This window comes from Cornus florida, unplaced genomic scaffold (genome assembly GCF_030987335.1).
Source record: "Cornus florida cultivar Cherokee Brave unplaced genomic scaffold, ASM3098733v1 CherokeeBrave_3.0.0_Hap2_Chr04, whole genome shotgun sequence".
Classification (NCBI taxonomy): Eukaryota; Viridiplantae; Streptophyta; class Magnoliopsida; order Cornales; family Cornaceae; genus Cornus; species Cornus florida.
In genome coordinates, this window is record NW_026775574.1 from 36,782,536 (window position 1) to 36,926,714 (window position 144,179).

Below are 144,179 nucleotides of genomic sequence, written 5' to 3' on the forward strand. Positions count from 1 at the left end.
TCTCCCATTTTATCCAAAGTCTTATAGCATTTGACCCTCATGGATGTAGCTTATGAGTTTGTTTCATTTAATTTAATTATACGCGGGTACTAGCTTCTCCAACGTGTTTCCACCCATGTTTAAAGTCAAGGTGATCACGTCCGGGCCTTGCAAAGCTGAGTTATGCTGCATAAGGTAGCTTTACAAGAGGCCCCTCGGGCGCCAGCCGCGCCACCGCGGGCGCCCGCAAAACTTACCAGTGTGCTCAACAAATCCGTGGGGCCCCGCCGTGTCTCGCGGGCCTCCGCGAATCCTCCCGCGGGCCCCCGCCAAGCTATCCAGTAGCCCCTCGTCTCACCGCGGGCGCCCACCGCTCTTCCACGGCCGCCCGCGACTTCCCTCCACTGGATTTTTAAATGGGCTTTCAAGCCCATTTATGCTTTATAAACTCTTCTTCTCCCTTTCCACTCTCGCCCCAACCCCTCTCAAACCCTCAAAACCTCCATCTCTCCTCCTAATCTTGTCCATCTCCATCTCATCCCATCCATCTCACATCTCATCTCCCGTCAACAAACTCTCATTCCCATCTCCCATCAATCAAGCAAGCAAGGTCTTGTGTTCTTCATAGTTTGGTAAGTTCCTTTTCTTCTTCCTCCTTTAAGTTTTGCTTCATGGCGGACGGGGTTGATTGTGTAAAGGATGTGTAGTTGTTGGGACTTGGGTTTTGTTGATTAAAGACTTCAAATTTTTGGGATTTTTCAAGTTCTCTCACCTTTGTGCATCTCTTCCCTTTCTTACTACCCACCAGGTGTTCGTAAAAAGGTCTGAACCAATTCTCTTCCATCCAATGGCTTCTAGAGTAGCCTCCAAGCATGTTAGATCGTCCGAGGGCCCTTCTAATACGCCTCCAACCCCAAATTAGGCTGAATGGCCAATCGTTCCCGAAGCTAAGTTCGCTATCAAAGATGGTTTTGAGCATAATCATGATACGGCATGGTCCGTCCGCGAATTAAAGGAGTGTGGTCTTGAAACTCTCTTCAAACCACGTGCTTACTTCTACTACCCCCGCGTGGTCCGTCTCTTCTACGCCAACATGTTCTATTCATGTGCGGAACCGGACAAAATCAAAACCACCATTGATGATTATGAGTATGAGTTCAGCCTTGATAACCTTGCTATGGCTATGGACTGCCCATTGGGATCTCCCGTGGATGGGGCGGGCTTACCTCTCTATGTTGCTCCTCCCGACGCCACCTTGTCCGACATTGTGGGGGAGATTTGCCACGGCCAATTCACCGGCACTAGAATCACAAACACCAACAAGTCCTTTTTGCCATGTCGGTTGTGGTATATTGATTTGGTCCTTGCTAAGAATGTCCTTCCCGTGCCAGGCCATTCTGAGCGTAAGGGGGATTTTCTGAAAACCCTCTACAATGCTGAAAAGGAGTATTGGTTTTGCGTCCCACAGCTTGTCTAGGACCAAATGCTAAAAATTTACAATGAATTAATCTTGGTTAGGTAGCACACTACCACCACATGGGCATTCCCTTTTCCTTACCTTATTACAAGGATGCTTAAAGATGCCGGATTCAAAGCACCCTGGGGTGAAGCTAAAGAAAAGACGGTTCTTGATTTTTCTTTTGGGGTCTGGAAGTCGAGCACAGCTTAGCTTCAGACGTCCCATCAAGCCCACATTGGGGGCGAGTTAGATTGGGGTGCTCTAGCACCCCCTGTGGCTCCTGCTCCGCCTATTCATGATACCCCTGCGCTTCCGCCGTTAGATGTCATGACCCGAGCTGATTATCTCGCCCTGAATGCTCGTCTCAATGCATTTAGCTTGCATTTTGATGCCATAAAGGGCGCCGTCTAGAAGACTCAGAAGAATCAAGAGATTTTACAGGCTATGCTCTAGTCATTGATTGACCGTGCGCCTGGCGTACCTAGTGCTTCTTTCTCCACTCCGATAGTGGAGTGATTTTATGCTTTCAGTTTTATTTTCCTTTTCCCGTAGTACTATTTTAGACTTCTTTTGGGCCGCGTTTGGCATTTATTTTCCAGTTTCTTTTGAACTTATAACTGCATTCCATTTTACTTTTTTGCATAGATATTAGCTTTGAAATAAATTGCAGTTATCATTAGAGATTTTGGGATTCATATGATTCTTTCTCTGTATAGATGCTTTTGACAGGTTTTTGAATTCAAGTTTGGAGGTATGCTCATAGAATTCACGAAGTGGCCTATTTTTGCACCGCCACTCCATTCCTCCTCAACTTAGTACTATTGTTCTTGGCACTCTCCATTTTTTATTTTTATTTTTCTTATCCTTTGTCTTCTCACATTGAGGACAATGTGACATTCAAGTTTGGGGGTGCATGCGCTTACATTCTTATGATTTTTGTTCATTTTTTATACATGTTAATTAATAAAATCGTGTTGTTGGGAGCAATGATAGTGTAATTTGGAACTTTTGAAATCGAAACATGTGTTTAATACTTCGCATATAGAAGCCAAGAGATTTTTGAAAATAAAGAATTTTTTTGAAATAAGCATGTTGATTCGTATTGGTCTGTATAAGTACTTCAATTAGATTTTCGCTGGACTTTATACTCTTTTACATTTCACATTGCACATATGCACACAGGAAACTTAATTGTGAGGTATGTAACCCAATTGACCTTGACCAGGACTCAGTTGATCTGAATTAATGACCCTAATAAATGGATAGCCTTGGCATATTAAATTAAAAAAAAAAAAAAAATTATGACCAGTTTGAGTTCGTAGCCTTTCTAACTCGAGTTATTAAGCCCATGGAGTGTCTTTGCACTTAGCACCCTAAAGCCATTTGGTTTGGGAGTTGTTGGCCTAACACTTGCTACATGGGTTGGTTAGAAAGCTTAAAGGACTTAGACATTGCACGGTCATTCAAAAATAAATAAATATGGTTCGTCGAATTCGTAGCCTTTCCAATTCAAGTTACTAAGCCCTAGGAGTGTCCCTACACTTAATGTAACGACCCGGTCATTTGCCTTCCTTTCCCTTTTTCCTGAAATTTTACGAATGAATTTTTTTCGTTTAATTTTCTTTTCTGAGCTCTGTTTCGGGTCGCTTAGTGTTATCTCAATTGCTCGAAATTGGTTCCTGAGACTCTTTTCCGTGGATTGACAACTTCCTTTGAAGACCAAGTCATTTTCACATTTTTCGTTTTTCGACACTATGCGCTATTTCGTCCTTTTCCCTATTCTGTCTTATCTCCGTTTGTCAGTTTTTGGCACAACCTCACTTCTCATGCTCGGAGTTGGTTTTTGACTTCACGTGCCTTCATCTTGAGTGGTTTCCACGAAATACGTATCTTTACTTTTGCAAGAAAGTACTCTGGTTGCTCCCGGTGTCCATAGGGGGCATGGATGCAAAGTTCTTTGAAATTATTTTCTTTTCTTGGGGTGTTTTTTGTAAATATATTTTGAAGATATTTTATTTCAGGGGTTTTTAAGAAAATATTTTTGGAAGATATTTTCATTCTAGGCCATAAGTGCAGTTTTCACTTTTTGGAGGGGCCATTGTGCAATTAATGAAAGTTATTGCAAAATGTCTTGTTTTGAGCCTAGATCCTCGTACGGGATTCATTTTCACATTTCGTAGAGTTGTGTACTCTTGGAATTTCCTCCTGGTCGATGTTTTCCAGTTTCAGGGTTTCTGGCCCTAGTTTTTGCTAAACTTGTTTTGGGCATAACATTCTGCTCAGGACTCGATTTTTGACGCTGTTTCTTCCGTTGTTCATATTTTATCATTTTGAATCTTTTTTGTTCACAAATTTTTGCCATTTGAGCGCGTCTGCTCAAATTTTACTTTTTCGGACCCGGCGGGGCCCGTTCGGGGCACTTTTTGAGATTTCTATAAAAGGGGGGTGAGATATTTCATTTTTCATCTTCTCCCCTCTTCATGCACGACCTGGAGCTCCCATGGCAGCCCAAGGGGTGCTGCCATCTTCTCTCTCCTTTTTTGGTTCACTTTTCCTTGATGGAAAGTCTTCGGCCTTAACGTTTTTTGTTCCCCTCGCCGAGCTCTACCTTTCCCCCTTATTAGAATTCAGTTTTGACCATTTCTTGAGTTTGGTTTTGAGGTCAAGTTATGATTTTGATGGGGCTTTCATGTGGGTTATGTTCACGGCGTTGTCCCTGACAAAACCTAGTAGTTTCGTCGGATTCGGAGCCGTTCCATTTTGATGGCATTTGAGATTTTCATCTCAAATTGAGGTAGGGGATGTTTTAGGTTTAAATTCTTGTTATATAGCATGCTTGTGATGCTTATACTACTTGTTTGCATGATTAAATATAAAATCTAGAGATTTTATTATTTATTTTTCTTGTACGGGATTTAATTTTCCCGGTTGCTCATGACTTGGTTTAAACATGTAGCATGATTTTATATTGCCCCTTGATATGCTCATTGTCGTGTATTAAAATTAGAACATTTGAATAAGTATTAAAGATTTTATTTAATATTTATCTTAGGTGAAAGATTAATTCACATGGCCTTAACTAGCTTGAAATTAATATGTGTTAGCATATTATATTAGGCCTTAGCATGCTCTTCAACATAGTTGAATTTGAAAGTAATTGGAGGTGTTTTGAAAATTAGTAATTATTAATTAATTTGATTAATTAATTTACCCCGAGTGCACTATTCACTCTATTTAAATTCCGACTTGATATTCTTGACTTACATGCCATATAGCTTCACATATGTTTGATTTAGAATATTCGGTTAGGTTTTCAAACCTTTCATTTAATTAAATTCCTTGTTTAAGATTTAATCCTCATGGTGATATACAACTTGGAATTGAATTGTGGCATACTAGAAAATTAAGATTAGGTATAGTTCACATATATTAAATTGAAATTAATTGCATGATAATTGCAACTTTTAATTTTTATTTAACTTTAGTGAAAGGTTAAATCACATGGTCTTAAATTGAATGAAATAAACTTTTAATGTGATATTACATTAGTCCTTGGCATATTCTCTAAGATATGTTAAATTGAGAGCATTTGGTTAAGTTTGAAAATCTAGAGATTTTAATTAAAAGAATTAATTAAAATCTATTTTGTGGTCCCATTAGCTTAATTAAGATTTTAACTTGATATTTGTATTGGCCATGATTTGTTTACTAGTATATATTAATTGTGGACCATTTGAAGTTGCTTTAGAACATTGGTAATTAAATTGGCATAATTTAATTAGAGTTCTACTTTATTGTTCCAATAACCTAATTGAGTTTTAGAATAGACATAGGTGATGACCTTGCCATGCCCTTTAACATGTATTAAATTGAGGTTAATTGAAATTGAATCGAAAATCTAGAGAATTTAATTGTGTTTATCTATTTAAATTCTATCAATTTGCTCCATGATCTAATTGTGTTTTAGAAGTGGTTTCTATATTCAAATCATGGACTTAGACTTTTTGTATATTCATTTGATTATGTTTTGAACATTGGATAACATAGTTGCTATGTTTGTACTCATGAGAATATATTTTTCTTATTGAATATATTGTTGCCTTGTGTAATGATTTGCACACTTCGTATTTAACATCATTCATGCATAGCGTGTAATGAATCGCACACTGAAGATTCAATATTCATCACATCATATTAGTTGTGGACTTAGAGCATGTATTGTATAGGTTTCCAAATTTGGTTGTGCTTGGTAAATAGTTGATTATCTTGCATATTCCTGTTGATATATGCGTTGTTGCACAACTTGTTGATTTTGGAAACTTGGGGATGTCGTTGTTTGACTATGGCTAGGACGTGGTTCGAGTACGGGGGATAGTCCCTCTATATGGTCTAGTGCGCACGTAGGGAGGTTACCCATGGGCTAGTAACCCTAAAGCAACTATGTTGTCGGTCTAATCCGGCGTGACGTCCGAGTATCCACTTTGTTTGATTTCGCATTTCATTTTCAAGTTGATAACTAGATGATGTTGTAACTTGTTGTTTCTTATTTGTCGTTCCATTTTAAGTTACAGGATGTTAACTTTGCGAAATTGTGCTTTATGCGTTGTATTGGAAGTTCCAATGTTGGTTAAATTACATCGATATTGAAAATCGTGTTTTGACGTTCTAATAAAGCTTAGGATTGATCCTATTATTTCATTTATAACATAGACGTTAGGTGGCATGAACCACTACTGTTATTTTGTCCTTTAGATTCTAAGTTGATGGCTTTGAGAACTTAAACTTTATTACATGGTATAACATGCTCTTTTGTTGTTGAATTGCATGGATAATGTGATTCTTGTTAACTTGTATTTAAATATGCTTTTGTCATGTTGGATGGATTACTCTAGACCTAGTTAAATTGTATTGAAAATGCAATTCATGTTAATATATGCTCAAGCATTCTTCTTGTCGTGTTCTTTAGATTCCAACCATGATTCGTTTCATACACGTATGTATATCATGATTCTTGTTGCTTAGACTCTAAGGTAGCTTAGGATGCTCCCCGAGTCTCACTTGGACATAGACGTTAGGTGGCATGATCCCCTTTAACATGTTTCACCTTAAGGTGATAAATTTGTAAAATGCTAGGTCGATGCATGCTCATCTCCTACGAGTAGCTTTATGTTACTCACCCTTACGATACTGGGGCATATTTCAGGTATGAAGACTTGGTTCGTGAAGCCTAGCATTCCTTGGATGTCGAGTAGCTTTCAAGTTTCCATTTCATGCAAATGTTAGCATGAAATGTCATTTTGTAGACTTATATGTCAAAATATGTATGTTTGATTTTATGTATGTAATGTGTACATAAGTGCACTCCTTTCAATGTATTTGACATGTATGAGATGAGGCCGGAGGCCAATGACATGTGTATTATATTCTATACAACTTTTTAACTTCATGCAATATTATGAAAACCTTGAAAAATCACAAGTCATTGCTTCACCATGGTTGCATCGGGTGTGGGAATTGCATTTTCATTCTTTCATAGGGTCTTATTAATCTTGTATGAAGTGTGACCAAGGGCCAAATGGTCATTTGACTCCATTTTATATTTTGTGGATTCCATGTTTTCCATTCCAAGTCCATTTTTGCATTTTTGCCCGTTGGGGGGTCGGATTTTGTATCGGCTATATTTTTAAGCCATGGACCATTGTAGCGCATCTAAATAGGTAAGTTACGTTTGCGTGTATGGTCGTTTCCGGGCAAAATCTTATCGTTTGTGTTTTGAGCCTCTTGTGAATTCATTTCGCATTTTTTTTGCATCTTCTGATCTAGGGGCATTATGGACCTTTCACATCAGTTTTATTTTCTTCTTTTGACATGGTTGAATAGAAAACATGATTTTAGGGGGGGTTTCTTCTTCGTGTTTTTCCAGAAAATGTCGTCTTGGTACCAGAAATCCCTCGTGAAGTTTCAGCTTCCAGTTTTGATTTAGCAACTTTATGACCCTCTTGTTCAGTTTTGATCTTAGGGCATTTTGGGGATTTTACATTGATTTTGTTTCGATTCCGTCCACGTTGTCGGGTAGAAAACTCGATTTTAGGGGGGTTTCTTCTTCGTGTTTTCCAGAAAAACTCGTCTTGACCTCCGTTTCAAGCCTCAGTTCTGGGCAGATCAAAAAAAATGTAGCAGCAGCCAAGGGCTGCCACCAGCCATGTCTTTGGGCGCCGGCATGCACGCCGATGGGCTCACGCATGGGTGCCGTGTGCGCCATGGCCCCTCGTCGGGCCGCCGCGACGTCAATTCTTCTTTTGGGCTTTTCTCCTTCGTCCGGACTCTGATTCAAGTGAATTTTTTTTTAAACTTGACTAATTTTTCACTGTCTTTCCAACGGTGTGCTCGGTTGCACCCGCTTCTTCCTGGATAATTACCAGTTTACTCTTTTTGCTTTAAGTGCTCGTGTTTCTTCGTCATGCCGTTTCTCCTTCGTTCGGACTCCGAATTATGCGATTCATGAGTCCATCTTGATTAGTTTTTCGTTGTCCTTCCAGCGGTGTGCTCGATGGAACCCGAATCTACAATTTTCAGAAATGACTATTTTGCTCCTGGGGGCTTATTTGTCATATTTTTGATCTTTTGCTTCCGCATCAGTTCTTGTTGAGTTCCACGACCTCATGGAAGGTCACTTTGACTTCTTAGAGTCTTATCTTCTGTTTTCGCTTCCGCATTCGGATCCGTTATCGGATCATCCTTACGATTCATCACAGGACACGCTGGACTAAAAACCAAGGTCGTCACAGGTGGTATCAGAGCGTCTGGGTTCGAATACCTTGGACGACGGGTTTTGGGTGCATATCATGCTCATGTTGTTTTGCTTTGATTTGTCATTTGTATCTTGATAACATGTCTTATATGATAACATGTTCACATGTTCAGGTGTTTTGAGACATCTATTATTTATTAAGCATACTTTATGTGTATATATGCTCTTGATAACATGTTTTGATTTGATAACATGTCTGTTTGCTTATGTGGCACCTAGAGCAGATTGTCTATTGCTATGTTGCATGCTAGCTACTTCCTTTATGTTAGGTTTTGACATTGTCTCATAGGATTTGTCGTATTCCTTGGATGCATTCTGTTTTCACGAGTTTCTTCCTTGAATAGGAGAAATTCATTCTGTAAGGACCCATGTCGGGAACCTTCTTGTCTGTTCTGTTGGTTGATGCGAGTGAGGCTCATGTGAGCGTAGACGACTGCGATTCATTTCCTTTTTCTTGTCTGGGGGACTGAGACGTGTGCCAGGGAGACACCGTTTCATTTCCTTTTCCTTTGTGGCTTCCAGATCTAAGGCCTTAAGCGTATGGTGCCAGTGTCATTGTTGTTAGAGTTTTGGGATTTGCTACCCGAACTCTCGCAGGTGCCTGGTTCCCGTGGTGCTTTTGGGTAATGATCATTTTTGACATTGATGTCATTTGTATCGAAAAGTTCCCTTCCGGAGCATGTTATGAACTAGTGCCTTATACCGTCATGCTACCTTACTGACGAGTAAGTGTGGGCGAGTTCTGGTCACTGTTCGTACTACCTTGTTACTCTCTTCTTCTATCATGTTTCAACGTTTTGTTGTCTTGGGATTCTCTTGGTAGTTGACGTTGAGTTAACGTGCCGGTTCATATGAGGTGTTGTCTCAATTCATGGTTTCGCGTTCCTTCAGTTGATCTTTAGACTTCAGGATTTGTCCTTCAGTGCGTTGTGAGCTGTCCTTTGATTTGACCTTTTGTTCGGTCATTATTCTGTTCTCTCTGGTATGTTCCTAATTTCAGGGACGAAATTCCTTTAAGGAGGGTAGGTTGTAACGACCTGGTCATTTGCCTTCCTTTCCTTTTTTCCTGAAATTTTACGAATGAATTTTTTTCGTTTAATTTTCTTTTCTGAGCTCTGTTTCGTGTCGCTTAGTGTCATCTCGATTGCTCGAAATTTGTTCCTGAGACTCTTTTCCGTGGATTGACAACTTCCTTTGAGGACCGAGTCATTTTCACATTTTTCGTTTTTCGACACTATGCGCTATTTCGTCCTTTTCCTTATTCTGTCTTATCTCCGTTTGTCAGTTTTTGGCACAACCTCACTTCTCATGCTCGGAGTTGGTTTTTGACTTCACGTGCCTTCATCTTGAGTGGTTTCCACGAAATACGTATCTTTACTTTTGCAAGAAAGTACTCTAGTTACTCCCGGTGTCCATAGGGGGCATGGATGCAAAGTTCTTTGAAATTATTTTCTTTTCTTGGGGTGTTTTTCGTAAATATCTTTTGAAGATATTTTATTTCAGGGGTTTTTAAGAAAATATTTTTGGAAGATATTTTCATTCTGGGCCATAAGTGCAGTTTTCACTTTTTGGAGGGGCCATTGTGCAGTTAATGAAAGTTATTGCAAAATGTCTTGTTTTGAGCCTGGATCCTCGTACGGGATTCATTTTCACATTTGGAATTTCCTCCTGGTCGATGTTTTCCAGTTTCAGGGTTTCTGGCCCCAGTTTTCGCCAAACTTGTTTTGGGCATAACTTTCTGCTCAGGACTCGGTTTTTGATGCCGTTTCTCCCATTGTTCATATTTTATCATTTTGAATCTTTTTCGTTCACAAATTTTTGCCATTTGAGCATGTTTGCTCAAATTTTACTTTTTCGGACCCGGAGGGGCCCGTTCGGGGCACTTTTTGAGATTTCTATAAAAGGGGGGTAAGATATTTCATTTTTCATCTTCTCCCCTCTTCATGCACGACCTGGAGCTCCCATGGAAGCCCAAGGGGTGCTGCCATCTTCTCTCTCCTCTTTTGGTTCACTTTTCCTTGATGGAAAGTCTTCGGCCTTAACGTTTTTTGTTCCCCTCGCCGAGCTCTACCTTTCCCCCTTATTAGAATTCAGTTTTGACCATTTCTTGAGTTTGGTTTTGAGATCAAGTTATGATTTTGATGGGGCTTTCATGTGGGTTATGTTCACGGCGTTGTCCCCGACAAAACCTAGTAGTTTCGTCGGATTCGGAGCCGTTCCATTTTGATGGCATTTGAGATTTTCATCTCAAATTGAGGTAGGGGATGTTTTAGGTTTAAATTCTTGTTATATAGCATGCTTGTGATGCTTATATTACTTGTTTGCATGATTAAATATAAAATCTAGAGATTTTATTATTTATTTTTCTTGTACGGGATCTAATTTTCCCGGTTGCTCATGACTTGGTTTAAACATGTAGCATAATTTTATATTGCCCCTTGATATGCTCATTGTCGTGTATTAAAATTAGAACATTTGAATAAGTATTAAAGATTTTATTCAATATTTATCTTAGGTGAAAGATTAATTCACATGGCCTTAACTAGCTTGAAATTAATATGTGTTAGCATATTATATTAGGCCTTAGCATGCTCTTCAACATAGTTGAATTTGAAAGTAATTGGAGGTGTTTTGAAAATTAGTAATTATTAATTAATTTGATTAATTAATTTGCCCCGAGTGCACTATTCACTCTATTTAAATTCCGACTTGATATTCTTGACTTACATGCCATATAGCTTTACATATGTTTGATTTAGAATATTCAGTTAGGTTTTCAAACCTTTCATTTAATTAAATTCCTTGTTTAAGATTTAATCCTCATGGTGATATACAACTTGGAATTGAATTGTGGCATGCTAGAAAATTAAGCTTAGGTATAGTTGTTCACATATATTAAATTGGGATTAATTGCATGAGAATTGCAACTTTTAATTTATATTTAATTTTAGTGAAAGGTTAAGTCACATGGTCTTAAATTGAATGAAATAAACTTGTAATGTGATATTACATTAGTCCTTGGCATATTCTCTAAGATATGTTAAATTGAGAGCATTTGGTTAAGTTTGAAAATCAAGAGATTTTAATTAAAAAAATTAATTAAAATCTATTTTGTGGTCCCATTAGTTTAATTAAGATTTTAACTTGATATTTGTATTGGCCATGATTTGTTTACTAGTATATATTAATTGTGAACCATTTGAAGTTGCTTTAGAACCTTGGTAATTAAATTGGCATAATTTAATTAGAGTTCTACTTTATTGTTCCTATAACCTAATTGAGTTTTAGAATGGACATAGGTGATGACCTTGCCATGCCCTTTAACATGTATTAAATTGAGGTTAATTGAAATTGAATCGGAAATCTAGAGAATTTAATTGTGTTTATCTATTTAAGTTCTATCAATTTGCTCCATGATCTAGTTGTGTTTTAGAAGTGGTTTCTATATTCAAATCATGGACTTAGACTTGTTGTATATTCATTTGATTATGTTTTGAACATTGGATAACATAGTTGCTATGTTTGTACTCATGAGAATATGTTTTTCTTATTGAATATATTGTTGCCTTGTGTAACGATTTACACACTTCGTATTTAACATCATCATTCATGCATAGCGTGTAACAAATCGCACACTGAAGATTCAACATTCATCACATCATATTAGTTGTGGACTTAGAGAATGTATTGTATAGGTTTCCAAATTTGGTTGTGCTTGGTAGATAGTTGATTATCTTGCATATTCCTGTTGATATATGCGTTGTTGCACAACTTGTTGATTTTGGAAACTTGGGGATGTCATTGTTTGACTATGGCTAGGACGTGGTTCTAGTACGGGGGATAGTCCCTCTATATGGTCTAGTGCGCACGTAGGGAGGTTACCCATGGGTTAGTAACCCTAAAGTAACTATGTTGTCGGTCTGATCCGGCGTGACGTCCGAGTATCCACTTTGTTTGATTTTGCATTTCATTTTCAAGTTGATAACTAGATGATGTTGTAACTTGTTGTTTCTTATTTGTCGTTCCATTTTAAGTTACAGGATGTTAACTTTGCGAAATTGTGCTTTATGCATTGTATTGGAAGTTCCAATGTTGGTTAAATTGCATCGATATTGAAAATCGTGTTTTGACGTTCTAATAAAACTTAGGATTGATCCTATTATTTCATTTATAACATAGACGTTAGGTGGCATGAACCACTACTGTTATTTTGTCCTTTAGATTCTAAGTTGATGGCTTTGAGAACTTAAACCTTGTTGCATTGTATAACATGCTTTTTTGTTGTTGAATTGCATGGATAATGTGATTCTTGTTAACTTGTATTCAAATATGCTTTTGTCATGTTGTATGGATTACTTTAGACCTAGTTAAATTGTATTGAAAATGCAATTCATGTTAATATATGCTCAAGCATTCTTCTTGTCGTGTTCTTTAGATTATTCCAACCATGATTCGTTTCATACACGTATGTATATCATGATTCTTGTTGCTTAGACTCTAAGGTAGCTTAGGATGCTCCCCGAGTCTCACTTGGACATAGATGTTAGGTGGCATGAGCCCCTTTAACATGTTTCACCTTAAAGTGATAAATTTGTAAAATGCTAGGTCAATGCATGCTCATCTCCTACGAGTAGTTTTATGTTACTCACCCCTACGATACTGGGGCATATTTCAGGTATGAAGACTTGGTTCGTGAAGCCTTGCATTCCTTGGATGTCGAGTAGCTTTCAAGTTTCCATTTCATGCAAATGTTAGCATGAAATGTCATTTTGTAGACTTACATGTCAAAATATGTATGTTTGATTCCATGTATGTAATGTGTACATAAGTGCACTCCTTTCAATGTATTTGACATGTATGAGATGAGGCCGGAGGCCAATGACATGTGTATTGTATTCTATACAACTTTTTAACTTCATGAAATATTATGAAAGCCTTGAAAAATCGCAAGTCATTGCTTCACCATGGTTGCATCGGGTGTGGGAATTGCATTTTCATTCTTTCATAGGGTCTTATTAATCTTGTATGAAGTGTGACCAAGGGCCAAATGGTCATTTGACTCCATTTTACATTTTTGGATTCCATGTTTTCCATTCCAAGTCCATTTTTGCCTTTTTGCCTGTTGGGGGGTCAGATTTTGTATCGGCTATATTTTTAAGCCATGGACCATTGTAGCGCATCTAAATAGGTAAGTTACGTTTGCGTGCATGATCGTTTCCAGGCAAAACCTTATCGTTTGTGTTTTGAGCCTCTTGTGAATTCATTTCGCATTTTTTTTGCATATTCTGATCTAGGGGCACTATGGACCTTTCACATCATTTTTATTTTCTTCTTTTGATATGGTTGAATAGAAAACATGATTTTAGGAGGGGTTTCTTCTTCGTGTTTTTCCAGAAAATGTCGTCTTGGTATCGGAAATCCCTCGTGAAGTTTCAGCTTCCAATTTTGATTTAGCAGCTTTATGACCCTCTTGTTCAGTTCTGACCTAGGGGCATTTTGGGTATTTCACTGTGAGTTCTTTTCGATTCCGTGTGCGCTGTCGGGTAGAAAACTCGATTTTAGGGGCGGTTTCTTCTTCGTGTTTTTCCAGAACAACTCGTCTTGACCTCCGTTTCAAGCCTCAGTTCTGGGCAAATCAAAAAAAAAATGTAGCAGCAGCCAAGGGCTGCCACCAGCCATGTCTTTGGGCGCCGGCATGCATGCCGGTGGGCTCGCTCATGGGCGCCGTGTGCGCCATGGCCCCTCGTCGGGCCGCCGCGACGTCAATTCTACTTTTAGGCTTTTTTCCTTCGTCCGGACTCTGATTCAAGTGAATTTTTTTTTAAACTTGACTAATTTTTCGCTGTCTTTCCAACGGTGTGCTCGGTTGCATCCGGTTCTTCCTTGATAATTCCCAGTTTACCCTTTTTGCTTTAAGTGCTCGTTTTTCTTCGTCATGCCGTTTCTCCTTCGTTCGGACTCCGAATCATGCGATTCTTGAGTCCATCTTGATTAGTTTTTCGTTGTCCTTCCAGCGGTGTGCTCGGTGGCACCCGAATCTACAGTTTTTAGAAATGACTATTTTGCCCCTAGGGGCTTATTTGTCATATTTTCGATCTTTTGCTTCCGCATCAGTTCTTGTTGAGTTCCACGACCTCATGGAAGGTCACTTTGACCTCCTAGAGTCTTGTTTTCTGTTTTCGCTTCCGCATTCGGATCCGTTATCGGATCATCCTTACGGTTCATCACAGGACACGCTGGCCTAAAAACCAGGGTCGTCACACTTAACACCCTAAAGCCATCTGGTTTGGGAGTTGTTGGCCTAACACTTGCTACATGGGTTGGTTAGAAAGCTTAAAGGATTTTGACATTGCACGACCATAGTAAGTGATCTTTTAAGTTGATCAATAAAATCGTCATTAAGCAACAAAAGTTGTTTTGTGAATAAAGTTAAGCCTTGGGGACCTCATTTAGAAGGAGATTTAAGGATTTGAAAGCTTGTGTTTTTGGGATTGGAAAAAGAGGGTAAAAGCCGCATATTGGGAATCCGGTTCACTTTCACTGAAGTTAGAGTTAAATTCCATTTTAGAAATGACAATTGAAATGTTTGTATAGGTCTTAATGAGCAGTGCGTAAAAGTTGAAACTTATTTTGCCATTTTGAGTATCAAGGCTTTATATATGTAAGGTAGTTTGCTTAATGAGTCTATTTCCAAATTTTTGTTGTTCCAAGTTACATTTGAGCTTCGTTGGTAATTTCTTGCTCCATGATTGATGCATGTTGACGGCATTTCATATGTTGTCATTTTGGTTAGGTTCTATATTTTGTTTTGCTAAGGGACTAGCAAAATGTAAGTTTGGGGGTGTGATAAGCACCGAATATTACATATTCAAGCGCCCTTTCTTGCTTGAGTTAGGTCCATTAATGAAGTATAATGTACAATTTTACTTTACTTGTGCACTTTTGTCTTGTTTTAGGTCGGTTTCCTTGATTATGATTAAAGAAGCGATTTTGACATCATTCTTGTTGAAGTAGGTGCGCCGTTGCTGAAAACTGTCTTTTGGGCCAGGCCTCTTGAGTCCTCGTATGCATGGAGTTCGTGGCTTAGTGTTCAAAGTGGAGACCACGTCAACGCTCCGGCTCGAAGAGGCTTACAAGAAGCCTTGATGAAGTTGCAGCCACAAGGCCCCGCGGGAGACTGTGGGTGCCTGCCAACTCCTCAACTCTCTGCCTAGTTTCACGGGGCCCCGCCACAGGCTCGCGGGCCCCCACTGAGCTCCCGCGAGCGCCCGCTGCGCCACTGCGAGCGCCCGCTGTGCCACCGCGGGCACCCGCCAAACATGCTAGTAGCAATCTTCGAGGTTGAAAGCTTGCGGGCGCCCGCCGATATGTAGACAGCAGGTCACTTGCTCCTGAATTCAAACTGATTCTTGTCTTTTATGCATTTTCTGTGGTTCTAATGGCTCTAGGGTGGTTGGAACTCGTGATGGAGTGGATGGAGAGTAGATTTTGGGTAGATAAAGGATGAGAGGCTTATTTTTGGGATATCTCACATTTTTACATTAAGTTTTTAGAGAGAAAAAGAGGGTTGAGAGGTTTTGGGTGTTCTTGGATCTTAAGGTGCAACAATGGAGAGTTCTTCTTCTTCATCCTCTTCATTCCTTGCAGTAATGGGTAACTAAACCTCCATTTAGGGAGGTAATGTACTAGATTAGGCTTTATTTTGGGGATAATAATGTATAATTTTTGGTCTTTTCATAATCTAGAGCATATTACATCTTGTAATGAATTTTAATGTTTATAAATGATTGATGTAAGTTAATTATCTTGTCTTAGATGGTTCTTATATTAATTATAATGCTTGCATTTTCATGGTGACAATGGAAATAAGATTATGAATGGTTTTCATGGCATGTTGATAGAGAAACTTGATAGTCCATTGCTTAGGTATTCCCTTTAATGGTTTATACTTGATTCCTAATTTTATGTGCTTTATCATTTGATTAAAGGCTTGATGATCTTTTGTTTAAGATAGTATGTTGATGCTACACCCTAGTTTAGGTAGTTCAAATGTATAAACTTTTGATGGATCATTCTTATTTTGATTTAATGAACTTCTTGATGATTATAAGGCAACCATGTGTTGCTGTATAATTCTTAACATCATATATATATTGTCTATCCCCAATGTAGTCTTGATCTAACATGTATTCAGGGTTTAGTGCGGATTCACTTCCCTAGTCCCTTTGTAATTGTCTTTACTTCTCTACTTCTTAGCATTACTGTTTTATACATTTTTCAATTCATAATTTTAGTGACAACTCTCACAAACCTCTATACCCCATCATCATTCTAAAAATGATTCTAGACACCTTAGTTGCCATAAACTAGTAGTCCCAGTGGTTCGACTTACCGGACCAATAGCCCTATTTTACAATGATTTGTGCTATTGCAAAAGGGTTGATTTATAATTGTAATCGATCCGTTAATCAGTCCACAGCTTACAACTTCCAAAACAAAGTTTATTCGGTAGCACAATACTTACCATCAATCACTTCATCCGCAAACGACCAAACACTTCAATGACATCATACAACCTGCCTTATAGCGCAATCCTGCTCTACACAACTAAAGCTAACCACTATACACTACCTCGAGACTCTCTAAACAATCGTGCCAACCCAAAAACCCACTCATCAACTGAGCCTTGCGATCAACTCACCGAGAGCCAATTACCCGCAACGCATTCCTGCAATTTTTGAAATGGAAAAATCACCTCTTAACCAACCGTAACCAACGCATTTTCTTAGACAGCACCAGAACACCCGCAATACACATCTACAACCTATAGACTACATTTGTGACTCAAACAACTTCTGTTACACCTAACACGACCGGTTCGAAAAGAACCTCTGCACCAAACTGTGACCCAAGTCACAAACACTAACCTCCTAAGGTTATACCTTTTTCCTTCGAAACCCTCACTCGCACACTTAACCTTTAGGGTCACAAGAACCCATCCACCGATGTATGAAATTCACACACAACAAAGACACCATGCCATGAAATATGAATCAGTTCTGAAGTCATGCCATAAGCACCGCACAAAATGTAACAAGAAAAATTAGGATGACTACACACTGAATAGCTCAATCCACGAGCTAGAAGTCCACGCCATTCGTTCGATAAGAACCGGCACCCCAAACAACCCTAGACCAACTGAGCTCCTCGCCTACTCAGGTCAAAACCCACACAACCATCCATGTTCAACCGCATACTCCTATACATGTATACATATACATATATATATATATATATATATATATATATAATAACCGTATCCCATACCATGACACAATCATGTCCTATCATTTAAATTCATTTATTTTAAACACCCTGTCTTTCATTTTAAAAAATATATATACTTGCATAACCATGCCTAATAACCATCACAATACCATACGAGACATACTTGCACCTACCGTGCTCACTACTTATTAAATTATCATTTAAAATAAAACTGCACACACTGTGCCTATCACTTGTCGTTACCACCTAAATCACATTTGTTATCATATCATACTAAATATGTTTTCAATTATTTATACATTTCATCGTCATACCCATATAACACACATTTTAGCAATTAATCATTTAAGTATGTAAATACCTAGCAAATAAGCATGCCTTTTAAAACCGTAAATACATAAGTAATTAAGCAAGTAAGTATGCCAAATACTTTAACACATAAGCACGTAAACAATGCAATCGACCTTCCATACAACCCTAGGTAGGCCTGTACCCGTTGTCTTACTAGTTTTCAAACCATTGCTCCGATACCAAATTTGTAACGACCTGAACCCGAGGGTTTGAATCGCTAATCGGGTTCTTACCCGAACCCGAGGTCGTCTATTGGCACTATGGTAAGTTCTAAGGCTGATACATAATGTACGTGTCATCCCAAAACTTATTCAAAACAAATGAAATCACAAATATAAAAGATAATAAAACAATCCACTAACCCATTCAAACCTATGGAGGAACGTCATCCGCCACTTCCTTCCCATGACCTAAAAAATGTTAAAATGATGGGGTGAGCATAAAGCTCAGTAGGAAGCATCTAAGACACACCTCTTACGACCCCATGAATCCATACAATGAATAGGATACAAGATAACGGAATCATATCTCAGGAAAAACAAGCAAAGTACCAAAAATAATCAATAAATACGTACGCAAGTCGTCTAACCACCAAATATACAATGTATGTCAATGTAATGCCATGCCATGCAATGTCACTCCCCATTTCTGAAACAATGTCATTTCAACTTCCAAACCGTTAGTGTAATCCGACCCAAGGCACCTCTAAGGCATCACGAATGAAGGGTTGACTAACTATCCACGACCACAAGGCACCTCCAAGGCATCGCATCCGGCCTAGTTAGCTAAACCATACTCCCTTCTATACCACACTAACACCACGGACCACTAGACGCCTCCTAGGCATCTAGTTTTCACAAACACTTTTAAAAACGTTTACCCAAATTATGGGTGTGATGATATGGTCCTAGTCAGGTATGCTAGTTCTAATTTTCAATCAGAAGTAGATACTATGAGGTTCATGAGTTAGTGTATGTTCACTCAATGGAAGGGAAATCAGTTAGTAGATTGTTAAGCAGATTTCAACTGCTGACTTAAACCTGCAGGTGAAGTACATTGCAGCCTTAAAGGCGGCAATGGAAGCCTTTTTGGTTTGATCTCACTGATTTAGAGGTTATGGAGCATACTAGCCTGCCTATCGAGCTATATTGCGACAATAGTGCAGAAGTAGTCCAAACCAATGACCCAAGGTTCCATAGAGGAACAAGATACACTGAGAGGAAGTATTATGTTCTACATAATATTGTCCAGTAAGAAAATGTACTTGTGGCTAGAACATTGCATTGGAATATAACTGTAATACCCCCACATTTTTCACGCATAAGTTGATCAGGCTTATACACGAAAAACGAGGGATATCAAAAACAATTGGCAATATACAAGCATGGAATACAAAATGATGATAATAACAGAATTTAGACAGGAAAGGAACACTAAATAATACAACATCCATCCATCCTTTATTTAATACAGTACTCCATTACAACTTGGAAATCCTATGTCAAGGATCCCTAAATAACCCTAAGAGTTCAACGTCAAAAGTAAATAAAAACTGAAACTGAAGTAATACATAAAACTTCTACCCTGAACTGGATCGTAAGAGTAGATGAGTTCGGATGGTGGTCCCTCACTGCTAACCTCAACCTTGGAACGGGTACTGACCGTATCCTGAAATAGCAACAATGGTGGGTCAACCCCACGAGCAAGTCCTCTCTACTATGACCCAAATCAGAGAATCAAATAAATTAATCATTTATATCCGGATGAGTACTATATCTGTATACATCCTAAGGGAACCATCCAATATATAACATGACCTCAACCAGAATAGATGGTGATCACTTAGACTCACACTAGGTGGTTAAGTGTCGCCTTTCCCTACTCGGGAAATCAGCTATTATACATGGTGCACGATACTGACAACACAGACTATAACGAACTACACAGTGATAACACCTCTCAAAGTACTGATGAATATACTGAGCATATAAGTTAGGCAACACATGCCAATAATATTACTAAACATACTGAGCATGTCAATTAGGCAACACATGCCAATAATATTAAACCACATACCCCGACAGCCACACATCTGTCTATAGCAACGAATGCATAAGGTATAAATGAGTCTAAACTTATTAGCCAGCTCACATGGTTCTATATGGCAACACATCCATATAATATAAATGCGACATAATAAACAGTCCATTTATTCCCTGAAATGCACACAGCATAATAATCATGGTTGATGTATGATTAACAGTATAAATATCCCATAATATAATGGATAATTTATATGACGATAACCGTGACATTATTATATTTGAACAATAATAATGAATACCATTTAATAACATAATAATACCATCTATAGTAATGTGGTCAAATGAGTCACATTCATATACGTACGGTAAACGGGCCAATTAAGGTTTAGAAATATTAATCGGCCATAATAATACTTAACGGGTATTAAAATAATAATTTCGTGGCCCGTTAAACCCGTAAATACCAACGCAGTACCTAAAAATCCAAGTTTAAGGTTCTGGAATTTACAAAACAGGCCTTAGGGGTATTCTGGTAATTTCCAGCAGCTGTAGAGACCCCACACGCGCCCTCACGCGCCTCCCAGAGCCTCCCCACGCGCAGCCCAACCTTCCCCACTCTCCCACGCGCCTCCACGAGCGTCTGGAATCAGCCACGCGCGCGCACGCGCGTCTGGAGAGTTCCATGCGCGCGCACGCGCTCCCACGCGCGCGTTGATGGCTTCCTGCTGATGTGGCGTCCTCCGGTTGGTTGGCTGCATCACCTTTCCTACATGCGCGCCACACCGGATCAATCCACCTATGCTCCTTTCATCCTACGGCTGATGATTAGCGCGCACCATCATATGGTGTCCCGCGCTACACCGAATCCATCTTTTAATCAATTTCCCATCAACCGGTCATGGATCCATGCGCACACAGGGTACCTTGTGCCGCAACACACCGGATTGCTCCGGTCTTCTTCCCCGCTGCCGGCGACCGGAAATCTCGCCGGAGCCTCGCCGGAAAATGCATAAAATTACCGAAAAATTCTAGAAAAATCCCTGAAGCCTTAAATAAGTATTTTTAGCTAGATTTAATTGTATAGGATAATAATTAAATATCTACCATCCTAAATAATTAAAATTTTATTAATTAAATAAACTAAAAATAATAATTTATTAACTCCTAACATGCTCTCAAGGCTCCATAATAATTTAAATAATTTAAACAATTAATTTATGGATTCAAAGGGGAAAAATAGATAAGAACTTGCCTTTTTGGATTTAAAATAAATCCGCCGGTTGCGCGTAGTCGGGTAGATTTCTCCTACACCGGTCCAAGCTCCTTTCTTTCTCTCTCTTCCTTTCCACACTTTTACAATGGCTCACTAGAATTTATAATTTGTTTCTAACTCCCTTTCTTTCCTTCTAAGGTAGGCTAGCTAATTTATATACAAATTATATAATATAAATATTACAAATATCTAATTTTTATATTTACTAACCACCTTCCCAACCATATGGCTTCAAGTCTACCCATACACATTAATGAAATCCTATTCTAATCTCTAATTTCATCATGGCATTGTGATTTAATACTATTATTATTATTATAACTATTATTATTATTATTACTAATATTATTATTAATAAAACTTTTATAATTATTATTATTATATTATTATTATTATTATTATTATTAAACTATTATAATTATTATTATTATTATTACATAAGAATACATTATATCATTATAATACTTTATAACACAAATATAATACTTTAATTAACTAATAATGATTAATATAAATATAACCAACAAATAAAATTATTAATAATAATACATGCACAATTAAATGAATAAATTTACTATTTTAATATACACAATTAATTTACATGCACCATTAAATGAACTTAATATAATAATGTAGCATGTACAATAATAAGTAAAGAAATCCTCACATAAATGACTTTAAATAAACTAAACTCTTTAATAAAATACGGGGTATTACAATAACTTTGTTGATTTATTAACAAATGTGTTATTGATCAATAATTTTGATCGTCATCTGGTTAACATTGGAATTAGATGCAATTTGAATTGGCTATGAGGGCAAATGGGAGCTGTTGGGATTTATATGCCTTGGCATAGCAAATTCCTATCTGGATTATAGTGACATATGTTTCTGACGTTTCTGAAATATTTATGCTTTATACAATTGGTAAATTCAATGTATTATGTTTCGATTCATTATAGAATTGATAGTGTCCACTTGATTACAAGAGATATTTATATGTGTATGTGATGGGGATCAATACATGAATATAAATAGTAATCATAAATGGTTCATAGTCGGTAATTATGGATGGACTCATAATTAATTAAGACTTGAACTGGATCCGGGTTAGGTTAAGATATATTGCGAGAGCCGTCGTATGCAATTGCTCCCTATCACCGTCATGGCATTTGACTCTTAAGCATGAGAAAAGTATAAACTCTTTTATTAATTAATAATTACTTTGATTTGTTCGGCGGATTCTTCGGGATCCTTAGACCGACATTTTGGGTAGTTATATAATTAATAGTTAGAGGGTTATATTTTCAATATTTGCATCATTGCTACTTGTATTTATTTTGTATTGATTATGGTTGATCACAAAGTAAATTCGAAGGCCTTCGTGTGTTTTTAGACAAAATGATTTATTATATATTTATTTATTTAAATTATTATTTTTGTCAAACAAATGTTTTATTGTGATCGCGCTAGAAATAATCAATGGTACCAAAATAAATATATTAATTAAGTAGTCGAATTGATGGCTTTATTTATCTGATAACTAATTATGCATAGAGGGGTCAAAGTGCAATATTAACTTAGAGGTTATTTATTATTTAATTGGAATTCAATTAATTTCTTTTAGTAGAGTAGAAATTAATTTATGAATTAATTGAATTGGGTCCATGTACCAGACCAATTATTAATTCATTATAGCTAATAAAATAATAAGCCCAAAGGATTCTCACTCATAACCCAACTTGATATTAGAATCCTATTAGATTTGAGACATTTGAATTAGAGATTGAGAAGGATTTGTTGTTTCTTTTTCTTTATTTTTATGTTGCTTATAAATATACATGGTCTATGTATATTTTAGGGGTGATTTTTATGAGAAGGAAAAATGAATATATTTTTTCTCTCTAGAAAATTAGGGTTTATGTTTTCATCTAATAGAGGCTCCCACAAGCTTAGTTTTCCAAGGTCATTCATGGAGGCTTATGAGTGATTCCTAAAGGCAAAACAATTTCCAAGAAGATGAAGATCCAAGGAAAAGGCATCTTGCTAAGGGATCTTCAATAAGTGAGAACATTCACTTTAGAGGAAAGATTTAAAGGTTTACTCAGACTTTCGATGTAAGTATTCAATCTGTTAATTGAATGATACATCATATTTTATTTTTGCATAAAACTTATCTCTATGTGATGAATCAAGATCTATGAATTAAAATTACTCGAAAAGTTTTTAAAACTTGCACGTTTCCCAACACCAGGATGATGATTTGCCCCACTATGTGTGGCCTTTCCCGTGTTTGAGCCAAAATCTATAGTGGCACATCAATTACCATATGTCCATCCTCCTGCTGTTCTCATGTATGTACATATTGGATATATGCAATAGAGAGTGGAGAAAAGTTTCGTGATTTCAAAAATGGAGAAAAAATATTATATCGCGCATGGATCATAATTTCTTCATAAACTCATTGTTTTCATGTACCGTACCAATTGTTGAAGCAAGATTCTGCATAATTCGGAATAACACCATTTCTCTTCATAGAGAATAAATGAATCTTGACCGTTTCTCTACAAAGAGAAGAAACTTGACCAGCACCAGTATGGTGTCTACTAAGAGCTTTCCGACGATCAAGTTAGTCACCGAAGCTCTAAAGTAACAGCAGGAATTTAATGCATTAATTGTGTCATACCTCTTTCATGTGGTTTTTTGGTCGGTGGTCATTGTCCGCTAGAGTTGTTAAGATCCAGTACAGATTTTTTCAGTGATTAATCTGCCATTTTAAATTTGAAGTCTTATTATCGTGTCAATCTTCATTTGAATTCGCTCCATTTCAAATCGGTCGAACTACATGCTTCTATTTGGCTGGTCAAGCCACAACCTCGAGTTGACATCCCTATTTTAAATCTCCTTATCAGTTATAAAACAAAAAGGGAGAAAAAGAAAAGGAAGAGAGCAAACATTAAAAATGAAATCATAGTATTCCTGAACTGAAATGATGAGGCTTCCTAAAAGATCAAAGCCCTAAAAATGTAGGAAGTAAAAAATTCTTCCAACTTATCATCTTGCAATATAAAAATAGTGGGAGGTCTTAGTGACAGTACTGGACCTTTTAGTTTTAGTTGTTCCGTTTATTTATTTATTATTATTATTATTTTTAAATAAATACTAAAAAGAACTTCAAAACAAATAAATTAAAATCTTAGTCAGAATTAGGATGATGAATGAATAATAATTGTATTATCAGGGACCGAGCCAATGAAGGGCAGGGGGCACGTGCTCCCTGGCGTGGCCCGGCACTCTATAGTATAGGTGTTAAGTTTTTTAAATTTTTTCATATATATGAAAAAATTATACTGTCCCCTAAATTTTGCGGTTTCTAAAATTATCTTTTTATTTTCTCTTTTACTTTTTAAATTCCTTAAATTCCCTTAAAAAAACAGAAGTTAAATTTTCCTTCCTCAATTGAAACTCTTAACTTTTTCCTCTTAAAGTTCTCTCAATTTTCTTTCATTTTTCTTTCATATTTCTCTCCTTTTTCTACTTCTTAAAATTCTTCTATGTGCATATTTGAATAATTTTCTTCTTCTTCTTCTTTTGTATTTTATATTTGTTATGTTATATATATATATATTGCGACGGTGCCCCCTAACTTGAAATCCTGGCTCCGTCGTGGCTCATAGAGTCTAGTACAAATCAGTTATTGAAATGATGACTGTAGTGATTCTCATTTTAAATACTAGTTCTCCAGCTACATCCAACGCAATTTCCTATAATTTTGTGCGAGATCGGGATTAGAATTGGAAATTGACTTACCTAAAATATTTGGGGAAATCCTTTTTCAAGGAAGAAAGTTGGTAATACATTTTACTTATAAAATGTGTATATATATATATATATATATATATAGTATTTAGTACAATCAAACACCCGAAAATGATAAAAGTATTTTTCAAAAAATATTTTTACGCCCACAAAAGAAAAAAAAAAGAAGTTAAATTTTTCTTTCTCAATTGAAACTCTTAACTTTTTCCTCTTAAAGTTCTCTCAATTTTCTTTCTTTTTTCTTTCATTTTTATACTTAAAATTCTTCTATGTGCATAGTTGAATAATTTTCTTCTTGTTCTTCTTTTGTATGTTGTGATTATGATTTTAAATACTAGATCTCCAGCTACATCCAAAGCAATTTCCTATAATTTTGTGCGATCGGAATTAGAATTGGAAATTGACTTACCCAAAATATTTGGGGAAATCCTTTTTCAAGGAAGAAAGTTGGTAAAACATTTTACTTATTATATATATATATATATATATATATATATATATATATAGTATTTAGGACAATGAAACACCCGAAAATGATAGAAAGTATTTTTCAAAAAATATTTTTACGCCCACAAAAAGAAAAAAATTATAGCGCAAGGCTTTTGTCAAGCGAAATTTCTCTAAAGGAAAAGACAGTTCGGCCTAACAATATATTGTCATCATCATTATAATCCTTTAAAATCAAACTTCAAAATAAATGTATCCACAAATGAAATAATTATGGAAACAGAAGCCAAAAGAAGGGAGATGTGAAGAAATAGAAGGAACATGATCTTAAATAAAATAAAATAAAATAAAAAATTATTATTATAAATGCCACGTAGCCTATACACATACAAAATCTCTCAGCTGTCTTCCCTATTATCTTAATTCACAACCAAGAAACGATCAGAACTCTTACAGATTTATCCACCAAGTAACATTTATCTTTCCACCACCTCCAAATACAATCTTTTGCAATACTGGTAGATAGTATTCTTCAAGTATAATCTTATAGAAGACCAGTGCATGAAGCACACTACAAGAATCAATCCAGTGAAACAGTAAAGGGGACCCTTATTGTGCTACAATAGTGCAAACACAAACATGTAAAAAAGAAAGCCCGTTTCTCTGTGTGACGACAAACATACCGCAATGATGATTATGTACAATAACTTTAATAACTACTTCTCCGGGTGCATCCACTTATTCATTGACATTCAATGGTTTCTCTTTGTGACGACACACATCAATGACAGAAATGCCTGAAGAAAGCCCGTTTAAAGGGAATAGTTCCTCGCTTCCTTTTGACGGGGAGTTGCTGCAACTCTTGGTCGGTCTCTCGTGCTTTCTTAATCTGTTTTCAACGAATTCAAAGTCCCGACTCTTACTTATTCCTCGTGTCCGTTTATTGTTGCTTACATGCCGCAGCATCTCCTGTTCTTCAGTGCTTAGAATGGATGATGAGGTACAGGCAGCCTCATTTACGGGCTGCTGATTCGTCCTTTGGAGGGGTGAGTGATTTGGAGATCTAATGGGTGATCTTGTACCACCACCATTAACCTTGGATTGGCTCACCAAATGGTTAAGCCACAACACAAGTTCAAGAATGTAAGCTTCGGTCTTCTTCCTGTCTGCATGATGGAGTGTCTCGATTTGAATCACATCAGTTGGTCCAGTAGGCTTTCGATTTACCGCAGACCTGTATGTAAACCGATATTTTTATTCAATCTCTAACACAATTCACCAATCCCATAAAGAGAGAGAAGCAAAAAAATACACATTCAAACAAAATACGATGAATTTTTTTACCCTGTATTTGCCCACTCTCCAACCCAACCAAAACCATGATGGAACCTAATTTAAACAATTTGAAACAAAGAAAAAACAATTAGGAATATTAGGAGGAGGTGCAAGAGAACTATGGAAATGGAAATTGTCAATGAAAAGGGAAAAGGTTAGGTGTTCACAGGAAGGTTGGAAGTCTTACTTGGCTGTATTCACGGCAGTAGGAACAAGCCACTGTAAAGTTTTTTCCATCTCAGCTTTAATTTCTGTAACAGTGAGCTGGAGGCAGAGATATTACAACTTTCATTTAAAGAATTTTATGGCGCTACAAAACATAATGATTCAATTACTGAAGAGATTGAACAATTCACTTTGTTCAGAATCTTGTTTTCCTTTTCCTTTCATCCATTTTAGTGGAATGGAGCATAGAGCATAAAAATGAACACAAGTTATTGGTGAATATAATGAGGAGTAACATCATGTAAAGATGTACCTCTTCCTTGACACAAAAGGATTGTAGTTTGGAACGTAATGATGATTTTATGGTAGGTGGCAAGCTCTGGTACAACGTATCCCTCGAGTTGGAAGGCATAGCACTGGATCGAGCCACCTGACAACTTCAGAAGCTTAGTGAAAAGTGCTGAACACATGATTTTAAAGAATGAAAACACAAGGAGAAGCTTCAAGACAAAATGAAGTGCAAAATTAAAATAATAAACAAAAATTATCTAGGATGATAAATGTTGTATAAAAAACCGAAGAACTTTTCAACAAGTAATCATGCACATAAAAATTTAACTTGTAAGTTAACGAGGTTCTTCATCAGCTGCACACCTATGGATCTCATTTGAATCTGTTTCGCATGGTCAGCTACCTTGCTGAACTACACCCTAGGCCTTTGACATTGAGATAACAAAAATAGACTTGAGAAAGAACAAATACTGTGTATCATAAACAGAATAAGGAAAAATATGATTGACGATATTTTATTATAATATGTTTTCAGAAATATCAATAATACCTCCACTAAGTTTGTCACATAAAGGATGTTAAACCATAAAAAAAGCCTAGAATTTAAAAGCTTGGACTAGAGAAACTGCAACAAAAAAAATTTAAGTCCTCGAATTTTGGGAGATTAGACAAGATTAGAAGTGTTTGTGTAAATATATTTAAATATATGTGTTCTTCTTGTTTCATTTCTCTCCACTTCTATTTCATTATTTACATCTGAAATGTTGTTAAGGGTTTCCCGGTACCATTTGTGACTTGTTTGGGCTACTTGTTTGACAGTAATATTCTTCGCCTTTGCCGTGTCTCCGACAGTTTTTATCGACTTGTTTGGGCTGCAGGTGTGTTCGGTAGCATTGTCCTCGCCTTTGCCATGTCTCCGGCAGTTTTTTGTTGACTTGTTTGGGCTGTCTGTGTGTTCGGTATAATTGTCTTTGTCTTTGCCGTGTCTCCAGTAATTTTTATCGACTTTTTTCGGCTACCGGTGTTTTCGGTAGCATTGTCCTCGCATTTTCCGTGTCTCCGGCAGTTTTTATCGACTTTTTTCGGCTACCGGTGTTTTCGGTAGCATTGTTCTCCGTCTTCTCTCTTCATCATTCACACTTGTTGCTACTCATCATCTCAATGGCAAGTTGGGCATTCATGCTCCAACTTGAGGGGGAGTATTGAAGATTTAATGGAGGAATTAGTGGAAGAAAATCTTTCAGTAATTGATGTTATTATTGAAGATTTAGTGTTACTAGAGGAATCAGTGGAGAAAAATCATCCTTGTTTCCTATTTTTTCTCTCCTTCAATTCTCATAATTTCTTCTCCTATATAAAGGAGTCTCCACCATTGTATTGTGCATGAATTGATTGAGTATTATAAAAGTGATGTAGCCCTTTGGACTCTTTGTTCTGTGGATGTAGGCCATAGTGACTAAAATATAATATCTGTGTGTTTTTCTCATTTAATTTCTTTTCACATATGTTTTATGCTTTACAACACATACGGTATATGTTTGTGCAAGATAATAATATGTAATAACATTCTCCTGTGAATGGGCAAGAATTCTAACAATGCAACTTCAGGAAGAAAAACAACAATAAAGAAAATCTAACAGATGTATATTATGAATGTAAAAAGTATCTAAAGAAGCCCATACGTACACACTTCCTTAACCCCCCTAAATACAATGCGGTACATTATTACATATCCAATGTTTCCTAGATTAAAAAACGTAAAAGAAGAATGGTTAATAATGTCGTGAAAACAATCTTACTACGGTAGGTCTGGCAAAATAATAATAATTTAGTTGATATTTCGTATTTCTTTTCAAAAATTTCTATTTAAACTATCTGCAGTGGGATAAAAGTTACAAGGATAACATGGATAAATAATATGCAAAAGGCCTTAGTACCCCATTTGATCGCCCAGTTAAATTTGCAAAATCCTTTGCAAAAATTTATTTTTTCTTTTTTCTTTTTTAATCTTTAGAGTTCACTGCGAAGTGCAGCAGTAAAAAGTTTAGGCCAGCATATCATTGCAGAAGCTATTTGCAAAGAGTAAATTTTTAAGTGGATTCAATTGGCTTAATTTGTACAATATGTTTTCCTCCGTCATCCCCAACCAAGGCCCTCACCAAAATCTAAACAAAAATCAACCTCAACCAGTTGATGCTTCACAGCTTGAACAACAAAATTAGCATATGTCATGGGTATATGATTTGAAGATAAGAAATAAAAATCAGATTCTAATTAATAGAACATAATACCTTTTAGCAAGGACATAAAAAAAGGATCAGGGTGGGGCTGAGAGTGATGATGATGCTAAGAATGATAAAGATGAGGAAGGTGAAAGAATGCTCTGCCAGTGATAGCAATGTTTTTCAGCATCATGATGTTAAGTAATAACATTGTCATCACTAGCAGAAAATGTGTCCACCCTCCTTATCTTCACCATTCCCAGACAAACAATAATAAGAGAGTTCAAGGGATAGAGAATATCAAACTCCGCGATATAACGAGGTTTGACAATCCTGCCTACGTCCTCACCTCAAGATGTGCTCTTGAGGAGTCTCCCAAATCAACTATGGGACTTTCCTTAAGGGTGAAGAGAGAAACCTTGCTCCCTCTTGCAGGTGGAGAGCTAACCTTTACAAGCTCCTGAGCCCCCTTGCCAAGTGAAATTCATTTCACTTGGTCTTTCCAAGGGTCAACAACATTTAATCACTCACAATAAATGAGATCTGAGTTTTTGAAAAACAATCATCTCAAAATAGATAGATATGCACAAGTGTAAGCTCACAATCCTAGGATTAAGATTGAATAATCAAGTTGAAAGCTCAATCTAGGATTAATAGTGCTTATGAGTGTTGATGAATGATAATCAATAGATGTTTCAAATGGTGTCTCTTACTCATAAATGCTAATACAATCCCGTTTGAAAAAATGCTAATACAAGGCCATTTATACAGTCCCATTCAAAAATATAGTTGTTGGAAGAATTTAATGTGTGAAAAGGACAGTTGAACTAGCCGTTAGATTTTGAATTTCGATGAATTCAGTCGACTGGTGCTGATCCATATAAATGAGTCGACTAATTCTACATGTCCTTGGAGTTTTCAACTTTCTGGACAGAATTAGTCGACTGACTTCAAGGAAATCGGTAATGGCCACTCTCTATTTAGAATATATCAACTGATGAAACATCACGAGTCGTGTGACAAGATTACGTTTAACATAGTAACTCTCTGGATCATATGAGTCGACTAAATTGGCATATCTTGAGATTTTAACCTTTCTAAGTTCATCTAATGCTCAATTCCTTTTTATCGTCAATCTAGCACTTTAGGAATATGTGCAATTCAGTTCAAGTCCTATCTCTAAGTGTGTAGGGACCAATATCAATGACATGAATGATATGCAATAGCTCCTAGGGACTAAGTCATAGATTTGAGTTTCTTTTTTTCCTAAATGAAGAAAAAAAATTATAAATATAACAATATAGTACAATAGAAAAAATGACGGCATACCCTCATTGAACACAAAGCCTAATGGAAGTTAGGCAAGAAGGTGAGCAAGGGCATACCCCTGATACACCAAGATAAAACAAAGCTAGCTAATGGCATCTTGGAGGCATACCCCCAAGACATCCATAACCTCCCACACAACGCATTTAGCAAGCAATCTGGGCTCCCTAGGAGTAGTATCATGAATTCTACCATTTCTTTCACTCCATAAGATGTACAAGGTGGCAGAGAACAGCATTCTAAACATTTTATTCCTAGTAGTTTTTGCTGCAAATAACTGAGACATGTCATGAGCCAGTCCTAAAATAGAATCTGGTTTTTGTAGACTCCATTGGAACACCTCAGCAATACAGCACCACACTTGCCAAGCATAACTACAACCACCAAACAGATGATCCACATTCTCCTCATGATTGAGACAGAGTAAACAAATAGATGCCAGAGAAATACCTCTCCTCTGAACATTGCAGCAAGTCAATACAGCATTTTGTAAAAGAAGTTATTCAACAATAGTTTGATAATCCTAAACGTCTACACATTCCTAGCGATCAATCTTCTCCTTCCAAGAGTGATTAAACTCTCTTTTTAGAATCCTAGTCCCAACTCCCTAGATCCTAGCTATAATGCTTTTTGACAAGGTATCATATTGGAGATTGATAGAGATTGAATGACTAGGGGAGCTTTGTCTCTGCAAAGAGATACAGAAGCTTCACATTTTAATCTAACATGTCAATCCATCTTTCTTCCCCTTTGTCAACATAAAAAACTCGCCTAGGCTCTAGGATGGAAGAAATCAGGAGCAGGTGGTTCTATATTCTCTGTCAACTCCTTGCTCTTCTTGTGCTTGAGGTCCCTTGGTCATCAACTTGATCCAATCTTCATATGGAAGTCGAGATCTAGGTATCATCTTGCAATCAATCCATCTTGTGGTTGAAGATCAAATGGGACTGATCCGGATTTCTCCCATTCTTCTTCTTCTTCCTTCTTTGATAGTCTCTTCTTTGCTCTATGTTTCTCTTACCTAGTCTGACATGGTTGGACAGGCTTTAGGATTTTGGGAAGGGTTAGACATGTAAGAGTTGTACAGTATTGTATGAGTTGTCATACGTGTACAGTTAGACTAGAGTTTACTATTATTTTCTGTATTCTGTAGCCGCGTCCACCTACCCCTCATTACCATCTATAGCATTACCATGTATAGAGTTTACTTGTTATCCACTCTCCTACTCCTATAGCTTCTCATATATAAACACCATTGTATTATTGTATTAGTCAATAAGATATACGTTTTCATATATTATCTCTCTTTCAGCATGGTATCAGAGCCGAGATTGATCCCTCTTTCATTTATTTATTTATTTTTACACTCTTATTCAGACTCTAATCTTGATTCCATCTTGGCTTTTTCTAAGAAATCTCTCCTCAGTGATCTCGGTTCTCGTCTCGGCAATCTCTCTTGGATCCCTTCTCATCTCTCTCCTCGACAATTTATCTCGGGTTCATGTCGGCTTGATCTTGGTTCTCTCATCTCAGCTCTCTCTCATCACTATAACTTATTTGTTTGGCAGCCCTCATTATGGATACCAAGGACTCTCATCTTCTTAGGTCAATCACCAGCACCAATTTTTTTTTTTTTGATAAGTAAAAATATATTAGAAAAACATTCAAAAGGGGAACGCGTCCCTAATACACAAAAACGAAAGAGCAAAAGCCAAACCTACGGACCAACGTAGTCCAATAAAACAAAAAAGTCATCGATTGAGGAGCAAGCGCTGCCTCTAACATAATAGAAAAGAGAGCGTAGAATAAAAGACTTAGGTTTGCAAAAGACGATTCCTTCCCTTCAAAGTTTCTGTTATTTCTCTCTCCCCAAATACACCACCAAACACAATGTGGGGCGACCCTCCAAAAATCACGAGTATGACCAGAAACAGGGCATCTTCTCCAAGCATTAATTAATTGGAAAGAGTACTTAGGCATTACCCACTGAACACCAAAAATACTGAATATGAGATTCCAGCAATCAGATGCAATAGGACAATGCATAAGAAGATGGTCCACGGACTCACCATCATTTTTACAAAGTCAGCACCAATTAACAATGGTATTACCTCTCTTACGCAGATTATCCAATGTTAGAATTTTTCCCTAGGCAGCAGTCCAAACAAAGAAGGCAACTCTAAGAGGAGCTTTAGAGTGCCAAATACACTTCCATGGGAAATCATATCCAATAAAATTAGACAAACACAAGAACATGGATCGAACTTCGAATCTACCATGAAGAGAGGGAGTCCACAAAAATAGCATCACAACCTCTGCCAACATCCTTTTGTCTATAAAACAGGTCCAAAAAAACACAAACTTCAGCTATCTCCCAATCCTGAAAAGAATGCCTAAAACGCACATCCCACGTAACTCCACTGTTATCAAGATGATAACAGTCAATTACGTAAACATGCTTATTCTCGGCAATGCTAAAGAGACGAGGAAAAGAAAGAGACAACGACTGATCACCATACCATAAGTCTTCCCAAAATCTAACATACGTACCATTACGAACCTTGAACCGAATATGGGTGGAAAACACATCCCAACCTTTCCGAATGAACTTCCAGACGCCAACGCCCCCGGTAATAGAAACAGGACGAGAGGACCGACCTCCACTCTACTCCCCAAAACGACACGAAATAACTCTTCTCCATTGTCGATGACGCTCTTTACCGAATCTCCATAACCACTTCCCCAATAAGGCTCTATTGAAAGGGACTAACTTCCAGATACCTAAACCGCCAAACTTCAACGGTTTGCAAACCTGCTCCCATTTAACAAGATGATACTTAAACTCCTCTCCTTTTCCACCCCAATGAAAATCTCTCTAAATTTTTTCGATTCATTCAGCAACAGAACACAGGATCTAAAATAGAGATAAGAAATATATGGGGAGGGACGAGAGGGTGCTCTTAATAAGAGTGACCTTCCCCCCTTTCGAAAGATACTATTTTTTCCATCCAGCCAATCTTTTTTCATATCTGTTAATCACCGGATCCCAAGTCCCCACTCTCCTGGAGGAGATTCCCAAAGGTAAGCCCAGATAAGGGAGTGGAAAAGCACCCACTCTACACCCAAGAACAGCAGCTAAAGTGGAAATATTAGAGACCTCCCCCACTGGGACAAGCACACTCTTTCCAACATTAATCTTAAGACTAGACACTGCTTGGAAGCATGTAAGAATGCACCTCAAATACCTGAGTTGGGAAACATCAGCATTACGAAAACCAGGGTATCATCTGCAAACAACAAATGGGATATCTCAATCTGATTAGCAACATCTCTGCCAACAGTGAACCCCCTTATGTAACCCAGATTCTCTGCCTTTTTCATTAATTTAGTCAATCCCTCCATGACATAAGGAAAAGAAAAGATGACAAAGGATCTCCTTGTCTCAAACCACGCGAACTTGGAAAAAAACCAGCAGGAGAGCCGTTCACAAGCACAGAGAACATAACTGATGAGATGCAAGATTCAATCCATTTTATCCATCGATCCCCAAACCCCATTCTCCGAAGCAAGTCAAAAAGAAATTTCCAATTCACATGATCATAAGCTTTCTCGATATCAAGGTTGCATAAAACACCAGGAACTTCACTCTTCAACCTGGAATCGACACATTCTCTTGCAATAAGAACATAATCTAAAATTTGTCTACCACCAACAAAAGCATTTTGCAACTCTGAGATGATTCCATCCAAAACATTCCGCATTCTAAGAACAAGGACCTTGGCAATAAACTTATACATACACCCCACTAAACTGATTGGCCGAAAGTCCTTAATGTCAGACGCATTGCTCTTCTTAGGAATAAGAGCAATAAAAGATGCATTTAATGATTTCTCGAATGTGCCATGAGAATAAAATTCCTGAAAAGTGCCCATTACCTCATTACACACCACCTCCCAACTCTCTTTAAGAAACCGCATAGTGAATCCGTTGGCCCTGGAGCTTTATCACCATTACAACTAGATAACGCCTTAAGAACTTCCTCTTCAGAGAAAGGAACCTCAAGCATATCACTATCCAGTGTAGAAATAGCATCGAAATACAAACCATCAAGTTTTGGTCTCCATTCCAAAGTCTCAGTATAGAGCTGCTAATAAAAAGAAACAATACCCCCACGCACCTCATCTTCTTTCCACAACTCTGAACCATTTACACAAATACGCTCAATATTATTGTATCTTCTATGAGCGTTAGCAAGTCTATGAAAGAATTTAGTATTACGGTCACCTTCTTTAAGCCATAAAGCCTGAGATTTCTGACGCCACGATATCTCCTCCATAGTAGCAATCTCAGCAAAAGTCACCTGACAAGACGCTCTTCTAGAGCGTAGAGAATCTGTATCTTGCCCTATCTCATCAAGACGATTAAGATCAGCGAAATCAGCCAGGACTCTGTTTTTCTTCCATTCAAGATTCCCAAACACTTCTTTATTCCATTTCTTAAGCTCAGATTTGAGAATCTCAGACTTCTTAGCAAGCACATAGCTAGTAGAGCCAGTAAGCTTTGTTTCTTCCCACCAGGACTGGCCCTTCCCTTGGAAGTCCTCAGCTCTCAACCACATATTTTCGAAACGAAATGGAGTCCGTCTAGATCTCATACCTCCACAATCAAGAACTAAGGGCACATGATCAGACGTGACTCTAACCAAAGCTGACTGAGTGACATCCGGAAACTTCTCCTCCCAATCTTCAGAAATCAGGAATCAATCAAGCCTTAATAAAGTAACTGGGTCTCTACCACTAGACCAAGTGAAAGTTGCCCCTTCCAAAGGCAAATCAATAAGAAGGTGACCATCAATAAAGTCAGAGAACTGGGTCATCTCTGAAAACCACCTCCCCCCTGTGGATCTTTCAAATGGAAACCGAACAGAATTGAAATCCCCGCCTAAACACCAAGGCAATGGCCACAATTCCTTAATGTAGCTGAGTTCTTGCCAAAAAACAGGTCTAACACAATCAATAACGGGTCCATAAACTCCAGAAAATACCCAACTGAAGTTATCATCTTCCATTTGAAACACGCAAGACAAAGAAAATAGCCCTTTCCAGATATTTGTTCTGGACATCCATCTACGATCCCACATAATAAGAATGCCGCCTTATGTACCATAGGCGTTCAAGGCTTCCCAATCCACGAACCTACTTCCCCAAAGGCTTCTAACCACGGCATCAGAAATAGAAGCCAACTTGGTTTCTTGCAAACAAATAACATGGGCATTCCACTTCTTCAAAGCAAATTGAAAGGCTTGATCTAGCTTCAATGGTCTCGAACTGTAGAGGTGTTCTTATAGGCTTGAGGAAAACTGTCATATCTTCAATCAACCAAACCCACCACTGATGAAAAGATTATTGAGACTTGGGAGAAAGAAGATGCTTAGATTATGACTTGGTTATGGAATAGATTGGAGCCTGAGATCTTCAACACATGTATTCTTCAAAGAAGAATATTTCTTGTATTTATCAGTTGTACCAGGACATTTTTTAATCTCCAGCACGGAGATCGTTCTGTTGAAGATTATTACTCAGAACTAAAGGGTATGTGGGAAGAATTGAATGTCTACCAACCATTGACTACAAACGTAGAACAACAGAAATGGCATAGGGAGGAGTTTCAAGTGGCAAAATTTTTATCTAGACTTAAACCCGAACTCGCTCTGATCAGTTTGTAGATTTTATCTGGCAAGGAGATACCCACAGCTAGTAAGACTTTTGCTCGAGTTCGAAGAGCATCTATTCATTTCCTGTGATTGAGAAGGATAACCACTCTGCTCCCGTTGTTCTTACTGAGCGACATGATACTTTCCGTGGAGGACGAGAGGGTAGAGGTCCTTCCAACCCAGGCCGTGCTACTCGTTGTGGCTGAAACAATCACTCTTGTTGACTTCTGCTGGGCTCTTCATGGCAAGCCAGATTGGGCTAATCAGGCTTTGGTTCAGGCGGAGACTACTCCCACTCTTGCGAATGAACGAGTAGTTCTTTCCAAAGCCAAGTATAATTCTCTGGTAAAGCGTGATCGTGCAAATCAGCCCTCTTCCTCCACTGCTACTATTGTTAATTCAGGTAATGTCTGTCTCCATGCTTCATCTTCTACACCTTAGATCATTGATTTAGGAGCATCCGATCACATGACAGGTAATCTATCTCTTCTTTCTGATATTTCTCATGTTTTCTCACCATTGGTTGTTACTATAGTGAATGGTGCCCAATCACTTGTTCATGAAATTGGTACCTTCCGCACTTCGGATCTCACTTTTTCATCAGTTTTATATATCCCTCAATTTTCATTCAATTTATTGTCAGTTCGCAAACTCATATCAGATTTAAACTGCTCAGTTATTTTTTCTCCTTCCCTTTGTGTCTTTTCGGATCTCAAGACGAAGAAGACAATTGGTAGGGGGTTTGAGAAGGATGGTCTTGATGGATAGTGTGGAGCTTGATAGATACTGTACATTAAGCCCTAACTCTGCAAATCCAACTATATGCTCTAGTGTGAGGGTATTTATTCATTTTAAACTCTCTATACCCGCTGCTATTTTTTATCACCATAGTGAAAATCCCTACAACCCTTGGAAGTAGCCCTGATTTGGGTGAACCAAGTAAAATCTATGTGTTCTTGTGTGTGTGTGTGTGTGATCTCTTTCTTGTGTTTTCTGTTTAATTTTGCAACAGGTCTTTGCTACTTCCAGCCAACTCCTGCTCCAACAGCTCTACATTCCACCTCCTCTTCAGCTTATCAGTGGCATAGTCGCCTTGGACATCCCTCTTCAAAAAGTCTTTGAGCCTTGGTCCCTTCTTCAGTTGATTTTTATAAGTTTAATTATACTACTTGCGAACTCATTAAACATCGTCGGGCTACTTTTAAGTCTCGTTTTGATAATAAGAGTATGAAACTTTTTGAGTTAGTACATCCGGATTGTTGGGGACCAACTCGTACTATTGGTTTATTTGGTGCTCATTATTTTGTATTTCATGTTTAACTTGGGTTTATATTCTTAAAGATAGATCTAAAGCGGTCTTTATTTTTCAATCGTTTTATGCTGAAATTCAAAATCAATTTGATGCAAAACTACTTGTTCTTAGAACTACCAATGCCCTTGAATATAAAGTTAATATTTTAAAAAAAATTTTTGAGTCGAGGGACATTATCCATCAAACATCTTGTGTTGATACCCCTAAACAAAATGGAATTGTTGAACATAAGAATGGATCACTCCTAGCTATCGCTCGTGCCTAAATAATTCAAATGCATATTCGAAAACATTTTTAGGCAAATGCAATTCTGGTTGCTGCTTATCTTTTAAAACGCATGCCTTCTAGGGTCCTTCAAGGAAAATCACCCTTCCAAATGATGTTTTCTGATTAAAGACCCTTTTTCCATTCCTCGAAAGGTGTTTGGGTTTGTTTGCTTTGTTCATAAATCTAAGCCCGGTACGAGACAAACTTGATCCTCATGCCCACAAATGTATTTTCTTAGGTTATTCACGCACTCAAAATGGATATAAATGTTATAGTCCAACTCTTCATAAACAGTTTGTGTGTGTAGATGTAACTTTTGTTGGGGATGTTCCTTATTATTCCCAAGAAGTAAGTCGTTTGGAGGACTCGGTTCTTCAAAAGTCTATTCTTCCAACTCCAGTTTTTTATTCTGACATCCCACCAGCTCTTCATGTCTATGCTCACCACCGGAAAAGAGTAGTTAATTATATACCAACGACTAAAGTAGTAAACCCATCCTTGCCATTTCCACCAGTAGCTTCAACGCCTGGAGATTCTTCCATCTCTCTGGACTCTGATCTTGATCAACCTAATGCTGTTCGGAAAGGTAAAAGGTCTTATACCAATCACCCTTTGATGTAGGACAAAGGACAGGCTCAAATAGAAGAAAGTAAATAAGAGTTATGGGCTGGAAATTCAAAAACAAAGCTAAGATTCAGGGTTTGTTAGTAGAAAAGAAGGATTGAAATTAACAAAGAAAAGCCTATTGGAATCACTCCAATAGGACCTAGGTATCACACCTAGAGAAGGCCTCACACCCTCAGAATTTGTGAATCACTCACAAAGAAATCTCAATGGAAAATTTTATTCAACCATTCGCTCCGTATTAAGAATTACATAGTATCCTTTTATAATAAAAGATGACCCTTGGATTACCCTACAATGGAGGTAATCAAAAGTTGACTCTAACTTAATAAAGTAACAAATAACTTAATTGATGCAATTTAATCTAATAATGCAATTTACCAAAACAATGCAGATTTTCCATAATTAACGCAATTACCAATATAATGAAATTTGACCAAACCCCCTAATTATACAAGACTCCAAGTGGACCCCATCGTCTAGCATGTGCCAAATTTAGGCGTAAGCCTTAGAACCCTCCTTGCCACGCCTTTTATATACTTTAAAAGGCTGCTGCCACTGTTCTCTACCACCCTTTCTCTAACTTTGTATCATATGATAAATTGTCCTCCTCCTTTCAAGCTTTTTCTTTATCGTTATCCTCTATTGCTCTTCCTAAGTCCTACAGGGAGGCACTTTCTCACCCAGGGTGGAGGAAAGCTATGGAAGAATAAATAAACGCTTTAAAATTGAATCATACTTGGGATCTTGTTCCTAAGCCTGCTGATACTCAGGTTGTTAGTTTTCATTAGGTTTTCAATGTCAAACAAAAGCTTGATGGTACTGTTAACCGACTCAAAGCTCGACTTGTTGCTAAAGGCTACATTTAAACTTATTGCCTTGATTATACTGAGACGTTCTCTCTTGTGGCCAAACTAAATTATGTTCATGTGATAATCTCTCTTGCAACTAATCTAGATTAACCACTTCATCAACTTGATGTTAAAAATGTCTTTCTGTACGGTTACCTTATTGAGACAGTCTATATGGCTCAACCACCTACCTGGGTTTGAGTCTAAGGGGGAGTGTGTGTGTCATCTCAAGAAGTTTATTTATGGGCTTAAACAGTCCCCTCGTGGTTTGATAAGTAGTAAAGCATTGGTAGCTCATGGTACGACCAGAAGCCAGGTTAATCACTCTTTTTTTTTTAAAAAAAAAAGAAAATGAAATGAGGTATTGTGATTGTTGTGGTGTATGTAGATGATCTCCTTATCATCGGCAGTGAAAGAGATGGAATACAAGTTTTAATACATCACTTGAGTTCTACCTTACTAAGGATTTGAGCAAACTTCGGTTTTCTAAGAATTGATGTAGCTCGGTCGAAGCAAGGCATTAGTCTCTCTTAGCGGAAGTATACTCTTGACCTCTTAATGGATACTGGATAGCTTGGTTCGAAACCTGCAGCTACACCCATGGAGACTAATGTAAAACTTAAGGTGGATGATGGTGACCCACTCGGTGATCTAGAGTTGTATCGGAGACTTGTGGGTAAACTTATTTCCTCACAATCACTCATCTAGACATCTCCTATGCAGTTGAGCCAGTTCATGACCAATCCTCGGGTACCCCGCATGGAGGCATTTATACGTATCTTCAAGTATCTCAAAGGTACTCGGGGATGTGGTATACTTTATTAATCTACTGGACATATTCGGATTGAGGGATACACAGATGCAGATTGGGCTGGTTCTCCTTCTGATCAAGGGTCCACCATGGGTTACTGCACCTTCATAGGAGGAAATCTAGTACCTTAGAGGAGTAAGAAACAATCAGTTGTTGCTCGTTCCAATGCTGAAGCAGAGTAGCGTGCCATAGCGCACACTTCCTGTGAACTTACTTGGTTGAAGACTTTTTTTACAGGAACTTAAGATTTCAGTCCAGTACCCAATTCCTATCCATTGTGACAATCAGGTAGATATTCATATTGCTAGCAATCCAATCTACCATGAGATGACTAAACACATTGAAGTAGATTACCATTTCATTCGATCTAAAGTTGACTCGAATGAGATTGTTACACCTTTTGTTCCTTCTGCCGACATATTCACTAAGGCGCTTCCCAAGAACTCTATTGATTCCATATGTAGCAAGCTGGGAGTTGTTGAAATTTACTCTCCAACTTGAGGGGGAGTGTTTTACAGTATTCACTAAGGTGCTTCCCAAGAACTCTATTGATTCCATGTGTAGCAAGCTGGGAGTTATTGACATTTACTCTCCAACTTGAGGGGGAGTGTTGTACAGTATTCTATGAGTTGTCACACTTGTATAGTTAGACTAGGGTTTACTAGCATTTTCTGTATTCTGTAGCCACCTTCACCTACCCCTCATTACCATATATCGCACTACCAATTTACTTGTTCTCCACTCACCTACTCCTGTAACTTATCCAATATAAACACCATTGTATTATTGTATTACGTACTCAATAAGATATATGTTTTCATATATTCTCTCTCTCTTTCAACAGTAAGATTTTCCCAAAAATGAGTCTTTAAGGTATCAAACATTAACAGATAAAGAAAATCAAACTCCGCGATATAACGAGGTTCAACACTCTAGCCTACGTCCTTGCCTCAAGATGCCCACTTGAGGATTCTCCTAAGTCCACTATGAGACTTTCCTTACGGGTTGAAAGAAAACCTTTACACTCTCTTGTTTACAGGTGAAGAGAGAAACCTTGCTCCTTCTTGCTAGTGAAGGGCCAACCTTTACAAATTTATCCCTAAGCTCTCTTGTCAAGTGTAATTCACTTCACTTGGTCTTTTCAAGGATTAACAACCCTAATCACTCACAATTAATGAAATTTGAGCTTTTGTAGAACAATGATATCTCAATAGATAGATTTGTACAAGTGTAAGCTCACAATTCTAGAATTAAGATTGAATAATCAAATTGAAAGCTTAATCTAGGATGAATGTTTATGAGTATTGATGAATGATAATCAATAGAGGTCCCAAATCGTGTCTCTTAATCATAAATGTTGATATAAGGACATTTTAAAAGCCCCATTAAAAAATATAGTTGTTGGAAGCATTTAATACGCGAAGCGACAATAGAACTAGACCTTAGATATTAAATTTGACAAATGCAGTAGACTGGTGTTAAGAGTAGTTGACTGGTTTGGCTAGACAAGTCTGCTGATCCATATAAATGATTTCGACTAATTCTTCATGTCCTCAGAGTCTTCAACTCTCTTGAAAGAACCAGTCAACTGGTCCTTTGGGATCAATTGACTGACTTGCAACTCAGTAATGGCCACTCTCTATTTAGAATGAATCGTCTGCTGCAACATTATGAGTCGAGTGACAAGATTAAGCTTCAGTAAAGCAACTCTCTCGATCATATGAATCGATTGAATTGGCCTATCTTGGGATTTTAACCTTTCTAAATTCATCTAATGCTCATTTCCATTTCTCATCAATCTAGGACTTTAAGAATATGTGCAATTCAGTTCAAATCCTATCTCTAAGTGTCTACGGACCAATATCAATGATACGCAATAAGGCCCAAGACTGTCTTAGATTTGAGCTTTGAAAACAAGTTATTCAAAAATAACTTTACAATAAGTTCTAGCTTTCACCATAGACTATCTACCCAAGTCTTCAATATTGATCTTGATGTCTTTTGTGCCTTGAGTTGAAAGATTTTATCAAACTTCAATTTCTTTTGAGCTTTGAATAAGATTTTTAAATCCTGGATCTTCCTTGGCTTTTGTGATTGATCCACAAGCTCACTTGAGTTGCTTGCATGTAGTTTTGCATAAACTCAAGTAGACATTAAGTTCAATAACTTGACTGATATGTTAACATCAAAATGTTTCATGTGTCCTTGGTTAGAAACATTGGCTCAACAAACAACCAACTTCTAGGCGAGCCAAAAAGACAATAATGCTGCCCAACTCCAAAAATTTTGTAAAATATTTCCACATTTATTTTTCCTAAATTTCCATACAACGGTATGTCTAGCAAAAAACAATCTATGAATTAATATATGAAAAACAGTTCCAAAACAAATGAAGTATGCTTCTCTACAAGTATGCTTGACTCGTTCCAGACATACATCTTGGATCTCCAACTTACCAACAAAACTTTCTTTACAATTTTTCAAAAATTCGATTCTCCATTTAAGAAACAAAAGGAATAGGAACTATGCCGAAGTCTAAGCAAAGGAACCCAAATTATATTACTTATCAGTTGGATGGGAGAGTCACCAATGCAAGTGGTTGTGTTGATGGCAGTTGATTTATATGAATCCCACGGACCTAGAAGAGGAATGAATGGTTTTACTTGCTTCTTTTGTGAATAATTTCAATTTAAAACCTATTTTGAAATATGCACCTAACCAATTACATAAAATTCCACAAAACATAAAAATCAAAAGGCTAGTAGAGGGATTGAAAACACTGGATTTTAACATAGACAACCCCACAGAACAAAAAACCATAGGAGTAATCCATGTCACCATTGTTCCTGTTCCAATTCCAAATCAAGATTTAATCAATTTAAACCTCTAAATTGGCTTCAAAACACCTTTATCAGTCAAATTAAGTCCCAAACACAATGTCAGAGTTAATCCAATCTATCTAACCCATAACCAACTTAACTCCTAAGCTTTCTAAGGTTTCAGTTACTTTTTCCCAAGTGTGATTGAGCACCATGGAGCATAGCCTGCAATTATTCTGATGTAGATTTCATCTCCATTGTTCAATTTTCACTGTGAGCTTGAAATTTCTAGGCAAGATGACCGTCAAGGACTCACAGACTTGGACTCAAAATTACATTTTTTTCAACACACACTATTGCAAGAACTTTAGTTTGAAATGGAATTTGACAATTTACAAATAATATTCTTAAAAGGTTATTAGAAACTAATGTAGTGTAAGTTTAAGAATCATTTTACCTACATTTTCTAAGGAGCTACCAGAGTTATGATTACATCTCCACCAAAGTATCTTTGTAAATTGGCACTCTGCAGACATCCCTACACAACAGTCCAAACACACGCACACACAAACACAGACAGACAGACAAAGACCTATCATATTTATGATTGCAAAAATATTCACAATGGCAATATAATTTATCAATCACCACCAATTTTAGAGCAATGTTGAGACTTAGAGTGACCCAATGGTAAATATCTATGAACAAAACTTGCAAATCAAAGAGAAATGATAGGAACTCAATCTACAAATTGCAATATATTTATAAAAAAGAATTGCTCAAAGAGGTATCTGACAATAAAGGAATGATATACTCACAATTGTGTCAATCTGGATGATAACATTTGCATAATGTAATGAAAGACCAGCAGGTCCCAGTCTATGCATATTATCAAGAGATCCTATCGATGGTTTATCACCATCTGCAAAAAAGCCACAGGGACAACAATCTTAGAATGCATATCAAAATTAAATGAAGATTGTGACCAAACATTTGAAGCATAAATACCAGCTCCTTAATTGGAACTCTAATCAGTCAATCAGCTTCAAAGAGGAGATCTCACAATAGATAATTACGTGAACAAGACCATTTAAATTTGCACCCTTCATTTTAGTTTTTAAATGCCATTCAAAAAACTAAATTACCAACATTTTTTGAAAAGATGTACGGAGTGAAGCACTTGTTAGCACATTATACACAGGTTAATAACCATTTTATAAATATTTTTATTTTTTATTTTTGGACTTCTGGAAGGAAAACAAGCTAACAAGAGATAGAGATAAAGGAAGGGATCCAATGTGGAGCCCGTTTGGGATTGCTGTTCAACCTTATTAAAAAGTTTCATTTAGATGTGTTTGGTAAAATAAAAAAATAAAAAATAAAATAAAATCAAAAGAAAAAAACAAGTGCATTTAGGTAGTAGAGATTTTAGCTCACTAGAGCTTTTTGAAGCTAAAAATTATAGCTTTTCAAAAATGCATTCCAAGTAAAGGTTCAATATTATAGGTAACTGTTTGAGTTTATTTTGATTATTAAGGACATTATTGTAATTTTGCTTACTTAATATAAATAGGAGAGGTGGTGTGTAGACATACACCAGATTCTGTCTTGTTCTTCTTCTTATTCTTCTCTCTAACCCTAAAACACACTGTTATCCAATTTAACTTGGTATCCGAGCAAGACTGTGAATCCATCCAAAGAGAGTTTCAGTAAATCATCAGATTGACTGTCAAAGTGCACATGCTGACATCAGCACTTACAGGCCGAGAACCATATGGGGTGGCTCGCCTGAATTTTCTGATAATTATGGTGGTGTTTGTTCTCCATTCAGAGGTTGTTTGAGTTGACTTTCCATTTTTCAAAACTTTTTTCTGGATTTTAGCCTATTTTTGTAGATCTGTTTTTCTGGGGGGTTTTGGCTTCTTCCTGTTGTAAAGCATATAACGGAAGCGAAGAGATAAATAAAACAAGTAGAACATAGATATTACGTGGTTCAGCCGCTAGGACCTACATCCACGGCACAAAGAGCCCAAAGGGCTATATCATTTTTATAATACTCTCTCAATTCATATATAATACAATGGTGGAGGCTCCTTTATATAGGAGAAGAAATTATGAGAATAAAAAGAATTAGAAAATAGGAAACAAGGAGGATTTTTCTCCACTGATTCCTCTAGTAACACCAAATCTTCAATAATAGGAAACAACATCAATTACCAAAAGATTTTCCCCCATTAAATCTTCAATACTCCCCTTCAAGTTGGAGCATGAATGCCCAACTTGCCATTAAGATGACGAGTAACAACAATTCTGAATGATGAAGAGAGAAGAGAGAAGGCGAAGAACAATACTACTGAACACACCGCCAGCCAAAACAAATCAACAAAAAACTTCTAGAGACATGGCAAAGGCGAGGAAAACGCTACCGAACACAACCAACGGGCCAGTGGCCTAGCGGTATTAGCTTCTCACTTCCCAAAGGGAGGTCAGAGGTTCAAGCCTCAGAAGAGACAAGTGTGTATGAGTACCAACTAGGAAAAAAAAAATGCTACCGAACACACCGGCAGCCCAAACAAGTATGATAAAAACTGTTGGAGATACGGCAAAGATGAAGACAATGCTACTGAACACACCGGCAGCCCAAACAAGTCAATAAAAATACTGCCAGAGAGACGGCAAAGACGAAGAACATTACTGCCGAACAAACCAGTAGCCCAAACAAGTCAAAAATAACACCGAGAAACCCTTAGCAACATTTCAGATGCTAAGGGAATACCCCAAAACAGGGGTCCAAACCTAGGAAGAGAAATTAGACTCTGATACCATGTTGTAAAGCATAAAATGGAAGCTAAGAGATAAATAAAACAAGTAGAACACAGATATTATGTGGTTTAGCCACTAGGGCCTACATCCACGGCACAAAGAGCCCAAAGGGCTACATCACTTTTATAATACTCTCTCAATTCATTTATAATACAATGGTGGAGGCTCCTTTATATAGGAGAAGAAATTATGAGAATGGAAAGAATTAGAAAATAGGAAACAAGGAGGATTTTTCTCCACTGATTCCTCTAGTAACACCAAATCTTCAATAATAGGAAACAACATCAATTACCGAAAGATTTTCCTCCATTAAATCTTCAATACTTCCTTTGCTTCAATCCAACACAGAGGGATGCATCTTGGCTATCTGGATTTTTTGTGTTCAGTTTGATTGGAAGATTCAAGGTGTTTGCATAGTTTTTTTATCAAATCTGGACTGCTTGGGTGTTTTTTTTTCAGCACTGATCATAGGGATTTTGCTATTGGTCATGTGAAGCTCATCTTATTTGATGTGTTTGAGCTTGGAAAGACTTTAGTTGTTGATTCTTGGATTATGTATTGAATCTGGAACAATTTATGTGGCTCTAAGGGTTAGTCAAACAGGTCTTCCGTGGTTCCGAAATTGAATATACACTGTTTTCCTTTGCTTCTGAGATTTCTTCTGTGGAATTGCAATTCAGCTTCATTGTTGGCTTTTGATTTGATTCTGGACCAGTACTTTTGCTAAGGCAGCAGGTTTTTAGTCTGGTTCACAATTGTTTACAACAAACTCGGCCTATAATTGTCACAATTTGGACTTGGACCTGCAATTTTTTGACTTTGGAATTCTGATTTATCCCTTTTTTTGTCCAAATTTTGTCCATAGCTGACCATAAACAACAATCTTATTTTCGGGCTGGTTCTTGTGGTTCCCGTGGTGGTGGCCATCCTAGTGGACGACATGACAGGAAGTGTAAACCATTGCAGCTTTATGTTTCAGGACATGTAGCTTCTGATTTTAGTTTTCATGATGCACTTATCACACAACTTAGCAAGCTTATTCAGACTTTGCAAACTACCCGTTCACCCACTTCCACTGCTACCTTGGCTAATTCAGACAATATTGCATGTAAGGCTAAATCCTCTCGATCCTGGGTCATTGACTCTGGAGCAAGCTCACATATGTCGGGCACATCATCTCTTTTCTCTGATTTAAATCCTATTAACCATCACATTGTTTTAGCTGACGGTTCTTCTCAACCTGTCTTTGGAAAAGGTGTCCTTCACCCTTCCGATTCGTTATCACTATCTTCGAGTCTCTGTGTTCCTAATTTTCCTTTTAATTTACTTTCTGTCAGTCAATTGACTAAAACATTAAACTGTTCCATAACTTTTTCTCCCACTTCATGTGTCTTTCAAGACCTTAGGACAAAGAAGGTGATTGGTTCGGGACATGAGAAAGGCGGGTTATATTATCTTGACCCTGGTAAACCCCAGCCTGTCTTGTCATCAGCTTTGAGTGCTACAGTCTCTCCTCTTCAGTGGCACTTTCGTTTGGGTCATCCATCTTTAGCAAAGTTACGATTAGCTATTCCTACGTTGAGTCATATCTCTGTTCTAGAGTGTGAAGCTTGTCAGTTGGGTAAGCATCATCGTAGTTCTTTCCCGAGTCGTAGTCATAGATGTGAGGCCAAGTCCTTTGACTTAGTCCACACGGACATCTGGGGTCCTTCTAAAATCGCTGGTTTGAATGGATTCCTTTATTTTGTTATCTTTGTTGATGATTATTCTCGAATGACTTGGTTATTTTTTATGAAAGAGAGATCTGAGTTACCTCTTATTGTTGCTAAATTTACAATGAAATTCTAACTCAGTTTGGTAAGCGCATTAAAAAAATTCAATCTGATAATGCCTTGGAGTATACAGAGTCTATCATGGATTCCTTGTGTGCTGATCGTGGTATTATTCATCAGACTAGCTCACACTTCTCAACAGAATGGTGTTGCTGAGCGAAAGCATCGCCACCTGTTGGATGTTGCTCGCACTTTGTTTCATCTATAACGATTATGCAAACAAACGTGTCTAGTCTGGGACTCTGTCGTTGATCACTTTGCATCACCGGTATTGTTGCCATTTCTCTACGCATAAGGTATGCCTCTCTCTCTCTCTCTCACACTCAGCCAATTGACGACTGTAAAATTTTATGTGTGAGTTCTGTGTGCAGTTCCACACAGAATAGGACATAAGAGTATTTGACAAATCAAAACCCAAAAATATGAGAAACGATGATTTGGGCAGCAAAAATAATCTACTGTATGCTTGAATTTGAACTTGATATGCCAACCCCCAAGATAAACAGACCTACAGAGGCACTGAATAAGGTTCCCATCTTAAAAAAACATACCTTTTTTTTTGGATTGACGATGGGGTAACAACCGTTATATTCATTCCTTAAGATGATAAGATCCTCCTAATTTACCACTAAAAGAGGATACCAGTTGGAGCATAGACCATCTCACAAATTTGAAAGCCCACAGCCAATTTATGTGAGTGCCTGCCGAAACAACTCCTAGAGCTAGAGTTTTATTCTTGTTGCTAAAACAGCCAAACCTGACCTCATGAAATCAGTATCAACTAGGGAAAAAAATATATATAAAAAATAAGGGTGTTTCCATTGATGAAACTATGTTACTCTAGATTCCATCTTTTGGCCTCTTAAATGATCTTTCTAATAATTTTGACGGATTTTTTTTTTCTAATTAATAAAAGTAAACATTCATTAAGCACACAGTATAAAAATTTATATTATTATACATATTGTATGAAATTATTATATTTTATTATTTGCATACTAGTCATTGACTAGTTCAAATTATTTATGTCAGAAATATTATTCTCTATGTTTAGCTGTGAATTCAAGGGCTCAAATCCTATTATGATGTTCAAATGGACCCAGCCAAGAATTAAAAGACTAGCTCTATATTTCTTTACTGTAATTATATAATTTATTTGTCATCATTTCACTTGTGTGATAAAAAATACTGAAATTTTCACTCATAAATAGTGCATAATTCCAGTGTGTGTGTTAAGTTTTGTATGATTCTTAGATGGAAATACAGATCAAGTTACCTCAAAGGGAAAGTTCCCAAAGGCAATTTGGGATCCTAGGACATATAAGGATTTCATAGATACTTGTGTGGAAGAAGTTCAAGCTGGTAATAGGCTGAATACTCATTTTAACAAGGTCGGCTAGAGGAATGGGATAGAAACTTCGCCGAAAACATTGGAAGAAAACATGACTAAAGCATCTAAAAACATAAGTGGGATGCCACACAGAAAGAGTGGCAAATTCGGAACAAGTTGATTGGCAAGGATAGCATACTCAGTTGGGATCCTATTAAGAAAACAATTGCTGCAGGTGATGAAGGGTAGGAGTGTAATAAATTTCCTTTTTTCTTTTTTCTCTTTTTTTGGCATCAACTAAAGTGCTAATTGTTAACCCAAAGGTTTCAAGCCAAGGCAACTTGGTAAGTTTCATGACAACAACCTATTAATGTGAGAATTTACATCTACTCGAGTTGAGTGTGATGATTTTCAGGATATTATACAAAACTCAAGTACTAAGTAGATCCATGGGATAAAATGCGCAAGCTCAAATATGGATCAAGCTCACGGTGATGGAACTCAAAGTTGAGGATCAAATTCAAGACCAAGGGGATAAGGGTTTAATGAGAGCTACAATCCTTATATTGTAATATCATGTTGCATGTTGATTCAAAAGCTCAACCCTTAAAAATTAAAATATGGACCAAGTTAAAATCAAATGTTTTCAAGGTCCTTAACAGAAATGACTTAGCCCATTCACTAGAATGATTTTCATGAGAGAGAGCTGTTAGCAGATACGATAGCCACTAGAGATTTGATTATGCTATAGAATATGCCATAGAATATGTTGTGATTTGATTTAGATTTTATTTTATTTTCTTTCTTGTAATATGAGCATCTGCTCTTTTTTATCTATAAATACTAGAACTGTGAATAAGTGATTCATCTCATTCAAGCCTTTATACAATTCTCTCTTTTTTCTTCTTTTTATATTTCTTCTTGGTATTATCAGAGCCAACACATTTCCACACCTTTCAGTAGCCTTAATACTTGTGCAACACCCATCTTAGGTTGTTTGAAACATCGTCTTACATTGCCTACAAATGTTTTTCCGTGTTGCTATTTTGTGATCGAAAACATGTATTTTTTAAGTTTTTACAATTTCTTTTTTACCCTTCTAGGGTTGGGTAAATTGGGATCATTGGTCTCCAACACTTAGAAAGGCTTGGGTAAAATTTTTTGAGTCTACAGAGAGGTTCTAGATATTAAGGAGGTTGTCAGGCTATATGTAAGCGGGCAGCGCTCCTTAAAAAAATATATATTTGGACTTTTCGGGAATGGTCTGAGGAGACATTGTTATTGTTTCTGGTCTGAGGATACCCTTTGATTTATTAATAGAATTTGTGGTGTTTTTGGAGTTATTTATTGTTGTGTGACAGATTATAGCAGATTTAGGGTACTCGACTGTTAATTCTCTTGGCTTAAGTTCTATAGGTGGTGGTGCCATTTTTCCCACCAACTCATCAGAAAATCTAGGACTTCAAATCACCACAGTGAAGTTAGATGGCTCCAACTATTTGATTTGGGCATAGTCTACCAAGATGTTCATTGGTGGCAAAGGCAAGATTGGCTATATTACTGGTTCTGAGAAAGAGCCAAGTTTGAGAAGGTATATCCACAGTGATTTGCATATAACGCTATGGTTATATCTTGGCTAGTCAATTCGATACAGCCAAACGTAGCCGTTGGCTATATGTTTATGAAGGTTGCTAAGCAGATTTGGGATTCAGTTCAACGCAATTATTCTCATAAGCAGAATAGTGCATGGATTTTCCAGTTGGGGAGAGACGTCACCATGATTTCTCAGGGTGACTTGACAGTTTCAGGTTACATCGCTAAGCTTCGTGCTATTTAGGAGGAGATGTCATATTATGATTACTTCCACTCTTGGAAGGATCCGGATGATGCAGTTTTATATGTAGGGATTGTGGAGAAGAATCGAGTGTTTCAATTTCTTGCCGGGTTGAACGATGAGTTTGAGTATGCTTATGTTCATTTATTGGGCTTATCTTCATTCCCTACTCTTGAGGATCGATACTCCTATGTGTTGTCAGATGAGAGCCATCGGACTCATCCATTAGGTGTTACTTCTGTTAATCGTACAGCTATGGCAGTTCGGGTTCCCAACCTTTCAGGAACTGCACCATCCTAGTCAGTTTAGAGTTCAACCACCGGTCCTCCTCTAGGACAACAACGTGGGAGATGTGATCATTATGGGAAAATTGGTCACACCAAATCTTGTTGTTATGCACTACATGGACGCCCACCGCAACAGAAACAACAACCTCGATCCTCTGCACATTCTATTACACAACCAGTCTCGTTGTCAACTCTTGACAACTCTGCCTCTACATCTTCTGTCATAGTTAGCATGACTCAAGCTGATTTAGACAAGTTCAAACAATTCTTTAATCAAATGGAGGCATCATCTTAGCCAACCTCCACTTATGCCCACTCAAGTACTATTGCATCTGCACATAGTGTATCTACATCTTCGACACCATGGATCATTGATTCTGATGCTTCAGACAATATGACTAGGAAGGGTCACATATCAGTTACTCCTTCATTAACTTTGTCAGATACACTTCATGTTCCACATTTGACTACAAATCTTATTTTTCAGGATCTGGTGTCGAAACGGACAATTGGCAGTGGGCGTGAAGTGGATGTCCTATACCTGTTGGATGCTCCTTTGTCACCTCAAGCACATTCAGTTTCATTATTTAATTCTGTTTCATCCAATAAAGGTCAGCTTATGCATTGGCACATATATTTAGGACATATTTCTTTCGGTTATTTAAAACACTTGTTTCCTTCCTTAATTTGTAACGTGGCAGTCTCAGATTTATCCTGTGAGGCATGTCACCTGGCTAAACATGTTCATTCCAATTATCATGCTAGTAGTAATAAATCTGTTTTAACACCTTTTGATCTTGTTCATTCAGATGTGTGGGGTACTTGCCTAGTTACTTCTAGCCTTGGATTTCGATATTTTGTGTTGTTCATTGATGATCATAGTCGTGTTACATGGGTTTATCTTATGAAAACAAAAAATAAGGTGTACACCATTTTTTAAAATTTTATGACACTGGTTCAGACTCAATATGGTCATACCAATAAAAAATTCAAATCTGACCAGGGTATGGAGTACACTTATGGGAAGGTACAGCTGGTTATGTACAGAATGGCCATTCTGAGAGAAAGAATCACCACATCCTTGACTTAGCCAGAGCAATCTGCATTGGCCTGAATGTTCCCTAGTCATTTTGGGGAGATGCAGTTCTTACAGTTGTCTACATTATTAATAGAACTTTTTCTAGGGTTCTTAACTTTGCAGCCCCGCTCTCAATCTTCCATCCCAATTCATCTCTTTTTTTTATTCCACCGCGAGTCTTCGGATGCATGTGATTTGTTCAGCAGTTAGGGCAGACTTGTATACAGCTTTGACCCCAAGGCTTTGAAGTGTGTGTTTTTGGGCTATTCTCACTCTAAAAAAGATTATAGGTGTTACCATCCTCTCAGTTGTTGGTAGTTTATATCTATGGATGTTTCTTTCTTTGAGCATACACCATAGTACAGTGGTTCTAAAAGTGAATGGTTCCTATTGACTAAAATTGATGATCACCTTCTTCCGTCTTCAACTCCTCTACCTTTGCCTATTTCGTCTTCTATTATTCCTTCTTATGATACCTGTGCTCTCTCACCCTCCTATTTGAGTTTTCTTGCTTCTAGCATTGCAGATGCACTAGCACAACCTCAATGGCATGATGCTATGATAGAAGAACTACAAGCAGTTCAGAAAAATCATACTTGGGACATGGTTCCGCTTCCTATTGGATGGAAGGTTATAGGTTGTTGTTGGGTATTTATGGCTAAGCATAATCCAGATGGGACAATTGCTGGTTACAAGACCCGGTTGGTTGCAAGGGTTATGCTTAGACTTATGGTATAGATTATCAAGAGACTTTTGCCCCGGTTGCCAAGATAAATACCATCCGTGTATTATTTTCCGTTGCTACGATTTGATCTTGGCCTCTATTTCAGTTAGATGTCAAGAATGCCTTTTTCAATGGAGCTTTGCACGAGGAGGTGTATATGGTTCCTCCTCCGGGCTTTCGTTCTCCTACTCATTCTTGTATGGCCTCAAGCAGTCTCCTCGAGCTTGGTCTGATTGCTTTGGCACTACCATGCTCAAGTTTGGTTTCCATATCACACCTTGTTCTTACATCATTTAGGCGGTACGACAGTTGCTTTCATTGTGTATATTGATGATATTGTTCTTACCGGAGATGATGCTGCCGAAATTACTGAGGTTAAGAGCTATCTTGGCCGTTAGTTTAAGATTAAGGATTTTGGTCCCCTTCGGTACTTCTTGGGCATTGAGGTGGCTCGCTCCAAGGCTTGTATTTTCATCTCTCAACGCAAGTATGTTCTTGACTTGCTTTATGCTTCTGGTAAGCTTAGCGCTCATTTTGCTGATACTCCGATTGAGTAGAATCATCGGTTGGCTGATTCTACGGGGAGTCGTTGTTAAATATTGATCATTATCAATGACTTGTTGGGAAGCTCATCTATTTATCCATGACTCGACCTGACATTGTTTATGACGTGAGTGTCGTGAGCCAATTCATGCACTCTCCTCATACCCCTCACCTTGATGCAGCTATTCGGATACTTCGCTGCTTAAAAGGGTGTCCGGGCCGTGGTATTTTGTTTGCCAATCATGGTTACTTACGTGTGGAGGCTTGGACAGATGTTGATTATGCAGGATTAGCTTCAGATAGGGGGTCAACTTCGGGCTATTATACCACTATCAGTGGCAACTTGGTTACTTGGAGCAGTAAGAAGCAAGATGTTGTCTCTCGATCCAGTGCAGAGGCGGAGTATAAGGCTATGGCTCTTGGGATATGTGAGTTGCTATGGTTGAAAACCTTGATGACAGACTTGTGCCTTCTAGTGTCGCTTTCATTCTCACTTTACTGCGACAAGTCTGCCATTAGCATAGCAACAAATCTTGTTCAACATAACAGGACTAAGCATATAGAGGTAGACCATCACTTCATTCGAGAAAAGATCATCTTTGGTCAAATTTGCACTCCATTTGTCACAAGCTCTCAGTAACTTGCAGACATTTTTACAAAAGGCAAGATTATGTTTGAGAATGCATTGTCCAAGTTGGGCGTTTCAGATATCCACGCACCAACTTAAAGGGGAGTGTTAGCAGATATGATAGCCACGATTTATGGAATGATTTACCGTATTAGTAGAGATTTGATTATGCTATAGAATATGCCATATGCTATAGAATATGCTGTGATTTGATTTAGATTTTATTTTCTTTTTTTTCTTGTAATATGAGCATGTGCTCTTTTTTATCTATAAATACTAGAGCTGTGAATGAGTGATTCATCTCATTCAAGCCTTTACACAATTCTCTCCTTTTTCTTCTTTTTATATTTCTTCTAGAGCAATATCACTTCAGAGCCAAAAGTTTTCAAATTCAAATATGTGAAGTGAACTAGATGTTGCTTGTTTGTACAAGTCGTCTAAACTATGTTACGTGGCTAGGCAATGGTAAAATGTCTAAGTATTAGGTACAAGCCACAAAACGTCTCCAGGTTTTCTATAAGACATCTTCCCCTTCTGCAGTTGGTAAACAACTGAGAGCTCATAAATCTCAGGTTAGGTCAACAAGACATCTTCATGGAAATGGAACAAGATTGAGCTGACTCCTCCTAGATAGTAGCCCTATTTCCAAACAATCTCGCAAGTACTCTAATGGCTAGATTCTCAGCTCAGATTATAAATACAAGGTTCCCTCACTCATTTGGAGATATGTGTATATATATATATATATTGAAAAAGCATAGTGCAGAATTTTGAAAAAACTCCAATGAAAATCAAAGAGGTCTTTGATTCTATTCTCTAGAAGTTGTGCTTTCATCACTTGCTTGATCTATTACTCTAGAGAAAGAGAGCTTCAATGTATGTATATCAGTGTATTGTTAGTGTATCTAGTGAACTTTCATTGATTCATGTTAACAACCCATCTACTCTAAAAGCTTAAGCTATTAGAGAGGGTGTAACTTAAGTATATAAATCCTTCAACACGCCCCCCCACGTGTGGCCTTCGTTTGGTCCAACACGTGTTTTTTCAATTTTTAATTAGGGTGACAGAAGGTTTGAACTCGAGACCTTTGGCACTGATACCATGTTAACAACCTATGTACTCTAAAAGCTTAAGCTACTAGAGAGGGTGTAACTTAAGTATATAAATCCTTCAACAATTCAGATTGTTCAAATCACTTGTAGATCTATTACACCTTTCTTTTTCACACCATAGTACTTAGCGAAGCACCATATATGATATACCAATACTGCAAATTGTAAAAACAATTTGAAATGGGTTAAGCATTAAAGCATTGCTGGTTATAGATCCTACACTATTATTTTGTTCTATACCCATTTGTAGTTACTTATTGATACAGTGAAATTTTAGATTATTACTGAAAAAAATAAAAGAAAAGAAAAGAAAGAATAATTAGGTTCAATGAAGAGACCTGTCAATTTCCGGTTGGGAAAAGGTAGTTGACTTTATATGGCAGAAAGCCTAGTGTAATGGAATGTCGAGTGGGAGGAATGCCCACCTCCTCTGGAAGGACACTTTAGCGTCCTTGTGAGACTCATAGGATTTGCAATGATCCAGGGATGAAACACTCAAAATGCATAGCCCGGTTTGTGATACATGATCTCTCGTTTCTTGATTACTTTTCTATGCCAAAACCCAAAGTTTTGTGATTGTTTGGCTTACTTATTGTCTCATGAAAATTTGTTGGCATCATGATAAACTTGGAACTATGATTGGTATGGATTTTTGACTTTCTAAACTGATTGTTTCTTTTTATTGCAGCTTGAAAAAAAATAAAAAAATATATATATATATATAGTGTCATGATTTTATATATCTTGTATATAGAATGGTGGAAATCATTCTACTGGGCTGTCATTAGCCGCCTCGCTTTATCACAATTAGCTCTAGGCCATGTTTGGTGTGAGTGAATGGAATCAAATAAGAAGGAATGGGATGGTTTTTTTTACATTCTTGGGTTTGGTGTGGGCTATTAAAGGTGGAATCATCATTCTCCACCATTCTCGGAGAATGGTCATTCCACCAAAATCACTCCTCTTTACTAATGGAATGGGCATTCCATTCCCACATGGAATAGGATAAAAATATTTTGACCAAAAAACCATCTCTATTCTCTTCCAACCCATCGACATCGGATTTCCTTCCATAGCCTAGAACCACGGCGACAACAAAGAATGGAAAGAATTCTTTGACAGTGGATGGATGAACCTCCTTTTTTGGCTTTGCTTTTGGAAAGCCCTCCTCTTTTTTTTTTCTCAAATCCAACGCCTTTTCTGACTTCATCCAGCAAGCAGAAAGGGGGAATCGAACTGAGAAAAGCAAGTCGACGAAAACAGATCAACGATAACATCAGATCCTTAATCCTTAAATGGTCTTGACCAGCCCAGCCGCTTCCCAGCATCAATCAAGTCTGTTTATTCCTTGTTTGAGAACACTGGATCACAACCCAACCCAGCCGCCACCGCCGCCGGAGACGCCTCCGTCTTCCTCTTTCACTACCCCTTATCTCACCACAGCTGCCGGAGACGCCTCCCCTTTGCTTCATGGCGTCTTCTTGCCTTTTTGCCCTAATCTTCAACAAATTGCTTGCCCCAATTTCATTTCGTTAATTTTTTTGTTAAATTTATTTATTTATTTATTTTTTAAGTTGATTTCTTTATTCATGATAAAAGGGTAATTTGGAGAATCATCATTTCATTTTTACACATTCCATGTTTGCAACCAAACACTAGAATGGAATGGTTCCATTCTCATTCCCATTCCATTCTCAGCTTCATTCCATTCCCACTCTATTTCATTCTTGCACACCAAACTAGCCCCTAATCTCTCTGTTGAGAAAGTAAATGCCCACTCTTTTAATCCATTTACAGATTATGGCGTTGAAGGAAACCAAAGAAAGGAAAACTGTTCGTTGGTGCAAGGGTTACAAGATAATGGCTTTGGGACTTGCATTTCAAATATCTATTGCGTTATTGCTATTAATCGAGTCGTGACGCTAGACTATTTCAAGTGAATTTACAAATAGCTTAACCTCTATACATGTCGGACTATTGTAATTTTTCTTTAAATATTTGGAATTTGTGGAGTTTTCTTTTAACATGACAATTAATAGTTGAATTATTTCTAATTTTGTGACATTAACACTTGTACTACCATTACACTCAATGCTTTGGAGTTTGATCTTGAGATTAGCACCACAATGGACTTCCATCACACCATAACTTCAACAACAAAAGGCAACAATGCCATAGCCACCACACAACCACCATTTGTTATTACACAACTTATCGTCCTACACTAGTCCACCCTTCACCAACACCAGCAGCGCAGAGACCACTGCCATTGCACCACCAGCACTACTTCCTCAAGGATGACCACCATCAAATCTTCACCACCACTGAAAAGTATGCCACTGTATTAAGACACTTGCTACTAAAACAACTGCCTCAACCATCATTGGCATCACATAAAAAACATATTCACTTGATTGAGTATAATGGTGCTGGGAGAAACCATGACGAAAAGAACTCCATATCTTATGCCTAACCCTAACCTCTCCAACTGTGAATTGCACACCAATTTTATGAAAGTTAAACATATATTCTTGACATCAATTTCTTTTATTAATAATATAATAAAAATTCATGCAGTGGCAGAAATAACACGTAATTGGTAGTAATAGCAATCTATTGTTTCCTATTAGAAACTTTTGACATTTACTAGTTATTAAAAGAAAATTATAGTAGAACTATATAGTTACTATGTTCACCGCATATGGGTAATAGGACAGTTAACACATGATCAATATATTTGAGGCTATTTAAATACTACGAGATAATTATTATTCTCTAAGAACTACATTATACAGTCATGCTTTGAAAGGTAAGGAGTAAACATAATCATCTTTAAGAACTAATTTTATGCATACCAGCATGACCAAAGGCATCGTGTATCTCCCGATTCAGAAAAAGGACAATATCTGCGAGCTTCTCCATCACCTGTATTACATGACACAAATTGCCATTCTAAAATCTTTAACTTCAACTCATACAATTTTCAGAGAATGGACTGTTGGAACAAAATCAGTGTTATCTCCTCATAGTCAATGAAATTGTGAAATATACCACTACTAACAATAGCAGAATCTAGACCTCTATTTATTTGGAAAAAATTGGTGAGACATAGCAAATAAGGATATTGTCATAGCAAAAAGGGCATATATATATATATATATCTAGATTTATATAAACTAGAGATAATAGGACATCGTAGAATTATTAGTATATGTACTATATGTAAGAGGACATCATTAAGTTATAGAAAACACATTCAATAGGGAACATCCCAGCACTATAAAAAAGAGCCAACAGTTACCTCTTCCATACTCCTGGACCAGAGTGACTTCTTCTTTAAACTTGTTACTTGCTTCCTTTGGCCTGTTAGTTCTGCTCTCAAGACTGAAAGGCCATCACCTATAAATGAAGAAAATATTGCCATACAGAGATTCACCAATACTAATAATAAAATTCAAATTCGGAAAATGTACATCTTCTTCAAAGATGCAAATAGAAGTGTGAACAATTTTATTAAGAGTAACTGCATTAGTAAATCTAAACTTCTGGTCCACAAAATGTACAATCTAGACCCTTATAAATATCCTTTCTTATATTCCATAGAATAGAAGTAGCATATCTCTGTTGCGTGTTATATGCCACCACTCTAGTACACAGTCATCTAACACCGGAGCAGGCCTTCAACTGACATTTGGCATAAATAGTAGGATCATATTATCAAACAGATATTACAACCAACTAAAGTAATCAAAGAAAGACTGTGATAGCAGGAAGTTAGCACTCCAGCTGAATATTCAGAAAGTACTGACTGAAATCGTCAAATGTTTTCATTAGTCAGTGAACAATAATGACTGAAATGCTCATATTTCAGTGTCCCTCTCATGCAATAATCAAATGAAGTTTGAGCTCAATAGAACCAGTTAATGGAGCACAATTATCAGCTCTATCAATGTAATGAACTGTACCCAACTCTATTAGAGTTTAGATTAAATTATAGTATATTAAATTTTATTTTGTCAAGTTGTACCAATTTTATCAAATATTAAACAACTATGGATGTTTAGTGCGGCATCTTGTATACAATGAAATAGCTTTAGATTTGAAAAGCTTCAGATAGTGTCTATTCAAATATGTGTCTATTTAAATATGAAGGCATAAACTAAGTGGGATTATGGAATGGTTAACGTGTTCAATAGGAACAATATCATCTACACTTTATATCAATGACAGTAGTATATCAGTACAGTTTTCTACGTATTAAGACTTTTATTTCTTTTCTACCTAAACCTCTTTCTTCCATCGTGAGAAATGCTCAGACACAATGGCATAGAAATCTAAACCCTGTCTTATTGAAAGCGGGACAAGGCCTACAAATGACTAGAATAAACATGAAAATTTATTTTACATGGGTGTCAATGTGAAGGCTTACAAGTTGATAATGTAAAATATTATTACTTTTTCTTAGACGCTAGCTCTCTCTCTCTCTCTCTCTCTCTCTCCCTCCCTCTCCTCTTTTTCCTACAGTTTTCAGTGTTCTCTCGTTACACACCCCAAACCTTATACGCCCTTATATATTGAGCTACAAGATCATTCTAGAACTGGTCACACAACCCGCAAGAGAAAAACGGGTCAATTTTTCTTTTTCTTTTTCTTTTTTTGCAGACCAGGAGGCCTGGGTGGCCTTGCATTGGTCGCGGAAAGAACTCAGGTGTCCCTTGGGGCCTCGCGTAGGCCGCAAGGCTACTAGCAGTTGTGAAAAGGTAATAGCTCTGATATCAAGAAGAAATATAAGAGAAATATGTAAAGGCTTGAATGAGAATAGTTATTCATTCACAGCTCTGGTATTTATATTCTAAAAGAGCACATGTTCGATTTTACAAGAAAAGAGAATCAAATAAAATCACTGCAGATTCTATGCCTAAATATATGCGTAAATAAAGTCAAATCCTATTATTCTTGGCTAATGTATCTCAGCTAGCAACATCCTTTAACATTTTCCAAGTGAACAAAAAACTATTGATAAGTGTCAGCGAATATGATAGTCATGATTTATGGAATGACTTACCATATTAGCAGAGATTTGATAGCCACAAATCATGAAGTTTGACTTTATTTACGCATATGTTTAGCCATAGAATATGTTGTGCTTTGATTTAATTTCCTTTCTTGTAATATGAGCATGTGCTCTTTTTATCTATAGATACTAGAGCTGTGAATGGGTGATTCAATCTTATTCAAGCCTTCACACAATTCTCTCCTTTTTTCTTCTTTTTATATTTCTTCTGTATTTCTTCTATACGACATCTATGTTCTTGGATTACATTGTTTTGGAATTTCTATTATCCATTTATGTCATTTATTTTGTATGTAGCCATGAAATTTTGCGTTATGTAAAATTGAGCGAAAATTATAATAAGGGCAATGTTACAAGGACTGAGATAAGTGTATCGAGTGCGGATATGTATACAAGCATCAAATAAGTCAAATCCTTGAACAATTGCTATATATTCACATTATTTAATATTTTTATTTTATTTTCTAGAGTAAAATAATGTCTTTACATAAAATAGTGTTCAAATTGGCATCTCACTCATTTTAAAATAATAATATAATAAAATTGAACTATTTAAGACACTTTTGAGGTGCAAGTCTAACCAAAAGTTTCCAGAACATCCTCAACCATATCTGAGTATTATATGTCTGACACTGGTACTTCACCTAATTTTGAAGAGTCCATGAAACTTAGAATAAGGGTGTTGGGAAGTTTTATAGCCCTTGAATCTAAATTGAATTATGTGGGAAGTTATTGCAACAGTCATTTATGTTATGTGATTGGAATTTGGTTATGTCTGTTATTATGGATATTTAAGGCCATGCCTCATTTGTGTGTGCTCTAATGAACAATGCCAGGGGGATTTTGGGGTGTGACCCTTAGGATACTAACTGCACTATTATAGTAGCAGGCTATGTTATATGAACTCGATTATGTGTGTTATCCATGGGATTTTTCTAGGAGTCAAATTTGTACAATCATGAAATCAATTAGAAAAATGTATGGAACGTGCTCTAGATGAATTAAAACCAAACTGAATAAGGAAACTCATAAAGCACATTTCCAGGCAAGTTATATTTGCATAAAATCATTTTGCAGTAGAAGAAAACTCTGGACAAAATTGTACAAGTGAAAATGAATGAGTTGTACCAGTAAAACTTCATGTACAAAATTCAAAAGGCTGGGCACCAAACTTGACTTTTTGGACTTCGTTGAGTGGCTAAACGAACTCAAAATTAGGAAAATGATAAATAAATTTTTTTTTTTTTTTTTTTTTTTTTCTCTCTCTTTTTTTTCTTTTTTCTGGATACATAAAGATCATTAAATTCGTAGTATAAAAGATTTTATGACTCCAAAAAGGCAGAAAACTCAATTTTGGACTGAATTTAACATACTATATAAAGATTGAGTATAAGCAACTTAAAATGCATTCTAAGGTTTTATAGCCCGAATAAAACACATTTCTACAAGTATCCCATGTCCATCAAACCTTATATGTGTGTGAATCTCTCTTAAGTAATCCAGTAAACCAACATGACTTAGAAAACAGGCCAGACTTACCCAAACAAAAACAAAACAGTTCAACGAATTGCAACTCATGTTTTGATCACAGAAATTGCCAACAACTCCAATTCCTAACAAAACAACCAAAATTTTGAAAAAATAAAATAAAAATAATTGGGAGATAAGTCTTCCTAAATTGTGTAAAAGTAAAGAATCAATAACTCTGCAACCATTTCTTTTACACTAAAATAGCATAGATTTACATCTAACACAATTACTTATGTTGCAAAGCATAAAACGAAAGCGAAGAAATAAATGAAACAAGTAGAACACACAGATATTACGTGGTTCAGCCACTAGGGCCTACATCCACGGTACAAAGAGCCCAAAGGGCTACATCACTTTTATAATACTACAATCGTGGAGGCTCCTTTAAATTGGAGAAGAAATTATGAGAATGGAAAGAATTAGAAAATAGGAAACAAGAAGGATTTTTCTCCACTATTCCTCTAGTAACGCCAAATCTTCAATAATAGGAAACAACATCAATTAGTGAAATATTTTCCTCCACTGATTCCTTCATTAAATCTTCAATAACTTACATATTTCTTTTTCACTAATTTAAGGAGTATCCAAGACAAGCCAGAGGCCGGGTTGGTAAAGCATCCTTCAGTAAAGGGTAGCAGCTTTACCATGAGCTGGCCGGACAATAACATGGCAGTGAATACCCATACATGGATAGGAAGTAGTTTATGAATAACATAGCAATCATCAAACAATTGAAAATACAGAGTGGTAGTAGTTTCCAAGGTCCTTTTCCATTATTAATTTTTTTTTTTTTAGGGTTTCATAATATCCATTTCTTTTGGGAATATCTTTCCTGGGTAGTCCAGAACAGTTGCCTCCAGTTATTTTTTCAATTTACATTAGAATCTCCACAATAACACCGTATTATAGTCTTCTTCAGTCATTCAGTTATTAGTCATCTTTGCCATTTCAAATAAATAAAAAGAACAACAACAACAACATTACACAATTGTAAACATTCAAAAAGACGCCATGTTCTGATGTTATTTCCAAGAACATAACAAAGGGTATGGAGGGTTACCTCTTTGCACAGCATTTGAAATACCAACTTCCAGACGCTTAACCTGATAATCTTGCTCAAGTCTGTCCAATGCATGCAACTCGTGGTACAACTCCTGTGGACCAAATAAATTTCAAAATTTTCCTTTCTAAAGAATGGAACACCAAAATAACATTTACTATAATGCAAAGATGAAGTTTTATACCCTTAAACCTGTAGAAATCTCCTCCATCCCTTTCTTAATACTATCTCGATTTTGGATTACGAATACACAAGTCACTTGTAGGAAAAGAGAATGATACAATACACATGCATGTTGATGATGTCAACTACAGACATGAAACTGGTAAATAGTTTGAAATTTTGCTCACTAAATAAACTTAGTTTAAAGCAAAGATATGCAAAATTATTCAAGTTGGCCGACACTAGTGGTTGGGATTAAGGTTTTGAGCATTCAAGTTTAGTATAATAAGAACTGCATTACAACAATTCATTTGTATGTGTCTGCACATGCATGCATGTGTGTGTAGTGTGTACAAACCACTGTCACAAAATCTATTCCATTACAGACAGAACAGACTGGAATATTCCATTCTAGTAAAAGAATAAAGGGAGCAGAATAAGTTATCTTTCGTTTCACCAAATTTTTCAGTCTGCACCAAGTTGTTGCACCTATTTTGTCCTATTTTTGGGCATTATAGAAAAATATGTAATACTGGATGTATGCTACATAAAACTACTTGGCTTGCACACTCGCAAACACTTAGGCGCTTGACGGGAACAAATGACACTTCACCCTTTTACATAAGCTTACCACCTCCTTTATAGAAAAATCTAGAATATACATTATACTACATTTTATACAGCACTTAAAACTCCATAAGAATCTAAAACATCGTACTCCCACACTGCGCTACCTGACCCTACTACGTTATAAAGAACTCCACGCAACCTTATACAATTCTATGCAATATAGATGACTATAAAACTAACACACTCAATTATGCTATACAAGCAAATTGCGTCTTTGCAAGCTCTCAATTTTCAACATGCCTTAACCTTCTTCTCTGATTTAGTCACACAGTTTGATATAAACCATGAACGAGGCCATTCATTCATCCAAGTTTTTGATGTTTTCTTTCACTCTTATCCTTGGAGTTTGCAATTGTTAAAATTGAATAGAGAGACAAAGTATGAAAAACACAAGGCAAGAATATACATGGTTCAGCCACTAGGGCTTACGTCCACGGCACACAAAGCCCAAAGGGCTACATATCTTTTATTATAATAATATCTCTTTTCATGCTCAATACAATGGTGAAGACTCCTTTATATAGGAGAAGAAATAATGAGAATGGAAAGAGATAGATATAGGAAACAATATCAATACTGAAATATTTTTCTCCACAAATCCCTCCAGTATCTTCAATAAAAGGAAACATCACCATTGATTCCTTCAATAACAAATATAACAGTAAATCTTCAACAATAGGAAAGAGCATCAATACTGGAAGATTTTCCTCCATTGATTCCTCTAGTAAATCTTCAACACTCCCCCTCAAGTTGGAGCATGAATGACATGAATGTCCAACTTGCCATTGAGATAACGAGTAGCAGCAAGTGCAAATGATGAAGAGGTGTAACAAGATGACCTCAATAAAAATGGATCCAAAGATCCCAAGACGAGTAGCAGCAGCCTCAATTGATGAAGAGGTGTAAGAAGACAACCTCATTAAAAAATGAATCCACGGATCCAAAACGAGTAGCAATAAAAATGGATCTAGAGATCCGAGAAGAGAACCAAGAATGGCTCTAATGAAAAAACAGAAATGAACAAAGAATGTTACCTTCTCTGATACCATGTTAAAATTTGGATACGGAAATAAGAAATGCAAATAGGAAAAAGGGAAGAGAGAAATATGGAAAAACAGGCATATGCATGGTCCGGCACTAAAGCCTACATCCATGGACAAAAAGCCACTAAGGGCTACATTTTTATTATTCAAATCTATTTATTGCTTGAGTACAAAGAGCCTATATATAGGCATGGCAAATATAAGAATATATGGAAGGTGTACAATAGTCAAAAGAGGCATCATGATTGGCGGAGGATTTTGCTCCACCGGTATATAGAAATATTTATAGTTGGATCACCGTGATTGGTGGAGGATTTTGCTTCACGATTATATAGAAATATTTATATATTTCAACACTCCCCTTAAATTGGAGCATGAATATCATGAATTCCCAATTTGCCAAAGAAACGCCTCGAAAGATGATGAGAAGGTGTCCGGAACAAAGCCAGGAAATTGACCAGGTCTTGTTGGGGAAAATGTCTAGAACTACGCCGAGGAAAATGGCTAGAACAACGCGGGGAAAATCCGAAACTAAGCTGGGAAATGGCCGAAACAACGCTGGGAAATGACCGAAACAGCGTTGGGAAATGGGCTAGAACTACATCTGGGAACGCCGAGGTACTGAATCATCCAAAAAAGGGACCAGAACTATGCCGAAAAACCAACTGGAACTTGCCGGGTTCTGGCCGGAACTACGCCGGGAAAGGAATGTGAAGACATGGAGAATATGCACCATGATAATAATACCAATACTCCCTCTCAAATTCTAGATGGGATTACAAGAACATCTAGGCTCTGATACCATGTTAAAATTGAATAGAGAAACAAAATATGAAAAACATAAGGCAAGAATATACGTGGTTCAACCACTAGGGCTTACGTCCACGGCACACAAAGCCCAAAAGGCTTTATTATAATAATCTCTCTTTTCATGCTCAATACAATGGTGAAGACTCCTTCATATAGGAAAAGATATAATGAGAATGGAAAGAGATAGATATAGGAAACAATATCAATACTGAAAGATTTTCCTCCATTGATTCCTCCAGTAAATCCTCAACAACAATTTCATTCCCTTTAGATAGAATCTTCCTTGAACAATAACTTTTGCTTTACGCACGAATCACGGGCCTGGAGTTTCCCCTACTCTAGCCAACCCTGTGAAGCACCAAGCTGCTAATCCTCACATGTCAAGAACTTGGTAACCTAACCCCATGTACCTCATGCCAACGCACACCCACTCGTGCCACCCTACGAGTGTTGTAGCGGCCTTCTCCCTCACTTGCCTTCCATAGTCTCACACACTTGGGCACACAATTGTTGGCAAGAGGAAAGAATGCTCATAATTATTATAGTTCAAGAAAACTTTGTAACTCAAGAGCTACAGTTAAGCATGCCATGTGATACCACGCATTGTCCCCTGCGGCTCTTGTGTGGCCAACCTTCACTTCTAAAACTGATCCCTACTAAATTGAGAAGATTACATAGCAATACATAGACTGTAAGGTTGCTCCATTATGACCTGGAGGCCCCGGGTTCAAAACTAGAGACAGCCTCTCCTAGTGTGGAGCTAAGGCTACGCACATCACACCCTTCCCAGACCCCGCAATTGCTGAAGCCTCATGCACTGGGCTAGCCCAATTTACATAGCAATACATAGACGACTACTACACAATCCAACTAAAATTCACGAATTAAAACTGTTGTAAATAAGAGCAAAAAAATAAAAGAGAAGATCTCTTGTATATCCCTTAGATGTGAGTACATGTGGGTTTATATAGGAACCCAAGACATACAATTAGTACATTAATTTAGCCAATTACCAGAAATTAAGCTAATCAAAATCCTATAATCAAGGTAGCAGATTTTATACATCAGAATATTCATATAATCAAGCTAGCATATTACATGTAGCAGAATAGTCAACTTTCCTAATTAATTACAGGCTGTAAACAGCCTATATTCATGACACTCCCCCTCAAGCTAGAGAGTAGATATCAACAACTCCCAGCTTGCTACAAATAGAGTCGAATGCATTCTTTGGAAGAGCTTTAGTGAAGATCTCAGCTAGTTGATTGCAAGAGGGCACAAAAGGAATCATAATCTCATTTGAAGCCACCTTAGAACGAATGAAATGACAATCCACTTCAATGTGTTTGTCCGTTCATGAAAAACTGGATTGCTAGCAATATGAATGGCGGCCTGGTTATCATAGTAGAGACAAATTGGATCTTGCACTGAGATTCCGAACTCTTGTAGAAGGCTTCTCAACCAAGTTAGCTCGCAAGTTATGTAAGCCATTGCATGGTATTTAGCCTCAGCACTAGATTGAGCAACAACTAATTGCTTCTTACTTCTCCAATTCACAAGATTAACCCCAATAAAAGTACAATAACCCTTAGTTGATCTTCTATCTGAGGCAGAACTTGCCCAGTCTGCATTAGTATACCCTTCAATGCGAAGATGTCCAGAAGATTGGTAATGAAGACTACGGCCTGGAGCACCTTTAATGTACTTTAGAATGTGTACAACTGCATTCATGTGAGAGACCCGTGGGTTGGTTATGAATTGACTCACCACACTAACTGCATATGAAATATCTGGTTAAGTGACAGTCAAGTAAATCAGCTTACCTACTAGTCTTATGTACATCTTGGGATCATCAACTAAGTCACCAACATTAGACATCCATTTTTTGATTAGCCTCCATAGGTGTAGCAACAGGTTTAGCTCCAAGATGACTTGTATCTCTCAAAATATCAAGAACACATTTTTGTTGAGACAAATAAATGCCTTTCTTTGATCTCGCAACTGTTGACTTTAAGATATAATCAAATCAAGAATAAGTGATAAAAAAGAAGAAGAAAAAGAGAAGAAAGCGGATCAGAGAAAGAGAGAGAGAGATGGGGAAAGAGAGAAAGAATGAAAGAATTCTTTCATCCTTCCACCACATTCTATTTATAATAACAAGTTTTAGAAATTACACATAAGCCCCAACATTATATAAGTAATAACAAATAAGCCCGTAACAACAACCCCCCCTTAAGCTGGTGCAAAGATATTTATCATACCTAGCTTGACTAACAAATTTTGTAAGCAAGTCTTGCTCACACCCTTAGTCAAAACATCAGTAACCTGATCATGTGTATTGACAAATAGAGTACAAATCAGCCCAAGACGAAGCTTTTCCTTGATGAAGTGTCCATCGACTTCAATGTGCTTTGTCCTGTCATGTTGAACTGGATTGCGGGCAATGCTAATAGTAGCCTTGTTGTCACAATACAACTTCATTGACTTGCAAACAGGATAACCCAACTCACAAAACATCGTACGTAGCCATAACAACTCACAAACTCCATGTGCCATGGATCTGAACTCAGCCTCTACACTAGATCTAGCTACTACAGACTATTTCTTGCTTCGCCATGAAACAAGATTACCTCCAACAAATGTGAACTATCCTGAAGTAGATCGTCGATCTGTCACAGACCCTGCCCAATCAGCATCAGTATAAGTATAAGCTTCAACACGCAAGTGGCCATGACTGCCAAACAATATCCTCTTACCAGGTGAACCCTTGGGGTAGCAGATAACATGATGAGCCGCCTCAACGTGAGGTGTATGTGGAGCATACATAAACTGACTAATCACACTAACAGCGTAGGCAATATCCGGGCGCGTGAGAGATAAGTAAATCAGTCTCCCAACAAATCGTTTAAATCTTCCCACATCATCTAATGGGTCTCCATCTACATCATTAAGCCTATGGTTCTGCTCAATGGGAATATCAATAGGTCTAGCTCCAAGCCTGCATGTTTCAGCCAACAAATCTAACACATACTTCCATTGAGAAATAAACACCCCTTTCTTCGGTCTGCACACCTTGATGCCAAGAAAGTACCTCAATGATCCGAGGTCTTTAACCTCGAACTCTGTCCCCAAGAATGACTTCATTCGACGAATCTCTTCTAGATCATTTCCGGTGATAACAATATCGTCAACATATACAATAAGGGCAGTGGTGCTGCCCTAGTGCTTCTTGATGAAGAGAGTCTGATATGCCTGACTCGTTGTGCACCCTACTCTTTTCACAGCAGTGTTGAACCTCTCAAACCAAGCACGTGGCGACTGCTTTAACCCATACAAGGCTTTATTTATCTTGCACACTAAATTCTGACCATTGGCAAGCTTAAACCTAGTGACATAGACATATACACCTCTTCCTCCAAGTCACTATGAAGGAAAGCATTCTTTACATCCAGCAGATGTAAGGGCCAGTTCAAATTACCTGCCAAAGAAAAAAGAACACGTATAGAGTTCATCTTGGCAATTGGAGCAAATGTTTCTAGATAATCAATTCCATATGTCTGAGTGAAGCCCTTTGCAACTAACCGAGCTTTATATCTCTCAATTGTTCCGTCAGAATGATACTTTATTGTGTAAACCCATTTGCAGCCTACTGGTTTCTTACCCCTAGGTAATGGAACAATATCCCAAGTGCCGTTCTTCTCAAGGGCCTTCATTTCTTCAAGCATAGCTTTTTTCCATAGAGTTTGACTGAGAGCATCTGAAACACTAGAAGGAATAGATACAGAGGAGATACACGAAGTGAAAGCACAATACGTAGGAGATAAGGCATCATAGGATACAAACTAAGATATGGGATGCCTTGTACAACTACGAACGCCCTTACGATAGGCAATAAGGACATCAAGATCAACATGAATGCTATTAGGAAAAGAATCAAGAGTATCAATGTCAACTAAGGAATTACCTGATCAAGGGAGACTTCTTGGTCCTGGGGTGAGTCGATAACTTGTTTTGCCCTCCTGGTGTAGACAATTGGCTGCTTTCCCTGCTGCAAATCATTAGTGTTAGGAGGACTAGACATAGGCACCTCAGTAAAAAGCTCCCCCTGAATGGGAACAGGCAAAGGAAGGGGGCATTCCCTCTTAATGGACAACGGATTCTCTACCTGTATAGTAGTCTCAACCTGTAGAGAATCCCGAGCAGTGGAAAAAAAAGGAACAGACTCAAAGAATGTAACATCCATGGAGACAAAGTGACGACGAGTGGTAGGGTTATAACATAGATTCCCTTTCTAAGTGGCGGAGTATCCAAGAAAGACACATCGGATTGCCTTAGGGTCCATTTTGTCCCCACGATGATGAATGTGAACATAACAAACGCAACCAAACACATTCGGAGGGACAGTAAACAAGGCAGTGTCATGGTGTAAGACAGAGAAGGGGGATTGATAGCCAAGAACCTTAGAAGGCATGCAATTGATAAGGTATGTAGTTGTTAAAGTTGCATCAGCCCAAACACTTTTAAGCACTCTCATCCCAATTAGAAGAGAACGGGTCACCTCCGTAATATGACGGTGTTTTCTTTCGGCTACACCATTCTGTTATGGTGTAGGTTTGATGGACAATCCCATTATCAACAAAAAAGGAGGCAAGACCACCATACATAAACTCTCCTCCATTATCAGATCGAAGGATTTTAAGGGGACAACCAAACTGAGTACATACCATCTTATGAAAGGTTTTAAAAATGGATTGAACTTCATCTTTGGTTTTCATAAGATAAAGCCAAGTCTATCAACTAAAGTCATCAACAAACACAACAAAGTAACGAAAACCAAGTAACGAAGTAGTAGATTCAGGACCCCACACATCAGAATGAACAAACTGCAAAGGAGCTGTATTTTTATTAATACTAGTGAGATAAGAAACACGACATTGTTTGGCAAGAATGCATGTTATATAATTTAACTCAAAAGATTTAATAGAAGCAAACCGGGGAAACACGTGCTTCAAAACAGGAAGAGGTAAATGACCTAGTCTATTATGCCATCTTTATTGACATTATAATTCCTAACACTAAATTGATTTCAAATTAACAGATCTTTATTAACAGATCTGTATTGACATTATAATTCCTAACACTAAATTGATTTCAAATTAATACGTTGGCCTCGCGTTCAGCAAATACAAGCCATTGTTCTCACGTCCACTTCCAATCGTCTTCCCCGTGTCCAAGTCCTAAAGCACACAGTGAGATAGAAAAAAGGTTACACTACAATTCAAGCCTTTTGCAATGTGACTAACAGAAAAGAGGTTATTGGTAAACTTTTGGACATGAAGAACAGAGGATAAGGTAAGATTAGGAGAGGCAGAAACAGTGCCCTTCCCCGCAATGGAGGTGAAGGTGCCATTAGCCACTCTAACCTTATCCTTACCGAACATAAAATGTACGAAGAAAAATCAAATGTTATACCAGTCATGTGATCAGTAGCTCCTGAATCAATGATCCAAGGTAGCCCACCAAATAATGTGGTAACCCAATGTGCCGAACGAGAGGTACCTATCTGAGCGAAGTTAGAGGTGGAAATGGAGGAATGTTGTGCTAGTAGATGTCAGAGAGCATCAAGTTCAGCCCTGGACAAAGAACTTGGTGGCCCTGAGGAAGCATGACCAGTAGAAGCAGTCTCACGCTCTGCAGTATGTGCCGTAGATAACCTCCCTAAATGGACCAAGCCTTGGCCTAGCATTCGCATTTACAAGAGCTGGAGTAGGGCGACCGTATAGATTTCAGCAATGTTCCCTAGTGTGGCGCGTACGCCCACGGTGATCACAACTCAACTTGCTTTTGTCATCCTGTTTCCCTCCTTTTGGAGGATTGGGCTTGTTCCATTGTTATGTTGCAAGAGCATATACCTCAGACAATAGTACTTCTGGCTCAGGCTTAGTGTATACAGGTGCAGACATAGCCTTCATTCTACTCTCCTCAGCCTGGATATATGAAAACACATCTCTAACAGAAGTAGGGGCTGGATACCTGCCTAACAATTGTACCTTGGCATGCTCGTATCTTGGATGCAGACCACCCAATAACTCATAAATTCGATTCCTTTCTACCATAACATGAAATGCTTTAACATCCGCTGCGCACACAGGTATATAGTCTTGGTAATGATCTAACTCTTCTCATTTACGACGTAGAGTGTGGTAATATGTAGCAAGAGTTTGGTCTTCCTTCTTGAATCTTGAAATTTGTTGTTGGAGTTCATACGGTTTGCAAAATTACCAATCGAGGAATACGTCTCTTCCACAGCCGTCCATGGCTCTTTAGCTATTTTCACAAACAGAAACCCTTTGGCTACATTGACTGCAACAACCACGTCATAACTAGTGCATTATTTGCACTCCACTCTTTGAATTCAGGATCGCTCTTGGAGGGATACGTGACAGTCCCTTCAATGTGGTCGATCATCCTACGACCAATGATATGCATACGAGCAGATTGAGCCCACTCTATATAGTTCATCTAATCCAGCATAATAATCATAATACAAAGGCCTGGATGGTGATCACTACTACCTCCCAAAACTTGAGTCAGACTAGGAGAAGACCCAGCTTCTTTTGAAGTCACCTCTGAGCCAGACATTTTATCAAACAGTTTCTGGGGATACAATCCTCAGAAACAAAAACAGTAACAAAATACGTAGAGAACCACCTCTCGAACACACAAACTTCAACTAAAAAGACTAGCGTCTTCTGAGATGCATAAAAAAGCGACCACACAATCACCACACAAACCCTAGAAATCAACAAAGTAGGCCATACCAAAATCGTGAACGACGAAGAAAAAGCTGTTGCTCCGCAAACAAAAAAATAAAAAATAAAAATAAAAATAAAAAATACAAATCCCATATTGGAATCTCTTCAAAACCCTTCACACCCAAAGCATTACAAACCATGCTCTGATACCATATTGACTTTAAGAAATAATCATGATCTTCAAAACCCTAGGGTTTACACAAACTTGCCCTAGGGTTTCAACTACACACCTAAAGCATTACAAACCATGCTCTGATACCATATTGACTTTAAGAAATAATCAAATCAAGAGTAAGTGATAAAGAAGAAGAGGAAAAAAAGAAGAAAGCGGATGAGAGAAAAAGAGAGAGAGACTGGGAAATAGAGAAAGAATGAAAGAATTCTTTCATCCTTCCACCACATTCTATTTATAATAACAAGTTTCAAAAATTACACATAAGCCCCACCATTATATAAGTAATAACAAATAAGCCCCTGAAAACAGCAACCTCAATACCAAGAAAATAACGAAGCTTGCCCAAATCTTCAGTAAGAAAGCTTGAACCAAGATGACGAATCAAAGTCTGAATGCCCTTCTTGTCACTTCCAGTAATCACAATGTCACCCACATAGATGACCAATATCACAATACCATGTTTTGTCTTCTTAAAGAACACCGAGTGATCAACCTGACTTCTAGTCATTGCATAAGTAACCACAACTTTGCTGAATTTGTCAAACCATGCTCGAGGAGATTGTTTGAGTCTATAAATAGATTTTTGGAGATGACAAACACACTCCCCCTTGGACTAAAACCCAGGTGGTTGAGCCATGTACACCGTCTCACTCAAATCTCCATGCAAGAAGGCATTCTTAACATCAAGTTGATGAAGGGGCCAATCAAGATTTGCAACAAGAGAGATAATAATACGAACCGAGTTTAGCTTGGCCATAGGAGAAAAAATTTCAGTGTAATCAAGACCATAGGTTTGAGTAAAGCCCTTAGCAACAAGACGGGCTTTTAACCTGTCAACAGTACCGTCTGGATTTTGCTTCACTATAAAAATCCATCGGCAACAATGTGTGCACCTATAGGCTTAGGAACAAGTGTCCAAGTATTATTCTAGTGCAAAGCATGCATTTCATCCTCCATTGCTTTTCGCCAACCAGGATGGGAAAGGGCCTCCTTATATGTCTTAGGAATAGAGACAGAAGATAAAGATATTGTGAAAGCCTTATATAAAGGAGATAAATGATCATAAGATACAAAATTAGAGATAGGGTGCTTAGTACAAGACCTTTTACCTTTACGAATGGCAATGAGAATGTCAGGACTGGATGGAGGAGTAGGATCCGCAGGCGCCGAGGAGAGCAATGGAGGATTTGAGGATGGTGCTACTGGTGCTGTAATTGGTTCAAATGGGCAATACGAAGACCGCGGACGTTTACGAACATAGACCTTAGGATATTAAGGGATGAGCCTATTAGGATATGAAGGGACGGAAAGAAAAGGTAGGAGCCTAACAGACTCTTGGAGTAAAGGCTCTCGCAGTTGACAACCCTCCGTAGAGTAATAGGGAACATTTTCAAAGAAAGTCACATCAGCACATACGAAATGTTTTCTTAATGTAGGACTATAGCATCGGTACCCTTTTTTAGTACGAGAATAACCAAGGAATATACATTTGTGTGCACGAGGATCAAGTTTATCACGTATAGGATTTAAATTATGGACAAAGCAAATACATCCAAATACCTTTGGAGGGAGATAGAAAGGATCTTTATCAGAGAAGAACATTTTAAAAGGTGATTTCCCTTTAAGAACCAGAGATGGCATTCTATTAAAAAGGTATACTACTGTGAGAACAGCATCCCCCCAAAAGTGTTTAGGCACATTCATTTGAAGCATGAGTGCACGGGTAATAGCAAGGATTGGACCATTCTTTCGTTCAGCAACTCCATTTTGTTGAGGTGTATCAACACGAGGTTTGATGAGTGATACCCCTCGACTCAAAGAAGTGCTGAAAGGTATGAACTTTATACTCAAGAGCATTATCAGTACGAAGAATGTGCAACTTGGCATTAAATTGATTAGTGATTTAAATGCATCAAACACTTGAGAGCGATCTTTAAGAACATATAACCAAGTCAAATGGGAATGATCATCAATAAAAGAAATTAAATAACGTGCACAAGACAAACCAGTTGTTCTAGCTGGACCCCAAACATTGGAGTGAACCAACTCAAAAGGATGTAAACAAGGACCATCAGGTTGACATTTAAAAGTGGCTCGATGATGTTTACTGAGCTCACATGTTTCACAATTAAAAGTAGAAAACGAAGGTAAAAAAGGGACTAAAAGACGCAGATTGGCAGTTGATGGACGTCCAAGTCTACAGTGCCATTGATATGGAGAAGTCGTGGTATGAAAGGCAGAGGAAGTTGATATGGGAGAGGGTTGGAAGTAGTAGAGACCATCCTTTTCATATCCCCCACCAATCGTCCTCTTCGTCTTTAGATCCTGAAAAACACAATGAGAAGGAAAAAAGGTGACGGAACAATTTAAAGCAGAGGTAATTCTATGAACATATAATAAATTAAAAGGAAATTGAGGTAGGTATAAAACAGAAGAGAAAGTTAGACGAGGGGTAGTAACTTTGCCAACCCCTTGAATTGGAGATTTAGAACCATTAGCAATTGTAACAACGGAAGGAGAGGGAGTACTTGAAAGATTAGAAAGAACAGAGGGATTACCAGTCATATGATCAGAGGCTCCGAAATCAATAATCCATGGCTAATTGGATGAGGAATGGAGGCAAGTGTTACTTGAAGCACCCAAGGTCGCAGTTGAGGTAGATGAAACATGAGTGTACGCCATCAGTGAGTCATACTCTGCTTTGGAAAGAGCCACAGTCTCTACATCAGTAGAAGTGGAGCTCTCCCCCTCAACAGTAGCATGATTAACCCATGTGGGCTTGCCATGGAGTTTCCAACATTTGTCAACAGTATGGTTGGTGGGATTACAATGAGTACATTTCTTAAGGCCACTACAACCACCTTGAAAATTTCAACCTTTATTCGAAACATGTCCCCCACGACCATTATGGGAATTATTAGAGCGGCCAGTGGGAGCTGCAAGGGTAAAGCAATCGGCTTTCTCTGGAGCAGATAGGTTGGCCCGCCGAACACGATTATAGGCCTCACTAGCAAATGGCAAAAGTGTACCAGCAAGAATCTGAGAACTAACAGGAGCAAATTCAAGTCGAAGTCTAGAAAGAAATTTTGTGACGCGAAATGCTTCCATGTATCGTTTTTGAGTCTCCATATCAGTAGTCAATGGCTGATACACATTCAATTCCTCCCACATACCTTTCAATGTGGAGTAATAATCTTCAATAGAGCGATCTCCTTGTATAGTGGCAAAAAGATCCTCATAAAGCTGATCAATCCGAGAGATGTTTTGCCCAGACGAATACATCTCCTTCAGGGCATCCCAAATCTCTTTAGAGGTTTCAAGAAAAGAGACATTGTTGAAGAACTAGGGCTCCATACTATTCCATAGCCAAGTCATAATTTGAGCATCTTCTTGTTCCTAAGCATCAACTAATTTGGCATCAGTAGGTTTGGTTGACTTAAGATAAGAGAACCTCCCTCAAGCTTTCAAAGCAACTTGGACAGCTCGGACCCATTGAAGGTAATTGGGACCCTTGAGTTTGATATTGGTCATGGAACCAAAGAACAGAGAATCTTTAACATCTGTTTTGTCACCCATGGAGACCGAGCAAGAACGAGATGAGATCCGAGTAAGAATAGGATCCAAGCAAGGAGATCAGCAAGAGGATTCTTTCCAAGCAAGGCTATGCTATGCCATAGAGTCGATGAAGCTGTAACCTTTTTTTTTCCTTTTTTTTTCATAATAAAACAAATAATAGATATTAAACTATTTACATAAGAAAACGTAAAACTAAATAGAACTCTGGCAGTAAAAATAAAAAATAAAAATAAAATAACAAACTACAATTCTTAGAAGGCACCAGACTTTTGATGTGAGAACAATAGAGAGAAATGGTGGAGACTGGGTGAAGAAGAGGAAGACGGGAGTTGGGTCTTAGGAGCATTTTTGCTCTGATACCATGTTGTAAATACGAGCAAGAAAATAGAAGAGACGATCTCTTGTATATCCCTTAGATGTGAGTACACGTGGGTTTATATAGGAACCAAAGACATACAATCAGTACATTAATTTAGCCAATTACCAGAAATTAAGCTAATCAAAATCCTATAATCAAGCTAGCAGATTTTATACATCAGAATATTCCTATATCAAGCTAGCAGATTACATGTAGCAGAATAGTCAACTTTCCTCATTAATTGCAGCAGGCTATAAACAGCCTATATTCACAACAAAAACCATAACTTGACCCAGAAATTACCATTACTACAGCCCATCTCGAACAAATCTGCAAATTACCAGAATACCTTTACTTTCTACAACATACATAAAATTGAACTATCAGAACACTAACTGAAAGAAAACAAAAAGGCTAGACTCAAAGTCTCAATTTAAACCTTGACTGTGCAAGGTTCCGAGTGGGTCCTGCCATGAATTCGCACTAATTGTGAATAGTTTGGACATTACAACCTTGCTTGAGCCTTTGATTGAACTACATAAGAGGAAACTCCTAAATTTAAATGTGCCCACATAGAAACAAAATGAGATCCAAAATTCATCCCTAAAACCCATAAAAAGAACAGAAAAAAAAATAATAATAATTAAAAAATAAATAAAAAACATAAATATTCTAAATGAAAACTTAGCAAGAGTTATATCTTCATCTTGTGATTTCTGCATCATATACCCCTTGAACAATAAATTGACATGGTGCAGACCAACACCATAAGTTTGAAGAAAACTTCAATTAGCCTCTATGGTCAAAGGAAGATTTTCTCATGAATTCTCTCATGAGAGGTCCTCATGAAGAATATAGTGAGGGTAGGAGTAGGTTGTTGATTTTAGCTATAGGACAATCAATAAGTTGCATGGTTTCACTTGTTCTAGTAAGGAAGGCAAATTTTCTTTATACTGAAAAGTGGATAACACAGCTTGAGGACTAAATTTCAAACCTGAAACTGATATAAGATGCTGCAATTGTAAGGGTTCTGGAAATCTTCCTCCCAATATCCTAACCGATCAGGAACCTTGAAGAAAAATGAATAAAAAACTTGTTTTGTTTTTCCTATAAGGAACCAGACTGCTGCAGAAGCAATATTTTCCAGATGCATATGTGAAAACACAAGTTTCAAGCTTGGAAACTTGGAATGAAAACAGAAGCACATCCTAAATCCATAAAAAGTAGCATTGGTGAAAAACACCAACTATAAACTTTATGAAAGTTGTTTGGTGACATATTTACTGGAGGATTAGTTTACGCAGTGAAATGCTGCATATGATGGTGTGATGTTGTACCATAATGTGCTGGCTGGCAAGCATTTTGGTAGGAAGGTAGAAGATGCTGGCAACAAAGATAAGTATTCTTTCAAGGATGGTAACACTGAGATGAAGCATGTAGTGGCTATTGGCTTGTGTTAGAATGTTTATATATATATATATATAAGTGTTGGGCCATTATGTAATTACAGAAAGTTGATAGGGGCCCTTGTGTAGTTAAGTAAGACTTGTACTTTTTATATAAGCCTTGTACACTTTATTAGGTTAGATTATGAATATACAAGTCTGAAACTTCTCTCTATCACATATATATAACTCTGAACATGGTATCAGAGTGTACGATCATGGGTGTGAGAATCTGTAATTGGGTTCTTGTTGTATAAGATTTGAATTGCTGTTGTGGTGTTGGTGATCTCTACCGTCGGTTCCTTGTTTGTTGTTATCAACAACGGCTTGTTCATCGTCGTCAGATCTGCAGCGTCGTCCGATCTGGGAGTTGTTCGTCGTTGTCTCTGCCGTGTTCGTCGTTGTTCGTCGTCGTCTCTGCCGTGTTCGTCGTTGCCTGCAGCTTCTCTTTGGTTGCAACGAGCTCGCCGACCTCTGCAATCTTGATTCGCAGAGGTGAGGTTCATCTCTGTTGGCCGGAAGTTGCAGGGATCGCTGCTTATTGATTCGGCCGTTACTTGTGATTGGGTCGCCGTCGTCGCCGCCGCATTATTCCCCGGCGTCTGTGAAGGTGTGAAGAAGAAGACCTCTATTTGGCTACACGGTTATAGCTACCTCAACCCTGGTTTGCTAAACCTGGATAGCCCAGGTCAGTCCAACCCGTTTGACCAGGTCCATTGACCAGTCCCGACCCGGTGGTCCAAGATCCGGCCCGGTTCAAGATCCGACTCGGTTCCAGATCCGAGTCGTTTTCCAGGTTTGGCCAGAATACAGAATCTTTTTTTTTCTACCGTTTTTCTTCTCTGTTTTGCTGGATTCAACATGGCATCTAGTTCAGATTTACTTTCACCCACGAACAGTCTTAATTCTCCCATGACTTCAGTTAAGTTCAATGGGAAGAATTACATATTATGGGCTAAATCTGTTGCCATTTTCCTCAAAGGCAGAGGTCTTGGTTCTCATTTGACTAAAGAGAAACCCCAAGGCAACTGATGTCTCCTTTGATGCATGGGAAAAGGAAGATGCTCAGATCATTTCTATGATGATAAACAGTATTGAACCCCAAATTAGTTCAACTCTACTTTATTTGGATACTATCAAGGAGATATGGGACAGATTACTGCAATTGTATTCTGGGACAAGTAATATCACTCGTGTTTATGAGCTCTGTAAGCAGTACTTCAATCTTGAACAAGGTACTCAAAGTATAGAAGAGTATTATTCCAAAGTTATGGGAGTCTGTGAAGAGCTGAATATGTATCAGCCTATTACAGGTGATGTTCGCAGTATACAACAACAGCGTGCGGACTTTAATGTTGTCTGTTTTCTTACTAGTTTATCATCAGCATATGAGCCTTTTCGTGCACAGATTATGAGCAGTCTAACACTTCCATCTCTTGCTGAGGTGTTTTCTAGACTTCAGCGTGCTACACTTGCAAGTGATACCTCAAATTTGAATACTGGACAGAGTGGTGAGCGTTCAACATTAGTGGTTTCAAAGGGTGAACATAATACTTACCGTGGAGGTCGTGGGGGACGCTCCACACATGGTGGTCGTGATTCACATGGAGGACGTGGCCGTGGCAGGGAATACAGAAAGTGTACCCATTGTGGTCTTTCTAATCATACTGTGAACTTTTGTTGGGATCTTCATGGGAAACCATCTAGTTTTGCCAATCAAGTTTCCTATTCTCCGAATGATGTTGCTTCTGGATCGCACAACATAGCTGAATCAGATACAGTTCCTATTCCACGGGATGAGTATACTCAGTTTTTGTCTTATAAGCAAGCATCTAATTCATCTTCCACGGCTACTTTTGCCCAGTCAGGTACTGCACACACATGTCTATTGTCTTCCACTCGTAGTCCTTGGATCATAGACACTGGAGCATCTAATCATATGACCGGATGTTCTTCTCTTCTATCTGATTTTCATTCTGTACATCCATCTCAAAGTGTTACTCTTGCTAATGGTTCATCCACTCAGGTTTTAGGTTTGGGGACAACTCAACTTAGTGATTCATTGTCTCTCTCGTCTGTTTTACATGTTCCGCAGTTTCCCTTTAATTTAATGTCTATCAGTAAGCTTACTAAATCTCTCCAGTGCTCTGTTACATTTGATCCTACTTCTTGTGTGTTTCAGGATCTCAAATCGAAGAAGACGAATGGTACGGGGCATGAAGCTGGTGGCTTATATTATTTTGATTTTGAACCTTCTCCTGTGGCTCTTCAGTCTTCTCTGTCTCCATTTCAGTGGCACTGTCGCCTTGGTCACCTGTCACTTCAAGTTTTGAAGCGTCAAGTTCCTAGTCTTAGTCATTTGAAATTCTTGTCATGTGAAGTTTGTGAACTTAGTAAGCACCATCGCGTGTCTTTCAAGTCTAGGGTTAATAATCGTGTCGCTAGTCCTTTTCATTTGGTTCATTCAGATGTATGGGGTCCAATAAAACATTCTTCAATCAATAAATTTCATTATTTTGTGACATTTGTGGATGATTATTCTCGCCTGACTTGGTTGTTTTTAATGAAAGATCGTTCTGAGTTGTTTTTAATTTTTCAAAAATTTTGCAAAGAAATCAAAACTCAGTTTGGATGTCCAATTCGTATTATACGTTGTGATAATGCTAAGGAATATTCTTCAACTCCATTTGATACATATCTTAGTGATAAAGGAATTATTCATCAAAATTCATGCGTTTATACTCCATAACAAAATGGAGTTGCAGAACGTAAGAATCGACATCTCTTAGAAGTAACTCGTGCTCTTTTGTTTCATATGCATATGCCTAAACAGTCTTGGGGTGATGCTGTTCTTACTGCCTGTCATCTTATTAACCGTATGCCGTCATCTGTATTAGATGGCAAAACTCCACATTCTATTTTATTTCCTGATTCTCCCTTGTTTTCTCTTCCTCCTAGGGTTTTTGGATATGTATGTTATGTCCACAATCTTGGTCCTGGTTTTGATCAATTAGACCCACGTGCCACAAAGTGTGTATTTCTTGGCTACTCTCGCTCTCATAAAGGTTATCGCTGCTATAGTCCTGTTTCTCAACGGTACTTTATTAGCGCAGATGTAACGTTTTCTGAGTCCATCCCATATTTTTCAAATACTGATTCACTTCTTGATATCACTCTTGAGCCGCCTCCTTCTGCCGTTCCTCTTCCCTCACTCTCTCTTCAACCTCGATCTCTTGTTCCTCCATCTGCCCCGTTACAGGTGTACACTCGAAGACCAAAGCCATCTGTTGTCGTGCCTCCTCCATTGTCTTCAGAGTCTTTAGATCTGGCGCCTTCCACTATGTCTGATTCCTTGCCTATTGCACTTCGTAAGGCTCCTCACTCATGTGTTACTAACCATCCTATTGCTCATTATGTCTCTTATAATTCCTTATCGCCATCATTCTCCTGTTTTTCCTCTAAGTTGTCTACTACATTCGTTCCTAAGACTGTGCAAGATGCATTGTCTGATTTGGGCTGGAGGAACGCAATGCAAGATGAAACGGATGCTTTGCATAAGAATGGCACGTGGGATCTTGTTCCATTACCTCCGGATGTCACACCTGTTGGTTGTTGCTGGGTATATACTGTGAAGTATCTTCCAGATGGGTCTGTTGAGCGTTTAAAAGCACGTCTTGTTGCCAAAGGTTATACCCAAACTTATGGTATTGACTATGACGAGACATTTTCTCCCGTTGCTAAGATTTCTTCTATTCGCGTTTTGATTTCTCTTGCTGCTAATAGACATTGGCCTCTGTTTCAGTTAGACGTTAAAAATGCCTTTTTGCATTGTGACTTAGCAGAAGAGGTTTATATGGAGCAACCACCTGGGTTTGTTGCTCAGGGGGAGTATCTTCACACTGTTTGTCGCCTTAAAAAGGCTCTGTATGGATTAAAATAATCTCCACGGGCTTGGTTTGGAAAATTCTCTGAGGTGGCGTTAAAATTTGGTCTTAAGGGATGTCAGACCGACCATTCGGTGTTTCACCAGCGCACTAAAGCTGGCTTCATATTTCTTGTGGTGTATGTAGATGATATTGTGATCACAGGTGATGATTTTGAAGGCATCGCTAAGTTGAAGTTGTTTCTGTAATATCAATTTCACACTAAAGACTTGGGTAAACTTAGGTATTTCTTGGGCATTGAAGTTTCTAGATCCAAGAAGGGTATAAGTTTATCCCAACGCAAATATGTGTTGGATTTATTAGAAGAGACAGGTATGTTGGGTGGTCGTCCGGTTAATACTCCTATGGATTCAAATACAAAACTTGTATCTGATGAGGGTGATCTATTTAATGACCCGGGCAGGTTTCGTCGCCTTGTTGGGAAATTAATTTATCTCACTATCACTCGACCTGATATTTCATATGCAGTCAGTGTTGTGAGTCAGTTCATGGGAGTTCCTAGAATGCCACATTGGATTGCTGTTCTTCGGATTATACGATATCTCAAGAAAGCTTCAGGTTTAGGGTTACTATATAAATCAAATGGTCATCTCAGGGTGGAAGGTTTTACAGATGCTGACTGAGCTGGTTCTCTTTCAGATAGGAGATCTACTACAGGCTATTGCACATTTGTAGGAGGAAATCTTGTTACATGGCAAAGTAAAAAGCAGACGGTGGTAGCTCGATCTAGTGCTGAAGTTGAATATTAGGCAATGGCCCATACCACTAGTGAGTTGACATGGATACAACATTTTCTAAAAGAACTTGGGTTGATAGTTGAGGCTCCTACTCCATTGTTCTGTGATAATCAAGCAGCAGTTCACATTGCATCAAATCCTGTGTTTCATGAGAGAACCAAACATATTGAAGTTGATTGTCACTTCATCCGGGAAAAAATATTAAGTGGGAGCATCTCTACTCCATTTGTGAAGCCTGAAGATCAATTAACTGATATGTTTACCAAAGCATTGGGTCATAATCGGTTAAGAACTATCTGTTCCAAGCTGGGATTATTTGATATATATTCTCCAGCTTGAGGGGGAGTGTTAAGAATGTTTATATATATATATATATAAGTGTTGGGCCACTATGTAATTACAGAAAGTTGATAGGGGCCCTTGTGTAGTTAAGTAAGACTTGTACTCTTTATATAGCCTTGTACACTTTATTAGGTTAGATTATGAATATACAAGTCTGAAACTTCTCTCTATCACATATATATAACTCTGAACAGCTTGCTGCAATAGAAGCTCAAGCAGCATTAAGATTCATTACTCCTAAAACTGAACTTAATTTTAAAGATAGCATTCTTGGTCTGACCCTCCCCAACCCTCGCAATGGCAGCTTCCTCCTGCACTGGCTACCCCTTTTTTTTTCTCTTATTCTTGGTCCAACACCTAACTAGACAAGGTGGAGTTCTTTTTGGAAGGGGAAGATGATGTAGTGAGGATCTAGATACGCAAGTGATCTCTATCAGTGTCATCAAATCGGTTTCCTAGGAAATAAAAGCAACACAAAACAACAATGGTTCTCCTCCAGTTTTCTTCTCAATCATATTTTCTATTGCAATTTTATTTAAAAAGAGATCATACATCTTTATTTTGAGCAATAATAAGGCTCTAACACAACAGCTACCACAAAAAAAAACATCTTTTGGTGGAAAAAACAATTAAAAAAAAAAAAAGAAGGTAATACTAACAACTGTATACTGGACCAAGGTCATCAATTGCTGCATCACCAATTCTGCATCCTCTTTCAACTGCCTGTGAGTAGTAAATTGTCTGCCATGTCTGATATATGAAATAAGAAATCACCTAGTGAATTCATGATAAACGCAGAAAATATATAATAAACTCAATACTAAAAGCAAAAATGTTATAAACTACTTTTCAAAGTAAAGATCCAAGTTGTGCCACTGAGAATCTTTACAACGATTTCCGAAACGAACCACTTCTCCTGCAAAAACTTTCAGTTCTTCCCTGTATATGCAATCAAATAAAGAATAAATACACAATAAAAAAAAGAATCAAATTCACCAAATTAGAAAGGAAATAACCAATACAATAATAACCATTAAGAGCACGCTTATCAATGGAAAACGCTACTGTAAATCGTTATCCTTCCCTTCAGTGGTACCTTTTGTCAGCCGCAACAATTCTAAGGAGTTCATCCATGTCTTTTGATACTAAAAGTTGCACACCCTCCGAAGGAAGCACCTTTTCTTTCAGCATTCGTATGCTTCTTTTTGAAAGAGATTGCAAAAGACTGGAACCCTTGACAATTGTGTTCGCAACCTCAAATGCTAAAATTGAAAGTTTGTTGCCTTTGCTTGTGGCCCCAAAAACAAATCCACTGCTTGGGTTCAAATTGGCCATGCTACTCCCAAGTGTGTCCAAGACATCCACAGCCTTTTCAAGGCTAAAAGAACTTGCTCTACCTAAACGTGAACTCACTTCTGAAACCTGTGACACTACAGTTGTTATTAGATTGTTCATAACACGGTCTAACCAGAGCGGCGAAGGTTGTTGTATGTCATTATTTATTTACTAATACTAAATATCCGAAAAAGGTAAACAACACCAACCATCTGCAACTATATTTGCAATAGAAATCTTACTTAACAGTGCATAAAACCCGATAAGCATTGAAAATGTTGAACAATAAGTAGAGGCATGAGAATACAAGTCCCTTAAATACGAGCATCAGATCTAAGGAAAGACACAAGAACTTTTGTGCTTTCAATGTCTTTTATCTCTTAAAGGACACAAGAATTTCAGAATCCTTTCTCTCCTCATAAACCAACAACACAGAGCATATATGTGTCAGGTTTCATTTGTTCAACTATGAAGAGCTTAGAAGCAAGTGGTTTATAGAGATTTTTATTTCACTGGGATTTTTAGAGTGTGTGCACGTATATATGTATATGATACAGAACTGATGGGCACTAACTGTCTGGTACAGTATACTGTTCAAAACAGTTGTATTAAGCTTCTCCTGAAAGATACCCTCATCTACAAATCAAATAACCAAATCACTGTGTTCTGGGTTTGGTTAGAGAGAAGCAATAATTACTTCATTCAGTAGATTTCTTCCAAGCTTTCTTCCATGTGTATTAGTAGTACAGTACACGTGTTGTAAGCTATAAACTTATCTAATCATTTCGTGAAGGTATCACCAATCTTTCAGCTCACAACTTAAGCGAGGTTTTACATTCTATTACTGGGAAATTGATGCAATAACAATTTAAACTGTGGACCAAGCCACAAGTAATTCAATGTTAGAAGACCGTTTAGGTTCAGACATACACTTGCCAGGAAAACTTTTATTTTTCAGAACATATTACATTCAAATTTGAAATTTTTCGTATTTGAAATTCTAAAACAATTTCAAGTCCATCTAGGGTCAATTTCTTTTTAAATCTTACTTTAGGCAATTTATAGATATTTCGCGTACGAGCAAATAAGGCACAAGGTTAGGTGCCATTTGTTTGTCAAGGGAAGAGGAATATGAAGGTTCTTAAGGATGAATGGGTTATAGAGGTATTAATCACAAGTCATAATATGATGAAGGTTGCAGGTGGACTAGGTGGAAATCCAAGGCATATTTGAGTACCCTGAGGTCCTACTTACCCTTGGAGTTCGTCTTGGTTAGAGAGGGGAGTCTAACTAGATGCTCTCAGTACCCTTTATAATTGGGTTACGACTTTATTTAAGGTGCCAGAGAATTTCTCTCAAGTGTGATGGGGGTAGAAATTTATAGTATGCTGATGTAAGAAAGAGGTTCGTGAGGTCCTAATGGGGCATTGCCACGTTCCCCACTCAGATGTATTGGAATGGTAAGCTGCGATGAGATACGACAATGCAGTGGTAGGGTGGAATGAGATGGTTACGTGTTCTCTGTGAAGCCTAATGATATGCTACCACGTTTGGGCAATTTAATGGAATATGATGAGGTGGTGAATGGGATGCATTATAGGAGGGCCACGAGATGTTGACACAAATTATTAGTGTGGTCCAATAGAACACTGCCCCATTGTTAGAGTATATGGTTTCAGGATTCATATGGTTTCTCTCTCTCTCTCTCTCTCTCTCTCTCTCTCTCTCTCTCACACACACACACACACACACTGAGGTTGAGGTATGAACCATGAGAGAGACACCTCAGTGAATCCTAAACTTAAACCACCAAGACAAGCACTCCTAGGACCCCAAGTTGAACATGACATAACCACAAAGGGCAGTTCACTCTATGGCTGTGCATTAAAAAACTCAAGGAGCTCCTTGGATCCTGCTCTCAATCCCGTTAGTAGACAAGGTCCATTAAGTGCAAACCCTATCGTCATGGCTATTGGATGGGAAAGCAAATTGAAGATTGTTGTTAAGTGTAAGAAGTGTACAACCTAACTTCTTAGAGACTGACACGCAACTAAAAAAAGCATTAGCAACTCAACCAGGATTGCCAACCACATGGATCTAAAGGTATTGCCTCAACTAATAGTGCAACAAAGTTTTAAGTAACGATTACAATGGTCATAACAGTAAGGGGAAGACCTAGCAATATTCAGTTAGAGGTGCAAATTAGGACTATGTAATTAAAATTACAAAAAATATACAAAGTAATTGTAATAAATTTTTCTTTAAAATACGTCTCAATATATGTTCTTTAAGAGCAAGCCTGTCAAGAGGACACTCTCACTAAGCTTTCATCCTTGTAAACATTCGATGGAGAGCTAGACCTCAAACTTTGCAACCCAATGGTTATAATATGCGAGCTTAATTAGAGCTCCCTCATCGTATCTTTTCCCTATTCATAGTATAATAAAAAACAAATATAAGAAACATACAACCTAAAAAATTGAGGAAAAAAAAATACAACTTAAATAAACAATGATGGGAAAATTAATAAACCACAAAAAAGAGACAGAGAGAGGAACACACCGGCAGCCAATAAATGAGGCTATCAAGTACCGATCATCCCTTTTTGTTTCTCTCTTGAATTCATATAGATAATGTATATATACTGTAGATTTGTAGCAAAGACTACTGCAATAACGGACTTACTTTTTTCACCAAATTTGGATATTCTAAAGCAACGCTTAGGTACAATGGACTTTGGAGGGGCCACATATAATTGTTTTCTCAAACTCGCCACTATTAACTGTTAATTGATTGACAGCTGGAGAGGGGCTCCAGGTGTTGGGTGGGAGCACAGGCTCAAGGGTTCTGGAAGATGGCGCCTCTGTGTCTTTGGCGGTGCTTGTGGAGGGAGCGGAATAGAAGATCCTTTAAAGGAGAGGAATCTTCCATTACTATTCTAAAATCTTCTATTATTTGCTCTCTTTGTTTTTGGGGTTCGGGTAGATTATGCTCTTCTGCTGAGGAGACTGTTGAGTTTTTGGCTTCCCTGGGGCCTTAGGGGTTCCAGGTGTTTGTGGTTTTGTTAGGGACGCGTTCCCCTTTTGAACGCTTTTATTGAATTGTTTACTTATCAAAAAAAAAAAAAAAAAAATTAGTTTTGAATTAATTTTGTTTAAGTTTTAAGACCATCTAATATGGTAATGCTATTACATTGAACTTTTAGGTCATTGTTAGCCAAAAAAACTTAAATATTTTTACCTTACACTAATTTTATAACATGTGCACTTATACAGTAAAATCTAAAAGTAAAATATTAACAACTTATTGCAACTACAATTTGTAGATCACCAAAAAAATAAATTTTTTAACTATGTAGCAATAGAAATAAATTGAATAAAATTTTAAAATAATCAGTAAAATTGTAGATTGGAAGATCCGAAACAAGATCCACCAACAACCTCTCTAGATCTAACAGCAAACAATTCTTTTATAATATATCTACACTCAATCAGGTGAAAATGAGAAATTAATTCAAAAAAAATTGAACTTATGGATTAAATGAACTCTTTGGAACTACTAATTTAATATTTAGACTTAGATCTTCTGTCTTAGAAATCTTGGAGGATAGATACGAGGACTTAGGAGTTGTATTAGAGATAAGAAGACTAAACTTAAATCTTCTGGCAGATCTGTGTTTACAGTAGTTGTTTGGATCCTTTGGATTGAGAGAATTTCTAGGCTTCATGGTGCTGAGCCTAGAACTGCTACTGATATTGCTTTCTTTGCTTGATCTGAATGTGTTATTGCTTTGAATCTTAAGCTAGATGATCTGTGACTTCCTTCTCTTACATTGAAGTGATCTTTTATAGAAGGCTTTGCCCAAGTCCGAGGTGTAGACACCATGAGCACTGACAAAAGGACTGATATGTTTGACATGCGACAACTGGAGATTAAATAATCCTTCCCTTAGAAAGTGACACATGTCAAGCTACTTCACTGAAATGTGGGCATGTATGGAAATGTCATGTGATTGGTTGAACATTCCATGTAGCTTGACAACTTGGCAATTGGTGGAGTAATGCGGTCAGATACTTACAAGGAATAAGAGGATATAAAAGCAAAGTAATAAAATTTATTGAGGAGCTTGATTCTTACTCTTTCCCTCTGTTGTCTCTCTTGTAAACAAAAGGTTTGAAAGATTATTTTCTTTTCTCCCGTCGAAACTCTTTTTACTTCTTTCTCATTCTTGTCATTTTCTTTTTCTCATATCCTCCATTTTCTCTTTCTGTTTTATAATTTTAAATATCCCTAGTTAAGATTTCATCATTGTCAAGTTTATCTAGGGTTAATGGTGTGGAAAGTGCATATTGTTCAGTTTTGCATTTAGTTGGTTCAGATTTTGGGAACATATTTGTAAGACTAGAGGAGGACTAACTATTTGGAGTACATCGTGAGCACTGAGAAAGAGGAAGGGCTAGAGGTGATGGCGGAAGAGAAAGAAAGGGGGAGAGAAAGGGGAGACAGAGAGAGAGAGAACAGAATTCTCATGCAGTGAGAATATTTACTAGGATAAATTTCAATTGACACCCTTTACCTTAATTCTTTTTTATTTTCTTTTATCAGCTTCACCTTTTTATTTCAATTCTACAAGTATAAAGTCTTAAATTCTACAAGCGAATTGCTAGGTGTCTATTCAGAGGGCAAAGGCAATCAGGCGTTGTCCATCCTTCATGCTATTGTGGAAGGGAGAGAGGTTGAGGTGAATCAGCAGGAGACGAATGGAGTTCGGTTTAAGAGATCTTTACCATGTCGGAAAGGGGAGCAGGAGGTGAAGAATCTTATTTCATATGTTAACTATGATGGGAAGGAAGGGATGGCGAGGGAGAGGGGAAGGACAAGGAGTGGGAGGAGGGGAGATGATTTTTTCCGCCTCTTAATGAAGCTACATATTATTTCCTGAAATGTCCGCGGTCTCAACGATCCAGACAAAAGGAGGGTGGTGAAGGTAGCTTTGAGGAAGTGGGGTGCCCATGTTATCTGTTTGCAAGAAACTAAGATGGCTGCGATGACGGATGGGGTGGTCAGAAGTCTTTGGGGAGGAAAGTTTGTTGAGTGGAGGAAAGTTTGTTGAGTGGGAGGCCCTTAATGCCGCAGGGACTTCTGGTGGTATCTTAGTAATGTGGGACCAAAGATGGATGTCTAGGACAGATATTTGGATGGGAAGGTTCTATATTTCATGCTTATTCAAGATGGAGAAGGACAATTTCAGTTGGGTCTTTTTGGGGTCTACGGGCTAGTTGATGAGATAGCGTGAAACTTCTTCTTTGGGAGGAGCTCAGCCATGTACAGGGAATGTGGCCTCCTCCTTGGTGCCTGGGTGGGGATTTTAATTCTGTCAGGTCTCCATTAGAGAGATCTACAGGGGGTAGGCAGACCACGGAGATGACTCAGTCTCGGAGTTCGTTGATGGTCATCTTCTCATTGATTTGCCTTGAGAAGGAGCAGCTTTTACCTGGTCTAACAGCAGGGATACGACAACTCTTTCAAGGCTGGACAGGTTTTTGATTTCGGTGGAGTGGGAGGAGAAATTTCTGGATTCTGTTCAGGTGGCTTTAGCAAGAGTTACATCTGATCATATTCCTTTGGTTCTAGATTGTGGGGGTATGAGATCTCGATGCACTCCGTTCCATTTCGAGAACATGTGGTTGAAGGTGGAGGATTTCCAAAGGAATGTTCGATTATGGTGGGAGAAGGCTGAGGCCACTGGTTCCTCTAGTTTTGTGCTAGCCCGAAAATTGCGGACTCTCAAAATCGAGCTCAAGAAGTGGAATAAGGAAGTGTTTGGGAATCTCAAATGGAGGAAAAATACAGTTATTGCTGAAATTTCTGAGATTGATCGCCTTGAAGGAGCAGGTGGGAATGCAGAGTCCCTACGCTCTAGGAGAGATTCCTGCCAGGCAGATTTTGCTGAGATTGCTAGCTTGGAGGAGATTTCATGGTGTCAGAAATCTAGGGCCTTATGGCTTAAAGAGGGGGATCGTAACACGAAATTTTTTCATAGGCTTGCAAATGCCGATAGAAGAAACAATCATATTGGGCGAATCTGTGTGGACGGTCTGGAGTTGTTGAGGGAGGATGAGGTTCGTAATGGGATTGCTTCCTTTTATCAGAGGCTTTATAAGTAGCCATTGGGGTGGAGACCAAGGCTTGACTGTCTTCTTTTTTATACTATTTCTGAGGCGGATAGAGATGGTCATGAGGCCCCATTCTCTGAAGTGGAAGTTTTGAAGGCTTTGTCGAGCTGTAACGGGAGACAAAGCTCCGAGGCCAGATGGGTTTACAATGCGTTTCTTGTTGGATAGCTGGGAGGCAGTCAGAAGCGAAGTCATGGGCTCTTTTCACGAGTTTCATTCTCACGGTGTTTTCAAGAAGTCGTTAAATGCTTCCTTTATTGCCCTCATCCCTAAGAAGGGCGGAGCTTCTGATATTAAGGATTTCAGGCCAATCAGCCTAATGGGCTGCATTTATAAACTCGTTGCTAAGGTTCTTGCTCTTAGAATGAGGGAGGTGTTGGTTGGGGTTATTTCGGAGTCCCAGAATGCCTTTGTTGGAGGTAGGCAGATCCTTGATTCAGTTCTTATCGCTAGCGAATGTGTGGACTCCAGGCTAAGGAGCGGCGTTCCCGAAATTCTATGCAAACTAGACATTGAAAAAGCTTATGATCATGTCAATTGGAGCTTCCTATTGTACATGCTTTAGAGGATGGGTTTTGGATGTAGATGGAGGAGATGGATTGAGACACGTATTTCGGCTGTCAAGTTCTCTGTTCTTGTGAATGGGTCACCTGCTGGTTTCTTCGGGAGTTCTCGGGGGTTGAGACAAGGTGATCCTTTGTCGTCTTTTCTCTTTCTCATCGTTATGGAGGGCTTAAGCAAATTAATGAGGAGGGCAAAGGACTTGGGTTTCATTAAAAGGATTCAGGGTGGGTAGAGATTCTTCTCACCCGATGGAGATATCTCATTTGTTGTTCGCAGACGATACTTTGGTTTTTTGTGATACTGATGTGTCCCAATTGAGATATTTGAGGTGTATCCTTATTTGTTTTCAAGCGGTTTCTGGGATGAAATTTAATGTTGGTAAGAGTGTTCTTGTCCCGGTTGGGGAAGTTCAAGACATTTACTCCCTAGCCGCAGTTCTTGGGTGTAAGGTAAGTTCTTTCCCTATTCCGTACTTGGGTTTCCCTATTCCGTACTTGGAGCTGGGATCCTATGATTGATAGGTACGAGAAGAGATTAGTGGGGTGGAAAAAGCAATATTTATCGAAGGGCGGGAAGATCACTCTTATAAAAAGAGCACTCTGTCGAGCCTTCCTACTTATTTCTTATCTATGTTCCAAATTCCATGCTCTGTTGCCAAAAGGATTGAAAAGATCCAACGAGATTTCCTTTAGGGCGGTAGGGGCGACGAGTTCAAGTATCATCTCGTTAGATGGGAGCAAATCTATAAGCCTATTAAGCTGGGTGGCCTAGGTATTAGGAGAATGGTCCCTTTTAACAAAGCTCTCATGGTAACTGGTTGTGGAGATTTGGTAAGGAGCGTCATCGCCCATGGAGGAGGATTGTCTCTTGTAGATTCAGGGAAGAAAGAGGTGGGTGGTCTTCTTGCCCAGTTTCCATTGCTGGAGGAGTGGGCATGCGAAAACGCATTCAGAAGGGGTGGGATGTCTTCTCTTCTCATATTCGTTTCAAAGTTCGGGATGGTAGATGTGTTCGGTTCTGGGAGAATCTTTGGTGTGGTGACCAGCCTTTGTCTTGTATCTTTCCTAGACTTTATGGAATCGCTGCCGGTAGACACGCCTATGCTGCTGATTACTATCGGCTTGATAGCAATGGGATTACATGGGATGTGCGCTTTTAGGCGCTCTTTCCAGGATTGGGAGATGGAGAAGGTTTGTGTATTATTGGATTCGTTGTATCAACGGGACGCAGTTGGCAAAGGTCATGATGCTCTCTTGTGGGTTCCATCTTCCCATGGTAGATTCGATGTCCAGTCCATGTTCTTGTGCCTCTTCAACTTTGCTAGTTCTGATTTCCCTTGGAAGACAGTATAGCGCTCTAAGGCTCCCCTTAGAGTGGCATTCTTTGTATGGACAGCCCCTTGGGGTAAGATTTTGACGTTGGACAATCTGAGGAGGAGAGGCAATATTATTGTTAACTGGTGCTGCCTATGCAAAAATGATGGTGAATCTGTGGATCATCTCCTTATGCACTGCCCTGTCTGACTGTTGGAACATGATCTTTGGGTTATTCGGTATTTATTGGGTAATGCCACGGTCTTCAAGAGGCCTGATTAATGCATGGAGGGGATGCTATATAGGGGGTCTTGCTCGAGACTCTTGGAGGACAGTCCTGCATTGTGTGTGGTGGTGCACTTGGAGAGAGTGGAACAACAGACCATTTGAAGGAAAGGAATCGTCCACGGCGGCTCTAAAACTTTTTATTCTTCGCTCCATTTTAAGTTGGGTGAAGGGAAGTTATTGTTCTTCTAATGATAATGTCATAGATTTTTTGGACCTTCTGGGTCCTTAGATTTCGGTTCTGTTTTTGTATATGGGACGTATTCCTCTTTTGAACGCTTTTTTCGTTTCTATCCACATTTATTTATCAAAAAAAAAAAAAAAATTGCCTCTAAATTATTTTAGAATCCAAAACTAGATATTTTGATATAGAAAATCAAATTTAAATTTACCCCCATCCTATTCTGTCAATTAAACCAAAAGTTCAGTGTATCTTCATACTTCATGACAGCGTGCCAAAGGTCCATCAAAGATAAATCATTTTCTTTCCTTTTCATGCTAGGAGTTAGAGAGAGAGAGAGAGAAATATCATATAAATTTCAATACCAAGCTTTCTTAACTTCTCAGTCTCCTATCAAACCAGAAATTTTGAGTTCAAAAATGCCACAATGTTGACTACTAAAAACTTTTTTACTCATCTAAAGGGAAGCAAAGTTTTGTGCACAAAGAATAATGGAATTTATACAACAAATCTCAAGACATGATGAATCAGTCATTAGATCATGAATGGGAAGTAGAAGGTGCTGGTGGGATCCTCACGGATGGAACAAAATTGCAGTCAGTTTGATAATGATGGAATGACATTGCTTCTTCAGCCCGAATCAAGGAATCCCTTAGATATGATGAAAAATGGATCTTGTTATATCCTTGATCAGATATTTCTCTATGAAAAAAAAAAAAAAAAAAAATAGGAGTATTCCAAGTCCAATTCATTCATATTTATTCTGCGAAGCCATTTCAGTATTAAAAGGTATCATAGCTATTACTAGGACTGTATTTTGGGTCACTCTATTTTAAGCTTGCTCAAAACAAAATATTTCACTAAGGCTCCGTTTGTTTTGAGTGTAAAATATTTTTCAGAAAATATTTTCTGTGTTTTCTGGTATTTGGTTGTAGTAAAATATGTAAGAAAAATATATATGTATTAAAACCTAACAAAAATAACTTATTCATTATAATTCGGCAAGCTATTTTACATGCCCCTCCTGATGGACTCGACTTTAACCTCAACCTAGACCTTTACCAAACACTGAAAAATAAAAATAAAAAATATATATTTTACCTGAAAAAGACCTTTACGTCAAAACAAATGGAACCTAAAGACCAAAAAAACTTATCAACATATAAAAAAATCTATGTCATTGGTCAATTAACCATACAGTATGCAAATGTGGCCATGTTATAAATAGGAAGAGATAACTATTGATAAAAAAATAAAAATAAAAAGATTGAAGATAGAAATTAAGAATGAAACAACACAAGGATATACATGGTTTGTCTACTACATCCTACATCCTACATCCACAACACACAAAGCCCAAAGGGTTACATCACTTGTATTATATTCTCTCTCTATTTTGTTTACAATGACCATCTCTATTTATAGGTCAAACCATGAAAGAATACAAGTGACAAATATGAAAAATACAGGATTCCTAAAATCCCCCCCCCCCCCCCCCCCTCCCCCAACCACAAGTTGGTACACAGAGATTTTAAATCAAGTGTCCAAATTGACACTAAATACAAAGTTGTCGAGAATCTGAGGTGAGTAGATCCAAAACGAGTTGATCCGAAGATTCCCCCGCCCCCCCTAATCAAGTGTCCAAATTGACACTAAATACGAAGTTGTCGAGAATCTGAGGTGAGTAGATCCAAAACAAGTTGATCCGAAGATTTGAGATGAGTAGATCCTGAGATCCAATACGAATAGATCTAGAGATCCAAGACAAATTGATCCGGAGATCCGAGACGAGTCTAAAGTAGGGTATGAAAAACCTACTCTGATGCGATGTTGATGAAAAAATAAAAGATTGAAAAGAGAAATTAAGAATGAAACAACACGAGGATATACGTGATTCGTCCACTACGGCCTACATCCAAGGCACACAAAGCCTAAAGGGCTACATCAGTTCTATTATATTTTCACTTTGTTTTGTTTACAATGACCAACTCTATTTATAGGCGAAAGAATACAAGTGATAAATATGGAAAATACATATATTGAGAATTCCTAAAATCAATCCCATAAATCGCTCCTATCAATATTCTATCAAGGCTTAAATCACTCCTATCATGATATTCTCCCAACAATAACAATCTTGGGAAAAGTTGGAAATTCAAGCATGACAGATTTTCATCCATGTGAATGCTAATGTAATTCTTCCGCTCAAATCTGCACAATGCCATTGTAAGGTTCTGATACAAATGATTGAGGTTGTAACTAAAGTCGGGATCAATAAGTCTAAAGACCATAGTTTAATGGTTAAGATTTTCAGCCCTTCAATTATTACAACTTTGTTCTTAGAAGAGCTTCCCAACATTACAACTGAATCTTAACTTTAAGAACTTTTAAGGATTTGGTAAGCAAGATTGGCTCAAGGATCAAAAATGAGAAAATTTGAAGTTAAGAATGTGAGGTTGGCTGCTCAAAGAATATATTTTGTCTTGGCGGCCCTTTATCACAGTTGTGAAAAAGTAAATTTTGATAAATTTTACTCATAAACAAAAGGAAGAACGAAAGGTAAGAAGTAGGTATCCCGATTAGTAGCTTGTACATAACAGTACCTTCCACATCGAACAATGATAGAATGTTGAATATATTAAAATGTGCAAATCTACCATCCAATTAGACTTCTAAAATTGACGCAATTGAGACGGGCCAGTTAGAGACACTATGTTATGATGCAAACTATATTACTCTATTTGTGGATGTTACCAAACGATACATGGAGTGGGTGGAACCATAGCCTAGCATGATGAAATTAGAGGCATGTGTGAAGCAAATTATAGAATTTTGACAAGATGGCCACATAGATTGAAGAGAAGCAATGGGAAAAAAAGGTCTTTGCTCTTTCCATGTGGAGAGAAAAGAAGATGTAACAGCCCTAACCCCACCCGACACAATATTGTCCGCTTTTCGATCCCTTTGGTCTGGGGGAGCCAAAGGCGGATAATATTGTGTCGAGTGGGGCTGTTACAAATGGTATCAGAGCTTAACCAAACCGGAAGTGTGCCAACGGGAACGTCGGGCTCCCAAGGGGGGTGGAATTTTGAGGCTTGGTGAGCGGGAGCAGGCCTGTGAGAGGCAACGCTCTGGTGCGAGATGCATGTGCTCACAATTCCCACATCATCTGGGTGTGGAAGAGTGAAGTGTTATATGTAGGTTCATCATCCTTCTATGACACAACATGTTCTAAAGCCATAATGGTCGTGAACTTATCAGAACTCCAGAGTTAAGCATGCTTAAAATGGAGTAGTACCAAATGGGTGACCTCCTGAGAAGTCTCTGGTTTGGGGGAGCCAAAAGCGGACAATATTGTGTCGGGTAGGGTGAGGGACGTTACAGAAGAAGTACATAATGGTCTATTAATAGTATTCATGTGTTTAAAGTGTTTTGCAAAGCATAGGATGGTCTACGAACCTATGCTAGGCGTAGGTGGCTACCCTAAATGCTGCAATCAGATTAGGATGCTATGGCTGCTACAATGATGTTTTTGCAGAGATTTTTTGAATTTGATAGAGAAATTTTTGTGTATTATATTCTCTTACATATTTTGTGTTTCCTTAGTTGTAAAGAAAAAATTTTTATGCCTATAAATAGGCATATATGTAACAAAGATCTTGTGTTCTATTTTGTGTTTTGGATTCAGTATTGAGAATAAATTGATATTAGTGAATCTCAAAGATCTTGCCCCCCTTCTTCTTCCTCTTCCTCCGATTCTTGCTCTTCTCTACACCCTCAGTTAGTCTAGCCTATCTCAGTTTGGTATCACAGCCTTTGCATTCTACATCAGTTTGTCAATAAACAAAGATAGAAACAGCATAACTTAATCCCAATAATATAGATTAAGCTCTATAAATCATATAATAACTTGTAAAATTTTGAGATTTTCTTACAACTAGTTCCCAATCAAGCCCCAATGAATTGACACAAATTCAAGTGAGCATATTGATGGCAGAAGGGGAGTCTGCCATATAGCTTAACTGACACTAGTTGACAAGTTTATATTTCAGACCTTTCAGCATGTGTTAACAATCATCTATTCCAAAAGCTTAGGCTCCTCTCCTCTCCCCCCCCCCCCCCCCCCCCCCCCCGGCGGCTGCGTGTTTTTCAATTTTTAAATTAGGGTGACAGTGAGGTTTGAACTCGAGACCTTTGGCTCCAGTACCATGTTAACAACCATCTACTCCAAAAACTTAAGCTATTAGAGATGGTGCAACTTAAATATATATATCCTTCAACAGTATGAAACAAACTAGAGAACATTTCTCTTTGGCAATAACAAATTTTTGTCAACTATTCCATCCAACCTAGAGTCCTATACTATGTTTCAAATTTTACGAAATAAAAAATAAAAAAATAAATATTTGCTGCCTAAATTCTCTTAGAATACTCTTTATCAAATATAATGTGTTAGTTTTAGTCAGGATACCCAGAGCACTATTGGACAAAAAATAACTTTGGGTAATGCTTCAAACTTTTATCAAGCTAGGTGTGAATTAAATATCAACAGGCAAGTATAAAAGTGGGTGCATCAAGGTATCCTTCAACAGTGTGGATAGATCATTTGAGTCATTGTTTCCCACATAACATGTGCATAAGATTATTCATGGCAGAAGCTGTGTTGACGGCAACATGCTTGCCCAATAGCAAACCAACTAAGTTCTTGCTGCATCCCTAATTCAAAGACTGTTTAGCTTAGACTTTGTCAATAGCATTGGGTAACACGTTTATCAGCTGAAACTACTTTCAATAACACATGAGAATGTTTCAAATCGCTGATCAATTGAAGTTAAATGATTGTGGTGATCCTCGTAACAAAGAGAATTGATTAACTCTAGGGATAAAAAAAAAAGTAAATGGTACCTTTGTGACCCCTACCTGCTTAGACCTTATTGATCTAGATTTCCGAGATAAAGCCCTTGGAAAGCGCGGAATCCCATCATAAAAATCATCCTCATTGCTACTGTATCCAGTTGTGTCCATCTCACCATATATAATGGATTCCTTGAGTTCTTGTGATTGCTTCTCCATGTTTTCCCCAGTTTGTGCAGGCACGAAATTGCTCTGCTTTTGTTTCTCTGTGCTTTCCATCAAATTAATTTTCTTATTCGCTTGCAACTCATTGCGCTGATACCCCGCACTACCAGATCCATTATGATCAACCCGGCCACCGGCATATAAAGACTTATTATTTTGAGAAACAGAAGCCCTAGAACATATCCCTCCCATTGTTTACCAGAACAAACAAATGCTTCAAAAGAGAATAGTCCAAAAGTTCACTAGCAAGCTTCCAATAACAACAAAATGGAAGAGTAGTTCAGTGTAAAAGCAAGACTTCCTCCACAACTGATGTTTTAGCAGCTCAGTTTTATCACCACTACTATCATTTCTGGTTGCAATCAGCAGTTAAATTCCAGTCCACCGACAACAAACTGTAATTCACCCAAAATTTTCATTTAGAGAGAGAGATTATCAAATTTTAAGGAACATTATAAAAGGGGATTATGCTATAAATCAAGATGATACAAATATCAAAATCAAAAAGTTCCATACACAGTGCTAATTATTTCAACAGCAGTGCTAAGACAATAATCACAAACATTTGAGATCATCGACCCCCAAAAATCAAATTTCAAAAACAATAATCCGAAACATATTCACACATATATATATACATAGTATAAGAGGAAGGGAAGGATACTCACGAGCAAGAAGATAAAGGAAGAATTGGATCTGACACACATGAGAGAAAGGGAGCGAAGAGGAAGAGTAGGGTTTTGTTATCGATCGGGTTAGACCAGAAAAGTCAAAGAAGAGGAAGTGAAAGTCCAACTGATTCCCAATACCAGACCGCGCCAAAATATAATTTTAATAATAATATTATTATTAAGAAGTTTATTATTCTTCCATGTAATAACAACAACAAATCATTAGCGTCCGAAAACTAGTACAATGGAAGGAAGGTGCCTAAACAGCACACGTCTGCCCCGACAAGCAACCAGGTTGGACTGCGAATTGGTCAATTCAACACACCACTGGTCTGCCCCTCACATTGTACTAAACGTTATTTTTGTATCCAACATTAAACAAAAGAAGAAAACTTCTCCGTTAGTAAAATATGGTTTTTTGAAAAACAAAGGAAACGTGAGTACAATTCAATTTTTTTATATAAAAAAAAATAATAATAATTATAAAATAAACGCTGAAAAAAATATATATATATGTAAAAATTCAAAGACGGATATGTTGTATGGATTAAAAATTCGGGACTAAAATTCGTTATAATATAGACACATATTATTTTATTTTTTTTATGTTGTAAAAACATTAAAAGAAAATGTAACAAATAAAAAAATAAATAAGAAAATGTTAGAAATAATAAAATAAATTTTCATTTTATGCAAACCGACACTATCACGGTTGACAAGAAAGTATTAAATACCCCGAGGGTACGGTACCCAGGACAGTGGGAGCCGTTGGATCATAGATGTGATGGTGGGTCCCACCACATCCAAGGGTTGGGATGCCCCATGGTACCATACTTCCGGGGTATTTAATTTTTTCTCCACTATTGACACCCATTTATGCAAGCCCAGTGATGTGGCAAATAATGTATTCACTATGTGAGGTTGGGGTGTAAATGAACTGAGCCGAACCAAGCTTTAGGCTGCTCAAGTTCGACTCTCCTAAGCCAGAGGAGTGTTTAGGCTCGACTCGGGCTCGCACAAGCTTATCCTAGCCAAGCTCGGACTCGGCTCGATAACTTTTGGACAAGCTCGAGCTCAAGCTTGACTCAAGTCGTGCATGTGTGTGTGTGTTTTTATATATATATATAATCAATCCCTGCAAATCTAACTGTTCGGCGTTTGTAGACACAAATTTGCATCATTTGTTTCATTGTTGGCTTCTGAACTTGCATAATCTCTGATCTTCATCGTCTCTTTTGTTTGCTTCGGATTTCAACCATAACCATGGATCTTGCTTTTGTCTGTGGCTCGATAAGCGTCGAATGTTTCACATCCAAGCCCTCTTATTTATGCACGTTATTTATTTAATTTTATTTATTTCTTACTTTTATGCCATTTGTGTGTTTTTTGCTATTTTCAGGCATTTAACATCAAATTTGAGTTAGATCGAAATTTCAGGACTTCAAGCAATGCGTCTATCCAAGGCCGATAAATCAATCTCAAAAGAAGAAGTTGGTCCAACCCTACACTGGGCTCGGCTCGACAACTTTTGGACAAGCTTGGGCTCGAGCTTGACTCAGTTTATGCATGTGTGTGTTTATATATATATAATCAATCCCTGTCAATCTAACTGTTCGGCGTTTGTAAACACAAATTTGCATCATTTATTCTATTGTTGGCTTCTGAACTAATATTAATCTCTGATCTTCATCGTCTCTTTTGTTTGCTTCGGATTTCAACCATAACCATGGATCTTGCTTTTGTCTGTGGCTTGATAAGCACCGAATGTTTCACATCCAAGCCCTCTTATTTTTGCACGTTATTTATTTAATTTTAATTATTTGACACTTTTATGCCATTTGTGTGTCTTTTGCTATTTTCAGGCATTTAACATCAAAATTGAGTTAGATTGGAATTTCAGGACTTCAAGCAATGCGTCTATCCCAGGCCAACAAATCAATCTCAAAAGAAAAAGTTGGTCCAACCCTAAATTGGCGACCGGTCACCCATTTATAACATGGGCTTGGCGATCGGTCGCTAAGCCAAATTCTAGACGCGTTTAACAAAGATGCAAAAAACAGCAAGGTCATCTTCGGGTCGACCAGTCACCCCAGTTGGAGACCGATCGCCTAGTGCCATCGCCTGGGATCCAGTGCACGCAGCATGCGTGCATGACACCCTGCGTTTGGTCACCCAAACCTGTGACCAATTGCCTTCCTTGCCAGCTTTTGACAAAATAGTGGTTGAAAAGTAAACCACTGATGAGTGCTCAAATGTGATGCATTTTAGCACCTAAGCTAGCGTATTTTAGTCCATTCATCTATCTTACTTTCATGTCTTAGATACTTATTTGTGTTATTGCCTATTTCAGGTTAATAAAGTTCAAACAGGCTAACAAGAGCCATTTAGCCCAATTTTGGAGCTAAGGAGCAAAGTTTGAAAGAAGCCAAAAAAATGCACCAGAGACGCTTCGATCGATCGAAGGGAATCCCGATCGATTGAAGAGTTCTACAATATATCGAAATGAGGTGGTGCCAGCTCAGCAAAGTGGATGAGGCCTAGAAGATATTTTTAATGCCACATCAGCTTCGATCAATCGAAGCTAAGTGTTTGATCGATCGAAGATATTTTGGATCGATCAAAAATGTGCTGGTAGCGAGTTATTTTATTCCCGCGCGCCCGAACTCCACCTACCACATAGTTGCGGGATTAGATATATTAAGGGCTTATTTTCTGACTTGTTCACTACTCCAAGGACCATTTATAAAGGGGGAATTGAACCATTTTGTAATATATCTTTAGTCTTTAATATTATTTTCATGGTAATTTTATTCTCTCTCTAGAAAAGTTAGAGATTAGGGTTAGAAGAAAAGAGAAGAGTAAAGGCACCAAGAACACATCTCAAGGTCTATACACATTCTCTCTCTAGAATTCAACAAAGAAGAAGAGGAAGAAGATAGAGCCATGTTTGGGGATTGACCTTGAGGGTTCCAAGATCACACCCACCTCCTCCATGATTAGCTAGACTTCTCCTTGGGGCTTGGATAAGCCCTAAGTTTGTAATCTAAATCTCTATCTCTTTCATACTTTTTGGGGAATAATATCTTGTGATTAGTGTTTTAGCCTTGTGAATTTAATGAATCTTGGGTTCTCCTTTGATTTCTATGGATTAATTCTTTCTATTGATTCTCTATATGATTACATGTTATCTTATGTGTGATTATTTGGGAATTGATCTCGACACTAGTTTTCTATATTAATTGCATGTCTATTTGTGGTTAATTGAGAATCTAGTGATGGCTAGACATGGTTTTTATTAGATATGTTAGTCAATTAATTTGATGAATTATACTTATGCTTAATGGGTTGTTCTATAATTTAATTCATGCTTGTAGGTAAGTATACAATCTTTACTTGATTTGATATTCCATTGCTTATTATTGCAAATTTCATGATTCTCTAGATTGATGTGTGCTACAATTGTGACTAGTTTGATGGGTTATGCTTAGAATTGATGGGTTATTCTACACTTTATTTATTTGTTGGTTAGATAGACAATACATTATTGAATTTGATGGTCCATACTTAATATTGCAATTGGTAGTCGTATTTCGTTCACAAGAAGGTTTTCCCCAAATTAGTTGAAAGTGTGTGGTTTGGTGAACAAGCTTAGTGGCAATTCCAATGCACCCCAAGACCTCATTTCTCATCTATTAAATCCCTAACCAACTTAGTTTATTTTAATTGCATTTTAATTTTCTTGCATCTTAGTTTAATTAACCAATCTCTCTCTTTGCAATCAATTGGTACATTAGAGTTGAAATTAAATTCCAACACGTATAATCCTTGCGGATGATCCCTACTCACTATTTTTCACTAGTTGTAGTTGTGGTTGTTGCCCAAGTATTGACTCTAGAGGGGGGTGAATAGAGTCTTAGCAAACAATGATCAATTTTTTATTTCAATTGATTTGCAAGTACAAGACTAACTTTCTCAACAATAGTTTAATAAAGCAATTTAAATTTTGAACTACAACTACCAGCAATTATCAAGAGATTAATCAAGTTGAACTTTAAGCAATAAATGTAAGAGATAAAGGGAGAGATTACAAACAAATACTTAGCAATTTTAGCGATGTTCAGAAACTCTTACTCCTCAGCTCAAGACCCCTCTTGAGACTTCCCAATCCATTATGGTTTCTCCGTATAGGTGGAGAGCAAACATTTTACAAGAAACACCTCCTTGCTTCAAAGTGCTAAGAGAAATACCTTCTCTTAGTTTTCCTTGGGCACACCAGCCCTTACAAGATTTGAAGAAGATAAATGAAGTACAATATAATCTCTCTCAGATCTGTAGTACAAATTTTAGCTCACTCTAGAGTATGTATGAATAAATTGAAGCTCAATACTCTTTTAAGACTATGAAGTGTGTGAATGATGATACAAAGGTTCTATGATTGCATGGATATGATTCTCAGTGGTTGCAATACCTTTCTATGAAGAAAACAATTCATTATATAGAGTTTCAGTCGTATCTAATCTGTATTCTAGCTGTTGGGCACACACTTCGAGGAAAAATAGCCGTTCAAATTTGAATCTGCGCAGGTTTGGTCGACTGAGGAAACTCCACTTTGTTTCGGTCATCCGAAATAACCTAAGGCTAAGTTTTACCTTTTTACTTCGGTCAGCCGAAATGGATGAGGCTTTTATTTCGGTCGTCTGAAATAACCTGGAGCTTGTTAGAAAACCTACTGGAATCATCGGTCGACCGATTTATATGGTCATTCTATTTCAGTTGTCCAAAATAACTAGAGATTGTCTTTCATCAATTCATTTCGGTAGGTTGAAATGATTTAGTCTTTTATTTCGGTAGGCCAAAATAACTTGAGACTTTGCTCTAAACCAACTGATGTGATCGGTCGACTGTTTCAAGTTGTCCTTCCATTTCAGTCGACCGAAATGGAACTTATCTTTTAAGAAACATGTTTTAAGTTCATAGATGATTTTTATTCTTTGTTTCTTGATTATCATGCAAGTGATTAATGTATGATCCTAGATATGAGCTTCAAAAGTGTTCATACATACTTTGACAAATGTTCCTAAAAGCTCACCATCTTAGCTACCCCATTTAATTGATATGATCTTGATAACTTTCTTTTAGGTCTTGATTCCCTTTGACTTTTTTTGTATTTTCATGATGTTTCTCTTCCTTTGTGCTTAAAATGAAATGTCTTGACTTGATGAGAGCTTAGATCTGTAATTTTGCTTAGGGTAGACATTAGAACACATAGAGCATCATTAATGAATTATAATCATCAAAAGCCTTAGATTCAAGGTCAACAGTGGTTTTTATAAATGTAAATTTGACTAGAAAGGCCTCCTTAAACCACATTCATATTTTGACCTTGCGAAGCGACATCTCATATTACAAAGTCCGTTTTCTAAACACTTAGAAAAAGGGCTCGTCAAACACTTTCTCTCTTTTTGTGGATCTTGTGGCAGACTTTTAGGGCACGAAATTTGACCTCTTTGTAGACCACACAAAGCATATATTGAGTTTGTATTGCACATAGAAGTTTATCTTGTAATATAAAGAGAGAAAGCTTGGTTCTTGAAGATTAAAGATCAGCCATGGTGTTTAGCTTAGAGATGATGATTTCTTCCACCAAGGAGGCCTCCATCTTGTCCATGAGCAACTAAACCTTTCCTAAGGAGTTGATGTAGCCATCTCTAAGTAAATATGTTTTGATTTGTTTATATTTTGGGGAAAAATGATGTTAATGCATAGCCATGTTGTATAACTTTGATATTGCAAGCAATCTATATCTTGTAATGGAATTTAATGTTTATATTCTTTCATGATAAAACCATTTTCTTGTCTTAGAAAGCTTTTATTGTGTTTGAGTCGTGGTTATCTTCATAGTAACAATGGAAATGACAAGTTATACAAATGTTTACATGGCATACAAGGCAATAACTTTGATATATCATACGTTGGAAAGACAAATTGTGCTACACATTAGATTAATTTAGATAGGTAGATAATTTGTACCAACCAAAGATGAACTATGCTTAGTTCTTGAATTTTATGTGTAATATTCGCTTGAAGAATTCGTTATGAGTGTATGCCACACGATTCATTGTTATGCTTAATATTGTTTTCCCTATGACAAATATAATCGAACATAGTTACAACGGAGATGGTGAAGTTAATTCCCTAGCTATCTTTCCATTTGCAAACTTAATCGTTTAATTTCAATTCTAGTATTTATTTTCAAGCAATTTAGATTAATCAACAATTAACATTCAACCATTCTCGAATCAAACCAAAAATGATCTAAGAATTTGACGGCCATAACTTTGCAATCCTTGTGGTTCAACACCTTTAACATAGCCATATCCTACACGAACTTGTGCTATTGTAAATGGTTTAGTTGAAAAGAAAACCGAGCTTTTCTGAAGCTTATCAATTTTTAGGCTCGTTGCCGGGGATTGTGTCAATGGTTTTGTCGTTAAGTTTAAAGATAAATCTAGTTTGGTTTTTAGATTAGGAATTGTATACGTTTGGTTTTTGATATTTTGTTGTTACGAATGCATTTCGTAGATACGAAGGTCATCATTTGGGGAAAAGGAAATAGAGATTTTTGGGACCTCAGGTAAGATTTCGTATCCCATCCTATGAGCTTTTATTCCTTTTGTATATATTGATTATTTGTGTGTATGTCGGGTCGTTGTTCTTTATCACTTCCATCTCTTGAAAGCAACCTTGGCATTGTATCACTTGAAAGAACTCTACGACAATTTAGGTGAAACCCTATGGACCCTATTTTGTTGAGAGAACAAGAGAGTGATAACATGGTCAAGAGAGTAAAAAGAGAAGAAGTTAGACCCGCGGTCCTTAGGGATCATTTCATGCTTACAACTTATATTTCTCCCTCATGTATCCAAATGCTGATGGTCATCACAACCCAATATGAGATCAAGTCCGATACAATCCAAATGCTACCATCTTTTTGCGGATTTACTCATAATGATCCATACAAGCATCTTGACGAATTCTTAGAAATATGCTATACCATAAAGATGCGGGATTTCTCGAAAGATGTTTTACGACTTCGTTTATTCCCTTTCTCTCTAAAAGGAAAGGTGAAATATTAGTTGAATTCTTTGGAGGCCAATACCATTACTCCTTGGAACCAAATCCAACAAGAATTTCTAAAGAAGTATTTCCCTATCGAAAAAACCAATCAAATTCGTCGCTCAATCCTTAGTTTCTCACAAATGGATGGGGAACAATTTTACAAGACATAGGAAAGATTGAAAGATCTTTTTAGGAAATATTCGCACCATAAAGTCCTAAAATGGCAAGTGGTGTAATGCTTTTATGATGGTTTATCCGAGCCACATAGACAAATGATTGATTTTTCCTGTAATGGCACTTTTATATCCAAAAGTGAGGATGCAGCATAGACTTTATTTGATAATCTAAGTGAAAATTCCATGCAACATTCTTCTCATTCATAGGATTTCCCCACCTAGTACTTAAAATGCCGAAAGCCCATTTGAAGTCAGGAATGCTAAGGAAGATTCTGTCCAAATTAATGGCATAGCCCGTAAGTTATATCAACTTATGGCCACCAATCTTCCTTTTCCTCCTCCTCCTCATTCCATCATGCTCATGAAGTTTGTGCATTGTGCTTTAGTCCCTCTCATCATGTGGGAGATTGTCCTATATAAGGACAATTCTATGAATCCAATCTTGAGCAAACCAATGCCGCATGTTCTAAATTGGAGTATAATCCATATTCTAATACCTACAACCCGAGATGAAGAGATCATCCGAACTTCTCATGGCAACCACAATAAGCCACACAAAATTCAGCTTTCACCCCATAGACCACAAGGTTAACCCTTTGATTAATCCAACTTTTAATCTAATAGTCGACCTTTCAATTATTATTCAAGTTACCATTCGGGTCCGCCTACCAATTTTAAAGTCATTCCGCTCCTACTTTTCCTAGGGATTTCGCCTTTGAGGACAAAGTATTGACCGCATTGAGCAATCTTGAGTCCAATACTCAACTATTACATACTCACTCCCAATTCCCAATTCATTGCTAAGTTAGAATCCCAAGTTGGACAAATAGCAAATACCTTGAATCAAAGTGAGAAGGGTAAGTTACCAAGTCAACTCGTGGCAAACCCAAGTGGATAATACATAATTGGTGATGCTCCACCTAGTGGATCTCACCATGAGCATGTCCAAGCTATCATCACGTTTTGGAGTAGAAAGGTAGTAGATAATCAAGTGAGAGAAAAAGAAGATGAAGAGTTGAATCATCCCGAAAATCCAAATCTAAACTCCAAAAGTCCAAATCATTCCCTTAATCATCAAAATTCATCAAATAAAAAGCAAGTGAGATTTGAAGCCTCTTCTTTGTCCACTCCAAGCCTTGAGACATCATATGGGCCAAAAACTCCACTTCCTTAACATCTCAAGGAACTGGCTTCCTTTGGGAAGCAAGGAGACAAAATTCATGATATGATGGAGGTATTCAAGCAAGTCAAAATTAACCTCCCTCTTCTTGATGCCATCAAATAAATCCTTCCACATGCAAATTTTCTAAAGGATTTGTGCACTCATAAGCGAGTATTCAAGAGCAATTCCTAAAGAAAGTACACCTTACTGAGCAAGTAAATGCCATTCTTCAACATAACGCCCCTCCAAAATTCAAGGATCCCGGTGCTCCAACAATCTCGTGTGTTATTGGTAATTACGAGGATGAAAAAGCCCTCCTTGATTTAAGAGCAAGTGCTAACTTGATTCCTTACTGAGTATACTTGCAATTACACTTGGGAGAGCTCAAAACCACAATGGTTGTCTTACAACTCATGGATAGATCTGTCAAACAATCACGTGGAGTTATTGAGGATGTCATCATCAAGGTTGACAAATTCTACTTCCTGGTGGATTTCTTAGTTCTTAATATGGAACTGATCCACAATCCAAAAAGTTACATTCCGATCCTTGATCGTCAATTCTTAGCCACGGCCAATGCTTGCAAAAATTGTAGAACCGGGGTCATGGACATCTCTTTTGGGAACATGAAAGTCAAGCTTAATGTCTTGAATGTTGCCCAATATCCTCTGGATACAAGTGAGTGTTTCTTTCTTGATGTCATAGATGAAATGGTCAAAGATTCTCTCCCATTCCTTTAGACACAAGATCCTCTAGAAGCATGCTTGACTCATTTTGGCATTACTAATTTTGACATGGAGCAATCCATATATGAAGTCAATGCCTTACTAGATGCGATGGCAATAATGGATGTTCTACCACGGAAATTGCCAAAAGAATCTCTTCCTTTCATCTCTTACTCCTCCAATTCCTTCCCTTGTGTCCCCGCCCAAACTTGAGCTCAAACCATTGCCAGAAAAGCTCAAATATGCATTCTTGGGCTCCAATGAAACTCTTATGATAATCATTACTTCAGATTTTAACCAAAGATCAAAAGAGTTGCCTAAATGACATGCTCCAAGAGCATAAAAAGCCATTGGGTGGTCAGTGGCCGATTTAAAAGGGACCCTTCCATTTGTATGCACCGCATTCATTTGGAGGATGATACCAAACCTTCTAGAGAGGTACATCATCAATTAAATCCTAACATGAAGGAAGTCGTGATGAAAGAAATGGTGAAATTGCTAGATGCGAGAATCATTTACCACATCTCGGATAGAAAATTAGTTAGCCCCACTTTACTGTGTGAGATATATATTTTGTAATTGGCCAATTTCGTTGTCAAAACAAGTCCGATCGAGTTGTAATTTTTTGGTTCTAAAATTCAAGTTTGAAGATCGGATGCGAATTTGAAGAAGTACAAGTGTTCATGGTTTATTGATGTTTCTCGCAACAGAACGATTCCGTGTAGGATAGCTCTACGTCAAGATGATGTCGAATCCACAGGGAGATGAGATTAGTATTTAGTTTTTACTTTAGTCCTAATGGTTTATAGGTAACTGGTTGCAAAATTTGTTGGTTGTCACGATTAAAAACAAGCTAAAATTAAAGCAAAATATGAAACTAAAATAAATTAAACAATCAGAGAGAGAAATCTTAGGGCTTTAACTTCACCACAATCATCATACTATGGTTAATTGTACCAACTCTAGGGATTTAACAATTATGTTTTTCAAATAAATTAAACTCAATAACATTCGTTCAATTCGGGTTTAAAAAAAAGATATTTTACAAAATTTAGTTAACTATAACCTATCTGCGGTTAGCGTGGACTATCCACCTACCTACTCTAACTACTTTGTAAACAATCCACCTTTCCTAAGCATAAACTATGAAAACATTCTTTTATAACAAACATTGGAATACCATTATACGACCTCTATTTTCATGTCCGGTAGGGCTTCGCCAAATACCGTACAATAAGATAGGTTGAGAATAGAATACAAACAGTTATATCTAAGACAAGGTAATAACAGTTTGCAATCTATTAAAGCATGAAAACCAATTGAGTTGTCTCAATTGCTCATAGTCATATAATCAAGGAAACATAATATATTAAAATAATCCCAGAGTTAAAACAATCAAACCATAATACTAGATTGGGTTACATCAATGCCCTAAGAGAGGAATTAGCTACTCATGACGATATCGGATATCATTTGTGTAGAGTTGTCTTTATCGTCATGGACGTCACTTCTTTTCTCAGGATCTTCACCTTCCAAGGTTGTGGAAACCCCAAAAGCCACCACAGTATCAGCCTTCTGAATAACAAGGCAAAAGGATGCAAAAGGACTTGGAAATTCGGACCTCTTCTATCAAGGCTTAAGCCTTCTTTTATAAAAGAAAATAAGGATTTGGCGGGCTTTTAGGTCTTCTGGCCCATCTGGAATGAGATACGACTTAAAAAGGAAGCAATCCCGTAACTTAATCTGACATGTCATGGAAGGCTCGAGCTTTAGGAACAAAAGTTAGAGCTTGAAGGTTCAAGGCTCGAGCTTAAAGAATAAGGCTCAAGCTTCTCTGGTTTGATGCTCGAGCTTCAAGAATTGGTGCTCGATCTTCACTTTGGCACTTAGCCAAATTTCTTCAATTATTTTCCGAAGCGTCTTTTTCTTCAACACTTAGAATATTCTTGGGATTGAAATCTTTTAACATTGCTCAATCAAAGCTTTGGGCTCGAGCACTAGGTACCATGCTCGAGCATTTGGTTCTCAAGGCTCGAGCTTCATGGATGGTGCTCGATCCTTGGGTTGAGGCATGAGGTTTGGGAGCTTGGAAATCAACTCTTCAAATTCCGACGCCTTATACTCAAGCTTAAATGTCAAAGCTCGAGCATGCTATGGTCAGGCTCGAGCACCCTTTGTTCAGGCTCGAGCACCCTTTGTTCAGGCTTAAGCCTGAAGGTACAAGGCTCGAGCATTAATGCCTTGTTTGATTTTTGTCTTCTTTGGCTTGGAAGGCTCGAGCCTTAAGACTTGGGCTCGAGCATTAGATTAAAAACTTCTCCAAACTTCACCATTAAAGCTCTTGGCTTGTTCTGGATGACCGACAATGACTCTGTAAGCTTCAATATCATCATAAAGTCCCGGTTTTAACCATTTTTCTGGAAAAGTACCTACAAACACATATTAATCATAAACCAGTCTAAAACAGGATAGATATATCACTTTAGGCTGCAACATATGTCTATTTAGGGGCTCGAATATGCAAATATTCAGCGCTCATCAAACCCCCAAACTTACATATTGCTAGTTCCTTAGCAATACAGAACTAAAAAGCCATTTTTGTGGGAATCACGGTTGCATTTAACCTATGCAACAAGCCTTTAAACCTCTACGTTACCCCTAGTGGACGAGTTGTAATCTCGTGAGGGTTTCCAGTGAAAATACCCACAGACTTCTCAAATTAGTGCCTTAATTACACAGTAAGCTTATTCAAGCCTGTTTTTAAATCATATTATCCCTACAATTCATTAATCAATCAAATATAGCAAGTACAGCCAATCATGTAATCAAGAAAACTTTCAACTTCTAATTTCAATTTAACAGCCATGGTCCCCATATATCAGTTTAATCAGTCATTCAATAATTTTGATCTCCAAAACACTTTTTGAAAGTGATCCTACAATTCTACGTGTGGCTTACTATCCATACTAGCATTTATTCCTAGTTATTCCTCAATTCACAGGCAAACTTTTCAAATTCCAACTCTCAAGGCATTTATTATTATTATTTTTTTTTTTCAAGGTATGCATTTTTTTTCAAAAATGATTCCGTGTAATGTTCAGGTCTATTAAGCTTTCTAAATCACCCTTGTAACGAACTTTCAGCCAATGACTCCCAGACCAGATAGTCTTAGGGCATTAAGTGATAAAAACACCTCTCAGGATTTAATTGTTCAAGTAATTTAGGCAACCTAAACCCCTTATGTAACAAGCTTTCAGCCAACGACTCCCAGACCAGATGATCTTAGGGCATTAGGTGTCAAAACACACCCCAAAGGACTTAATCACTCAAGCAATCTAAGTACAGAATCTGAACTTGATCATTTTCTACTCTTTTTTTTTTTTTATTTTTTATTATTATTATTATTATTTTTTTTCATTCACATTGGTGAAGAAATTTTTTCTTTATTGCATACATACCAATCTTTTCTATTTTTTTTCAACTTTTTTTTTCTTTTTTTTTTAAATTTATTTATTTTTATGCCTTGGTTATTAAAATCATCAAATCCATCTGTTCATCTCAATTTAACTCAAAACAAACCAAGACTTCTAGAATTTATCCCACAAAATTCATGTAGGTGTGAATATGTGCAAAGTGTAGTATTCTAGAGATTAATTTCATTAAACAAGGATCATCCTAACAGAGTGGACCACAGACCATCAACCAATTTCAAAATTTTCAAGAATCCCTATTCAAAATATTTTGGCGTACAAACCATATCTAACCAATATCAGAATACAAACGGAGTATATAACAATTAACAGACTCAAAATTATGCTAGTAACAACAAATATCATATCCTTGGTATCAGATTTTCCAACTTTTCAACAACTCTTAAACTTTACCCTTAAACTTATTTTGCACATTGTCCTCAATATATGAGAACAAAAGAGAGAGTAGAAAGATATTACCAGAAACGCAGACCAGCAAAAATAGACGACACTAAAACGCAGAAGGTAAACATCACCCCTAAACTTAATCTGTAGCATCTGGCACAATCAACCAACTCAAAACATTTCAGAGTATCAAGCATAGTAAGTAATAAGAGAGAAATATCACAAGTAACTCAAATATCAACATAAGGAAATAATAGGTAGAAAACATGTATATATCTATATATCAGTAAAATGAGTACAATACTTTTCAAAATAATAGACTTAGGGCAGATATATATCATAATGAAATAAATACATCAAAAGATTGCCCTAGTCAACAAAAGTAACTATAGAAAAGCCTTAGAGAGCTAATCTATTTGTGGTGGAGGCAAATCAGTAGAGGTAAAAGGGCAGACGGGGTGCGGCGTAGAAGCTCCTCCAGAATGCTTTGCTGCGTAGTCAGCATCTGTCTCAGCACTGGCTGGCCATCCTATAGCTCGACCACCCTGGCCTGTAAAGCTCTAATGGGCTGCAGTAACTGGACTCCTCCTTAGCGGGGCCTGGCTATCAGGGACATCTATCTTGTCCTCTGTAGCCTCATCATCGAACTCCTCATCATCATTATCCTCCGCCATCTCCGGATCAGCATAATTGGTGGAAAGAATAGTCAGCGGAGGGGGATAAGGTGGAACATGCAGAACATATGGCATGTCCCGTGCCTTGGCGTTCATGCGCTGTCCATCTCGAGGGTTTTTTAATATCTTAATGTACAGATAATCGAGCCCTAGGTTTAAGGCTCGAGCATGACGGCTAAAAACCCTAATGTTCACGACGACGGAAGGCTCGAGCTTGAAGTACTGATGCTCGAGCCTTTGGTAGCTGATGCTTGATCACCAAAGTACAAGCTCGAGCATTGAGACATATTTTTAAATTTTTCTCAATTTTTTGGTTTTTATTTTCTTTTTCTATTTTATTTAAACCTAAACTAATCTAAACCTAAATGAAGACTAAAATAAACCTAAAACCTAGAAAAGAAAATAACTAAATCAAAAACAAAAATAACTAAATAAAAATTGAAATAAACTACAGTACAACATACAAATGTTAAATTTAACGTCGGTAGCTCGACAGCATGCTAAGTTTAATGTTGATAGGTCGACGAAAACCTGACCTCTCCAGTCTAAGTAAATAAGATCATGAAGTTATACTGACTCTATGTGCCTCTTTGTACACTACCCTCTATGTAAGGCTTCAGTCTCCATCCATTGGCCTTAGACAGTTGTCCAGTCTTGCAATCTTGTATTTCAATTGCACCATAAGGTGTAACAGAAATAACCATATATGGACCTTCCCAACATGACTTCAGTTTACAAGAAAATGTTTCAGTCGTGTGTTAAACAACCGAACTTTCTTCCCAAGCTCAAAAGTCTTACGTAAGATATACTTGTCATGAAATGCCGTAGTCATTGATTTATAAACCTTAGCACTCTCATAAGCATCATTACGTAATTCTTTAAGCTCTGTCAGTTGAAGCTTCCTGTTAGATCTAGCAGAGTTCATATCAAAATTAAGCTTTTTATGGCCAGAAAGCTCTGTGTTCTAATTCTACAGGAAGATGACACCCTTTACCATAAACGAGATGGTAAGGTGACATACCAACTGGAGTCTTATGAGCTGTTTGGTAAGCCCAAAAAGCATCATTCAGTCTTAAAGACCAATCTTTATGATCTGACTTAACCATTTTCTTAAGAATTCTCTTAATTTCACGATTGGATAATTCAACTTGGCCACTTGTTTGGGGATGATAGGGAGAAGCAACTTTATGAGTGATAGACTAACTTTGTACCAAAGTACAAAAATACCTATTACAGAAGTAAGCACCTCCATCGCTAATAATAGCTCGTGGCATACCAAACTGGCTAAAAATGTTCATTTGAATGAACTCAACCATGACTGCGTGATCGGCGGTTTTAGTAGCTACTACTTCAACCCATTTAGATATATAATCAACAGTCACAAGAATGTACTCATTTTTATTAGACTGCATAAAAGGACCCATGAAATCAATACCCCAGACATCAAAAACCTCAATAATTAAGATTAGAGTTAAAGACATCATATTTCATCTAGAAATTGATCCTAACTGCTGATATCTAAGGCATGACCTATAGAACAAATATGCATCCCGAAAGAGTGATGGCAAAAAAAAACCACATTGAAGAATTTTAGCTACAGTTTTCTTTGCACTGAAATGACCTCCACAAGCTAAGCTATGATATAAGGTCAGAATACTATGAAATTCACTCTCAAGAACACATCTACGAATGATTTGATCAGCACAGTATTTAAAGAGCTGAGGATCTTCCCAATAGTATATCTTTATTTAAGAAAAGAATCGATCATTTTCCTGCTTTGACCAAGACAAAAGAATTCCGCCTATTGCGAGGTAATTCACAATATCAGCAAACCAAGGCAAATCCAAATGAGAAACCCTAAACAGTTGTTCATCTGGAAATGAATCACAAACTAGAAGTGAAGTTGAGGTATTTGCAATTAAAATTCTAGAAAGATAGCCAGCTACCACATTCTGTGACCCTTTCTTATCTCGGATTTCGTAATCAAACTCTTGAAGCAAGAGGATCCATCGAGTCAATCGGGGTCTGGTTTCCTTTTTGGAAAGAAGACGTTTCAAAGCAGAAAGATCAGAGTAGACTATGACTTCCCAATAGATATGATCTGAATTTGTTTAAAGCAAAGACAACTGCAAGTAACTCTTTTTCAGTAGTGGTATAATTCAATTGTGCCTCTGAAAGAGTTTTACTAGCATAGTAGATAACATGAGGAAGCTTACCTACTCATTGTCCTAAGACAACACCCATAACGTAATCAGATGCGTCACACATAATCTTAAATGGTATAGCCCAATTTGGAGGATTCATGATAGGAGCTGAAGAAAGAAGAGAGCGAAGCTTATGAAAGCTTCTAAGCATGACTCATCAAAGACAAAAGGAACATCCTTTGCAAGTAGATTACACAAAGGATGAGAAATTTTGCTGAAATCTTTAATGAAGCGTCGATAAAACCCGGCGTGCCTAAGAAATGATCGCACTCCCCTTACAGAGGTAAGAGGAGGCAATTTAGAGATCAAATCTACTTTAACTCTATCAACTTCAATACCTCTCTCTGAAATGATATGTCCTAAAATGATCCCTTCTTGAACCATAAAATGGCTTTTCTCCCAACTAAGGATAAGATTGGTTTCCCTACAACGCTTAAGCACTAGGGATAGATTTTGGAGACAGTTCTTGAATGTGGATCCAAAAACAGAGAAGCCATCCATAAAGATTTCGAGAAACTTTTCAACCATGTCCGAAAAAAAAGATATCATACACCTCTTGGATGTTACCGGCACATTACATAATCTGAAAGGCATCCGTCTATATTCAAATGTACCAAATGGACAAGTGAAAATAGTTTTCTCTTGATCCTTAGGATCAATGGCCACTTGATTATAGCTGAAATATCAGTCTAAAAAGCAATAATAGCATTGGCCAGCCAATCGCTCTAGAATCTGATCAATGAATGGAAGTGAAAAATGATCTTTTCTATTAGCGGAGTTGTAATACCCCTAATTTTAAATGGATAGTCTCGGTATTTAATTAATAGTTTTGTTATATTTTTATTTAATTATTTGCTGAATTTTTAATTATTTTATTATGTCTTTGAATTAATTGTTTAATTTTTTATTTAATTTCATTATTTGGTTCATTGTTTATTAAATTGAAATATTTGGTTAATTGGTGATGTAATTGAATTAATTGATAAATTGTTTTATTAGTATATGCTTATGTGGTCATTTAATTACATAATTGTTTTTTTTATTAAATGTTTTATTCCGTGTTTGGTTTTTATGTACAATTGGTTGTAGGGTTTTATTTTTCTTTGTAATTAGTTGTGGGTGGGATTTAGCCGACTTATGGTTAGTTTAGAATTAGAATTAGGTTTGTATGGAAGCCTATAAATGCAACATTATACGTTTGTATAGGGTAAAACAGAAACCTTATTCATGTATTAAGAGGCAGAGAGAAACAGAGAGTGAAACTTAAGAGATTAATAAAGGGGTTCAAGGAGGACGGAACGGATTGCTTTTGGGTTGAACCGAGAGCAATGGAGGTGTAGAACGGCAGTCTAGGAAGTGGTCGGAAAACACAGAGACGGTGGTTTACGGTTTTGAACTAAAACCTCAAGGCAAGTCTCTATTCTAACTCATTCCCTTAAACCTGTGTTCTGTGCATGCCTAAGTAGACTCCAGGGGTTAATTAATGCTAAAACATATCTTTTATATATGTTTAAACTGTATTTAATTTCGTTGAATTAAACTGGGTTAAGTTTTCTTAAAGTTTCTAATTGAATCCTGTTGTCGTTGTTTTAAAAGCCTGTGTTCAATTCATGTCGTGGTTGTATAACAATGTTGTATGATTAATCTGGGACTGAGATTGAACCCTAATAACATATATATAAGCAGTACAAAGGGTTTAGATAGCGCCGGAGGCGAAGAAGACGATCAGAACAGGTATAACGGCTCATAGGGAGAGAAAGACGGCTCCCTAAATGAGGGAGCCAGCTCCCTCAATGATGGAGCCAGCTTCTAAGAGTGTAGAGCCAGCTCCCAAATCCTTAGAGCAGGCTCCCATTTTTATAGAGCAGGCTCCCAAGTGTTTGGAGCAGGCTCTTAACTTTTGAGAGCCTGCTCTCGCCTAGAAACGTGTATTAATGGTTTTAAAGTTTTGTTTGGGCTGTACAGGGTATTTTTAATCCATTTAAATTGCATTACATGATGTAAGTAATTGCTATGGACTTGTAAAAAATATGGGGAAGCATTAATTCATAAATGGGTTAAAAAATGGAGCAATATGAATTTAAGGAAAAACCTACATGTTGCACACTGTTTTGTTACTTAATTTATTTACTGGAACTTAGAGATTCTTTTGTATATGATTTAATATTGTTTAGTCATATTTTAATAGAGTTATGAGTATAGTGGATTATCTAAAATTAACTATGCTTGGTTTGGATTTAAGTGATATTTAATTTACCGTAAACTGTGTCAGTTTATGGACGGTTTGGAGGATTTAAATGCTTAGATTTATTTTAGCTATTTAAAGGATTGGAACATGATTTTTAGGTCTTATAATGAATGCCTAATATTTTCATATATGTATTAAACTTTATTTATGCATATCTTGGAGAATGGTTGGTGAATACCTGTTACTGTTTTAACAGTTATGTTAGTTGGAGGATTATATGCACTGGTATGGGACGGTGGCATACTAAGGGTTGATTAGTTCAAACACTAAGTCCTACCTATTCTGGATTGAGGTATGGATTAACTATAAAGGTTAAGTCCTATTCATATTGGTGTCAGGTCAATAATTAATTGAATGACATACTTTGGTTTCTGGATGGATTGTTATACTCATGTCAGGCCATTATTTCAGATGGATGAAATTTGGTATTAGGCTTATACGGATTTTATATTTTTATGGTTATGGTGCCATGGTATGAGCTTAAGTTTGAGGACTATGGTTAGGGTGCATATATTGCCTAGGATGGATAACTGGACATAGTTGCTGTTCCCTGGTAGGTCTAAGTACACATGACCACGTTATGTGCGATTTGCATGGTATCTCTACTCAGGCTGAGACTGACCTATTGGGCTAGTGAACGTCCTATAGTGTGTATTTATACATATATGGACTATTTTAATTATTGTTGAGCTATCTAGGATGTATCTGCGTATCGGGTTTCTGTGTGGATTATAGTAGGATAGAACTTGCATGTAGGCCTGACCCACTCTTATTTTTCAGGTGTTCGTCAGTTCAAGGGTTAGAGCTTGATCATGTAGAGCAGATATAGTCATTCACTGCTCCAACTACGTAGGACTGCTTTCCATGTTTAGTTTTATATTTTGTTTCAGTTGTTTCCTTTTCAGTTTGGGATTTTATTAGGGGTCCACTAGATGGATTCCCCAGTTATTTAATTAGTGGAGGTTTTGGATTATTGGATTTTTATAATTTTATATTGAGGATTTTAATTTAGAATTCTTTCAACTTTATCAATTTATCCTTATTTCTATTTTGTATTCCGTGCTTATTTATATATTAATTGTTTGGTATCACTCGGATCTATGCTCGGACTTGATCACCCGTGGCTTTAGAATCGAGGGGTGTCACAGTTGGTATTAGAGCACTCCAGGTTCAGTGTCACTAGGATTCTTTCATATTAAGACTTTCGCGTAGCGTATTCTCTTGTCTAGACCTTAAGTTTAGGATTCGTTGTATTCATTTATAGTTCGTTTAGAAAGTATTGATGTCAAGTTTATTCTGTAATTTTAGAATGTTTGGCACTAGGAAAAGGATGTGGTCCGCGATGAAAGCAAAGAAGGATCAAAGGAGGAAAAAGATTACTCCAACGATTCCCCTGCGATGGCCGACCAAAAAGGCCGAATTGGAGACCAAGGAATTGGTTCCCATAGGTGTTGCTTCGGAGTACAAGTTAAGGAAGGTTTCTGGTGTGCAAGATTGGACACCATACTGTAGACCTAACATAACTTCGGTGGTGCTCGAAGCTGAGCCAAGTGGAAAGGAAGACCCCGAAGAAGATCCGGATGGAGGAGACCGGAGCGTCTAAGCTGGAGGGTATCGGAGTTGAATGATGAATGCTCTTTTAAGAGTAATGTTAATTACTAATATTAGTGGAGGTAGTGTAGTACGGATTTAATCACGTACACTAGTACTATGTTAAAAATATTTTACGATTTTTTTTTTGGACAGATTTTGGTTTAAAGAAGTTCTTAATAAAGTAGTTTTGGTTTTTCTCTTATATTTTATGAGAACATTTTAGTGATGATTACACATATAGTTTTATTAAACTGTATTGGAATATGTATGTTGCGATTATAAATGATTATCATAGTGGAGTGATTGGTTTTTGACAGGCTAAACAAATATTTACTTGTATAAATGTTGTGTTAAGACGGGATGATTACCAAGAAGTTTATAAACGAACTTGTGTAAATCAATATGGTAAGTCTGATTTCGAAGGAAGAGCGATAATCTAAAAGTGAGTAGATTTCGGAATATTTTGTTTACCTTACGTGTTTTGCTCTACGAAGTATTCTGAACATTTGGGATATAGTTTAGTGGTGACATAAGTATGTGATAGACCTCAGGGTATATCTATACCTTTAGGCGATACTGCCATTTTTTATGAGAGTGATGGGTCTGAGACAGTAGATATTGGTAGACTCAGATTTCTAGCCAATCTATAGGTCTTGGACATGCACACTTATGATGTGATACTTGGGATAGATTAGTTATCACACTACCATGCCCAAGTTAACTATTGTTATAGGTCTATTATGTTCACCATACTTGGTCAAGATGTGTACGTCGTTGCTATGCCACGTTCTAATAGGTCACTAGCACTTCTTTGTTCCATATGGAGGAGGAAACGGAGGAAGAGATTTCTGTAGCATTGGATAGCATACCAATTGTACAGGACTTTCTGGATATTTTTCAGGAGATTCCAGGGTTACCACCTTGTCGCGAAATAGACTTTGTGATTGACTTAGCTCCAGTCACTACACCTATTGCTAGGGCACCATACAGGATGGCACCAATGGAGATGCGAGAGCTGAGGAATTAGATTCAGCAATTACTAAGCCAAGGCTTTATTCATAAGAGTACTTCACCCTGGGGAGCACTAGTGTTGTTTGTGAAGAAGAAGGGTGGTTCACTTCACATGTGTATAGATTACAAGGAATTGAATAAAGTTACTATTCGTAACAAGTACCCGTTGCCTAGGATTGATGATCTTTTTGATTAGTTAAAGGGAGTTACTTACTTCTCTAAGATTGATCTGCGTTCTAGATATCATCAACTTTAGGTTAGGGAGCAAGACGTTCTGAGGACAGCGTTTCTCACTAGATATGGGTCTTATGAGTTTCGTGTCATGCCTTTCGGACTAACTAACGTACCAACAGTCTTTATAGATTTAATGAACTGAGTCTTCAAGGCTTATTTAGATTAATTTGTCATTGTCTTCATAAATGACATTTTGATTTATTCAAAGTTAGAGGATGATCATGCTAGACATCTTCGTAGAGTGTTGCAGATGCTTCGTGAACACCAGTTATATGCCAAGTTCGAAAAGTGTGAATTTTGGCAGCGTGAAGTGAAGTTTCTAGGTTACGTAGTGTCAGAAAGAGGAATAGCGGTAGATCCGGCCAAGGTTTCAGCAATGGTTGAGTGGGGACAACCTACTTCACTTACTGAGATTCAGAGTTTTCTCGGATTGGCAGGATATTATCGTAGTTTCATCCAGGGGTTCTCAAAGATAGCTGGACAACTCACCCATCTGACTAAAAAGGTGTACGGTTCATGTGGGATGAACACTGTCAGAAAGCTTTCGATGAGCTAAAGCGCAACTTGACTTCTACACCAGTTCTGTATACTCCACAGAGCAGGATTGAGTATCTTGTCTACACAGATGCTTCTTTGCAAGGTCTTGGATGTGTTTTGATGTAGGAAGAGAGACCAATTTCTTATGGATCTCGTAAGCTTAAGCTTTCTAAGCTTAATTATCCAACACATGATTTGGAATTAGCAGCTGTAGTCTTTGCTTTACGCATTTGGAGGCATTATCTGTTGGGAGAATCCTCAGATTGTTTAGTGATCACAAGAGTCTGCAATATATATTCACTCAGCAGGAGCTGAATATAAGACAACGTCGATGATTAGAGTTTGTGAAAGACTATCATTTCTCTATACTGTACCATCCGGAGAAAGCGAATGTGGTGGCAGATGCACTTAGTCATCGACCCGCTGCTAGTCTTTCTGCTTTATTCACCACTAAGTGGAATGCTTTGAAGATGATGGATGAGTTGTTGAATGCTTTCATGGCTTGCATGGTAGTTACACCTTCTATTATTCACAATGTTTTGAAGGCGCAACTCACGGATCAGTAGTGCATTGACAAAATTGCAGAGATAACTTCTGGAGAGGTTCCATTTTACTATGTAGGGATTGATGGAGGTCTGAGGTACAAAAGATGTTTAGTAGTACCTTCTGCTGATAATTTGAGGAAGGATGTGATGATTGAGACTCATCACTCTGAGTTTTCTATTCATCTAGGATGAGACAAGATGTATCAGGATATGAAGCGGCAGTTTTGGTGGGCAGGTATGAAAAAGGACATTACTATTTTTGTCTCTCGATGTAGTACTTGTCAGATGGTTAAAACTGATCATCAGCGGCCGCCAGGAGCTCTACAGCCACTACTTATACCGGAGTGGAAATGAGAGAGTATTTCTATAGATTTTATGGATGGATTGCTTAATTCCTTTAAAGATCACAATTCTATTTGGGTCATCGTTGATAGATTGACTAAATCAGCTCATTTCTTGCCTTTTCGCACTGATTTCACTTCGGAGCAGCTGGCGAGACTTTACATTTAAGAGATTATGAAGTTGCATGGCATTCCATTGTCTATTATATCAGACAGGGATTCGAGCTTTGTGTCAAGATTTTGGAAGAGTTTTTAGTAGGCTTTGGGTACAGAGTTGCATCTTAGCACTGCTTATCATCGTCAGACTGATGAACAGATTGAGAGGGTTAATTAGATCATGGAGGACATGCTTCGTTCGTGTGTTCTTGATTTCAAGGGCCACTGGGAGAATTATTTGCCACTTGTGGAACTTACATATAACAATAGTTTCTAGAAAACTATTGGTATGGCACCGTTTGAGGCATTGTATGGCCGTCGATCTCCTATTTGTTGGATGGAGGTTGGAGAGAGCAGATTTTTGGGTCCTGAGTTCATTAAGGATACTTCTGAAAAGATTGCTCTTATTAGGGATTGCATGTGCACTGCCCAGAGTCGGCAAAAGAGTTATGCCGATCGTCATACTCGTGCTTTGGAGTTTCAGGTTGGGGATCAGGTTCTGCTCAAAGTGTCTCTTATGAAAGGAGTAATACGTTTTGGGAAGAAAGGGAAGTTGTTACCGTAGTTTGTCGGTCCATTCATGATTACAGATTAAGTTGGTGCTATAGCTTATCGATTAGCACTTCTGGATAATTTGGATCGCGTACACAATGTGTCCCATATTACAGAAATTTCTGCGAGATGAGGATCGGTATCAGCATATCGATGTTGGGGAGATTGAGTTGCAGCCGGATGTAACATATTTGGAGCCACCGTGTCGTATTGTCAACCGTCAAGATCAAATCCTTCATAATAAGGTTATCCTTTGGTACGTGTTCAGTGGAGTCACCACAATGAGGCTGAGTCTACTTGGGAATGGGAGGATGTCATTCGCTCATAGTTTCCTAAAATATTGGAAGAAGGTAAGAGCGAATTCTGAGGACCTGTAAAAAATATGGGAAAACATTAATTTATAAATGGCTTAAAGAATGGAGCAATATGAATTTAAGGAAAAACCTACACAATATGAATTTAAGGAAAAACCTACATGTTGCACACTGTTTTGTTAGTTAATTTATTTACTGGAACTTAGAGATTCTTTTGTATATGATTTGATACTGTTTAGTCATATTTCAACAGAGTTATAAGTATAGTAGATTATCTGAAATTAACTATGCTTCGTTTGGATTTAATTGATATTTAATTTACCGTAAACCGTGTCAGTTTATGGACGGTTTGAAAGATTTAAATGCTTAAATTTATTTTAGCTATTTAAAAGATTGGAACATGATTTTTAGGTCTTATAATGAATGCCTAATATTGTCATATATGTATTAAACTTTATTTATGCATATCTTGGAGAATGGTTGGTAAATACCTGTTACTGTTTTAACAGTTATGTTATTTGGAGGATTGTATGCATCAGTATGGGACGGTGGCATACTAGGGGTGGATTAGTTTATACACTAAGTCATACCTATTCTGGATTGAGGTATGGATTAACCATAAAGGTTAAGTCCTACTCATATTGGTGTCAGGTCAATCATTAATTGAATGACATACTTTGGTTTCTGGATGGATTGTTATACCTATGTTAGGCCATTATATTAGATGGATGATATTTGGTATTAGGCTTATATGGATTTTATATATTTATGGTTATGGTGCCATGGTATGAGCTTGAGTCTGAGGACTATGGTTAGGGTGCGTATATCGCCTAGGATGGATAACTGGATATAGTTGTTGTTCCTTGGGAGGTCTAGGTACACATGACCACGTTATGTGCGATTTGCATGGTATCTTTACTCAGGCTGAGACAGACCTATTGGGCTAGTGAGTATCCTATAGTGTGTATTTATACATATATGGACTATTCTAGTTATTGTTGAACTATCTAGGATGTATCTGCGCATCGAGTTTCTGTATGGATTGTAGTAGGATAGAATTTGCATGTGGGCCCGACCCACTCTTATTTTTCAGGTGTTCGTCAGTTCAAGGGTTAGAGCTTGATTGTGTAGAGCAGATACAGTCACTCACTCCTCCGGCTACGTATGACTGCTTTCCATGCTTTGCTTTATATTTTGTTTCAGTTGTTTCCTTCTCAGTTTTGGATTTTATTAGGGGTCCACTAGATGGATTCATAAGTTGTTTAATTAGTGGAGGTTTTGGATTATTGGATTTTTATAATTTTATATTGAGGATTTTAATTTAGAATTCTTTCAGCTTTATTATTTTATCCTTATTTCTATTTTGTATTCTGTGCTTATTTACATATTAATTGTTTGGTATCCCTCAGATCTGTGCTTGGGCTTGATCAACCGTGGCTCCAGAATCGAGGGATATCACAGAAGTTGAGTTTTCGGTAATTAATACACATACACCATCTAGTGGTGGTGCGTTGTGGAACTAATTCTCCCTCGGAATTCTCAACTAGTATAATACCTGTCTTTTTAGGTACTACCTAAGTAAGACTCACCCACTTGCTATCTGAGATGGGGTAGATTATTCCCACATCTAGCAACTTCATAACTTCCTTCAAAACTACCTCCTTCATATTAGGATTCAATCTTCGTTGGAGCTCCCGAGATGTTCGGGAATCCTCCTCCAAATGAATTTGATGCATGTAAATGGTGGGACTAATTCCTTTTAAATCAGCCACACTTCACCCAATAGCCTCTTTGTTTTGCTTAAGAACTTTTAAGAGACTAATTTCTTGGGAACTCGTAAGATTAGAAGCAATGATCACCAGAAGGGTGTCATTTAAACCTAAGAAAGCATACTTGAGCTTGTTCGGAAGTGGCTTAAGCTCAAGCTTAGGTGGAGACTCTAAGGAAGGAACAGGCGGAATACTAGAAAGTGGTGGAAGATGCTCTAATCTAGATTTCTATGGAGTAAAATATGTGATAGGAGTAGAGTTGAGCAAAGAATTCACTTCAGCTATTGAAGATTCAATATCGAAATCTTCATAATTGAAGTGATTCAGACAACCCTCTAAAAGATCCTTGGATAAAATAGTTGGGATTGATTCCTCTACCAACTCATCAATAACATCAAGGAAGAATCATTCACTATTATCGTGGGGATGATGAATAACATTGAAGATGTTTTGCTTGACTTTCATATTTCCAAAAGATAAATCCATGGCTCCAGTCCTACAGTTAATGCTAGCATTTGCTGTGGATAGAAAAGGATGCCCAAGAATAATAGGACTATACTTTTTGGAATCATGGACCGGTTCTATATCAAACACTAAGAAATTGCTCAGAAAGAAGAACTTGTCCACTTTTATGAGTACATCTTTAATAAAACCTCGTGGTTGTCTGACAGAACGGTCAGTAAGCTGTAGAACAACCGACGTAGGTTTTAACTCACCCAGACCTAACTTCGCATACACCGAGTATGGTATAAGATTAACACTAGCTACAAGATCAAGAAGTACTCGCTTTATCACATTGTTTCCAATGATGTAAAAAATTATAGGAGCACCAGGATCTTTAACCTTTAGAGGAGTGTTATACTTAAGAATAATACTGACTTGCTCGGTAAGACAAATTTTCTTAGGAACTTGGCTTTTGGATTTCCTCTTAAGAGTGCACAAGTCCTTTAAAAATTTGGAGTAAGCGGGAATTTGCTTTATAGCATCAAGTAGAGGAAGATTGATTTTGACTTGTTTAAAGACTTCCATCATATCTTGAATTTTTTCCCCTTGTTTATTAAAGTGGGAGGGTTCATTGAGACGTTCCGGATAAGGTGTTCTTGGCTCATAAGCTGTCTCTGGAATAGGAGCTGATGAAGAAGTGACTCTACCTTCAATTCCTGTAGTAGATTGTGGAATAGAACTTGAGGAAACATCCTTGGGATGTGGATTATAGATGATGGGAACAATGTGAATTCTAAGCCTTTCTTTCTCTTCCTGTCCTTTTTCAACTTCATTATCAACCACTCTACCACTCCTCAATATAGTGATAGCATGAACTTGCTCATGATGAATACCTAAGGAATTGGTTTCATCAATCATATAAGTTTGCCCTTTCGGGTTGGCTATTGACTAACTAGGAAACTTTCCATCCTCTCTTTGAGATAGAGTACTTGCTATTTGCCCAACTTGTGCCTCTAGCTTTGCTATGGCTTGAGAATGAAAATTAAGAAATTGGGTATTGGCTTTAATATCAACAAGAGCATTGAGTACTTGTTCCTCAAAAGTAGAATTTCTAAGAGGAGGTGGAAGATTAGGAGCTTAAGTGGGTTGATTCCTAAACTGAGGTGGACGGTAAATACTAGATTAGTTGAAAGAATTATTTTGTGGCATAGGATTGGATGAATTTTGATACTGTTCCTGAGATTGAGGAGCAGTGGTTCCTTGACTTTGGTTACGCTATGATAGATGAGGATGATCTCTCCAGCCAGGATTATATGTAGAAGAATATGGATTGTATGCTGGTCTAGAGAATGTAACATTCACTTGCTCCTATGGTATCTCAGATAATTGTCCCATCATAAGGCAAGTGTCAGCAAAATGGGAAGGATTAGCACAGATGGAACAAACTTTCTTTGGCAAGCCAGTTTATGGACTAGTAACAGGAGCAAAGCCAGATGTTAGAATTTGATCGAACCTACGGTTCAAGGCTTCTATTTGAGCAGCTAACTCACTAGATTTGTCTACCTCAAAGAATTTTTCAACTTTATGCATTCTAGGTGAGGACCTAAACCAAGAGGAAAACGTATGTTGCATTGAATTTTCACTTAGGGACTCAAACAGTTCCCAAGCGTCAGTTGGACTCTTACGCAGAAAAGCTTCATTACTAGAAGCATCAACCATGTTTTTATAAGAATCGGAGAGACTATCATAGAAAATCTCAATTAAGTGCCATTGTGCAATATCATGGTGTGGACACTTTCTTAAAAGATCATTATATCTCTCCCAAGCATTATGGAACTGTTCTCCCGGGATTTGGGAAAACGCCATGATTTCTCTTCTCATTTGATAAGTTTTACCTACTGTGTAGTACTTCTTCAAGAAATTTTGTTGTAACATCTCCCATGTAGATATGGAATTTGGAGGAAGGGAATGCAACCAAGTTCTTGCTTTGTCCTTAAGAGAAAATTGGAAAAGTCATATCCAGAATGAATCATCGGTAAGAGTGGTCAACTTGGTAGTTGAACACAATTCCAAAAATACATCCAAGTGCGTATAAGGATCCTCTATTGCATACCCATGGAAGGTAGGAAGCATTTGGATCATAGCAGGCTTGATCTCAAAATGGGTTGAATCAGCGTCCGAAAATACAAAGCATGAAGGAGAAGTGTATGTGGTAGGAATGAAATGGTCCCTCAATTGTTGTTGTGGAGGGACAGGTGGAACCCGTCCTCCATTACCATTACCATTACCATTGCCATTACCCAGTGCATCACGAATATCAGCCATGTTTTCAGAGGAACTTCCTATATTATTCAAATGCTTTTTAAGTTTTCTTAACTGACTAAGAGTTCTCTCAATTTCAGGATTATGCACTAAAGGTTTTGACCTAGTTTGGCGAGTTAACATGCATTCATTCCACTAATCCTAAACAGTGACAAAAATAAAATTTCCAAGTAACAAGAAAAACTGTAAAAACTCACAAAAGGTTTAATAAACCGAAGCTTTTTATCCCTTAAGCGTCTTTGTCCTCACTGCCACTTCTTTGTACTTGAAAAGAAAAAGACATAAGGTGAGATATCAGAAAGTCCAACGACTGGTAAACAAAAATAAACTAATTAAAAACTAAACTAAAACTAATCTGCCCGACAACGGCGCCAAAAATTGATGTTTCTCGCAATAGAACGATTCCGTGTAGGATAGCTCTACGTAAAGAGGATGTCGAACCCACAGGGAGATGAGATTAATATTTAGTTTTTACTTTAGTCCTAATGGTTTACAGGTAACTAGTTGCAAAATTTGTTGTGTGACGGCCCAAGTCTTTCAACCTGGTGCGTCAGTGATGAATCGAAAGTTGACCCGATAACGAATCTGAAATGTGTAAGTGAAAGAAGAAAAGTGACCTCTAGAGATGTACGTCATCCCTAAGGCACCAAAATTACTCCACATGAAGCCATGGAAATCAAATGAGTTAAGTACTGAAACAAGGATTTCAAACCCGAAAAAAAATGTACCAAGGGTAAAATGGTCATTTCAAATTGAAATGGGTGCCACTGTGCACACCATTGGAAACACAACTAAATATCAACAAAGATAGACTCAAGAATCACTTGATTCGCAGTCCGGATGACAAAGATATGAAGATAGAACAAAAAGACATCCTCCGATTAGGAGATGCCATAACCCTCTTTCACTAAAACCATCATAACTCTTACTACGTTTGGAATTTCAGGGTGTGGTTGGTACCATTGGAAAATTAACTTCAGCTTCTGAATTTAGACTCAAGAATGACCTAATTTAGATCTAAGATAAGCAAGTTATGACCATTTGAAGACAGGTCATCGCTGCAGCCAAACTGAGTCGACTCAGTTGGCGACTGAGTCTGCTCTTTTAGGCCAAGAGCACCAAAAATGACAAAAGTGAGGCGTAATTGAGCCCAGTCGGCTCCCTTAAGAACTGAGCCGACTGGGATGGGCTGAGAGCACAAAAAAATGAGGAAATTAAGGCCTGGATGAACCTAGTCGGCTTCTTTGTGAACCAAGTCGGCTCGGTTGAAGAAAGAGTCGGCTCTTTTGGGCTTAGGGCACGCTGCAATAGCTTTTTCTTTGGAAAATAATGGAGAAAACAAAAACTGAAATGGATTTGGGATTTCTGAGGCCAGGATGACATTTTCTGGAAAAATTTTGTGAAAAACTACCCCTAAAATCACATTTTCTATGAGACGGAGCCAAGACCGGAATTTATTTCCCAAAGGAAAACCCCAAAATGCCCTTAAACTAGAATATGCAAGAAGAATGTAAAATGAATCCATAAGAGGCTCATTTCACCAAGGAAAGGGCTCTTCCCGAAAATGTTCATGCACACAGACGTAACTTACCTATTAGGACACGCTACAATGATTCATGGCTTAAAAATACCGCCGATGCAAAAAATGACCTATCAAACCTCAAAAGCTCAAAAATGTCTTTTAAAGGTAAAATATGCAACAACCAGACCTAAATGCAATCAAATGACCGTTTGGTCTTTGGCCACACTTCATGTATATTAAATAAGTCCCAATGAATGTTCTCGTGCACACTTTGCATCACCCGATTTGAAAATGAACCCTTAAAGGCTCGGATTTCCTATTTTAGCCCAAAATGCAATGTATGAAACTAAAATGCAAAAATGAAAATAAAATGGTGATTGACCCTTGGCCATACCTCATACATATTAAATGAATGCTAAATAATGAATTTTATACCCAATGCACACTTTGGTGCATAAATGACATTAAAACACATAGTTTTCATAGTATTCCCATTAAGGCAAATTTCAACATTTATGAACATACATGAATTTCAAATATGGTTTGGCCCTTGAAATTCATATCATATACACAAAATGAGAATCAAAAAGTGTGCTTAGGCACACATTACAAATTTAGAATCAAATATACACATTTGATAAATAAGGCTACAAGTGGCATTTTAAGCCAACCTTTATAAGAATGGAACCTTCAAGTCCACTAATCATCCAAGCATAACGAGAATCTCAACCTTGATTCCTGTACCTGAAAAATATCCCCGGTAACTTTGGGGTGAGTAACATAAAGCTACTTGTAGAAGATAAGCATGGAAGGACCTAAGTTTTACAAATTTGCATAATTTAATTAATTTGGTTCATTCCACCTAACGTTTATGTCGAAGGTGAGACTCAGGGAGTATCCTAAGTTACCTTAGATCATTTCTAGCATAGATCACATCTTTCATGCAATTTCAATAACATAGGAACATGTTATACAAGGCAACAAGATACAGATTCTCAAAGTTATCAATTTGAAATCTAAAATGCAAAAAAAAACAACTAAAGTGGGTCATGCCACCTAACGTCTATGTTCCAAATGAATTTATAGGATTATCCCTAAGTTACATTTGAATAATATAGCATAGATGTACTTAACAACATCAAAGTTTGTAATGATTCATTAAAAATCATAATGCTTAAATATACTTATCAACATTAAAACCTGCAATGATTCATTAAAATCATAATGTATAAATGAACTTAACAACATTAAATCACCAATAACCAAAACCACAAGTCATAATTAAACATTGGTTCTCAACTTGGAATTAAATGCGAAAACAAATAGTGGAATACTTGGACATCAAATCTTGGATAAAGCCAAAACCTAAACGGTTATTCCGGGCATTAACCCGCTGAGAATACCACCCTAGTGCGCACTATAAAATAGGGAGAACTCATACCTCCCGTAGTAGAGCCAAACTCTAGCTATGTCTCTGTAATAATGTCCCAAGTGACTCCAAAAAAAATAAGTCAACAACTTATATTCGAATTAAATGAAGCACGAAAACCACCTTTCATACACAAGTAGGTTGAAACCATACAATACATGCTTTAAATCCATAACTGCTATAGGATGACAATGTTGAATCTTTATAGTGCGATTCGTTATACGCTATAATAACATCACATGTCAAATCTTTAATGTGCGATTCATTACACGCTATAACAATATAATTCAATATTGAAAGCATAAACTGAAGAATCTATTACAAGTCTAAAATCATGATTTAAACATATAACCAATTTTAAATACATGATTAAATCATTAACACAGTAGAAACGAAAATTAATTAAATAAACTAATTAATTTCTTAAAGTTTCAAATCTCAATCAAATGATCCCTAATTAACACATGTTAAACAACATAGTATGGTCATTACATATATCCATTCAAAAACTTAATTATGAACAATAAATGGAATTTAATTAAATCATAATAATCAAATCCTTAAATTCTAAAACAACATCAAATGGTCCCAAATTAATATATGCTAGTATACAAGTCCTAGTTATCGCAAATATCAAGTTAAAAACTTAATTGAACCAAAGGAACCATTAAATAGATTTTAATTAATCATTTTAATTAAAATCTCTAAATTTTCAAACTTATCCAAATGCTCTCAAATTAAAGTATGTTAAAGAATATGCCAAGACTTAATTTAAAAGCATATCACAAGTTAATTTCATGCAAGGTACGTCCATGAGAATTAAACTTTCACAAAAGGAAATTATTAAATAAAAGTGCAATTCTTATTCAAATAAACCCAATTTAATATATTAACAACAAACATACCAAAACCTAATTTTCTAGCATGCCACAATTTAATTCTAAGTTGTATATCAACATGAGAATTAAATCTTAAACATAGAAATTAATTAAATTAAATTCTAGATTATGAACAAAAGCATGCATACAAGTTGTATAAGCATCAATAGCACGCAAAACAACAAAAATTATAACCTATAACATCCCCTACTTCTATTTGAGATGAAATCTCAAATCCCCACCGAAAGAAAAGTGCTCCAAATTTGACTATACTCCTTGCTTATATCGGGGACAACACGGTGATCATAAAACTCCAAAGAGGACATACAAAATCCTAACTTGGCCTCAAACCTGAACTTAAAAAATAGCCAAAAATAGATTCTAATAAGGAGGAAAGATGCGCGTAGTCAAGATAAACATAAAACACAAAGGCACCATGACTTTTTAACAAAGGGAAGAAGTCCAAAAGAAGAGAGAGAATGTGGCAGCCCCATGGGCTTCCATGGCTACCGGCCAAGAGGGAGGAAGAAGATGGAAAAAATGATTTTTCATTTTAAGACATTCTATTTATAGTAAAATCTTAAAAGTGCCTTGCCGGGTCCGGAAAAGTGGAATTTGAGCAGACGCGCTCAAATGGTGAAATCTGTGGACACAAAAGAACCAAAATGAGAAAATATGAATAACGGAAGAAACGACGTTGAAAACCGAGTCCCGACCAGAAAGATATGCCCCAAACAAGTTCAATGGCAACCAGGGCCAAAAACCCTAAAATTAGGGGAAAACGACCAGAAGGAAATTCTACGAGTACACGACTCGATGAAAAGTGAAAATGAATCCCATACGAGGATCCAAGCTTAAAATGAGGCATTTTTGTAATAATTTTCATTAATTGCACAATGGCCCTTGCGAAAAGGGTTAACTGCACTAATGACCTAGAATGAAAATATCTTCCAAAAATATTTTTTTAAAAACCCCTAAAATAAAATATCTTCAAAAGATATTTATGAAATATACCCTAAGAAAAGAAAATATTTCTGAAGAACTATGCATCCATGCCCCTATGGACACCGGGAGCAACCGGAGTGCTTTTCCACAAAAGTAAAGATACGTATTTCGTGGAAACCACTTAGAATGAAGATACGTGAAGTTAAAACCAACTCCGAACATGAAAAGTGAGGTTATGCCAACAAAGTGACAAACGGGGAAAAGACAAAATAGGGAAAAGGACGAAAAGTGAATAGTGTCAGAAAAATGAAAATGTGGAAATGACGCGGTCCTTTAAGGAAGTTATCAATCCCAAGGAAAGAGTCTCAGAAAGTATTCCCGAGCACTCAAGACGACACTAAGTGACGAGAAACCAAACTCAGAAAGGAAAAGATCGATGAAAAAAAAATATCCGTGAAAATTCGAGAAAAAAGAAAGGAAGGAAAATGACCGGGTCATTACAACCTACCATCCTTAAAGGGATTTCGTCCCCAAAATCTGGAACACACCAAAGAGAACTGAACAAGATCAAAGTAAGATCAAACCAAAGGACACACCATAAGGTACTAAAGGATAACTCCAAAAGCCTGAAGAGCATCCAAAAAAACGCAAAACCAAGAACTGGGTGACACCTCCCAAACGAATCGGCATATCAACCCAATGTCAATCACTGAAAGAATCCCAAGATAACGAAAAGTTGAATTAAGATAGATGGCTAAGAATGATATGGCAGTACGAACAATGACCAGAACCCGCCCATACTTACTCATCAGTAAGGTAGCATAACAATATAAGGCACTAGTTCATAACATGTCCTCAACAGATCAACTCAGAAAGAAATTTTTCGATACAAATGACATTAATGTCGAGAATGATCATTACCAAAAGCATTACGGGAACCAAGCATCCGCGAGAGTTGGGGTAGCTAATCCCAAAACTCTAACAACAATGTCATTGGCACCATTATGCTTAAGGCCTTAAATCCCTAACGTTGGCGTAACAACGACTCCCACATATGGAAATGAGACAACAACAACTCTAGTCCCAAATCTATAGTCTGACAAGTCTGTGCCCTCAAGCTAATGGATTGGACCCACAAAATTGAAAACCTAAGCACAGATTTGAAGTAGACCTACCGTAAGGCTACATACAGAAGACAAAATGTTGCGTTAAAATCCTTATAGTGGACAACTAAAACCTCAAAATGCAAGTCTACTATGTAGCTCACACATCTCTATCCCAACAACCAAGGTCACAAAACCCCAACATAAGTGCTGGAAAGATGAAGCAGTATAAACCAAATACTCGCATAGTGCATATTCATAAAATTAAATGACATAAATTAAATAATATCTTAGTACCAAGCACATTACACATAAGGTAAACCAAATAAACCACCTATCACATAGGGGTAAAACAAATAGCAACGCGTTATACACCATCAACGACACTAGCATGATAAACAGATACATCCTCACACGGACTACCACATAGTCATATATCCTAAACATGTTTCTAAGACATGCTAGAAAACAATGAGGCTCATAAACATATAAAAGTGATCTTACAAAAGGAATTTTCACAAAATAAGAAGAAATGAATGGAATGCCTCTCAAAAGGACAACCTCCCAGAAAACGTATCACAAAACCTGGATGAGTCTAATCTCTCACTACGAGGAAAGGAATCATCCCCCAAAACCAAGATGCCAACGAGTTCAGTGGGAACTCTACAGGATTCTACTAGAATCCTAACATAACACCCTAAGTTTCCAAAGACAAGGGAGAGTAATTAATTGCACAGCGCAATTAATTACACGAAACCGCTCACATCCTATCCGTAGCTCGTAAGAGCTGTCCAAGGCAACACAAGAAAGATTCTAGGTCAACACACCCATCCAGATCCCGAAACCATTATCCTAAGAAGGCAAGACACGAGAACCCCACCCTAAGGCTCATAAGGTAACTTCCCAACTCCCAAAGAAAGTATTCGAGTCAGCCCTGACTCTTCGTCCCATGATGCTAGAAACAAAGACCTCAATGACATCATGATGTTAAGACCACTATGACGTCCTAAGAGATGATACCGACACCTCTAACACTACTAGGACTACATCATGAAAAGATAAAAGAAAATGAGATGAAACGGTGCCTCCATGGCCTACGTCTCATCTCGCCAGACGGAGACTACAACACTACGCTCACCTGAGCCCTAACAAGAAGACCCTCCGTGAGTTAAGACTGTGACGCTATATGCGTGGAAAGAAAACGAGATCAATAATAACACGAGTTATTATGATTGGATACAACTCATACTATGAATGCATCAAATAAATAGCATGTCAATGTATGCAACATACGGTCATGCTAAAACAATCAAAGAAAGCTGTTTAAACAGTTAAGCACTTAAACAAATAAGCATACATGTCAAACAAGGATGTTTTTAAACACATATAAACATATAAGCATCGAGATATGCCATAATACCAAACGTGTTATCAAGAAACATATAACACATGATATAACGCCGAAATATATTACCAAAGGCATGTAAAAATATCAAAGTACGTCAACAAAAGCATGATATGCACCCAAAACCCATCGTCTAAGGTATTCAAACCTAAGAGCTCTGATACCACTTGTGACAGCCCAAGTCTTTTAACCCGGTGCGTCAGTGATGAACCGAAAGTTGACCCGATAACGGATCTGAAATGCAGAAGCAAAAGAAAAAAAGTGACCTCTAGAGATGTACGTCATCCCTAAGGCACCAAAATGGCTCCACATGAAGCCATGAAACTCAAATGAGTCAAGTACTGAAGCAAGGATTTCAAACTCGAAAAGAACTGAACCAAGGGTAAAATGGTCATTTAAAACTGAAATAGGTGCCACCGTGCACACCATTGGAAACACAACAATATATCAACAAAGATAGACTCAAAAATCACTTGATTCGGAGTTCGGATGATAAAGATATGAAGATAGAACAATGACACATCCTCTGATTAGGAGATACCACAACCCTATCTCACTAAAACCATCATAACTCTCATTACGGTTGGAATTTCAGGGTGTGGTTGGTACCATTGGAAAGCTGACTTCAAGATCTTGAATTTAGACTTAAGAATGACCTAATTTGGATCTAAAATGAGCAAGTTATGACCATTTGAAGATAGGTCATCGCTGCAGCAAAACTGAGTCGACTCAGTTGCCAACTGAGTCGGCTAGGTTGGGCTGATAGCACAAAAAATGAATAAAATAATGCCCGAATGAACCCAATCGTCTCTTTTGTGAACCGAGCTGGCTCAATTGAAGAAAGAGTCGGCTCTTTTAGAACCGAGTCAGCTCTTTTGGGCTGAAGGCATGCTGCAATAGCTTTTTCTTGGAAAATAATGCAGAAAACAGAAACTAAAATGGATTTGAGATTTCTGAGGCCAAGACAACATTTTCTGGAAAAATGTCGTGAAAAAACTACCCCTAAAATCACATTTTCTATATGACAAAGTCAAGACCAGAATTTATTTCTCGAAGAAAAACCCCAAAATGCCCTTAAACTAGAATATGCAAGAAAAATATAAAATAAGTCTATAAGAGGCTCATTTCACCTAGGAAAGGGCTTTTCCCGGAAACGTTTATGCACGCAGACGTAACTTACCTATTAGAACGCGCTACAATGATTTACGGTTTAAAAATACCGCCGATGCAAAAAATGACCTATCAATCCCCAAATGCTCAAAAAATGTCCTTTAAAGGTAAAATATGCAACAACTGGACCTAAATGCAATCAAATGATAGTTTGGTCGTTGGCTATACTTCATGCATATTAAATAAGTCCCAATGAATGTGCTCGTGCACACTTTGCATCACCCGATTTGATAATAAACCCTTAAAGGCTCAGATTTCCTATTTTAGCCCAAAATGCAATGTATAAAACTAAAATGCAAAAATGAAAACAAAATGGTGATTGGCCCTTGGCCATACCTCATACATATTAAATGAATGCTAGATAATGAATTTCATACCCAATGCACACTCCGGTGCATAAATGACATATTAAAACACATAGTTAAACGTTTTCATAATATTCCCATTAAGGCAAAATTCAACATTTATGAATATACATGAATTTCAAATATGGTTTGACCCTTGGCCTCATATCATATACACAAAATGAGAATCAAAAAGTGTGCTTAGGCACACATTATAAATTTAGAAACAAATATACACATTTGACAAATAAGGCTATAAGTGGCATTTCAAGCTATCCTTACAAGAATGGAACCTTCAAGTCCACTAATCATCCAAGCATAACGAGAATCTCAACCTTGATTCTTGTACCTGAAAAATATCCATGGTAAGTTTGGGGTGAGTAACATAAAGCTACCCGTAGAAGATGATCATGCAAGGACCTAAGTTTTACAAATTTGCGTAATTTAATCATTTTGGTTCATTCCACCTAACGTCTATGTTAAAGGTGAGACTTAGGGAGCATCTTAAGCTACCTTAGATCATTTCTAGCATAGATCACATCTTTCATGCAATTTCAATAACATATGAACATTTTATACAGGGCAACAAGATATAGATTCTCAAAGTTATCAACTTGAAATCTAAAATGCAAAAAAAATAACTAAAGTGGGTCATGCCACCTAACGTCAATGTTCCAAATGAATTTATAAGATCATCCCTAAGTTACATTTGAACAATATAGCATAGATGTACTTAACAACATTAAAGTTTGTAATGATTCTTTAAAAATCATAATGCCTAAATGTACTTGTCAACATTAAAACCTATAATGATTCATTAAAATCATAATACATAAATGTACTTAACGACATTAAATCACCAATAAACAAAACCACAAGTTACAATTAAACATTGGTTGTCAACTTAGAATTGAATATGAAAACAAATAGTGGAATACTTGGACATCAAATCTTGGATAAAGCCAAGACCTAAACGGTTATTCCGAGCATTAACCCACTGGGAATACCACCCTAGTGCGCACTATAAAATAGGGAGAACTCATACCTCCCGTACTAGAGCCAAAGTTTAGCCATGTCTCTATAACAATTTCCCAAGTGACTCCAAAATAAATAAATCAATAACTTATATACGAATTAAATAAAGCATGAAAACCACATTCCATGCACAAGTAGGTTGAAACCTGTAATGACCCGGTCTTTTTCCTCCTTTTCCTTTTTCGGCGATTTTCTTTTTTAGTCTTTTTCCTATTTTGTCTTTTCCTTATTTCGTCTTTTCCCGTTTATCATTTTTCCTTGCATAACCTCACTTGTTGTGCTCGGATTTGATTCCAGTTTTGCATGTATTCATGATATTTGATTTCCATGACATTTGTATTTTTACTTTTGTAGAAAATACATTATAGTTGCCTACTTTTTCATAAAGGGCATAAATGCATACTTTAGTGTAATTATTCATTATTTTTGGGCTTTTCGTGTAATTACATAAAGAAATTATTTTTCATCTTAGGGACTATTTTGCAATTTATTTTGGAAGATATTTTCAAAAAGGACCTTTTTGTAATTTTTGGAAAATGTGACAAGTGTCACATTCTCATGGTGCCACTTGTTGGCAATGGGGTGGAGTGACTTGGATGTGTTATCTTTTGACATTTGGAGGGTGGAGATTCACCCACATGTTGGCCTAAGATTGGTGCACTTGTTGGCTTAGATGGTTGACAAGTGTAGGCTTAGGATTAAGCCTAGGAAGGAGCCTTGGATTTGTGACAAGTGTAGGCACCAAAATAAGTCTTGCATTGTGTGTGTGTGAGAGATAGTGTAAGAACACATAGTGAGTGGAGGATTTCTAGCCCTTCCACTCACCATTGCACACTTTATTTTCTTCATTTCACTTGTTCTTCAAAACCCTAGCATAGCCACCATTGGAGAAAAGCTTGGTTAATAACTTTGACTTCATTTTTGGCCTCCTTCCACTTACCCTAGACTTAAAACCTTGGAACACAAAAGGTTCCCCTCACTCTCCTCTTCAATAACCCTAAACTTGTTTTACATTTTGAGCTTGGTTGCTTGGATTATAGAGATTCAATTCTCTAATTGGTAGGGGTGGTAGTATGTTTATATTTTAAGTGTTTTATAATCCTTGGGGTTTAATATATATTGTATACATGCTTTTAATATGATAGTCTTGCATATTATAGGAAACCCTCATAGCTTGACTTAGGGTTTATTGATTAAAGCATGTGTGATATGTATAAACCAAGTGTAGAAGGATTATATACTTTAGTAGTATGCTAAATTCTTATATTTCCACACGTAATGATCATATAAAACTCTTGTAGAATTATTAATGTTATATGCAATTTCTATTGACTTGAATTGCTATATTTGTTGAGATAATAATTCTATATTCTTGTGGATTACTAATTATAATTATCATAGAAGCTTATTGCTTTAAATGTTGATATTTAATGTATAAAGCTTATTGTTGAGGCATGAATGAAATTGATCAGTTAGTGGTATTGTATTATGCATAATATCATGATGATGACTTGTCATTTAGCATGCCATTCTAGACTTGGAACCCTAAGACATGGTTTGTGTGGTTTCAAAGTACTTGTGCTTATAAGGTGGTTGATATGCCTTATTATCTATATATAAGTTTTGAACTTGATATATTTTGGATTCTCTTGGGACATTGTTAAGGTGACATGGCTAAAGTTTGGCTTTAGTGCGGGAGGTATGAGTTTTCCCCAATTGAGATAGTGCGTACTAGGGTGGTCTTCCCAGCGGGTTACTGCCTGGAATAACCATTTTGATCTTAGTTTAGTCCGAGATGTAATGTCCAAGTCTTCCACTAATTGATTTCGCATTAAATTCCAAGTTGACAACCAATGTTTAATTGTAACTTGTAATTCTTGTTATTGGCGAATTGATGTTGTTAAGTACATTGATATTAATATGTATTGTTAAAGAATCATTTAAGTTAGCTTAAGATGATCCCTTAGAACACCTTGAACATAGACGTTAAGTGGAATGCTCCCTTGTATTTGTCTGTATTAATCTTGCAATGATATTGAAACTTTAGGGCATACACATATGCTTCTTCCTACGAGTAACTTGATTACTCACCCTAGTGGTTTGGGTTATTTTTCAGGTAAAGAGACTATGTTCTTGGATGCTCATCATCCTTAGAGGCCTATGAGCTATTTGAAACATTTTTGTGTATTGACATGCAAGTGTTTAACATGCCTTTCTTTTGATGTCACATTTTGTATACCATGGGTGTATGGTACTTTAGAAGATTATGTAGCTTTCTTGACATGTAATGATACTTAAGTAATTACATTTGACATTATAAGTATGTATGTAAAGAGGGCAAGGGCCAAGCATGTTCACTTTTGTAGTTGCACTCTCTTGACATCAAACTTTTGCTTCAAAATGTATTTGAACTAATTTTAGAGGTTTGACATATGAAAATCTTGTAATTGTTATGTATGAGGCCATGGGCCATTGTTTTACATTCAAGTATTCATATCAAAGTTGTTGGCATATCTGCACACTTGAATTACAATGAAAAATCAGTTTTACACATTCATTTTAAACCAAATTGTCATGGGATTCAACGTATAGGTTGAACCTTAGCACCTTGGACTCATAATAGGTTTTCTATTAGCATTTCGAGGTGTTTCGGTCAATGGCAATTGGAATTGTCTATGCACAGTAATTTCATCATTCCAGTAGCCAAATCTACTATTCAAAGCCTATTTCGGTCGACCGAAACCTTATTTCGGTCTACCAAAGCAACCAGCCCTTAAATTCATGTTTTTAGTATAATTTTTGGTCATGTCAGTTGACTGAAACTCCATTTTGGTCAACCTAAATAGCTTTCATACTCCAGTTCCTTCAATTCAGTTTCAGCACTGCTATTCCGACTTTGAATAGCCATATCTCCTTCATTTCTTATCCAAATGGGGTGATTCTTGAGCCTAAATTCTTGGATTTTGAGTCATATTTCCAATGGTACCAATTCCATTCTCAGATTCCAATCATAGTGGGAGTTATTCATGTTTTAGTGAGGTAGTGTTAGTTTTCGCTTAAACTAGAAAAGGGCATTTGGCGGGATTCTTGGTCAATGTTCTTAGAACCTCTTGAAATGTTATGAAATGATTAGATTATGTTGTATTCACCTTGTTTGACTTGTTTAGAGTCAATTTTCTCCTTTTATTTATGAATTGACTATTTTACCCTTTATTGACGAATTTTGCCCGTTTTAACTCTAGTTTCCTCTTTTGCTCACTTTAACTTCCGTGACCTCATGGAATTTCACATTGATGTCTTAGAGATGGTTTTTATCTCAAGGGACTATGGTTTCATCTTTTGCTTCCTCATTTCGGATTCGTTATCGGGTCAACTTTCGAGTCATCACTGATGCACCTGGTTGAAAAACTTGGGGCTCGTCACAAGTGGTATCAGAGCCCTAAGTTTGAATACCTTAGGATGAAGGGTTTTGGGTGCATATCATGTTTTTGTTGATTTACTTTGATATGTTCACATGCTTTTGATAACATATTTTAGCTTTATAACATGTTTATATGTTCCGTTATAGCACACTTGGTAGTATGACATGTTTTTAGGCTTATATGCTTATATGTTTAAAAGCATCCTTGTTTGACATGTATGCTTACTTGCTTAAGTACTTAATTATTTACACAGCTTTCCTTGATTGATTTAGCATGATTGTATGTTGCATACAATGTCTTGCCTCGTGTTTCGTGCATTCATAGTGTGAGTTGCACTTGGTCATAATAACTTGTGCTATTATTGACCTTCCTTCTTTTGCACGTTTAACACCATGATTGTCACACGTGGAGAGTCCTCACGTCAAGGCACTGAGGAGCAGGTGGTTGACACCGAGTTCACGAGGGGACCGGGGAGGCCCAGGATTCCAGTTCGTGGTGTGAGTGTTAATTCACCACGAGCACCGACTTACGAAGAGTGGATTGCTTAGGGAATCAATCAGGGGATCGCTGAATCCTTACAGGAGTTGATACGTAGGCAGGTGGCAGGGATACAGTTTCCTGCACCGACACCGATAGTCAATGAGGTACTAGAGTACTTTATGTGACTACAGAGGGTTAAGATTGATCCATTTGCGGGGAGTTTAGATCCGCTAGCCTCAGAAGCTTGGTTGGACCTTATGGTTCGCAAGTTAAACAGTATGGCAGTACCCACGGACAGGTTGAGGATTTTCTTGACTGTTTCTTTGTTCATGGGGGATGCAGATATTTGGTGGAGGTTTATGACCAATGTCCACAATGTTGAGTTGATGACTTGGAACGAATTCAGAGATTTGTTATTCGAGCGCTTTTTTCCTAGGGCTATGAGTCGGGAGATGAGGACATAGTTCGCAGGTCTTTATCAGGGCATTATGAGTGTCATTGAGTATGAGACACGATTTACTTCTCTCTCTCGTTATGCCGAGGATATGGTAGCAACAGATGAGGCCAGGGTAATGAAATTTCAGGATGGGCTACATCTTGACATCAGGCCACGGGTCTCAATTCTTGATTTGAGGACTTACAGAGAAGTGGGCTAGAGGGCTATGCTAGCTAAAGCAGAGGAACGGGATCAGTTACGGATCAGCGGTTCACACAAGCAGCCTCGTGGAGATAACCCATCATCTTCCGGGAGTCAGTGGAAGAAGGCCAGGGCAGGGAACAATACTCACTCATAGGGGGCATCACAGCAGAATCGTTCTGTACCTACAATTCTTATATCTTCGAGATTAGCCCAGTGAATGTTTGTTACCATTGTCAGCAGCCAGGGTACATCAAGCCCCGCTGCCCACAGCTTCGGGCACAGGTCAGTTTGACTTCAGTTTCTACAAAAACAGGGCAGGGAGCTTACTTCTATTACAAGCGGCCAGGTCATCTCAAGAAGGATTGTCCAAGGTTGTTGAATAAGTCACGTGGTGGCACAGATTCACAGATGGTACCGGCACAGTTTACAGTGGTTCAGTCTGGTTTCAGAGTTCTTCAGGCACCATAACCAGTGGCGCCAGTTGGCACTTATGTAGCCAGGGGTTCTACACCTACTGCTTCTACACATCAGTCAGGCTATTAGGGTAGTTCACAGCAGGCTCAGGGACGAACCTATGCTCTTCCACAAGCGGATGCTTCCGCTGGCACCTCCTCAGTTCAAGGTATCTTTCCAGTTTTTAGTTCTTGGGCACGAGTTCTTGTTGACACGGGTGCATCACATTATTTCATTTCTGCATCATTTGCACATTTATTGGTCTGGAGGTCACACTTCGGGATAATCTTCTTTGTGTTGACACACCAGTTAGGGTCCAGTGTCTTTGGATCATGTTTATCAGGGTTGTGTTATTGAGATAGCTGGGCGGAACTTAGAGTTCGATTTCGTTGTTCTTAACATGACGGGCTTTAACGTCATTCTCGGGATGGATTGGTTGTTATTCTTTCGGGCTACGATTGATTGCTTCCATGGGAGGGTGTCTGTTTGCACTCCCAAGGGGAGTGTTTCCATTTTGTAGGAGATCGGAGTGATTCCCACCCAGCGATGGTTTTTAGTATTGGTGACTGGAGTTGCCACAGATCCTACTTGGCTAGTTTGCTAGTTGATGAAGATAGCAGTTTGGGTCGTGTTCTTCCAGCAGTTGTTGAGGATTTTGTTGATGTCTTTCCAGAGGAACTAACAGAGTTACCTCCTTTAAGGGAAGTTATTTTTGCCATTGATGTCATTCTCGGTACAATGTCCATCTCTATGGTGCCGGCAAAGCTTGATGAGCTGAAAAGTCAGTTGGATGATTTGAAAGCTAAGGGCTTTATTCATCTTAGTGCTTCACCATGGGGAGCACTGGTTCTTTTTGCGAAGAAAAAGGATGGGTTTTTGAGACTTTGCATCGATTATCGCAAGTTAAATCATGCTATGATCAAGAACAGGTATCCTTTGCCTAGGATTGATGACTTGTTTGATCAATTGAAAGGAGTGACATGCTTTTCGAAGATTGATTTGAGATCAGGTTACTATTAGTTTAGGGTTAAGGATGAGGATATATCCAAGACCGCTTTTCGCATGCGGTATGGCCATTATAAGTTTCTGGTGATGCCATTTGGTTTGACCAATGGTCTAGTAGCTTTTATGGATTTGATGAACAGTGTATTTAGTGACTATCTTGACAAATTTATGGTGGTGTTCATTGACGACATTCTGGTATACTCGGCTTCGGTAGAGGAGCATGAGTATCATTTGAGGACAGTGTTGCAGATCCTTAGGGATAACCAGTTGTATGCCAAGTTCGAGAAATGCGAATTTTGGCTATCGGAAGTGAAGTTCCTTAGACATGTCGTGTCAAGGAGCGGTGTTGCAGTGGATCCGTCAAAGATTAAGTCTATGATGGATTGGGAGAGTCCGAAGACAGTTTTCGAGGTTCGGAACATTCTTGGCCTAGCCAGTTATTACAGGAGGTTTGCTCGGGATTTCTCTTGTTTAGCGGCACATATGACTCGACTTACTGGCAAGGGAGTCAAGTTCATATGGAATGAGGCTTGTGATTTTTCCTTTCAAGAGTTGAAGGTCAGATTGACATCGGCTCCAATTTTGATCATACCTGAATATGGTTTGGGTTACGTGGTTTATTGTGATGCTTCTTGAGAAGGATTGGGTTGCGTCTTAATGCAGACAGAGCGGGTGGTTGCTTATAGGTATCAACAGTTAAAGACTCATGAGTTAAACTATCTGACACATGACTTAGAGTTGGCAGCAGTTATCTTTGCCCTGAAAGGGTGGAGCCATTATTTGTACGGGGAGAAGTTTGAGGTTTTCTTCGATCACAAGAGTCTCAAAAACCTCTTCTCTCAGAAGGATTTGAACTTAAGACAGCGCAGATGGGTTGAGTTCATGGAGGACTACGACTTTGAGTTGTAGTATCATCCAGGAAAGGCCAATGTGGTGGCCGATGCATTGAGTAGGAAGTCATGGGGTATGCTTGCTAGCATTTTCATTTACAGATGGAAGATGTTAGAAGAGCTTGCAGAGCTTGGTTTGCAGTTGTATGAGGATGTTTCACCGGCTATTTTGTTTAGCCTTGTGGCTCAATCGGCTTTTGTTAGCAGAGTTATTGAGGCACAGCAGGAGGATGGGGAGATGAAGTCCATCTACGATTGAATTACAGGTGGCGAGAATATAGAGGGTTGGACCTCCTTGCATTCAGATAGTGGTCTCAGGTACAGAAGGAAGATGGTTATTCCTCTGTCTTGTCATGATGTTGTTCTTCAGGATTTTCACTATTCTTAACTCGTAGTTCATCCTGGTGGTACGAAGATGTATCATAATTTGCGGAGACAGTTTTGGTGGAAAGGCATGAAATGGGATGTTTCTCAGTTCATGGGTAAATGCCTTACTTGTCAGCAAATGAAGACAGAGCATCAGAGACCGGTAGGTTTGTTGCAACCACTACCAGTGGCAGAATGGAAGTGGGAGCACATCACTATGGATTTCGTGACGGGACTTTCGAGATCCAAAGCAGGGAATGAAGCCGTTTGGGTCATTGTTGACAGATTGACTAAGACGGCTCACTTTTTGCCTATGGCAGTGACAGATGACACAGAGAGGCTTAGTGGATTGTATGTGGGGCAGATTGTTAGGCTTCACGGGGTTC

At 37.6% G+C, this 144,179-nt stretch overlaps 1 protein-coding gene across 2 annotated transcripts; it reads right to left on the reverse strand.

Moving 5' to 3' along the window:
• Positions 1–25,799: 25,799 nt before the first annotated feature.
• LOC132303150 (protein PSK SIMULATOR 1-like) lies at positions 25,800–98,911 on the reverse strand. 2 transcript variants are annotated; one of them, XM_059800281.1, is made up of 13 exons: positions 98,703–98,911; positions 97,876–98,429; positions 84,198–84,523; positions 83,948–84,040; positions 83,761–83,851; positions 63,065–63,158; positions 58,702–58,799; positions 58,256–58,325; positions 44,027–44,130; positions 27,286–27,402; positions 26,995–27,071; positions 26,817–26,861; positions 25,800–26,706 (listed from the first exon to the last, which is right to left on the reverse strand). In XM_059800281.1, the coding sequence occupies exons 2-13, from the start codon at positions 98,224–98,226 to the stop codon at positions 26,211–26,213; spliced, it is 1,962 nt and encodes a 653-aa protein (XP_059656264.1). In that variant the 5' UTR covers positions 98,227–98,429; positions 98,703–98,911; the 3' UTR covers positions 25,800–26,210. The 2 variants fall into 2 exon arrangements, with proteins under 2 accessions (XP_059656264.1, XP_059656263.1); XM_059800280.1 differs by having other exon boundaries at positions 97,861–98,429.
• Between the last annotated feature and the right edge of the window lie 45,268 nt (positions 98,912–144,179).

Excerpts from the sequence above, each read along its gene's own strand:
- LOC132303150 (XM_059800280.1), bottom strand. The coding sequence starts at position 98,226 with ATGGGAGGGATATGTTCTAGGGCTTCTGTTTCTCAAAATAATAAGTCT. Across the intron at positions 83,852-83,947 it reads TTGGATCTTTACTTTGAAAA|ACATGGCAGACAATTTACTA; the intron begins GTAGTTTATAAC and ends TTCATATATCAG. Across the intron at positions 27,403-44,026 it reads TCATCCAGATTGACACAATT|GTGGCTCGATCCAGTGCTAT; the intron begins GTGAGTATATCA and ends TGAAGTTGTCAG.